Source organism: Zalophus californianus, chromosome 10 (assembly GCF_009762305.2).
Source record: "Zalophus californianus isolate mZalCal1 chromosome 10, mZalCal1.pri.v2, whole genome shotgun sequence".
NCBI classification, from domain to species: Eukaryota; Metazoa; Chordata; class Mammalia; order Carnivora; family Otariidae; genus Zalophus; species Zalophus californianus.
The window spans coordinates 55,492,989-55,604,913 of record NC_045604.1 but is presented as its reverse complement, the minus strand read 5'-3'; the positions used below and the strand labels follow the sequence as shown (position 1 = coordinate 55,604,913).

Below are 111,925 nucleotides of genomic sequence, written 5' to 3'. Positions count from 1 at the left end.
AATTGCTCTCAGCAGTGTTTTGCAGTTTTTCGTGTATAGTTCTTACCCATCTTCTGTCAGATTTATCCTATGTCATATTTTTGGATGTTATTACAAATGGTAGTTAAACATTTTTTAATTTCCTATTGTTTACTGTTAATATATAAAAATTCAATCATTTGTTCTAGTAACTCTTTTGTAGGTTCCATAATACTTTCTACATAAATAATCATGTTGTCTAAAAATAAAGATAGCTTTACTTCTCCAATTTCTATTTAGATGTCTTTTATCTCTTTTTTCTTGCCTTACTGCATTGAAATTCTAGTATAATGTTGAATAGAAGTGGTGAGATCAGACATCCTTGCCTTGTTCCTAATCTTAGGAATAAAGCATTGAGTCTTTTACCAGTAAGAATGATGTTAGCTATAGATACTTCATAAATACCCTTTATTAAATTGAGGACGTTTTCTTCTATTCCTAGTTAGCTGACAGTTTTGTTCAGGAATGGAAGTTGGCTTTTGTCAGACGCTTTTTTTTTTTTTTTTTGCATCTGATGATCCTATGGTTTTGGTTAAAATATGGTGAATTACATTGACTATTAACCCAATCTTGCATTGCTGAAATAAACCCCACCTGGTCATGATATATTACCCATTTTATACATTGTAGCATTATATTTGTTAACATTTGTTAAAGATTTTTGCATGTATGTTTATGATGGATGTTGATCCGTATTTTATTTTTTGTAATATTTTGGCTTGGTTTTGGTGTCAATATAACATTGGTCCCACAGAATGAGTTAGAGAGCATTCTGTCCTCTTTAATTTTCCGGAAGAGTTTGTTTATAATTGGCATTATTGTTTCCTTAAATGTTTGGTAGAATTCACCAGTGAAATCATTTTGGTCTCTAGGTCTTTGTGGAAAAGTTTTTAAACTACAAACTCAAGTTCTTTAACAATATAGGACTACTCAGGTTATGTGTCTCTTCTTGAGACAGTTTCGGCACTATGTGTTTTTTAAGCATTCATTCACTTTATCTAAGGGAATTCAGTGGAGATATGACAGTCTTATCAACAAATAATACGAGAGCTATTGGATATTTATATGACCTGAAGAAAATTCAATTAATACTTTGCACCATATACAAAAATTAACTCAAAATGGATCATAGAATTAAATGTAAAACCTAAAAGTATAGCATGGAGCACTGGGTGTTATACACAAACAATGAATCATGGAACACTACATCAAAAACTAATGATATACTATATGGTGACTAACATAACACAATTTTAAAAAACTAAACGTATAAAACTTCCAGAAGAAAACATAAAAGAAAGTCTTTCAATTAGGCAAAGATGTCTTAGATATAATGTCAAATGCACAATCCATGAAAAAGAAATTTTATAAATTAGGCTTTATCAAAATTAAGAACTTCCACTCTTGAGAAGACACTGTTCAGAGACTGAAAAGACAGACTACAGATGGGGAGAAAACATTTGCAAATACTAAAGCTCATAGAAGATGTGTATTCAGAATATATAAAGGAAGCTCAAAATTCAATAAGATACAACTCAATTTAAAAATGGGTAGAATTTAAACAGATGCTTAACCAAGGAAGATATACAGATGGCGAATAATCATATGAAAAGATATTAAACATCAAGTCATTAAGAAAATGCAAAATAAAATGTTAATACATAGCTGCCTTGACCATAACAAGCATTACCAAAGAAGAAAGTAACTAGAGCTCATATGCTGCTGATAGAAATGTGAAATGGTATAACCACTTTAGAAAACAGTGTACCAGTCTCTTAAAAGTTAAACATATATCTGCCGTATGATCTAATAATTCAACTCAGATATTTATTAACCTAGAAAAAATAAAAATACATGTCTATACAAAAACTGATATATAAATATTCATAGCAGGTTTATTTATAATATCCAAAAGCTATGCACAAGCTAACGTAATCAAAATGTTAATGGATGGGGCATCTAGGTGGCTCAGTTTGTTGAGCAAATAAATCGATTTTGGCTCAGGTCATGATCTCAGGGTCCTGGGATCGAGTCCCTGCATTGGGCTTCCCACTCAGTGGGGAGTCTGCTTGTCTCCCTCTTCCTCTGCCCCTCCCCTGGCTTGCATGTGCACACACACACTCTCTCTCTCTCTCTAGAATAAACAAATAAATCTTTAAAAAATGTTAATAGATAAAGTGTGGAACATTCACACAATGTAATACTACTCAGCAACAAAAATGAATGAACAATTTTTACCCACAGCAATGTAAATGAATCTCAAAATCATCATACCGAGTGAAAAAAGCCAGACAAAAATAAATACATACTGTATTCCAATTATATAAGATTCTAGAAGGTTCAAATCAATCTAGAGTGAAAGAAGTCAAATCAATGCTTTCCTAGGGACGGTGGGAAGTTGGGAGCTAGGGAAATGTAGGCAGGAGGGATTACCAAGGGGTAGAGGAAATTCTGAGGGGTGATGGATACACATGTTATGTTGATTGTGGTGATGGTTTCACAGATGTATGCATATGCCAAAACTTGTCTAAATGCACATTTAAATTTACGTAGCTTACTACATGTCAACTGTACCTCAATAAAACTATTTTAAAAATATAATGGACACTTGCTTTGGGAGACATAAACATAGAGGATTATATACTACTACTTATATCTCTTGGCTGCCCTTTCATTGTGTACAGCTCTTCAGAGCTCTTTTTGATTTGCTAGATAGGATACTGCCCAATTCATGAATCATTAAATAAAACCAATTAGATCTTTGGCAAATTAAATGGACAGCCACATTACTTTTCATTAACTAAATTTGATGGAATTTTACTTAAAACCTCTGTGTACTTGGTCCTAGGTAATAAATAGACATACATTTGTCCCTTCCCATCATTTTTACTAATTATGCAAAATAAAATAGGCAGCCCACCTGGTTGGCTGAGTCCATTAATTATCTGCCTCTTGATTTTGACTCAGGTCATGATCTCCAGGTTTTGGGATTGAGCCCCACATTGGACTCCATGCCGAGTGGGGAGTCTGCTTGAAGATTCTCTCTCTCTCTCCCTTTGCCCCTCCCTCTCTTTGCCCCTCCCACCTCTCTCTCCCTCATTCTCTCTCTCTCGTTCGCTCTCTCTAGAATAAATAAATAAATCTTTTTTTTTCAAAATGGGTAAAAAACTAGGGAGCATGTTGACTCAAAGGGCACTTGATTTTTCTGAATGGGTACTTAGCCAGATCATCCTTAAAATCTGTGTGTGTGTGTGTGTTAATGTGTATATGTGGGTGTGTTTGTGATTGAATCTAGTGTAAAAACAAGACAGACAAACTTATTAACAAACTGAATAAATAAAACCTTTTTTTTACCAGTTCATTATCAATGTTCATCACTGATTTTAAACCAGATTGGTAGAAAGGTTAAGAGACAGCTCTGTTTCATGTCATCAGACACAAAAGAAACTATGTATTTAACATTCTACTTAGCTTCTAAAATTCTAGCATAGGGTAATAACCTAAATGAAGTAATATATTTAGCACTGTGATTACAAGAGTTCATTAACATTGATTCTCTTCTCTCGTGTTTGTATATTATGTCATATCTGAATCTTTTAGAAACTTTATTAATACTTATGACATTTCCTCTAATTATTAACATCAGCTTGCCCTATTTTACAATAAGGAAATAGAAACTTTGAGGTAACATGGGGATTAAGGGCAAAACTAAGTCTCTTCCTCTCCAATCCAGAGTTCTCTCCCAGAGCTATGTGACCAGTTCCTACCATCTCTTCTAAAGAGCACATGAGGGGCGCCTGGGTGGCTCAGTTGTTAAGCGTCTGCCTTTGGCTCAGGTCATGATCCCAGGGTCCTGGGATGGAGTCCCCATCAGGCTCCCTGCTCCGCAGAAGCCTGCTTCTCCCTCTCCTGCTTTCTCTTTCTTTTTTTTTTTTTTTTTTTTTTTAAAGATTTTATTTATTTATTCATGAGAGACAGAGAGAGAGAGGCAGAGGGAGAAGCAGGCTCCCAAGGAGCAGGGAGCCCGATGCGGGACTCGATCCCAGGACCCTGGGATCATGACCTGAGCCGAAGGCAGACGCTTAACCATCTGAGCCACCCAGGCGCCCATCCTGCTTTCTCTTTCTTTAAAGAGATAAGACCACAACCTCTCCTGCTCCCCCTGCTTGTGTGTTCCTGCTCTCGCTATCTCTCTGTGTCAAATAAATAAATAAAATCTTTAAAAAAAATTAAAATAAACAACACATGAGGGCATCAAGAACAAAAAGGACATATTTATATCACCACCCATGAAATAGTCTTCGTATATGGGAATACTCCTCAGAAATATGATTACATGCATTGTTCACTTTGTATGTGTGTAATGCATGTAAGTATACATAAATACATACGTATACATGCATATATACGATATGCATATGCATACATATGTGTGTATGGTAGGCACAGTGCATTTAGTCAAATTTCTGAAGAGTACTACCTACTTTATATATGACGTGTGTATATAGAGAGAGGGGTGTTCATATATGTGTGCATATATAATACACAGCAAGATATGATCAAGACTATAAAGGAAAGAGATGTGAAGGGAGTAGTGCATAGGAAAGAAAGATTTTCCCAGGGCATTGTTAGAAAGGTTTCTCTGAGGAAGTGTCATTTGATGTGGACTATATTCTTCATGTCATAGGAGGGAATAAAAGGAACCATCTCTACTGAGAGACCCCCATCTGCAAAGTTCGGGAGATACAAAGAAGCAGGGCAGATTTGAAGAAATGGTGGAAATTCTTCATGACTTCAGGGAGAGTTGGAGGGGGAAAGACAAGGGATGAGTCTGGGGAAGAAAGCAGGACCCGGCAGTGGAAGGGAGATTCTCTTTCTGAAGACTTAGCAAGTATCCGGGCTTCGAGTAGAAGATCTGGAACGAAGAGACCAAGTTACCAGGCTGCTATCAGGACCAACGGCAGCCCCTTGGACACAACACCCTGGGCTGTGTCTACTGATTTCTTTAAAGAGTTAAGACCACGATCTGGTAATATAATACTTCTATAATCAACAAAGATGTATCTGGATGCAGTATTCTAATATGGCTTTTAGTAAAAAAAAAAATAGTTGGAGGCAAAATGAATACTAGGGGAAAGTTTTTTAAAGCCACAAGGAAGTGATAACTGAAATTCCTGTGCAATTTAAAGTTTACATGTACATTATGAGCTCATTCAATGGTCCTCTGCTTAGATTTAATAAGGTTTAGCTTCACTGACTACCTTTTCTTACCTTATATAAAAGAAGTATAACTAGAGCCTTAATGTCTATGTTTGTTAGTCACTCCTCCCTGCAGGGGAAAAAAAAAAAGTCATCTTCAGGCATTTGAAGAATTACTTGATCACAGGGCCTTCACTAACCCACACTGCTAAGCATCTGATGAGTTTTGCACCTATTAAGGGACTGACTCATATGACAAATCTGCCTTAATGCATTACAGAAATCCTTAAACATCCCAACCTGGATGCCTTTGGGGACTAGACTCATAAATACATGAGTGAAGCAGGCAGATTGCATATCAATCATTCTACTGGCAAAGTAAACATAGGGAAGTTAATACCCTGTCACCCCCATCTACTGTCCCCACTGCTGCAAGTGTGGCTTGGCAAGTCCATCCTCAAAACCCTTCAAAAGCTTTCCATCACCCTTTGGACAATGCCCAAGCTCAAGGGCATACAAGGGCCTCCATGAACTGGCTTTCATCTCTCTTATGCTTATTTCTCCCTGCTTCCCTCTTTATACTCACGATATCGGGTCCTAGTTCCTAAACTAATACCATTATGATTCTCACTTCTCTGCTTTGGCCCATGCTGCTCCCTTTGTCACAGATACCCTTCATCCCACACACATGTCCACTACCACCCCCTTGGAAAACTCCTGCTTTTTTGTTATTTATTCTTTCTCCATAGTGACTTTCTCTGAAGGCCATCATCCTGACTCCTTTTTCCATAGACTCCCATAGACACCCCTCCCTATAAAAAAAAACCTGTTTTCAAGAAAACAAATCTGACAAATTAATTTACACTCAATTTTTTAAGATATTTATTTATTTATTAAGTGAGAGAGAGAGAGCACAAGAGGTAGGGAGGGGTAGAGGGAGAAGGAGAAGCATGCTCCCTGCTGAGCTGGAAGCCTGATGCAGGGCTCCATCCCAGGACCCTGGGATCATGACCTGAGCTGAAGGCAGATGCTTAACCGACTGAGCCACCCAGGTGCCCCCACACTCAGTTCTAAATGATTAATAACCCTATAGCAAATATAAATACGGACAACCAGTTAATTTTAAAATTCAGATGAACAATAAATAATGTTTTAGAGTAGGTGCAACCTGTGCAGAATTTGTATTTTATCTGGCATCCCTATCCCCTGGTCATCTGGATTTTATCAGGATTTAGCAACTAGCATGTGAGGCCCTGTGCTTACGCCACAGGAGGGACAGAAGTATCAAAGCATCACCTAAACGAAATGGATAAAGACCCAAAAGTGGGATTTCATGTACCAGCCAACAGATGGAGAAGCATTTGTCTGGCCAGAGCCTCCCACCACTCCTGAATCATATCCTTCAAGAAGGGTCTTATCCTACATCTGACCTCCATCTGTTCAAACATTCATTCTGCTGTAAGCCATCTTCTCTCTGCCATAAATCTCAGCTCTGTTCTTATGGCCCCACATCTAGTTTTTGGTTCTCACTCTCGCTAATGTTTAGATCCAACCTTCATATTCTGCTGCCTCGGGTATCCTAGCACCACTTCTAAGACTGGATTTCAAATAGGCTACACCAAGAAGGCTCTTGTTCCTAGTATAGGTTGGTCCATAAGGCTTAAAATCTTACAAATAATCTGTGTTATCTCTGTCTCCTTAGCTATTTGCAGCTATTAAGTCATGAAGTTCTGAAAACAGAGACATCCTGAGGAATAGGAGAAAGAAGACCAAGCCACAAGATATCCATATTCATCCTGCACTCCTCCCTCCATGCACATATGCAAATCTGAGTGTGGAGTACATTGTACTGCCTTAAAGTAAATAAATTAATTCTTTTTTTTAAGATTTATTTTACTTATTTTTTTGTCAGAAAGAGAGAGAGCACAAGCAGGGGGAGTGGCAGGCAGAGGGAGAAGCAGGCTCCCTGCTGAGCAAGAAGCCTGATGTGGGACTCAGTCCCAGGACCCTGAGATCATGACCCCAGCCAAAGGCAGACACTTAACCAGCTGAGCCACCCAGGCATTCCTAAATAAATTAATTCTGTTGGCAATCTCTGTTCTTGTTCCTACTGTTCCTTAAAAATAAATCTAATTCTCTGAAGTGTTAGCAAATAATTCAGATGTTTCTGTGGGATATTCAGGGAATATACCTGACCCTATGAGGCAAAATTTAATTAAAAATCTTCCTTAGACATCTCTTTTTTCTCTCAAAGTTCCTCTTTGATGACGTCACCCCCACCCGCTTCTCAGCTCTTCCCACAGCTGCTCCATCCCCTGGTTCCAACCAACTGCCTCCCCTGTCTTCGCCCCACCACCTTTCCACTCTTTGATTATTGAAACAATTCTGTTTTCTCTGGCTTCTCCAACCAGCATCCTCATACCTATCATCTCAGTCAACAAATAAAGGATCCTCTACTGAAAACATTTGACGATTATCCATAACAACTACCTTTGCATGTTTTCCGTGTGTCATAACTGTGCCCTGTCAGGGAAGTCAAAGGCAGCCTCGAAAAGTTAAAGGAGCCCCAAAGAAGCATTTTGCAACTAAGAAATAGTGCAGCGAAGAGGAAAAGCGTAGCACTTCACTTTCTCTAGAACTTACTGCCAAGAAGGATGTGGTTAAAAGCTTGAATTTTGTTCTGAAATTTAAAGATTTTCTCCACACTTCTTTTCTGGATGTGTTATAATTCTGGGCCTCTACTGATCTTAAAACTCAACTTATGCAGGTGTTTGCATTCCTTTTAAATATCTAGTTGTGACAGAGCTTATTGTTGATTAGATTTCACTGTTTCAATTTACATATATTGTAACATTCTTTTGTTCTGTAAATATGTTGCACCTGACAAAATGCAACTGGTCTAAAAAAATTTTTAACAAATATTAAAAGACAAAAAATCTTAATGGGAAACCAATGGGGGCTTTTAAGCAGGGAAGTGGTATAAATTAAATTAAGTTAACAGTATAAGAAAATAATCTGGCTTCAGGGTGGAGAATTTATTCTAAGTGGGCGAGAGTAGAAACAAGATCAGTCAGAAGGTCTCTGCAATAATCTAGGCCTTATTTTCAACTGTTCTGAAGTTGTGATAATTTCAAAAAAGTTTTGGCTGAAGTGTCCCTTTATTTTATCTATAAAAGTGGAGTTCCATGAACTTTGATACTATCAACAAAATTGTAAGAGACAGCTTTAACTATTATAAAATACAAAATCGTTTAAATGCTTTGGAAGCAAGCATGTTCCCATGACAAGGTGCTAGTTACAATTACTTATTTTTTAAAGAACATTCTTGAAAGACTTTGCACAACAATTTGTCCGGGAGTACAAGTATGTGCAATACCTGGCACATGCTATATACTCAATAAATATTTACTAAGTAAACAGACATATTCATCAGTTTTTTTTTAAATAACCTCATTCATGGACACCTGGGTAGCTTAGTTGGTTAAGCAACCAACTTGATTTTGGCTCAGGTCATGACCTCAGGGTCGTGAGATAGAGCCTGCATTGGGCTCCACACTTGAGGGGGAGTCGCCTGAGATGCTCTCTCCCTCTCCCTTCCCCTCCCCTCTCTCTCAAATAAATAAATAAATCTTTATAAAAAATAAAAATTAAACTAAAATAGCCCTTCATTCAGATGTTATACCAGTTGACTGACTTTATCCCCCCACCTTAATTTCTACGAATTAAGTCTTCTATCCATGAAATATTCTCATAGAATAAAGTATGATCTATAATCCAAGCATGTACTTTAGAATATTTAAGAGTAGACCAAAAATTATCTTGACTTATAAACTATATAATTTTAAATTACACAAAATATAGTAGGATTAGAAGTTATGTATGTGTCTGCAGAGAAGATAACCACCAAAAATTCAAGTTGTTTGTCTTCTCTGTCTTTTATACATGACTTGTATCTCTTTTTCTGGAAGGTCATGGGACTTTATTTTTATCCCTGCAGTAAATTCCATGGTGAAGTGCCCTGGTTTGGAGGCTTTTCAAATCTCTAGATCTGGAAATTCATCAATTCAATTTCTACAAAGATCAAATCTCCAGTATCCATCCAGGATGGAGGAATGTCCCTCCCACAGTTGTACAGGATGGAGGTGAGAAATATCTGTTCCGTAAACAAACTTTCAACCACTCATATTGTGTCTTTTTACTAACACCTTTGCAGCTCCCGATGCCTCCAACCCCTAAGCCTCCAGACTTTATGTGGTATAAATTCACTTTTAGGTGTTAGCACCCTCCTTGCAGGCACTCAGAGTTAACTCTCTCATTTCTGATGACTCATCAGCTCACTTCCCATCTTCAGAAAATGTGCTGACATTTCTTCTCTACTATAATCTCCTCTCTCGTTTTTGGTATCCTTTAGGTTTTTTTTTTTTTTTTTAATTCTCGTTTTAGTGGGAATTCAAAAGGAAGCAGAGAGAAATATATGTTCAGTCCACTATATCTAACCTAGAGTCTTCTCAATTACGCCTGTAGTGTGAAGAATGAATGGCGGGGGTGGGGGGGGGTAAGGTGGTTGGCAGTGATGGGTTAACACAGAGAGTAGGGAGATGAGAGAGACTTCCGGTTCAAAGTGATGACGATCTGACCTCCGATGGTAGCAGGAATAAGGAAGAGAACAAGTTTGAGAGAAACTAAATTGATAGAAAGAGCTGGAGTTAGTGATTGGTTGTAAAGGAGCAATCTAATAGGTACTGTAATTAGGTTGTGCAGGTTCAATTCAACAGTAGCAACCATAAATTCTAATTTCTTGCTGGGGTGATCAGCAAAGACCCTCAAAGATGGGTAGGAGTTTGATAGGTGGAAGTGGAGGCAGGACATTCTAAACAAGGTGATTAATCATTACCATTTACTTTTAACAAGTGTTCTGCAAAGACTAGACCTTAGAATATTTTGAAACTGAGAAAACTGCTATTTTGACAGATACAATCATTTTCTATCTTGCTGAACTAGGACTATATCATTTGCCTCTTAAAGCAGACCTTCCCACTGTTCCCTTTGTCCTTTAGTTCATTGCACTATCCTTTCATTTATTTATTTCTTGAGAGAGAGAGAGAACACGTGGGGGAGCGCACAAGTGGGGAGAGGGGCAGAGGGAGAGAGAGAATCTTAAGCAGGCTCCATGCTCAGCACAGAGCCCCACACCGGCTCTATCTCACAACCCTGAGATCATGACCTAAGCGAAATCAAGAGTTGCCTGCTAAACCAGCTGAGCCAACAAGGCACACCTATTGTCCCATGTTTCAGCAATGATAATGCAGGACAAGTGTTCACACCTTGCTTAGGCAAGCCTGGAGGAAGTAACCTAAATGAAGATGTTGTTTGGATCATGGACTAATAATAAGCGTTGAGCTTATGTGTGTGTTTGTTTTGTTATAATAATTATATATTTTCATGATTCAAAAACTTTAAAATAAAGGTGAAAAATCCTGCTTTCACTCCTGACCTCTATCTGCCCATGTCCTGATCTCCTTCTTTTTAGTCCCCACCTTCTCTCTGGTCCCTCAGGTAGTCACTTTTATTAATGGCCTGAATAATTTTTCAGAGTTTATTTATGCAAATATGAGAAAATTAAAATGCAATTTCTTATTTCCCCTTGTCTTACACAAAGTACAGCAAAATATATACACTGTTCTATACCTTGCTTTTTTATTTAATAATAAACCTTGGCAATAAGTGTACAGAGAACGTTCTCATTCTTTTAAAAGATGCATATTATCCAGCTGCATGCAGGCACTGTAATTTATTGAAGTAGTCTCCTATGGACATTTTGTTTGTTTCCAACGTTCTGACACTTTTCTTCAATGAATAATCTTGTACACAGATCATTTCTCATACTATTCAACTCTATTTGTAGGATTAAATGTTTTGTTTAGAAATATAAATTGGGTGTTTTAGCAAAGCTATGATCCTTCGGAACTAGTGAAATGTTTGGCATTGGTTTTTTTGCTTTGGTTTGATTTTTCATAAATCTGGAGCTAGACCAACTTAGGCTTAAAACCAGTTGTTGCGTGATATGTGAGCTTCTTTTTATTTATGATTTAGCTTCCAGCATACAAAAGTAGAAATGAGAATATAGCAAAAAGGAACATTTAGACAGTCCTTCCCTGAGAGGAAAAAGTAAAATAGAAAACTATCCAGCTGTTGGGGTTGCCCACATGGTGTTGAAGCTCCGTAACTCCAACTTTGGGATAACCCTACTGTCATTCTAATGGTATACCATTATTCTATTATATTCTCATTCTAGTACTCTGGTCCAGAGATAGGCAAAGTCTTGCACATGAATACATATAGCAGCATTATTCATGATAGCCAAAAAGTAAAAACAACCTGAATGTCCATCAACTGGTGAATGGATAAATAAGCTGCAGTATCTATACAATGAAATATTGTTCATCAATAAAAGGAAATACTGACACATGCTATAAATGGATAAGCCTTAAAAACGTTATGCTAAGCAAAAGAAGAGCCAGTCACACACACAAAAAAACATATATGATTCCATTTTTATGGAATGTTCAGAGTTGGCAAATCTATAGCAACAGAAAGTGAAAACAGAAATTGGTGGTTGTCTATGACCAAGGGTATTTGGGTAATTGCTAATGGGTACAAGAGTTCTTTTGGGGGTGATAAAAATGTTCTAAAATTGGTTGTGGTAATGGTTACACAACTCTGTGAATACACTAAAAACGACCAAATTGCATATTTTAAATGGGTGAATTATATAGTATATGAATTATATTTCAATAAAGCTATTTTTTTTTAATCTGGTCTAAAGAACATTTCCTTATCTGAGCTGCCCCAGGAAATATAGAGCATATAGAAGTGATGGGACTGTATACATCACACAGGAGATACAGATGAATTCATTCAAACAGAAAAAACTGAGTCATGGTGAAGGGACAATAAAACTTGTTCAGTTTGTCATCTGCCTAGGGTCCAAAGCAACTTAATGAGAGAACTTGTCCTCCCAGCTCAGTAATTCCTGTCCTCAGGGAGTGAGACATGGTTTAGTTTTTTTTAGTTTTAGTTTTTGTTTTGTTTTGCTTAATGAGTTAAAATAAAATGTAACATAAAAATTACCATCTTAGCCATTTTTAAGTGTAGAGTTCAGTGGTATTAAATACATTCACATTGTTGTGCAGCCATCATTACCATCCATCCCCATAATACTTTTCACTTTGTAAATCTGAAATTCTCTATTAGACAACAACTCTCCATTCTCCCCTCCTTCAAGCCCTTAGCAGCCACCATTTAATTTCTGTCTTTATGATTTGACTACTCTAAGTACCTCATGTAAGTGGAGTCATTTAATACATGTCTATTGTACTTAGTATAACGTCCTCAAGGTTCATCCATATTGTAGCATGCTGCAAAACTTCATTCCTATTAAGCTTGAATGATATTCCATATATATGTTTGTGTGTGTGTGTGTGTGTATACACAAAATATATAAACATTTTGTTTATCCATTCATCAGTTGATGGACACTTGAGTTGCTTCCATGTTTTAACTATTGTAAATAATACTGCTGTGAACATGGGTATACAAACATCTCTTTGAGACCCAGCTTTAAATTCTTTGGGTTATATACCTAGAAGTAGAGTTGCTGGGTCATATGGTAATTCTATTTTTAATTTTTTGAGGAGGTTCCATACTGTTTTCCACAGTGACTATACCATTTTACCTTTCCACCAACAGTTCACAAGAGTTCCAATTTCTCCACATCCTCACCAACACTTGCTGTTTTCTGGGCTTTTTGATAGTAGCCATCCTACTGGCTGTGAGATGGTATCTCATCATAGTTTTGATTTGCATTTCCCTAATGCTTCGTGATGATGGGCATTTTTGCATGTGCTTATTGGTCATCCAGGTATTTTGTTTGGAGGAAAGTCTGTTGAAATCCTTCCCATTTTTTAATTAGGTTGCATGTTTTTTGTTGTTGAGTGTTAGGAGTTCTCTATATATTCTGGATACTAATCTTTTATCAGATACAGGATTTGCAAATATTTTCTCACAGTCTGTGGGTTGCCTTTTTACTCTGTGGACAGTGTTTCTTGATATGCAATTTTTTTAAATTTTTATGAAGTCCAATTTTCTTATTTTTTCTTCCATTGCCTGTGGGCCTTTGGTGTCATATCCAAGAAATCATTGCCAAAGCCAATGTCGTGAAGTTTTGTCCTATGTTCCCATCTGAGAGTTTCATTGTTTTAGATCTTACATATAAGTCCTTGATCCATTTTGAGGTAATTTTTGTATATGGTGTTAGGTAAAGATCTACCTTTGTTCTTTTGCATGTGAATATCCAATTTTCCCAACACCATTTGTTGAAAAGACTCTCCTTTCCCCACTGAATGGACGTCACATCCTTGTCAAAATTCATTTGATCATATATTCAATAGTATATTTCTGGACTCTCTCTTCTATTCCACTGGTCTATATGTCTGCCTTTATTCCAATACCATGCTGTTTTGATTACTGTAGCTTTGTAGTAGGTTTTTAAATCAGGACACATAAGTCCTCCAGTTTTATTCTTTTTCAAGATTGTTTTGGCTATTCAGGGGCCCTTGAAGATTCCATAAGAATTTTAGTATGGGTTTTTCTACTTCTCCAAAAAATATTTATTGGGATTTTGATAAGAATTGCAGTGAATCTGCATATTGCTTTTGTAATGTTGGAATTTAACAATATAAGTCCTCCCAATCCATGAACATTGGATGTGTTTCCATTTTTTTCTGTCCTCTTTAATTTCTTTTAGCAATGTTTTATAGTTTTCATTGTACAAGTTTTTCATTTCCTTGGTTAAATCATAAGTATTTTATTCTTTTTGATGCTATTATAAATGAAGTTGTTTTTGTCATTTCCTTGGCTCACCGTTTGTATATAGAAATGCAACTGATTTTTGTGTGTTGACTTTGTATCCTTCTACTTGCTGAATTCATTTATCAATTCTAACAGCTTCTTTGTGGACTCCTTAGGTTTTTTATATGTAAGATCATATCATTTACAAATAGAAATAATTCTACATCTTTCCTATTCTGATGCCTTTTATTTCCTTTTCTTGATTAATTGCCCTGGTTAGAACTTCCAGTACTATGTGAAATAGAAGTGGTGAAAACAGGCATCCTCACCTTGTTCCTGATCTTAGAGGAAAAACTTTCTGTCTTCCACAGTTGAGTATTACATTTGCTATAGTTTTTTCATATATGGCTTTTGACATGTGGAGATAGTTTACTTTCACTCCTATCTTTTATTTTTTTATTGTTCAATAATTCTTTTTTTTCTATTTTTTTATTATGTTATGTTAATCACCATACATTACATCATTAGTTTTTGGTGTAGTGTTCCAAGATCATTGTTTGCATATAACACCCATGCTCCATGCAGAATGTGCCCTCTTTAATACCCATCACCAGGCTAACCCATCCTCCCAACACCCTCCCCTCCAGAACTCTGTTTGTATTTCAGAGTCCATAGTTTCTCATGGTTCGTCTCCCCCTCTGATTTACACCCCCTTCATTCTTCCCCTTCTGCTATCTTCTTCTCCTTTTTTTTTAAACATATAATGTATTATTTGCTCCAGAGGTACAGATCTCTGATTCAACAGTCTTGCACACTTCACAGCGCTCACCATAGCACATACCCTCCCCAATGTCTGTCACCCAGCCACCCCCATCCCTCCCACCCCCCATCACTCCAGCAACCCTCAGTTTGTTTCCTGAGATTAAGAATTCCTCATATCAGTGAGGTCATATGATACCTTTCGCTGATTGACTTATTTCACTCAGCATAATAACCTCCAGTTCCAAAAGAAAAAACCAAAAGAACAGAGAACAGATCAATGAAATTAGGAGGTGGTACTCTGAAAGAATTAATAAGTTTGATAAACCCCTGACCAGAAAAGAGAAAGGACCCAAATAAATAAAATCATGAATGAAAGAGGAGAGATCACAACCAACACCAAAGAAACACAAACAATTATAAGAACATATTATGAGCAACTCTATGCCAGCAATTTAGATACTCTGGAAGAAACAGATGCATTCCTAGAGATGTATCAACTACCAAAACTGAACCAGGAAGAAATAGAAAACCTGAATAGACCTAAAACCACAAAGGAAATTGAAGCAGTTATCAAAAATCTCCCAACAAACAAAAGCCCAGGGCCAGATGGCTTCCCAGAGGAATTCTACCAAACATTTAAGGAATAATTAATACCTATTCTTCCGAAACTGTTCCCAAAAATAGAAATGGAAGGAAAACTTCTAAACTCGTTTTATGAGGGCACCATTACCTTGATCCCCAAACCAGAAAAAGACCCCATCAAAAAGGAGAATTACAGACCAATATCCCTGATGAACATGGATGAAAAAATTCTCACCAAAATACTAGCCAATAGGATCCAATAGTACATTAAAAGGATTATTCACCACGACCAAGTGGGATTTATTCCTGGGCTGCAAGGTTGGTTCAACATCTGCAAATCAATCAACGTGATACAATACATTAATAAAAGAAAGAACAAGAACCATATGATCCTCTCAATAGATGCAGAAAAAGCATTTGACAAAGTCCAGCATCCTTTCTTGATCAAAACTCTTCAGAGTATAGGAATAGAGGGTACATACCTCAGTATCATAAAAGCCATCTATGAAAAACCTACAGTGAATATCATTCTCAATGGGGAAAAACTGAGAGCTTTTCCCCTAAGGTCAGCAACGTGGCAGGAATGTCCACTGTCACCACTGCTGCTCAACATAGTACTAGAAATCCTAGCCTCAGCAATCAGACAACAGAAAGAAATAAAAGGCATCCAAATGGGCAAAGAAGAAGTCAAACTCTCACTGTTTGCAGATGATATGATACTTTATGTGGAAAGCCCAAAAGACTCCACCCCAAGACTGCTAGAAGTCATACAGGAATTCAGTAAAGTGGCAGGGATATAAAATCAGTGCACAAAAATCAGTGGCATTCCTATACACCAACAACAAGACAGAAGAAAGAGAAATTAAGGAGTCAATCCCATTTACAACTGCACCCAAAACCGTAAGATACCTAGGAATAAATCTAACCAAAGAGGTAAAGAATCTGTATGCAGAAAACTATAGAATACTCATGAAAGAAATTGAGGAAGACACAAAGAAATGGAAAAACGTTCCATGCTCATGGATTGGGAGAACCAACATTTTGAAGATGTCAATGCTACCTAGAGCAATCTACACATTCAATGCAATCCCCATCAAAATACCACCCACTTTTTTCAAAGAAATGGAACAAATAATCCTAAAATTTGTATGGAACCAGAAAAGACCCCAAACAGCCAGAGGAATGTTGAAAAAGAAGAGCAAAGCTGGTGGCATCACAATTCCAGACTTCTGGCTCTATTACAATGCTGTCATCATCAAGACAGTATGGGACTGGCACAGAAACAGACACATAGATCAATGGAAAAAAGAGAGAGCTCAGAAGTGGACCCTCAGCTCTATGGTCAACTAATCTTTGACAAAGCAGGAAAGAATATCCAATGGAAAAAAGACAGTCTCTTCAACAAATGATGTTGGGAAAATTGGACAGCGACATGCAGAAGAATGAAACGGGACCATTTCCTTACACCACACACAAAAATAGACTCCAAATGGTTGAAAGACCTCAATGTGAGACAGGAGTCCATCGAAATCCTAAAGGAGAACACAGGCAGCAACCTCTTCGACCTCAGCCGCAGCAACTTCTTCCTAGAAACATCGCCAAAGACAAGGGAAGCAAGGGCAAAAATGAACTATTGGGACTTCGTCGAGATAAAAAGCTTTTGCACAGCAAAAGAAACAGTCCACAAAACCAAAAGACAACCGACAGAATGGGAGAAGATATTTGCAAATGACATATCAGATAAAAGGCTAGTATCCAAAATCTATAAAGAACTTATCAAACTCAACACCTAAAGAACAAATAATCTGATCAAGAAATGGGCAGAAGACATGAACAGACATTTTTCCAAAGAAGACATCCAAATGGCCAACAGACACATGAAAAAGTGCTCAACATCGCTCACCATCAGGGAAATCCAAATCAAAACCTCAGTGAGATACCACCTCACACCCCTCAGAAAGGCTAAAATTAACAAGTAGGGAAAGGACAGACATTAGCGGGGATGTGGAGAAAGGGGAACCCTCCTACACTGTTGGTGGGAATGCAAGCTGGTGCAGCCACTCTGGAAAACAGTATGGATCTTCCTCAAGAAGTTGAAAATAGAGCTACCCTACGACCCAGCAATTGCACTACTGGGTATTTACTCCAAAGATACAAATGTAGGGATCTGAAGGGGTATGTGCACCCCAATGTTTATAGCAACAATGTCCACAATAGCCAGACTATGGAAAGAGCCAAGATATCCATTGACAGATGAATGGATAAAGAAGATGTGGTATATATATATACAATGGAATATTATGCAACCATCAAAAGGAATAAAGTCTTGCCATTTGCAATGACGTGGATGGAACTGGAGGGTATTATGCTGAGCGAAATAAGTCAATCAGAGAAAGACAGGTATCATATGAACTCACTGATAGGAGGAATTCTTAATCATAGGAAACAAAGTGAGGGTTGCTGGAGTGGTGGTTGGGGGGAGGCATGGGGTGGCTGGATGATAGACGTTGGGGAGGGTATGTGCTATGGTGAGTGCTGTGAATTGTGTAAGACTGTTGAATCACAGAGCTGTACCTCTGAAACAAATAATACATTATATGTTAAAAAAAAAAGATTATAGGAAGGGAAAAATGAAGAGGGGGAAATTGGAGGGGGAGATGAACCATGAGAGACTATGGACTCAGAAACAAACTGAGCGTTCTAGAGGGGAGGAGGGTAGGGGGATGGGTTAGCCTGGTAATGGGTATTAAAGAGGGCACATTCTGCATGGAGCACTGGGTGTTATGCACAAACAATGAACCATGGAACACTACATCAAAAACTAATGATGTAATATATGGTGATTAACATAACAATAAAAAAATTAAAAAATAAATAAATAAAACAGGCTCAAAAAAAAAACTAATGATGTAATGTATGGCGATTAACATAACATAATAAAACAAAAATAAAAATAAAATAAATAAAAATTAAAAAATCTCAGGGTCTTTAGATCCACTGGTCTTGTTGAAGAACAGAGTCCTTCATCTTCATCATTTAGACAATATCCAAGATACACAAAGATTTTCCAAGTCCTTGATTTAGACTTCTTAATTATTAGTGCTAATAACTGAGATTGTAAACAAAAGGAAGTTATCCAAAATAAAAAGAAGTTTTATTTATGAAAAATAAGTTAGTCATTTCTCTATCAAGCCAAAAAGAGGTCAATGGACAGGAAGATCTTGGCCGTCTCAGTAGGTTTGTCTAAACCAGCACACACACAAGCAGAAGATCAGACATAGGTCTGGGCAGGGTAAGCAATCTAGGACCATGTGAGCATAGTATGCAAGGATCTAGATGTTGTCAAGTCTAAGAAAGCCAGGCCAGAGCAGGAATGTAAATTCCAGGAGTCCAGGGACATAATTTGTTTCATTCATCTGTATACAGTCATATGCCAGAAATTGTGCCTAACTCGTAGAAATGAAGATTTGTTAGATAGATAACTAATTCATCAACTAAACGGAATTCATGCAGCCATTAAAGTGTTGCTGTAGATATAAAGGTATTGATATACCAGAAAGTGAAAGGTCAAATTGGGAATGACACTTGGAGTGTCATTCCATTTTTGTTCAGGTGTGTATATGTGTAGATATACAAATATCTGGAAAGATATACCAAAATGTCCATGTTGGTTATAATTATCTCTGTACAGTGGGGTTAGGGATAATTTTAACTTCTTTATTTATTTATTCATATTTGCAGCTTTGTTGATGAAGATTGGTCACATCCATTATAAAAAGGTTTTTTTTATACTATGTGTATGATATGTGTAAGTGTATAATGGTGTTACTGTAAAGATCATTATCCTGGACCTCAGAATATAAGCCTCTTGCTTAATTTCAGAACTCCTAAGGAAGGCCCAGAGTTTCAGTTTGTGAAATGCTGAAGGAGTGAGAAGCTCCTCCTATTTCTCACAGCCTCCTCCAACATTTAAAGCACTTCTGACTGCTTCCCAGCCCACACCCAACAGAGAAAACTATTGTGTCAAAGGGACAGCACCAAAAGGCAAAAGGAAGGTGAGGATAATCGCTGGGGATAGTAGCTAAAAAGGAAATGCTCAGCACTCCAAAGAATGTAAAGAGATTTGGATCATATGGCACTAGGTTATTAAATGGTTTGGCCTTGTTAAATGAGTTGGTTTTAAATGCTAAACCAAGACATCATAAACAAAGTCTGCAGCCAAGTCTGTGAAACAACTTGGCCTCTTCCACGGAAAGGGATGAGGAGTCTCTGACTTGACTAGTGAGGTATTTTATTTAGTGCTACTTATTATATTGCCACTGCTACAGTGTTTCAAGCTGATTACTGGCCGCACTGTGAGAGCTTTCTTGCCTCTTGTCCCAGTGAAGCAGTATTGATTGATCAACTCCTTGACAGAAGACCATGGCAAAGAAGGTGGCAGTGATTGGAGCTGGGGTCAGTGGCCTGGTCTCTCTGAAGTGCTGTGTGGATGAGGGACTGGAGCCCACTTGCTTTGAGCAAACTGAAGATATTGGAGGGCTGTGGAGGTTCAAGGTAAGTAAGATCTCCATGTTTCTTGAACAGATTGTGCCTACAGATGGGCCTTATTGGGGGATTTCCTAAGCAACTTTGATCAGACTTATTTCATGCAGCTACACAGGAACTAAAGAAATAGGCTGTCATCTCTCCCAGATCATTACTACCCTACCCCAGCTGGCCGACCCAGGCATGCAAAGGACCTTTTCTTATGGATCATGCAATTTCCAGCCCACATTCTTGTGATTCTCAAAGCCACACACTAATATTCGAGAGCATATTACAAAACAGAAGTGACAGGAATTCTTTTCAAGATGCCACTTACATTCCAATCACTGAGCAGCTGCTTTTTCAGAGACTGTGCTCTTACGACTACTGACTATTTTTCTCTGACAAATAAACCACATTTGTTTGCTTAGCTTTATTGATGACACTCTAGGGTAACTGCTGGGAAACTCTTTAAAGATATTATTGGGATGCCAGGGTGGTGCAGTAGGTTAAGCGTCCAACTCTGTTTCCGCTCAGGTTGTGATCTCAGGGTCCTAAGATCGAGCCCAATATCTGGCTCTATGCTCAGCGTGGGGTCTGTTTGAGATTCTCTCTCCCTCTGCCCCTCCTGCTTGTGCTCTCTCTTTCTCTCAGATAAATAAATAAATCATTAAGAAAAATAAAATAAAATAAAAAGATGTTATTAAATATATTCATTCAGTTCATTCTATTAGCCAAACCTAAATATTGATAATGCTATCCATTCAACAGTTTTTACATAAAAATTAGAAAGATATCTAGATAGACAGCTGTATAGATTCATAATTATTCTTTCCCACAGTCTTTTGAATTTAAGTACTAGCTTGCCACCTCCTCAGTGCAAGATCTTGGGCAAACTTATTTACATCCCTATGTCTTAGTTTTCTAAGTGTAACCAGGATAATAATAGAATAGTGTAATTATTTCACAGTGCTGTTTTGAAGATTAAGGGAGATAATTCATGTAAAAAACTTAGAGTGCAATAAATGTTAGTTACAATAATTATATTTATATTTTATAGATAAGCAAACAGAAACTGAGGGAAGTTAAATAACTTGATCATGGTCACACAGCTAGAGGAATTGGCATTCAAACCCAGGTCTCTATGACTTCTAAACAGCTAACCCCTTACTTATAACCATGCCCAACTTGCATTTTTGCTCAAAAAGTTTAAACAGAAGTTCCAGCTGAGAACTCCAAAGCAATAACTTTAGGACTGTGTATCAGGTACATCTAAGTGAGGGATAGAACAGGTGAGAACACTCTAGACAAAAGCAAAAGGTTTGAATATGCTACAAGCAGATTCTGACATCAGCAGAGACCATCCAAAGGGCTCTGCCTATAAGCCGACCAATTATGGGGAAGGCATGACATCTAGCACATGTGCTTTGCAAGTTTGAACTGAATTTTATGCCAAAACAGATTTTTTTGGTTTAAGATTTTTGAGAAACCTTAGGTTTCTTAAATGTATATGACTATAAGACACACCCAGAGTGTTTTTTAAAGATACTTAACACCAAATAAATTATTTAATTAAATAAAGATACTTAACACCAGACCAAACTTCAGTAAGTAAGTAAGTGATCTTCAGTAAGATCAAAATCTTCTGAGGAGAGGAATCTGTTTTTAACATGAGTCCCAAATGAATCGTATGATGAGACAAGTTTGACAAACAAATTGCACAAATACTGAATAAAAATCTATTCATTCAACTATACAAACACAATCAGAGCTAATGATGGAGTTGTTGATACTTATATAGGACAGGTAACTTGCAGAGAGGAAACTGGAAAAACAGCTTGAATCACATTCATTGCTTACTAACAGCTGGTCATTAGAAACATTATTATAGCTTTGCCTGAGAGGGTGATATAATAAGGTGGTCATTTCTGTCTTAACCAAAGATTTTTTGTTGTTGTTGTTGTTCACTCTAGGTTCACAAACAGACTCCACTGATGTTCCCCACCCCCCAGGTAGATTTTTTTAACCTAAGGAAGAAATGTGAAGTTATAACAAATTAATATTTAATAATAAATTTGTCAGTCTTTTATTACCTGATTTGGGACTTAATATCAAAAAAGCCTAATGTCCCTTACTTGATTATCATCCATTTCGCAACAGAAGAGGTGAGAGTTATTTTGAATGATCTGGCAAAAATATGATTTGATGAATTCCAGGAGGATTTCTTTCTGCCCCAAAATATTTCTCCTACACAGTTCCCAGTGTCTAATATTTCAGAATTAGAGATATCTCCCTATGGGTTGGAAAAGTTAGATTACAATTTGAATTAATTAAATCTTATTAGATATAAAATGCTTAAGTATATAATTTCCTGAAACCTGTAACAATATCACATTTCCAACCTCTCAAAACTATATCCAATAAAGAAACATAAACAATTTTCTCAACTCAAACAAGACAAATAATCTCCCTGCAATGTGAAACATACAGGATGCAAAATTTCACAGGTGGCCAGTGGACTCATGTGAAGGTCTTGATTACCAACAGACTGGGTTGCCCAAGGGAGGAGGTACTGAAAAGGATGCTGGAGCCACCATGCCCACTCCCCCGGGGAAGCTTTGCCTCTTCGGTACTCTACCATCCAGAATCAATTTTGAAAATGGGTTATTCTTTAATTTCTATATTTACACACAATCCTTCTAAGGTCACTTAATATATTTAGTGCTGACAAGTTAAAACAAAATTTAAGAATCCTTGCCCCATGCCCAGCTCAGAGTGCGAGCTGAAGTCTTCCAAAAGGTTCTCCAGCGGCCCCTAGTGGTAGCTTTGGAACATGGGCAGGGTGGGTAATTAACATATTTTTAGCATTTTTCCAGCAATGGAAAAGTACTTGCTGTGCATTCTCTTATTTTTTCTTCACAATACTCCTAAAAAGTAGTGTTGGGGAGCAAGAACTCCTGCCCCCTCAAAAGTCCTTCCAGCTGGACTGAGTCAAATTGACGTAAGAGAGATTAACAGGAGAAAATCAAATTTAATAGGTGTAGCACAGGGAATCCACATAGACGTGAATTCCAAAGACAGGCAAAATGAGGTATGTATGTCATTCTGAACTAAGAAGAAGGGGGTGTGGTTCTGGGACTTCAGAGGAAAGGAATACATTTCACAGGGCCATAAGAAGAATAGATGCTTGGTAATTAGATACTTGCCCTACCATTCAGATGGGTCACTCAGATAAAATTTATCTCTGTTAATAACCCTTACTCTGGGAAATACCCGCAATTTAGATTCTTCTGTGTGGTTAAGGGGGTACAAAAGTTCTCTTGAGCCCATCAGGTCTCAAGTGCTTCCAGCTCAAAATAATCCGCATGCCAAAGTGGCATGTTTGGGGCAGAGGGCTGTCCTGAACCCCTTCAGTAGGTATTATGATTATCCTCAAGGACATGTGAAGAGGAAGCTGAGATTTGGAATGAACAACTTGTCCAGGGGAACATAGGTGGTGGAAAAAGCACAAAAATGAAGGTCTGTAAGATACCTGAACCCCCGTAGTTGATCATCTTACTGAGGTGTTAAGAGAGGAAAGCATGATCTTCCTTTAGCCACTAATCTTCTCTGCCTCTTTCATTGTTCCTGACACCTGCGTTCACAGGAAAGTTACCAATATACATTGGTTTTTTGCTTGTTTGTTTTTTACATTTGGATATAAACATATCTTTTCCTAGCTACATATACTCAATTATTTTAATTAATCTTCATATAATAGTCTCTAAATATCTCTCCATCTTGGTTTCCTTCCTCTAGATTCAATCTGAAATTTTACTTTCTCTCTTAAAATGTGACTCCCACAAGATCCAATATTCCAAACCAATTTATTTTTATAACATATATATTTTTCAGAACTAAAGAGGTGCTTGGTATTGCTTTAGACAATGGGGAATGAATTGGACACAATCACTGCCCTCAAAGAATTTATAATCAACTGCTCTAACAATTGCCCTCTATGACTTATGCTTCACTTGGCCTGGATGGTCTGCCTCTACTAAAACAAATTTAATGTTGCATTAGCTTTTCCTGCATTTGCAAAATTAAAGCTATCATTCATATTATTTTCACATGAATTATATCATTTTATACTCACAATACTCTTTTACATTATTTATTATTAATTTCAACTTAAATATAAGAAAACCAAGGGTAAATGGCTTACCCATAGTGACTAATAAATGGTAGTTGATAGGTCTTAGAAGTAGCCACAATAGTGAGATTAAACATACATAAGTTCTCCATCATGCTTTGTCTCACATAACTCCAATCACTTATATTGAGTTTGAGATCAATTAAAAGTTCTAGATCTTGGGATGCCTGGATGGCTCAGTTGGTTAAGCATCTGCTTTCGGCTTGAGTCATGATCCCGTGGTCCTAGGATCGCGTCCCACATCGGGCTCCTTGCTCAACAAAAAGCCTCCTGCTGCTTCCCCTGCTTGTGCTTTCCCTCTCTCTCTCTCTCTCTCTCTCTCTCTCTCTGACAAATAAATAAAATCTTTAAAAAAAAAAAAAGTTCTGGCTGCCGCGGTCGGGTCCGCGGCCTGCGCTGTAGCGGTCGCCGTTCCTTGGAAGCAGCCACTCCCCTCCCCGACCCTGTTCCCGGTCCCCGTCCAGCAGCTGACGTGAAGATGAGCAACTCAGAGGAGGTGTCCTGGATTTCCTGGTTCTGTGGGCTCCGTGGCAATGAATTCTTCTGTGAAGTGGCTGAAGACTACATCCAGGACAAATTCAATCTCACTGGACTCAATGAGCAGGTTCCTCATTATCGACAAGCTCTAGACATGATCTTGGACCTGGAGCCTGATGAAGAGCTGGAAGACAACCCCAACCAGAGCGACCTGATTGAGCAGGCTGCCGAGATGCTTTATGGATTGATCCACGCCCGCTATATCCTCACCAACCGTGGCATCGCCCAGATGTTGGAAAAGTACCAGCAGGGAGGCTACTCTCCCCGTGTGTACTGTGAGAACCAGCCAATGCTTCCCGTCGGCCTTTTGGACATTCCAGGTGAGGCCATGGTGAAGCTCTACTGCCCCAAGTGCATGGACGTGTACACAACCAAGTCATCAAGGCACCATCACACAGACGGCGCCTACTTCGGCACCGGTTTCCCTCACATGCTCTTCATGGTGCACCCCGCGTACCGGCCCAAGCAGCCCGCCAACCAGTTTGTGCCCGGGCTCTAGGGTTTCAAGATCCATCCGATGGCCTACCAGCTGCAGCTCCAAGCCACCAGCAACTTCAAGAGCCCAGTCGAGACGATTCACTGATTCGCCATCCCACTTGTCCCTCAGTCTTTGGCACCTCCGATCCTCTGCTGCCACCCTTTCAGGAACCCTCTATGGTTTTTAGTTTAAATTAAAGGAGTCATTATTGTGGTGGGAATATGAAATAAAGTGGAAGAAAAGGCAAAAAAAAAAGTTCTGGACCTTTTTTATTTGAACCATTGATGACCCAGGTCACTATTATTCTGTCCTTATGAAACTGAATTTTTTAATCCATTTTATAGGAAATCACATTTGTGAATGTTAAACAGTATTTTGTTGGTTTTATTCTTGGTCAAGAAATGTTTATTTGAAATTTCAATTCTGTCCATTCTATTTCAATTCTTTCAATTCTATGCTTTGGGCACACACAATTTGATCACCTGTATTTGTGTCCATCAAAACTATTGACTTAAATATTGAAAATAGGAAGATAAAAATGTGAAACAGACACCTGGGGTAGCACCAAATGGAACTTCCCACATGATACCATCTCTGCACTGACCTGAACATGCACTCCTGTTTATCTTTCCTGTGGCTCACAGTCTCTCTTTTGTTTCAAACAACTTGTTCTTTTTTCTTTTTTTAAGATTTTATTTATTTGTCCAATAGAGAGAGAGAGCACACGCACAAGCAGAAGGAGCGGCAGGCAGAGAGAGAAGCAGGCTCTCTGCTGAGCAGGGAGCCTGACGTGGGGCTCGATCCCAGGACGCTGGGATCATGACCTGAGCTGAAGGCAGATGCTTAACCAACTGAGGACACTTGCAAACAGCTTGTTCTTTTTAAGAGCATATTCTGTTCACTTAAAGTTTAACATTATACAGGACCAGTGTAGGCACAGAAAAGTTTCCCCTTCTTCCCTTCTAGGTTCTTTGTCTGGTCTAATAATCAAACTGATATAAGACAGAGTAACAGGAGGAAAAGGAACAAACATTTAATAACATGTCTATCTCCTCTGTACATGGGAGAGACCCAGGAAAACTGAGCAACTACCTGAAGTGGCCATCACCTTAAATACCATCTTCAGCTAAAGACAAAAGAAGATGTTGAGGGTGGGGAGTCAGTTACAGAAGGTGACCAGGAAAAGCAGTAAGTAAGGGTAAGGTTGTTGTGCAGATTTAAGTCATTGCCTTCTCCTTTGATAAGAGTTTCTAGAGATTGACTCACCGCCTTCATCCTGGTACTTCGAGGGGACACCCATACAAGTGGAGATTTCCCTTCTACATGTAAATATCTCTTACAAAAGGGTAACTTCTACTCAGTCTTCAGAGCTTCCCCTGTGTCTGCTGTTTCTTAAAAATAACAGACACACGAAAAAATGCTCCACATCACTTGCCATCAGGGAAATGCAAATCAAAACCACAATGAGATACCACCTTACACCAATTAGAATGGCTAAAATTTACAAAACAGGAAACAAAAAATGCTGGCAAGGACACGGAGAAAGGGGAACCCTCTTACCCTGTTGGTGGGAATGCAAGCTGGTGCAGCCACTTTGGAAAACAGTATGAAGGTTCCTCAAAAAGTTGATAATGGAGCTACCCTATGACTCAGCAATTACACTACTGGGTATTTACCCCAAAGATACAGATGTAGTGAAAGAAGGGGCACATGCACCCCAATGTTCATAGCGGCAATGTCTGCAATAGCTAAAATGTGGAAGGACCTGAGATGTCCTTCAACAGATGAATGGATAAAGATGATGTGGTTCATATATACAATGGAATATTACTCAGACATCAGAAAGGGTGAATACCCACTATTTACATCAATATGGATGGAACTGGAGGGTATTATGCTGAGTGAAATAAGCCAATCAGAGAAATACAATTATTATATGGTTTCACTCATATGTGGAACATAAGGAACAGTGCAAGGGACAATATGGGATGGGAGGGAAAACTGAATGTGAAGAAATCAGAGAGGGAGACAAACCATGAGAGACTCTTCACTCCAAGAAACAAACTGAGGGTTGCGGAAAGGGAGGTGGGTGGGGGGATGGGGTAACTGGGTGATGAGCATTAAGGAGGGCATGTGACATAATGAGCACTGGGTGTTATACGCAACCAATGAGTCATTGAACATTATATCAAAAACTAATGATGCACTAGATGCTGGCTAATTGAATTTAAATAAAAATAAATAAACCAGTTTAAAATAATCCCCATGCTAAACGGACATATTCTAGGGTGGCAAACTCTGCTCCTTTTCATTGGTTTAGAACAGCCATTTGCTCTCCAGAAGAGATAACCGCCTTTCCCTTGTTTTACTTTTGGGCATTCCCTTAGGTAAATTTAAGCCAAAAATCTATCACAGCATAATTCAATATAATTTAGGTGTTTGTACCTTGCTGCCCATTTAATGGAACCAAGTTTAACATATTAGATATTTGTAACTTTCCAGGCAATGAAATACAAAATACTATGCATGGTCCTTAATTAAGCTTATTCACCAGTAGTTTAAGATATACATTGATTAACTTGCCATAATACGTTTAAAGAAATCATGTCTGCATGTAATAGAACAGAAAAAAGTTTATAGCATACTACTAGCAAAACATTTACTTATTCCCACTATGCTACTGAATGTCCCTTTTAGTATCATTAAGCCCTATTTGCGGTGATGAAAAATGCTTCTAGTTAACATCACATATTCTTTCATTCTTTCAACATATTAAATAATTTTGTACAATTTCCCAGGCATATGCTAGGTACTGTTGACCTTAAAAATAAAATAAGATTTTACCAGCAAACAATGGGTTTGCTCAGGAATAAAAGAGAATTGCAATCTGGGACAAACAAGCTGTGGCAAAACCATAGGCAAGTCCAGGGAAAAAAGTAAAGGGATTTTTTTAAGGAGAAAAGGGGTAAGTTGAAAAGACTGTTATAAACTAAAAGTCCATTGGAGTAAACTGGGAATTTGGGGTATGGTAGCTTCTCATTGGCTGAGCTGTTTCCCAGGAGGATGAGGAAAGCATCTCTTCCTCCAGATGGAAGAGTAGAGTATTATCCATGTGCAAGGTCAAGCCCATCTCTTCCTGCTGGGTCTGCAACTGACAAGAAGTGTTGGGGCCAAAACCTCCCAACTCCATTTTAGTGAGGTTTTCTGTTGCTAATTTTCACAGTACTAAAAATGCACAACAGTCCCACAGTCTCAGGGCTTATAGTTCAGGAGAGGAAATACTAAAGAAAATCCACATCAGAGTCAATTTTATAAGGGCTCTTATACTAAGTGTTATGGTAAGCACAGAATTTCATGCAGTACAGAACAGGGCAAGCTTCCTAGAAGGTGTAATGCTTTCATTTGTCTTGACAATAAGCAGAGATCAGGCCTGTGAATATGGAGAAAAAGTGTTCTAGGCAGAGCGAGTGGCATGTGCAAAAATACAGAAGCTCGAGAAGCCTGACACACTTAGAGAAGATAAAGTCATGTGATACAGCTAGGATGAAGGATGCAGACCGGTGGGTGGTAACTGATGGGGCTAGAGAAGATAGCCAGGGTCTCACCATGAGAAATGTGTGTGTCCCATGCCAAGGAGTATACTCTTTACCCTGAAGGCAGTAAAGAAAGTGGGCAATATTGGGGTCAGGGAGTTTAACTGGGGGTCACTATTGACAATCAAAGCCAGAGATCTAGAGATACCAGCCTAATGGAGAGAGAGCAGAGTGCAGTGATGGTCTAATAAATGTGGTGGTTCCCCATGTTCATATGCATAAGAATCAGCAGGGGAGCACTTCTAAAATACAGATGTCTGGACCCAAACCAGACCTACTTGGACTTTATATTTTTTTCAAAGCTCCCCTGAATTCTTATAATGCAACTCGTCCCCTGAATGGCATTTGGGAACCACAAGTTTATCCCAAACTGTAGGACAAGAACATAAAAATAGTTTGTCTTACTCACTTCAAACAATGGAGCAGATAGATATAAGGTCCACCTGAAAGAGTAAAAATTTGGAATGATAGAATATTTTTAAAGAAATACAATTTTATTACTTCCAACTGCTTATATTAACTAGCCATGTGAACAAAATATTGATTGGTAGAGGTCAATATAATAATGCTTCACAATGAAAATGACTAATTAGTAAATTTTTGTAATTCACATTTGTAGTAAGGTAATCTATTTTTGCTATATAACCTTGCTCCCTCTAGTAGATTAAATATTACCCATATAATCTTTCTCTTTTTTTTAAGATTTTATTCACTTATTTGACAGAGAGAGACACAGCGAGAGAGAGAACACAAGCAGGGGGAGTGGGAGATGGAGAAGCAGGCTTCCTGCCAAGCAGGGAGCCCAATGCAGGGTTCGATCCCATGACCCTGGGATCATGACCTGAGAGGAAGGCAGACGCCTAACAACTGAGCCACTCAGGCGCCCCACCCTTATAATCTTTCTTAAACTTAGATCAGTCTTTACAACCTTTTTATTTTTATAGAGTCAAAGATAAACTTCAGTCCAACCTTTGATCAAAAGATCGTAAATTCTAAATCAGTGCTGTCTGAACTAACTTGATTTTGCTACATAGTCCTCTGATATTCAGAAAATTCTGTATTAGGAAAACACTTTATCATATGATCATTTAGTTTAAACAGATAAATTGTAGCATATTCTGTCTGCTAGGAAATTCAGACTATCAGTATTTGTGCTTAAGTGTATTTTTTTTAAAGATTTTATCTATTTATCTGACAGAGAGAGACACAGCGAGAGAGGGAACACAAGCAGGGGGAGTGGGAGAGGGAGAAGCAGGCTTCCCGCCGAGCAGGGAGACCCGATGCAGGGCTCCATCCCAGGACTCTAGGTTCATGACCTGAGCTGAAAGCAGACACTTAACGACTGAGCCACCCAGGAGCCCTTAAATGTATATTTTTAAAGTTGGCTCCACACTGGGTGTGGAGCCCAGTGTGGGGCTTGAACTCAAGACCCTGAGATCAAGACCTAAGCTGAAACCGAGAGTCAGACACTTAAAAAAAAAGAGTCAGACACTGAGCCACCCAGACACCCCTGGCACTGCTTATATTTTAAATTATGTATGTGAGTTACATTTATCTATTTTGAAAGCTGTGTCTTCCTCTTTTTGGCTTGTCATCTTATTCTGTCTCCACCTTTACATCCTAAAAGTCCAAGTGCATTTTTATTCAATGTAGTAATAAGCTCCCTAGAGATAGAAACTGTGTGTCCTGTTTGCATTCTTGTCCCTAACTCCAAGCTCAGGGCCTGGACAGGAGAGATGATTGATATGTATTTGTTTATTAATAAGTTTCATTCTCCCTTTATTACCCTCAGCAAACCCCAGTTTTACCCAGATTTAAACACATGGACATCTGCTTCAGCCAACATAGGAAGAAATACATATAGAAATAAAGCTTTTTTTCAACAGCTGTATACCAATCAACCATAATTAAGATTATTACATGATCTTCAGGAAAGAAATTTGTGATGTCACCATCAATTATTGACAAACTACACCAGTACAACTCCCATAGGAGAGTCTTGCCCAGACTCTGAAATTACTATAGGAGCTCAGACATCAGAACCAGCTTCTTCTCATCACTCCAAGTGCCCTTAAAAGTGACCTGACAGAGAAGCCAACCACATTTCAAAGCCACTTTATTGGTGCTTGAAAAAACTAACATGTTGGCTATAGTACAACAATCTTAGTTTAGCTATTCCAAATCTATGACTGGTTTAGTAAGATTAACCCTCATGACCTATAATCCTAGCAACAGAGGCAAACGTGTTGAGCACTTATTTAAAGTCAGGCTTTGTGCTAAGCACTTTGTCTAATCTCAGCCTGATAACAATTGCTCAATGTAATTATTAATAAATCCCATTTTACAGGAGAAACTGAGGAAGTTGACTTAAGTGACTTACCCATGGCTATAAAGCCATTAAGGGTGGTAGAATCGGATATAAACCCCATCTGACACCAGGGCTCTCACGTTTAACTCTACTCTGTACTACTTATAAAATTACCTGGTCTTGAGGAAAAAAATTGGTATTTCTTTGCCTCATGAAATACAGTTGACCCTTGAACATCACAGGGGTTGGGGCGCTGAACCCCACACAGTTGAAAATCTATGTATAACTTTTGGCTCCCCCAGAACATAACTACAATAGCCTACTGTTGACCAGAAGCCCTACCGATAACATAAACAGTCGATTAACACACACCTTGTATGTTATGTGTATTATATACTGTATTCTTACACTAAAGCAAGCTAGAGAAAAGAAATGTTATTAGAAAATCCTAAATACTGTAAAACACCCAAGTATAAGTGGACCCATGCAGTTCAAACCCATGTTGTTTGAGGGTCAACTGTATTTCCAAGTTTGAGAATTTGGTTGGATAGGAAAGTCAGGCACTTAGTCTTACCAAGGACATTGTATTCGACCATGTTGAAACATCCAGAAATAGTTTACATATCAGTATGACTCTAGTATTATGCAATTTGAAGCTCCTGCCTTCCACTTTCCTTCTATCTCTTTCTCATTCATTCACTCATCCATTCATTCATCCACGCCTACCATAGGCTAAGATGAGGCCTTTTGAACATGAACAGGAGCAATGCCTTTAACTTTCCTAGTCCAGAATCAAGGCTCCGATGATACTGTTGTTACAGTTTCAGAAGAATCCTTATAAACAAAAACTTATTTAGCAAGTATTCTACATACTGTTCTTAAATGACACAATCTGAGTACAAACATTGTTTTAGCTTTGGTACCTCAAATTGGTACTAATAATCTTGAACTTAGGACATAGTGAGGCCCATGCATATAAAAAGCTTTGCTGATAAAAGAGGTGAGATCCCATGGTTTACTCTTTTTTAAGTCTTTGAGATCAGGGTCAGCCAACTTTCTAGGCGATTAGAATTCAGTGTGATGTTAACTGTGTGTAAGTGTTTGAATGCTAAGGGAGTTTGCGTTAGAATATGAAGGGGTTTCCCTCTCATACACAAGGATACAATGACCCTGAACTCTGGATGAATAAATCATGGTATTTTAATTTTCAAACACTAGCCTCAAATTGCTTAGAAGCATTTATTGAGGACTTCTTGGGTGACATTATTTTAATTTTCTTATGCAAGCCTCTTTGATAACCTGCTGATTTCAGTGTGCTTAGAGGAAATTATAAACTCAACCATATTATGAGCTACCTCCAGTTTTACCAAAGCATACTCACCAACATTTATATTCAAGTTTAAAATCTGATTGGTACTAATGCTGTTCACTTTTATCACTTGAGGAAGGTTGACTTGCATAAAGCATAAAATGAAGGTAGGGCATTCAAATTAAGATGTGAAAACTACCTGCCCCCAGAAGTATTCATTTTTTTAAAAGATTTTATTTATTTATTAGAGAGAGAGAGACAGAGCATGAGCATGAGCATGAGCATGAGCGGCGGGGGGAGGAGGCAGAAGGAGAAGCAGACTCCCCACTGAGCAGGGAACCCAACAGGGCTCAATCCCAGGATCCTGAGATCATGACCTAAGCCAAATGTAGAGGCTAAACTGACTGAGCCACACAGGTGCCCCAGAAGTATTCATTCTAATTGAAATTCTCCATTATGTTTTCTGACCAGTGCCCCAGAATTTATTGGTTCCTAAAGGAAGGTGGGTATAGTCTCCCCAGGCGGATTTTTGGAATGGGTCTAATTGTTACAATGGCTGGCATTAAATAGGTAGAGATCTGGGATGCTAAATATCCTGCAATGTGCCAAAAGGAGGATTGTACCCACTCCCATTCCCACCAGTGGTAATAACCCCTCCAGGGAGCAACACTGGAGGGCCCTAACTGGGCCCTATCTCATGGGATGATGATGTTATACCCCATCACCCAGACACTGCCACCATTCTACAATAATGAAAGAGAATCACATCTCCCAAGGGTTAGATTTGGAAGAAGTGTAAAACACTAAGGGATTGTTATAAATGCAACATGATTATCATTCTTTTTTATTTGATTCTTCAGGAAAATGTTGAAGATGGCCAAGCAAGTATCTATCAATCTGTCATCACCAACACCAGCAAAGAAATGTCTTGTTTCAGTGACTTTCCAATGCCTGAAGACTTTCCAAACTTCCTGCACAATTCTAAGCTCCTGGAATATTTCAGAATTTTTGCCAGAAAGTTTGATCTTCTAAAATATATTCAGTTCCAGGTATTGTATTTTGGGGAGAATGGTTTTCTCTACATGGGTTCAGCTCACATTTAAATAGAGAAGTTACTCTGGTAATGAAAGAATTTGTGAATAAAACCAAGTGTTCCAATCCAATTCTTTCCTGGAAGATAAGAGCATGATAGAAGACCTAAAAGGTAGTGATATTAAAGATTATGTACACATTAGCGAAGAGGAAAATGTTAAAACTAAGAGTTTGAATAATGATGATATTGATGAAACCACAATTAAGCTAGTATCTATAACCACTGCAGACTCCTAGCCTCATTTCCCTTGAAAGGACAGAAGAAAAAAATCAAACTACTATTTCATTTTCTGATCTTCTCTGTAGAAGTGGAATTTCTAAGAAAAAAATGTACTAAATAAGCTCACAGTTCTCCATTCATTTCATAAGCCTATAGAAACTATTTTTGGTATTTGGGGGTGGGGAGTGGGCATGGTGCATTCTCTAGCAACATAAGGATGGCAGGATCATTTTGAAATACAATTATAACTACCTTTCCTATGTTACCTCAAAAACAAATAATCAACAAGAAAACAATATTCTCACTAAATATGCTGAATTTTTATCAATAACCTACACTCTGAAAACTAGTAACTGTGCTTAGTAAATAAAATTAAATTATATCTCTGAATAAATGTTAGCAAGCTAAATTTTTTTATTTTTTTTAATTTAAACTCAATTTAGTTCAGGGGTAGAATTTAGTGATTCATCTGTTGCGTATAACATCCAGTGCTCATTACATCAAGTGCCCTCCTTAATTCCCATCACCCAATTACCCCATGTCCCCACCTACCTCCCCTCCAGCAACTCTGTTTGTTCGCTATGGTTAAGAGTATCTTATGGTTTGTCTCCCTGTCCTTCCCTTCCTCGATGTTCATCAGTTTGGTTTCTTAAATTCCACATATGAATGAAATCATACGGTACTTGTCTTTCTCTGACTGATTTATTTCACTTAGCATAATATGCTCTCGTTCCATCCACATCACTGCAAATGGCAAGATTTCATTCTTTTTTGATGGCTGAGTAATATTCCATTGTATGTACATAACTACATCTTCTTTATCCTTTCATCTGTCAATGGACATCTGGGCTCTTTCCACAGTTTGGCTATTGTGGACATTGCTGCTATAAACATTGGGGTGAATGTGCCACTTCAAATCACTATGTTTGTATCCTTTGGGTAAATACCTAGTAGTGCAATTCCTGGGTCATAGGGTAGTTCTATCTTTAACTTTTTGAGGAACCTCCATACTGTTTTCCAGAGTGGCTGCACCAGCTTGCATTTCCACCAACAGTGTAAGAGGGTTTCCCTTTCTCCACCTCCTCACTAACATTTGTTGTTTCTTGAGTTGTTAATTTTATCCGTTCTGACCCCTGTGAGGTGGTATCTCACTGTGGTTTTGATTTTTATTTCCCCAATACCGAGTGATGTTGAGCATTTTTTTCATGTGTCTGTTAGCCATTTGTGTGTCTTCTTAGAGAAATGTCTGTTCATGTCTTCTGACCATTTCTTGACTGGAGTTTTTGGGTTCGGGGTGTTGAGTTTGATAAGCTCTTTACTGATTTTGGATACTAGCCCTTTATCTGATGTGTCATTTGCGAATATCTTCTCCCACTCTATGGGTTGCCTTTTAGTTTTGTTGATTATTTCCTTTGCTGTATAAAAGCTTTTTATCCTGATGAAGTCCTAATAGTTCATTTTTGCTTTTGTTTCCCTTGCCTCTGGAGATGTGTCTAGCAAGAAGTTGCTGTGGCCAAGATCAATGAGGTTGCTGTCTGTGTTCTCTTCTAGGATTTTGATGGATTCCTATTTCACATTTAGGTCTTTCAGTGAACTAATTGTTTTGTAACACTTCTCATTTTCTCAGTAATTTCAGCTTTGTTCCAGGTTTGTATTATATTAATTTATAATAGCTGATTGTGGTGGAAATCTATATTTTTAAATGCCATTAAAATGTATCTAATGTACTACATTAGAAAACTATTACCCATCTCCTGGTGGATCCATCTTATGAATAACAGATCTTTTTATACCAGAAGCTTTTATAGGTCTTTGTCTATTCGATTATCAATTTATTTAACAGATATACTGCCCTCTTATGGTATGTACTTTTTATTATCTGTTCTTTGAAAGATCAGGTTAAAGTTGTAAGAGAGCTATTTCTCTTATTTATTGTATTACTGCTGTTCAGTTTCCTGGAGGTTAGAGAGGGGTTAGGGACACTCATTTCCATTATTGGTCTCTGAGTTGGTATAAGCCATAAGACGTTAGGCTGTAAAAGGCTCTGTTGCATTTCTAATAAACTCCTGAGTGAATACTGAAGGTGTTGGTTCTCAAACCATATTTTGAATAGCAGTAATCCACAGTACGTTAGCTAATCTACTACCCTAAACTGCAAATCCGAAATCTTTAATCTCAGCCAAAATTGCCCAGACATTTTATAGTCCTTTGCAAGCTTTATGTTAATGGTCTGTATTTATTTTTTTAATTGAAACAACTTCAAAAATTGCCAAACCAGCATTTTTTTAAATATCTGAAAATTTGAAAAGCATATATATGGGACTCAAATACTTATAAGCAAGAGAAACATGCCATTACTCTAGAAGTGAGAAAAACTTTGCTTCCACTTGACATTGTTTCTTAAACATCAAAGATGTAAAACATTTATGGATACTTTTAAAAATTCATAGCCCTCCAGACAGTGAGCTACATAAAAAAAAAATTAATGAACATAAATTATTTCATCCAAATGAGATCATGAACTATATTGCTAACATGATGTACTCTGAAAAATAATAATATGAACACCTACCATTCATAGGATGCTGACAATGTGCCAGACATGATGCAAAGTGCTTCACATGAAATATCTTCTCTAATACAGAGTCTGCACAGAAGTGGACACAGAAAAGATTCTTAATAAATACTGACTGTGTGATCATTTGAATGATGGACATGTGTTCTATATCTTACCCAGATTTTGTGTTTCTTTTACGTCTCTCTCTTGAGTCCTTATTCAGTCTTTAACAGACTGGTTCCCATGGCTGAGTCTTGCACAAAGTACCATATCCTTGGTAGCTCCCCACCAAAGAAGAAGGAGAGGGGACACTTAGCGGTCTTTGCTCTAAGCGGTTTGAACTGGATTCATATGAACCTAAATCGAGTCACACCTTGCATTCTACCCATTCCCACTCCCAGGGTACTGTGTGAAGCCCCTGTTATGCCAGAGTAATGTTCAGTTATGCCTTCTCTGTTTGTTCAAGACAACTGTCCTCAGTGTGAAAAAACACACGGATTTCTCATCTTCTGGCCAATGGGAGGTTGTTACCGAGAGCAACAGCAAGAAGCAAAGTGCTGTCTTTGACGCAGTTATGGTTTGCAGCGGCCATCACATCCTCCCTCACATCCCACTGGAGTCATTTCCAGGTGAGGCCTGTGGAGATTCCCAGCTTTACAGAGAGGGTGTTTTGGGGAAGGAAAAATTTTCCCTTACCTTTCAACATTCTTTGGGCTTAGTCTAAGAATTAAATTGACATGAGACAAATTAATAAGAAAAAAATAAAATGCAATCATGCATTCTTATGGAGAGATTCCATAAGAATATGAAGCCTACAGGCAGTCAGGTAATTGCGGCTTATGTGCCATTCTGAGCTGAAAAGAAGGATGCAGGGGCTGGGGACTACAAAGGGAAGGATGACAATTCACAGGAAGATGAAAAAGGATAAATGTTTGGTAAACTAATGTTCCCTGGACCACTCAGAAACAGTGGGACACGGAAACGAATTTTAACAGACTGCTACGTTCCTCCCTGTCTACTTCACCTAATTCTACTATACTGTAGTTGTCTATGGTGACAGCTCCCTTCCTGGAGCAGATCCTCTAAATTCTTTTAGGCAGTTGGGGGGAAAGTCAAAGTTTTTCTAAGCCTTCTGTTTCTTAAAAATTATTAACCTAAAATAATCCACATGCCAAAGAGACACATTTTGAGGTGACAAGTTTTGCTCCCCTACAGTGTCCAGGTATTTTTTATGGAGGTTGGATTGACAAGCAGAATTAGCTACTGCAACTGGGCATAATATTAAGATCTGGATAGAGCTAGAAGGATGAAAGTCTCCACATACCATCTTTGTTTCTGTTGACCTCTTTGGGTCTTCATGACACAAGGACTTCAGCAAGTTCCTCCAAAGTCACTACATCTTCCCCAGAACTTCAGAGAATTTTCACCCAAATTGGTTCTCTGTTGGAGAGGTCCTTATAGCCAAGTGCCTACCTTGGCCTTTATCTATCCTGCCAAACACCGTGACTTTTTTATGTCCTTGGAGACTTTTCCTCAGAGCCATGCTTACAGATGGGTTATTGAGGAGATTCCCTTGAAATAAGTGCTCCTACTGGACAGAGAGAAGGAGAGGAGTGCAAACAAGGGAACCCCACAACCATCTGTCCTGGTACCTCCCAGACCCTTCTCTCAGAGAGCGTACTTCCTTCTGAAGGCTCTCAGGGAAACATCTAATACAGTGGTTCACAGTCCAGGCCTCACATTCAAACCATCTGTTGAGCTTCTAACGTCCTTATGACCTCCAAAGTTCAATTAGTATATGGTAGGCTTAGATCATTTAAGGGTTACTCAAGTGATTTTAATATGCAGCCAGGTAAGGGACACCTGGATGACGCAGTTGGTTAAGCCTCTGAATCTTGGTTTCAGCTCAGGTCATGATCTCGGGGTTGTGAGGTCAAGCCCCCTCCCCCCAAATCCCGACTGGGGCTCTATGCTCAGTGAAGAGCCTGCCTGAAAATCTCACTCTCTCTCCTTCTGCGCCTCCCTCAAACCCCAACCCCCACTCATGCTCTCTCTCAAATAAATAAATTTTAAAAAAAATATGCAGCCAGGTGTGAGATCTTCTACCCTAAAGCATTGATTCTCAAAAAGAATTACCTGAAGGGCTTTTAAAAACAACTTGCAAGCCTCCACCTCTGGCATTTCCAACTCAGGAGATATGGTATCATGAAGCTGAGATTTTGCCTTTCCAACAAGTTCCCAGGTTCCAGCTAAAAATGCTGGTCAAAGGACCACACTTTGAAAATTAATGATCTAAAGGTTCTTTCAAGAAACCCACCATCAAAGACAATTATTTGATAAAGTCATATTTTCCTGGGAAAGATACAGAGAAGCTTGTCTTCAAAATGGCTTATCCAGTAAGTTACTGACTTATACTGCAATGTGGAAGACATCCTTCAATTTCTATGTTTATTTTAGTTTTTGTTTGCTTCTACAAAATGAGAATAAATATTATTCTAATATAATTAGAATTATATTAGTACAGTTGTACAAGTACAATAATAGCACTTCATAATATGTTCAGAAACATTTAAAAGAATACATGTGCTATATGATATTAAAGTATTACTGTACAGTCCAAAATAAGATAATGGGTAGTTGGAAGCCAGCATCTGACTGCTTTATTCATCAAAACCATTTGTTTAATCTCTAATAAATACATGAGCTGCAACCTCTGAAATCAATTCTTTTGGTCCTGTTCCATATGCATAAGCTAACATTTCTCATATACTTTATGCTTTGAGTTTGCCAATTGACCTTACCATTGTAACTCCCCTAAGAGGTGAGGCGGCAAAACAAATAATTGACTCCAGAAAAGAAAATCTGACAGTGTACTCTTATTGAAATTGACATAATTCATGGACTTCTCTCTTCTTCCCCCTGAAGGTATTGAGAGGTTCAAAGGCCAATATTTCCATAGCCGCCAATACAAGCACCCAGAGGGACTTGAAGGGAAACATATCCTGGTGATTGGACTAGGAAACTCGGCCTCAGATATTGCCGTTGAGCTGAGTAAGAAGGCTGCTCAGGTATGATGCTCTCTGCTTCTCTTGTACCATGGAGGAAGGAGGAAGGGCATATTGGAAAATCCCAGCCACATAACCAAGGCTCCATTACTCATTAATTGGTTGGTTGGTTGGTTGGCTGGCTGGTTAGTTGGTTGGTTGGTTGGTTGGTTGGTTGACTGGTTGGTTACTACAGTAAGGTGTCATAAAAAATCTGGAAATCAGGAAGCCAAGGTTTACCTCCCAGCTCTGCACTGATCAACATGTAATCCAGAGCAAGTCTTTTACTTCTCTGAGCTATACATGTGATATATCATCTACACAGTAGATTCTTCCCAAAAAGGACAATGCCCTGACTTAAACAGCATTCTTTTTGCTTACCAGGTATTTATCAGCACCAGACATGGTTCCTGGGTCATGGGCCGTATCTCTGAAGATGGATATCCCTGGGACATAGTGTTCCAAACCCGGTTTCGGTCCATGCTCCGAAATGTCCTGCCACTAACAGTTCAAAAATGGATGATTGAACGGCAGATGAATCGGTGCTTCAACCATGAAAATTATGGCCTTGAGCCTCAAAACAAGTAGAGTTATTTTGCTTTTTTTATGGTATGGTAAACAAGGTTGTCAGAGGCTCCTCTTTATAGTAAAATTGCTAATGAGGTATTTCAAACTACAACCTAACAGTATGAGTATCATAGACATCCTGGAATTTGAATTCCAAATTTGTTCTGTATACCTTTTAAAAAGTAAATGCTTAAGAAGATGAAGTAGAAATATTATGAACTTTCTTATGGCTGAGTACAATTCCATTGTGTATATACACCACATCTTTTGTATCCACTCATCTATCAATGGACAATTAGGTTGCTCCCATATTTTGGCTATTGTAAATAATGCCACAATGAACATGGGGGTGCATATGTCTTTTCAAATTAGTGTTTTCATTTTCTTTGGGTAAATACCCAGTAGTGGAACTACTGGGTCATATAAATTCTATTTTTAAGTTTTTGAGGAACCTGCCCACTGTTTCCCACAGTGGCTGCACCAATTTGCATTCCCACCAACAGAGCATTAGGGTTCCTTTTTCTCCACATTCTTACCAACAATTGTTATTTCTTGTGTTTTTGGTTTTAGCCATTCTGACAGGTTTAAAATGATATCTCATTGTGGTTTTAATTTGTCTTTCCCTGATGATTAGTGATGTTAAGTTTATTTTCATGTGTCTATTGGCTATCTGTAAGTTTTCTTTGGCAAAACACCAATTCAGTCTTCTGCCCATTTTTTAATTGGATTACTCAGCCATAAAAAGAATGAAATCCTGCCATTTGCAACAACACGGATGGACCTAGAGGGTATAATGCTAGGTGAAATAAGTCAGTCAGGAAAAGACAAATGCCATATGATTTGACTCATGTGTGGAACTTAAGACACAAAAGAAACAAAAAACCAGACTCTTGAATACAGAGAACAGTTGCCAGAGAGGAGATGGGGGCGGGGGAGGGATGGATGAAATAGACAAAAGGAATTAAGAGTACACTTACCTTAGATGAGCACTGAGAAATGTATAGAATTCTTGAAACATTATATTGTATGTCTGAAACTCATATAACACTGTATATTAATTATACATGAATAAAAAAATAAATTTAGGGCACCTGGGTGGCTCAGTTGGTTAAGCAACTGCCTTTGGCTCAGGTCATGATCCTGGAGTCCCAGGATCGAGTCTTGCATCAGGCTCCCTGCTCAGCAGGGAGTCTGCTTCTCCCTCTGACCCTCCCCCCTCTCATGTGCTTGCGCTCTCTCTCATTCTCTCTCTCAAATAAATAAATAAAATCTTTTAAAAAATAAATAAATAAATAAATAAATTTTAAAAAGAAAAAATATTATGAGCTGCTCTAGAAAGCAGAACTAGGATCATGGGAAGAATTTCCTAATACCCAAAGCTGTCCAACATTGGAAAAGGCTGCTTTAAGAGATTACAGCCTTCCTTTCAGAGGGGTGTGTTGGGAAATGTGTCCCAAGTTCTCCGTGTGATAACTCATGCTCTGTTAATTCTGTACACCATAAGGGTTCTTCCCATGAGCAGCTTTTGTGAACACACTCACTATCTCCTTGCCAAAAAATAAATCTCTTCTGAACTCACTGTTATATATCACTGATCTTATAAACACAAGCAAACAGTATGAATGTTTATTTTTCTTTAGTTGATAACAGGCTCCTTCCCTTTAAAAAAATACAAAAACGAAGAACTTTGGAATCTTTCAACAAAATGCCATGGGACTACTCAGTTCTGAGATCTGATACATGTGGCATGTATTATTTAGAAGAAAAAAAAAGGTTCTCAAATCTACAAAAAGGGGAATTCCATAAATACAACCAGACTTTGCTCTATCACCCATGCTATCACATACAGAGACTCCATGGATATTTGGGATCAACAAATATCCCCAAACTTAATTTTATACATTAGTTTTTATGCTGATTCCTTAATAAAACTTTCAAAACTATTGGGGATTTAACAAAATTTTCCTTTCTTACTTATGATCAGATAGAGATTAATTGGAGCAGCAAGATAATTAAAACAATAGTGGAAGCATCGATGGGGTATAAATGACTGGAATATTCAGGGATTGACCATAGGTGCTGGTATTTGTTTAACCTCCTTTTTTGAAATGTCTTTTACCCACATCACCTACAAGTTTTCTCTTCTTTGTTGAGGGGGAGATTTGTGACATGAGAATGAAGTCAGATAGTGCGGTTTGGGGTAGGCCAACTAGTTAAGATAGAAAGTTTTATGGATATTTGAGAAACCTCTTTATTTGAAAAGCCAACCCCATAAAATATCAAGAGAGTTTCAAGACTCACTCAACATCATTAAATATTCCTTCTAAGTGTTTTCTTTTTGGTGTTTTAGATATCTTATGAAAGAACCTGTGGTAAATGATGATCTTCCAAGTTGTATACTCTACGGAGCCATCAAGGTGAAACCGAGAGTGAAAGAGCTCAGAGAAACTTCTGCCATATTTGAAGATGGAACAGTGGAGGAGAATATTGATGTTATTGTCTTTGCAACAGGATATACTTTCTCTTTTCCATTCCTTGAAGATTCACTTGTTAAAGTAGAGGATAAGATGGTCTCACTGTATAAATACATGTTCCCTCCTCACCTGGAGAAGTCAACTCTGGCGTGCATTGGTCTCATCCAGCCCCTAGGTTCCATTTTCCCAACTGCCGAACTTCAAGCTCGTTGGGTAACCAGGGTTTTCAAAGGTATGTGAGTGGGAAAGTGAGGGGCTGAGGGTTTTATACCTAATAGAGTTTGTTCAAGAACAAGTTTAGATAAGGAGGCTGCCAGGAAGAAGTTGGTCAACCTTAGGCAGCTCTCACAAGATTAACATCCTAAAAAGTTAGTGGAGAATTTGAAAAATAACAAATACAGAGATAAGATAATAATAATAATAATAAAGAGCTGTAATCATCCCTTTGAAATATTAGAAAGTTCAGAGAATTTCAATTTTCATAAAGCTAAATACATATTATCTTTTCCTGGAATCATGAAAGAATAGTTGAGAAGAGAAAGACCTCTGACTCCTGGTTTTACCTATATGATGTTTATAATTTCCTCTGAATATGTGCAAATCTAGAGACCCAGGGCCTCTACATTAACTTCAAATTAACTCTTAATATGTTAAGAAGCTCAATCTCATGGATCCTTACAAAGTTATAAAGTTATTGAAAGGTTTCTGTCTAAGTACCTGTATAGCACTTTGCATTCCTCAGGAGGCTATTATCTCCCTGACGCCATGGTTCAGGTCAACCAGAATTCATTGAATACCTAGCTTTGTTCTGGAACCTGGTGGGATAGAGAGCAATTTAAACAGATCATTTCCACATACTGAGATAAATGCTTTGGTAGAGGGATGCATGGAGTGCATGGGAAGAAGAAAAAGGGTGCTTTGCAGCATGTTGGGATAAAGGAGGGCATGCGGACAAGGAAAACTTGCTAGATGACCAAGTTTCTTAGGTGCAGAAGAGGTAATCACTTGAGCCAAACACAGAGGCATGATGGATATGGAGAATTACAAGCTATCTGACATTCCCAAAACATGACATGTGAGGTAGAGAGGGGTGAGAGATTATTAAAGAGTAATCTCTCAGTAGAAGGGCCAGGCCACAGGAGCCTTGTAAGTCATGCTAAAAAGCTTACAATACAAAACGTAGATCAGTTCTTTCCAAATCTGGCCACACATAAAAATCAACTAGATCCTTAGGACCCTGATTAAGTCTGACCTGAGGACCTAGAATCTCCATTTTAGAAAGCTCTTCAGGGGTGCCTGGGTGGCTCAGTCATTGGGCGTATGCCTTCAGCTCAGGTCATGATCCCAGAGTCCTGGGTTTGAGCCCCGCATCAGGCTCCCTGCTTGGTGGGAGGCCTGCTTCTCCCTCTCCTGCTGCCCCTGCTTGTGTTCCCTCTCTTGCTGTGTCTCTCTCTGTCAAATAAATAAATGAAATCTTCAAAAAAAAAAAAAGAAAGAAAGAAAGAAAGCTCTTCAGGCAGAGGACCCAATGAAAGGTTATAAGAAAGAAATAGACATTACAGATTTACATTTTCAATAGATTATTTCAGCATTAGTGTGGAAGATAGATTTGAAAACAGAAAAGAATGGGGTCTCTGAGACCAGTGAGAAGACCACAGCAAGTCTCTGCTGAAACATGATGTAGCTGAGCCAGGCAGAGAGACAAAGTGGAGAACACAATAGAAATGTGAGAAATAGTTAGGGATAAAATCCACAGGACATGATGATCAGCTGAATGTAGAAAACCAGAGAGAGAGAGGAATCACAGATGACTTGCAGATCTCTGGCCATGGGAACTGGGTAGACAGCAGGGCCAGGAATAGAGAGAGGACATGGAAGAAGATGCAAGTCTGACCAGGAGAGCTTCCATGATGGGCTCTGTTTTGGACTCATTGACTCTGGTATGTCTGATGACTAGCTATATCCAGGAGAAACTGACCATTTCACCATGTCTGAGAATACCCATAGACAAGGATGGAATCACAAGCACACAGTGATAAATCCTGCATCAATCTACCTTCTCTGTCCCCAGTGATTAACTTTACTCCCACAAGGTTTACTTCAACAGCCTCTCAACTGGTCTTGGTACCTTTAGACTCACTTTCCTAGAGCCCATGTCCCAAAATTCGCCAACTAGAAGGATCTTTCTAAAAGGCAAATCTGATCTTGTCACCACTTGCAGAAAACCCTCCCATGGCTTCCCATCACCTTCAAAATAGAGCTCAAGTCACCTGACATGATTTCCAGCTCTTCAGGCTCACCTTCCTACTCCAGCCTCTCTCTTAACACCCTCCACTTCAGAGTTCACACTGTAACCTTAAGGGCAGCATCACATAGAACTCATCCCACCCTGGAGTTCAACAAAACAGCAGCCCTGATTGGCATAACTTGGGTAAATGGCCAAGTTTAATGGTAGGAATCAACTACTAGATAAAGCAATGATATTGAATCAAACCCACTACTCAAACCAGCCTTTTATTTCTAGGCTTGTGTACCTTGCCCTCAGAGAGGACTATGATGGCGGACATTATCAAGAGGAATGAAGAAAGAATAGATTTGTAAGAATTTTTTTTTAATTCTTTACATAAAGCAATGTTTCTCAGGGTATAGTGACCTAACTACCCACAAGAACCACCTGCCTGTTTCTTAAAAATGCAAATTCCTGGGTCACAACCCAGACCAACTGAATTGGAACCCCAGGATGAAACTGGAAATTTGTATTTTTATGTTCTCCCTAGGTGATTCTTATACATACTAGTTTAAGAACCAACTACATGGGGCACCTGGGTGGCTCAGTTGGTTAAGCATCTGCCTTCAGCTCAGGTCGTGATCCCCATGTCGGCCTCCCTGCTCAGCGGGGAGACTGCTTCTCCTTCTTCCTGTACCCCTCCCCTTGCTCCTGCTTTCTCTCACTTTCTCTCTCAAATAAATAAATAAAGTCTTTAAAACAAAAAAGAACCAACTACATAAAGATAGAAATTTTACCAAATCAGGACATAATTTTCCTGGACTTAAATTTATTTCAGTTTTGTATGATGTCCGTGTTAGATTCCATATCTTCTCAGGCTGCCCACTCTGTGGCGAGAGAGGAAATGGGTTGGGAGCAGCAGTAGTGACAGTGGCCGGGTGTCTCTGAAAAGTTAGTTGGGGGATGTCCTATCAAAGGAAATTAGAAGGAGCTGGTATGAAGTGAAAGTAGATGTATGCCTTGTGATATGGTAAAATGGGGTTCAAAAGTGATCAAGCATCTTGGAGAGTAGACTTGGGGGCCTGACATCACATGTAGGGGTTGTCTCATGGTCAAATTCTAATTAATCTAACATTTATTGAATACCTATTATATGCCAGCCAGAGTGCCAACTACTTTAATAATTTAACAAGCAAATAGGAAGCATCTCCTCTATGCAAGACACTGAGCTAGGCTTTCATTTGTGTTAGCTCATGGATCTTTGCAGCAATCCTGACTAATTTGTATTTGCCTAGAGAATTGAAGCCACTTACTAAATATCAAATAATAATCATGGTTATAAACCTTGTCACATTCCTAAAACTTCCATGAATTCATGGCTATTTATTTTACAGCCTATCTCAATCTAAGATCTGGGCCTTCTGATGGAATAAGCTCATACCTTCCACCAGAGATTCATTCAAACCTCATTTACTCACTCACTCATCCCTATTTTGCAAATCTGCCCTTTTTTACTTTCTTCATTAAGGTTTGGAAAGAGCCAGAGCCAGACACTGCAGACCAATTACATCGACTACTTGGACGAGCTCGCCTTAGAGATAGGTGCGAAGCCAGACATCCTGTCTCTCTTGCTGAAAGACCCCAAACTGGCTGTGAAGCTCTATTTCGGACCCTGCAACTCCTACCAGTACCGCCTCACTGGGCCCGGGCAGTGGAAGGGAGCCAAGAGGGCCATCCTCACCCAGAAACAACGGATACTGAAGCCTTTAAAGACACGGGCACTAAAAGCTTCATCTGATTTCCCAGTTTCCTTTCTGTTGAAAATCGTGGGGCTTCTTGCTATTGTTGTGGCCCTTTTTTTTCGGCTTCAGTGGTTCTAATTGGTCAGCATAAAGCTTTTGATTTTAGTGTCAGTCAGTTCCTCTTTAAAAAAAAAGGCAAAGAAAAACATGAAATCTAGATTCTATATTTCAGAGTTGAGAGGAACAGAAAGAGGTGGTTGTAGAGAATTAGCAGAATTAGGTCCATGTTAAAACACTAAAATGGTGTCATGAAATTTCTTTGCCACTCCACCCTTCCCTCAAGTTCATCAGACTCTCCAAAAGGACAATTAAATAGCACTGGCTAAATAGTGCTGCCAGGCCCCATATAAGAGGGTTGTGTGGAAAAAATAGAAATACATAGAATGAAAAGCAAGCCCCATGGTTTAAAACATTAGAAAATTTCAATGGTGGGTAAATATTTAAACTCTTGCATGATGTTCTTGATAATCTTCCCTACCCGGGCTGTATCTGGTAACAAAGTTCTCAGGTGTTAGGTCATGCTCCATTTGCTTATCAGGGAATCACTCAAAAATCCTGGATGAAAATATGAGAGGCTAGACTCAGAAAGCAATGGCGATGATAAGACAGACTCCTTGGGCCTCATGGTGAAAGCAAAGCCAATAGGCACATTTGTTATGTTTTGACAGAAACACTGCTGTAAAAATAAAAATAAACCTGCAGTAACAGCTATATACACATTCAGTACTTTCCATAGACCAGACATTATGCTCAGTGCACATTGTATGTATTAACTTCATTTAAATCTCACAATAATTCTGTGAGATGGATGAGGCTATTCTACCCATTTTATAGATGATGAAACTGAGAGAGCAGTTGGGTAACATGTCCAAGACCATACAGCTGGTCTTGCCAGGCAGCCAGGATTGGAACCCAGTTTTGCTTGATTCTGGAACTGTGGATCATAACCTTTCCCCAGAATATACTTATTTACAAAACAGCTATTGCAGATAAAGTAATTAATTATTAACAGTTTATTTTATTTATAATTATATATATGTTGCTTTTGGAGGAACTTAACACAGATAACAGCACACTTCTTGCAAATATGATCAATTAATTTTATTCATAATATTTTGGTTTATAGTCCAACCAGATCTAAAAAGCATTTGAAGGAATTTACAATGAAACACACCTATAGAAGAACATTTAAGATGATCATTGACATTTTGAAAAAACAAGCATTGAGGACGAAGTATATGTCCCAAGTAGATGAAAAGCATTATAATGATTGAGCCTTGTATTTAGCTCCAACATTATAGGTAAACAAGGCAAAAAGTGAAACAATATATAATCTCTGTCATTTGATAAAAGGAAGCATACCAGTTTGTTAGACACATTTTCTTGGAACTGAAATTTAAAAAAGATACAAGCAATTCAATGTCAATAGACATTGAGCAACAGAATAAACATCTGGTTTATCAACCCACTACAGCCATTCTTTCCATGAACTGTGCTTTGGGAGATAAGCTATGCCCTAAACCCAGCCCAAGGACTTTTGAAGAGGGAAAAGGTCAGGAATTAAAAATTTAGGCAAATTTCTCCTCTTACTCTTCCAAAGTCTGTGCGGACATTGTTCTTTACTTTGGCCTGGATTTGTCTCTAAAGAGCCCAGAGCAATGTAATGGCAATCTCTGTCAGTGGAAGCTTCATTTCTTTAAAGTCCATTGAAATGGACTTGCTCCATTCATCATTACCACTACCCAGGGAAGTAACTATGGTCATTATCCTACTCCTACAGTGGACTAGATTGGGAAACAAGTGTCGGGTTGGTACCGAATCAGTGGGGAAAAATAGCTCCATTAGGACAAAATTATTATTATATGTATAACCTTGAAATTTTTAGAAAGAGCTTAATCTCTTGAAAGCTTTCCAAATATTGTGTTATCTTTTTAAAAACATAAACAGTTCACTTCCAGAGTCTGAATGACTAAGAAAGACTCATCCAAGTTTATTCTTCTGCCTCTATACACCAGGAAACAGGAAACTATCCCAGACAAACCAACTAGGATAGTTTGTTCCAAATTACGACCCACAGACTACCTGCATCAGAATATCTCAGGGAGCTTATAGAAGTGCAGATTCTTAAATACAAATGCAGTAATAATTCAGACCTGCTGAATGAGAGTCTCCCCTGGAATCTCCAGTCTTGACAAGCTCCCTAAAAGATTCCTGTTCACATTAAATTTAAAAACCATTGGTTTGAGGTATCGCCAAAAAAGCTGCTTTTGCTTTTGCTTATCAGGGAATCACTCAAAAATCCTGGATGAAAATATGAGAGGCTAGACTCAGAAAGCGATGGCGATGATCAGACAGACTCCTTGGGCCTCATGGTGAAAGCAAAGCCAACAGGCACATTTGTTATGTTTTGGATCATATGTCATGGATCAATCCATGACTTTTTCCACTCCTCAAGGCCAAATTCCCCCTTCGGTTCAGCCTTGGTGCTTCTAGTTGCAATTTACAATGTTCTCCTGTAAAGAATGTTAACTTGTTATCACCCTCCTCCCAAATCTCTCCCTGTGATGTTCCCTTTACTAAACTTTCATTTTAACTACCCTTCTCTCTGTGATAGCTACTCAGTTTTTCTTACCAAAAGGCAAATATGTCCCATTTGCTCATTGCAGAAAAATTAAGATATTTTAAAAATAAAACTCTTGGACTGTGACATGTAACAAAATTTCTAATAATAAAGATTTCAAAAGCTTAACCCACAAAGAATCCAATGTTCATATTACAGTAAGGATGGCAAAGGAAGATCCTTCCTTATAACTAGTCCTTCATCCTGGAAGATGCTGCTACACCAGTACAACCCCCAATGCAGAGCTATTGGCCATTTTCTGGAGGCGGAATGTGTTTACACAGAACATAACTCACTTTCTTGTCTGGTCTGCCTTATGACCAGATTATGGATCAATGAAGCTTAAAAAAGTGGGGGGTGCGCCTGGATGGCTCAGTCATTAACCATCTGCCTTCAGCTCAGGTCATGATCCCAGAGTCCTGGGATCGAGCCCCACATCGGGCTCCTTGCTCTGCGGGAAGCCTGCTTCTCCCTCTCCCACTCCCCCTGCTTGTGTTCCTTCTCTCGCTGTCTCTCTCTCTGTCAAATAAATACATAAAATTTTTAAAAAAAGAAAAAAAAAGTCTCCTGGGATTAGATTCTTGTAATCCAGGTCAGAAGCCAAAATGAGATTGAACATGCAAGGCTTTATTAAGGAAAATGCCTGTATGAGGGGGAAAATAGGGAAAGTGCAGGAAGTGGCTGGAAGAGTCATCAGAGAGTCTGCCTCTGAATGAAGGAAAGACAAAAGAAGGTTTGGGTAGAAACATCCCTGACTGCTGTGCAGTCCAAGCAAGGAAGATGCAGCAGAGCCACTGGGGAGTCCTCAAGCCATCAAAGAATCCTGACTCTCCCAGGTGTCTGGCTCCTGGCTCATCCCAACTCCTGGGAAGGGGGCCTGGGCACAAGCACAACAATGTATCTCACACACAACAGCTAAAGCCCTTGGTCAATTACACAACCTGTGCTTAGAGATCCATGAAGCGCATTCTCAGGCTCATAATGTCATTTTTTGTATTTTTTAACTAATTGAATCACAAGCTTTAAATTAATTTGCCTACTTAAGGGGTATGTGCACCCCAATGTTTATAGCAGCAATGTCCACAATAGCCAAACTGTGGAAAGAGCCAAGATGTCCATCAACAGATGAATGGATAAAGAAGATGTGGTATATATATATATATATATATATATATATATATATATATATATACACAATGGAATATTATGCTGCCATAAAAAGGAATGAGATCTTGCCATTTGCAACGACATGGATGGAACTGGAGGGTGTTATGCTGAGTGAAATAAGTCAATCAGAGAAAGACATGTATCATATGACCTCGTTGATATGAGGAATTCTTAACCTCAGGAAACAAACTAAGTGTTGCTGGAGTGGTCGGGGGTGGGAGGGATGGGGTGACAGACATTGGGGAGGGTATGTGCTATGGTGAGCGCTGTGAATTGTGCAAGACTGTTGAATCACAGATCGGTACTTCTGAAACAAATAATGCAATATATGTTAAGAAAAAAAAAGAAGAAGAAGATAGCAGGAGGGGAAGAAGGAAGGGGAGTAAGTCAGAGGGGGAGACGAACCATGAGAGACAATGGACTCCGAAAAACAAACTGAGGTTTCTAGAGGGGAGAGGGTTGGGGGGATGGGTTAGCCTGGTGATGGGTATTAAAGAGGGCACGTTCTGCGTGGAGCACTGGGTGTTATGCACAAACAATGAATCATGGAACACTACATCAAAAACTAATGATGTATGGTGATTAACATAACAATAAAAAATAAAAATAAATTTTAAAAAATAACAATAATTTGCCTACTTAGTCATTTGTTGTTTCCACAGCTAACTCTAAGACATCAGTGTGCCTTCCCCTTAATCCAAAGCTTCCAGTTCCCTAGAAGCCAAGACCTGAAGGTGTTTGTGAGGGCACCAACAAAGAGGTGCTATAAGGTCTTCCTTTCTGGCTCCTTTTCTCAGAAACCTTCAGCAGCAACTCATCACCTCCTTTGTCATTCAAGATTCTCTACACTAGCTGTAACCTACCTTTCCAGCCCTACCTCCCACCATTTTGCCCCCATACCTGCCCACCACCTAACCACTGCCTCACCATTCTAAAAAGTGCTGCATTTAGGCTTGCTTCATGCTATCCATTATGGCCTCCCAGCCCCCAGTAGTTGAGATTCCTGCAACACTAGGTGAGAGGGTATTCTCCTCAAGCTTTCTTCAGTCCGTCCAGCCAAAAGACCTCTCCTCCACCTCTCTATTACCAAAATTTTGTTTTCATTCTGCAATAATGTTTACACTCTTGCCCTTTTCTGGCACTAATGGCAATAATGACAATTTTATGCCTAGGAGCCACCAAATCCAACTTCTGGAAAATAGAGAACTTAAGACACTTTATCACTCTTCAGGGTTATGCAATAATAGGATTTATACTTTGGAACCAAAGGGTCACTCCAAGTCCCTAGGTCATTTTGAGGATGGAGGGGATAAACAGAATGCTCTCAGATAAGAAAACTGGGCATTGTTTAGAGCCACATAGCAAGTCATGTCCCTGATGTTTCTTCCACTAACAGCTCGAACATACCACGGTAAAGATTGGTTGCTTCACCCTTGTGGATGGGTATCTAAAACTTGTATTTTTACACCTAACTGTCCATCTATACATGTCACATATTCTGGGAGAGGGATTTTAATTGCAACTATTAAAAACAGTTTTATTCTTAGACATTGCTGTACTTTGTGCTGCTGGGCAGTAGAAAGTAATTGATGTCAATTTCTCTTGGTGTTGAACTACTTCTAACAACCTAAGTAACCTGGATAAAATAATAAACAGCCATCACTTACTCATCATTTATTATGTCGTAGGTGCTATAATGAAATCAGTTTTATTTCTTTAATCTTCAAACTCATTTTATGCATCAGGAGATGGAGACTCACAGTAGTTAAATGATCTTCCCAAGTTATGTGGTCTGTAAGTGGGTCCAGCTGGGTTTTCCTGTCACCACTGCCTCTGCAGTTTATGCTATCTGACAGTGTACCAGATAATGAATCGGGGCGGGGGGGGGAAGTCATTTATTATTTGTTTTTCAGTATCTGTCTTATATTCAAGATAAAATTTTAATTTTAATCAATTTTGTTCCCTCTCTACACACCAAAAATAGAACCAATTCCCAGAAATATTAAAAACTACAAGTTGTCAAATAAGATTCACAAATGCTTGTAATACATCTAATAAAATGATATAAAAGTATATTAATGTCTACATTAATAAATATTATATTAATTTAGGTATTAAAGTATCTAAGTAAGAATGGGAACTGCATTTGTTTAAAAATTTGTTAAAAAAATATCTTCACAAGTGCCTGGGGAAAAAAAGAGAGACTTAAGGTTAGGGCAGAATGGGTTCTTCAGGGGAGTAAGTCGGAGGGGGAGACAAACCATGAGAGACGATGGACTCTGAAAAACAAACTGAAGGTTCTAGAGGGGAGGAGGGTGGGGGGATGGGTTAGCCTGGTGATGGGTATTAAAGAGGGCACATTCTGCATGGAGCACTGGGTGTTATGCACAAACAATGAATCATGGAACACTACATCAAAAACTAATGAGGAAATGTATGGTGATTAACATAACAATAAAAAAATTTTTTAAAAAAGAATGGGTTCTTCAGGAGAAAAGAGAAGTGTTAAAGTTACTTAAAAGAGAAATGAAGGAAAGAAAATAAGAACAAGGGATGCCTGGGTAGCTCAGTTGGTTAAGCATCGGACTCTTGATTTTGGCTCAGGTCATGATCTCAGGGTCGTGAGATCAAGCCTCATGCCAGGATCCACGCTCAGCAGGGCGTATACTTGAGATTCTCTCTCCCCCTCTCCCTCTGCCCCTCCTGTCACTCTCTCTCTCTTTCTCTCACTCTCTCAAAAATAAATAAATAAATAGATCTTAAAAATAAAAAAGATTGTGAGATGCAATTGAGAGAAAGAAAGAGAGAGAGAAGAAAGAAAGAAAGAAAGAAAGAAAGAAAGAAAGAAAGAAAGAAAGAAAGAAAGAAAGAAAGAAAGAAAGAAAGAAAGAAAGAAAGAAAGAAAGAGGGACACCTGGGTGACTCAGTTGGTTAAGCATCTGCCTTTGGCTCAGGTCATGATCTCAGGGTCCTGGTATCAAGTCCTGCTTCTCTTTCTGCCTCTGCTCCTCCCCCTGCTTGTGCTCCTTCTCTCTCTCAAATAAAAGAAAGAAAGAAAGAAGAAAGAAAGAAAGAAAGAAAGAAAGAAAGAAAGAAAGAAAGAAAGAAAGAAAGAAAGAAAGAAAGAAAGAAAGAAAGAAAGAAAGAAGAAAAGAAAGAAAGAAAGAAAGAAAGAAAGAAAGAAAGAAAGAAAGAAAGAAAGAAAAAGAAAGAAAGAAAGAAAGAAAGAAAGAAAGAAAGAAAGAAAGAAAGAAAGAAAGAAAGAAAGAAAAAGAAAATAAGAACAAAAGGGAAGAATAGAGCCAGTGAGATAGTAGAATGAGGTGAAGGAGCAATGCAACTTCTCCCTGTGACTCCCTAAATGTTCAGTACAGTTACTAAACGCAAGACAGAAGAACTCACCCCAAAAAAGAGAACAAGAGGCAGTACTCACTGGTGAAGATGCACTTTTTATGGAATACAGAAGGACCTAAGCTCTGTACTTATGCTGGGATAGGGCAAAACCATATAAGGTTTAGATCACCGACTTCTGCAGCACTTACAAAGCACTTTCACATTCTTATCTCACCTGATCATCACCACGGCCTTGCATGTTAGGTGAACAAAGATGATTACCCTACACTAAATAATATGAAGGAACTCTGATTCCTTGCCACTGTCCTTCCTGCTTTGCCCCACTATACTCTTCTAAATATGTAGCCATGGAAGCATTCCCCATTGACTACAAACTCCTTGGGCAGTGACCATATAGATCCTGGAGTGATATGACAGTTTCCAATTCACTGCTGCAGTCTTTCCCCCCAAAATTCTCATCAAGCTACAAAGACATTGAAAGAACTCTATAAAAGAAAGTAGCTGCCATTTGTTCCAGTCCTCACATGGCAGAGATGTGAGTCCTTGATTCACCACTGTTGGTAGAGAAAGGACCGATTCCAAGGAAGATACTTGGCCTTAAGTAGGCATGGTACCTTCTCCACCTCCCCTTTCAGTACTACTCTTCGGCAGTGTGTTCTCACAAAAACAAAACAAACAAACAAACAAAAACCCTCAATGTGAAAAGGACTTAGGGAATTACCCACTCTTAAGAACATCAATCAGAGGTTTTGAGTCCAAGATGGCAGAGGAGTAGGAGATTTTAATTCCGTCTGGTCCCAGGAATTCAGCTAGATAGCAATCAAATCATCCTGAACACCTGTGAACTCAACCAGAGATCTAAGAAAAGAATAGCTGCAACTCTAAAAATAGAAAAGCAACCACTTTCTGCAAGAATGACAAGACAGAAAAACTCACCCCCAGAAAAAGAACAAGAGGCAGTACTGACTGCCAGGGACCTAATCAGTATAGACTAAGTAAGATGTCAGAACTAGAGTTCAGAATAACAACTATAAAGATAGTAGCTGGGCTTGAAAAAAGCATAGAAGACACTAGAGAATCCCTTTCTGGAGAAATAAAAGAACTAAAACTGAAAACAAGTCAAAATCAAAAAGGCTATTAATGAGATGCAATCAAAACTGGAGACTCTAACTCCTAGGATAAATGAGGCAGAAGAGACAATTGGTGATATAGAAGACAAAATGATAGAAAATAAAGAAGCTGAGAAAAAGAGAGGTAAACAACTACTGGATCACAAGGATAGAATTCCAGAGACAAGTGATACCATAAAGCAAAGCAAGATTAGAATAATTGAGATCCCAGAAGAAGAGATGGGGGGTGGGGGGCAGAAGGTATATTGGAGCAAATTATAGTGGAGAATTTCCCTAATAGTGGGAAGGAGCAGGCATTCAAGTCCAGGAGCCACAGAAAGCCCCCTCAAAATCAATAAAAAAGGTCAACACCTCGACATAGAATACTGAAACTTGGAAATCTCAGGGACAAAGAGAAAATCCCGAAAGCAGCTCAGGACAAGAGATCCATAATCTACAAGGGTAGAAACATTAGACTGGCAGCAGACCTATCCACAGAGACCTAGCAGGCCAAAAAGGATTGGCACGATATATTCAGCGTGCTAAATGAGAAAAATATGCAGCCAAGAATACTTTATCCAGAAAGGATGTCATTCAGAATAGAAAGAGAGATAAAAAGCCTCCAGGACAAAGAGAAACTAAAAGAATTTGTGATGACCAAACCAGCCCTAAAATAAATATTAAAAAGGATCCTCTAAGCAAAGAGAGACCCCAAAAGTAACACAGACCAGAAAGGAACAGAGACAATATACAGAAACAGTGGCTTTACAGGTAATACAATGGCACTAAATTTATATCTTTCAATAGTTACTCTGAATGTAATGGGCTAAATGCCCCAATCAAAAGCCAGGGTACCAGATTGGATAAAGAAGGAAGACCCATTCATATGCTGCCTGCAAGAGACTCATTTTGGACCCAAAGACACCTCCAGATTTATCATGATAATGGACCTCAAAAGAAAGCTGGGGTAGCAATCCTTATATCAGAAAGTTAGATTTTATTTTGTGTGTGTGTGAAACCAAACATTTAATATTTTAATTAAGTTTTGTCAATACAATTTCAAGCAAGTGCCAACTGAAGACCAGGCCCAGGAATTCACAAAGGAAACAATCTTCCAAATGGCAAGGAACACAAGGTGATCTTCACTACAGACACACTATTAGTGGCTTCAGTTGGCCAGTGTTTATCCGATTACTGAGTGCTTACCACATCATCAATTTTCAGAATGCTCCGGACAGTTTCAGTTGCTAGAGTCAGTGCACTGACTGAAACCAACAAAGCCTGGACAACCAGTTCCTCCGAAATGTTGGAAATGCCGCCCTTTTGGACATAAATGCCAGTAGTTTTTTCTCCTTGGGCATGCTGGTTTCTTAGTTCTGTTACTGCAGAAATGGGATTCAGGCCTGCATTTTCAGCTAGTGTAGATGGAATGACTTCCATAGCATCTGCAAATGCACGAACACAGTAGGATTCCATGCCACTCAGTGTTCATGAATATTCAGTTAACCATAGAGCCAGTCTATCTCTGGAGCACCACCTCCTGCAATAAGAGCTCTCTTCTTCACTAAACAGCGAATAACACATAGGGCATCATGAATGGAGTGCTCAGCTTCTTCAATCACCTATTTGTTAGATCCATGAACAACAATCATAACCGTTTTTCCAGGGCTTGTACAGCCTGTAATCTTGAGCAGTTTGCCAGAACCATTTAAATTGATCTCCTCAGCTAACTCAGCTGATCCCAGCATGTCAGCAGTGAAATGGTCAATATGAGCAACTGGCTTGGTTCCAATTGTCTTACAAATGAATTCGATGTCTTCTCTTTCAATATCCTTAACCACCATAATCTTCATTTTGTTTAGGAAATGTAATGCAAGGTCACTAAGAGCATCTCTCAGAATAGACTTCTGTATGAGAAGGACATTACATCCTGTTTTTTTAATTTGCTTCACTAAATTCAGAATATAGGCCTCTCCTCCTGCAGCACTTGGTCCATCTGGACATAGTCAGAAACTACTATTTGATTATCCATATCTGTTTTGGGGGCAGATAAGCAAAACTGGATAAGACCAATCTTAGCCTTTTCAACTCTGGTTATGCCAGAATTTGCTACCTTTTGAGTAAGTACCAGCCCTTCGACCAGCTCACAGTCATCAATTGTCCCACCAAGTTTCCTAACGATTTTAATGTCTCTAAGATCTACACCAGTAGCGGTGGCTGGGTCAATCACTTTCATCACTGCATTTACACTCACTGGAGAAAGCAGACTTGAGTACTGAGAAACAACCTTGGAGTTCAGTGAAGTGGTGGCACTATTTAATAAAGTTTCTCTGTCACTCAGTTCCACAGGTCAAGACATGTCAGTCAAGATTTCTATACCCTTTTCCAAAGCCTTCTGGAATGACTCAGAAATGATAGCTGGATGAATCCCTTTCTGAAGAAGCTTGGTACAGGAATCTAAGAGAGAGCCAGCAATGATGACCACTGATGTGGTGCCATCTCCTGCTTCTAAATCTTGTGCCTTAGACAGCTCCACCAGCATTCTGGCTGCTGGATGTAACACCTGCGTTTGTTTCAGAATGGTGACCCCGTCATTTGTAATGGTCACATCGCCTTTTCCATCTTGAATCATTTTATCCATTCCTTTTGGTCCAAGGCTTGTTCTAATAGCATCAGCAACAACTTTGGCCATGGAGATGCTGCTGAAGCAGATCTGGGCCGGCTTGTCACTGTCCTGATAGGCGCTTTTGCTGCCACCCCCGGCAGTCCCAGTGGGCACCCCTTCTCCAAGGTGCCACGTTCTCAAGCATGGCAAACTTGGCTGGGTCTGCATGCGCCTGGGAAGGACAGATGGACCCAGATTCCAGCCGGCCACAGAGCAACGGAACATTCCCATGGCCTTCACGAAGCTTGCAGAGAAAATTAGATTTTAAACCAAAGACTGTAATAAAAGATGAGGAAGGACACTATATCACACTTAAAGGGTCTATCCAAAAAGAAAATCTAACAATTGTAAATATTTATGTCCCTAACGTGGGAGCAGCCAATTATATAAAACAATTAATAACAAAATTAAGGAAACACAATGATGACAATACAATAATAGTAGGGGACATTAACACCCCCCTCCCTGTAATGGACAGATCATCTAAGCAGAAGATCAACAAGGAAACAAGGGCTTTGAATGACACACTGGACCAGATGGACTTCACAGATATATTCAGAGCATTCCATCCTAAAGCAACAGAAAACAAATTCTCCTCAAGTGCACATGGAACATTCTCCAGAATAGATCACATACTGAGTCACAAATCAGGTCTCAACTGGTACCAAAAGATTGGGATAATTTCCCGCATATTTTCAGACCATAATGTTTGAAACTTGAACTCAATCACAAGAGGAAATTTGGAAGGAACTCAAATACATGAAGGCTAAAAAGCATCCTACTAAAGAATGAACAGGTCAACCAGGAAATTAAAGAAGAATTTTTTTTAAATTTTGGAAACAAATGAAAATGAAAACACAACTGTTCAAAATCTTTAGGTTGCAGCAAAGGCAAGTCCCAATCTCTCTCTCCTAAGATAGAAGGATATGGCACTACAAGCCTTTCTCAAGAAACAAGAAAGGTCTCAAATACACAACCTAACCCTACACCTAAAGGAGCTGGAGAAAGAACAGCAAATAAAGCCTAAAGAAAAATAATAAAGATTAGAGCAGAAATCAATGACATAGAAACTAAACGAAGTTTAGTTTTCGTTGATCTACAAAACAGATCAACGAAACTAGGAGCTGATTCTCTGAAAGAATTAATAAGATTGATAAACCCCTGACCAGAAAAGAGAAAGGACCCAAATAAATAAAATCATGAATGAAAGAGGAGGGATCACAACCAACACCAAAGAAATACAAACAATTATAAGAACATATTATGAGCAACTACATGCCAACAAATTAGGCAATCTGGAAAAAAAGGATGACAAAAAAAAAAAAAAACCTACCAAAACTAAAACAGGAAGAAATAGAAAACTTGAACAGACCCATGACCAGCAAAGAAATTGAAGCAGTAATCAAACATCTCCCAACAAACAAAAGTCCAGGGCCGGATGGCTTCCCAGCAGAATTCTACCAAACATTTAAAGAAGAATTAATACCTATTCTTCTGAAGCTGTTTCAAAAAAACAGAAATGGGAAGAAAACTTTCAAACTCATTCTATGAAGCCAGCATTACTTTGATCCGAAAACCAAAGACCCCACCAAAAAGAATTACAGACCAATATCTCTGATGAACATAGATGCCAAAATTCTCACCAAGATACTAGCCAATAGGATCCAACAGTACATTAAAAGGATTATTCACCACGACCAAGTGGGATTTATTTCTGGGCTGCAAGGGTGGTTCAACATCCACAATCAATCACCGTGATACAATACATTAATAAAAGAAAGGACAAGAACCATATGATCCTCTCAATAGGTGCAGAAAAAGTTTGACAAAAGAAAGCATCCTTTCTTGATTAAAACTCTTCACAGTGTTAGGGATAGAGGGAACATACTTCAATATCATAAAAGCCATCTACAAAAAGTGCACAGCGAATATCATCCTCAACAGGGAAAAACTGAGAGCTTTTCTCCTAAGGTCAAGAACACGGCCGGGATGTCCACTATCACCACTGCTATTCAACATAGTACTAGAAGTCCTAGCCTTAGCAATCAGACAACAAAAAGAAATAAAATACATCCAAATTGGCAAAGAAGAAGTCAAACTCTCACTCTTCACAAAAGACATGATAACCCAAAAGACTCCACCCCAAAATTGCTAGAACTCATACAGGAATTCAGCAAAGTGGCAGGATATTAAATCAGTGCACAGAAATCAATTGCATTTCTATATACCAACGAGACAGAAAAAAGAGAAATTAAGGAGTCGATCCCATTTACAATTGCACCAAAAACCATAAGATACCAGGAATAAACCTAATCGAAGAGGCAAAGGATCTGTATTCATAAAACTATAGAACATTCATGAAAGAAATTGAAGAAGCACAAAGAAATGGAAAAACATTCCATGCTCATGGATTGGAAGAATAAATATTGTGGGTTTTTTTTTTTTAAGATTTTATTTATTTGTCAGAGAGAGACAGAGCACAAGCAGGGGGAGAGGCAGAGGCAAAGGGAGAAGCAGGCTCCCCGCTGAGCAAGGAGCCCGATGTGGGACTCAATCCCTGGACCCCGGGATCATGACCTGAGCTGAAGGCAGCCACTTAACTGACTGAGCCACCCAGACGTCCCAAGAATAAATATTGTTAAAATATCTATGCTACCTAGAGCAATCTATACATTCAATGCAATCCCTATCAAAATACCATCAACTTTTTTCACAGAACTGAAACAAATAATCCTAATATTTGTATGGAACCCAAAAAGATCCCAAATAGCCAAAGGAATGTTGAAAAGGAAAACCAAAGCTGATGGCATCACAACCTGGGACTTCAAGCTCTATTACAAATCTGTACTCATCAGGACAGTATGGTACTGGCACAAAAACAGACATGTGGATCAATGGAACAGAATAGAGAACACAGAAATGGACCCTCAACTCTATGGTCAACTAATCTTTGACAAAGCAAGAAAGAACATCTAATGGAAAAAAGACAGTCTCTTCAACAGATGGTGTTGGGAAAATTGGACAGCCATATGCAAAAGAATGAAACTGGACCATTTCTTTACACCATACTCAAAAATAGACTCAAAATGGATGAAAGACCTCAATGTGAGACAGGAATCCATCAAAATCCTAGAAAAGAACACAGGCAGCAACCTCTGTGACCTCAGCTGCAGCAACTTCTTGCTAGACACATCTCCAAAGGCAAGGGAAACAAAGACAAAAATGAACTATTGGGACTTCATCAATATAAAAAGCTTTTGCCCAGCAAAGGAAACAGTTGACAAAACCAAAAGACAACTGACAGAATGGGAGAAGATATTTGCAAATGACATGTCAGATAAAGGGCTAGTATCCAAAATCTGTAATAAACATATCAAACTTAACACCCAAAGACCAAATAATCCAATCAAAAAATGGGCAGAAGACATGAACAGACATTTCTCCAAAGAAGACATACAAGTGGCCAACAGACACATGAAAAAATGGTCAACATCACTCAGCATCAGGGAGATACAAATCAAAACCACAATGAGATACCACCTCACACAGTCAGAATGGCTAAAATTAACAATTTGGGAAATGACAGATGTTGGCGAGGATTCAGAGAAAGGGGAACCCTCTTACACTGTTGGTGGGAGTGCAAGCTGGTGCAGTCACTCTGGAAAACACTATGGAGGTTCCTCAAAAAGTTGAAAATAGAGCTACCCTATGACCCAGCAATTACACAACTGGGGATTTACCCCAAAGATACAAAGGTAGTGATCTAAAGGGGCACCTGCATCCCAATGTTTATAGCAGCAATGTCCACAATAGCCAAACTATGGAAAGAGCCCAGATGTCCATCAACGGATGAATGGATAAAGAAGATGTGGTACATATATACAATGGAACACTACTCAGCCATCAAAAAAATGAAATCTTGCCATTTGCAAGGACGTAGGTGGAACTAGAGGGTATTATACTAAGCGAAATAAGTCAATCAGAGAAGGATAATTATCGTATGATTTTACTCATATGTGGAATTTAAGAAACAAAACAGAGGATCATAGGGGAAGAGAAGAAAAAATAAAACAAGATGAAATCAGAGAGGGAGATGAACCTTAAGAGACTCTTAATCATGGGAAACAAACTAAGGGTTGCTAGAGGGGAGTGGGGTGGGGGGTAGGATAACTGGGTGATGGACATTAAGGAGGGCACATGATGTAATGAGCACTGGGTTTTATATAAGACTGATGAATCACTGACCTCTACCTCTGAAACTGATAATACATTATATGTTAGTTAATTGAATTTAAATAAGTTTTTTAAATAAAAAATACTTTGTAGGCTCTTAGTCTAACTGTAATTCCATCTCCCATCAATATACATTATTTTAATCTTACTAATAAAAGTAAATATATTTTATATAGTTTGAACTTTTTTGTGTTTTTAAATATTCCACAAAAATTCTACCAATATACTGTTGATAAAATCACTATAATTTTTCACAAAACAAAGCCATAACTAAAAAATCTACTACTGCTTCCTTAAAAATATACTTTTGAAATAAGAAAAAAAAATTGGTTTTAGTCAAAATTTGTAGGTGACTGGCCCCTAAATTGAAATAAACATGAGTTTCTGCCCTCAAAAAAAAAAAAAAAGAACATTAATCAATCAATCAATCACCATCAAGAAAGTCACCTGTGGAGAAGACCTGTCTAGGTAGGCAGCCTCTTGATACTTTTTTTTAGCGGGTGGGGGATGATAGGTAGGGATTTGTGGTTGTTTTAACTTTCTTTTTTAGAGGGAGAAAGAAAAAAATTGCACTGGGTAGTTCTAATTTCAACTGGGACTAAAACTAAGTAAATTTTCACCTTCAGCTCTCAGATTCTCTAGCTCTAGCTATGCATCAGAGCAGGGTGGGGGAAGGAAGGGAGGGGAGACTTCAGAAGATGATTTAGAAATACAATGAAAGAGCCAGAAAGATCCCTCTGGTGCATCCATCAATAGAAGCTAGGTGTGGTACACTAACCACCAATTCCCAAATCTCAAAACCTTGAAATAAGACAAAGATTCTTTCTTTTTCATGTTATGTATCCGCTCTGCTCATCACAGTCACTCAGGCATCCAGGCTAATGGAACAGCCCTGCTGAAAGTAGCTGTTGACACACTGAAGACAAATAAAATGCTCTAAGGTCTCATACTGGCAATTAACTGCTCTGAGCCCAGAAAGGACATATATTACCTTCGCTCACAGTTCACTGGCCAGAGCTAGTCCCATGTTCCCAGCCAAACACTAGTCTCATGTTCCCAGCCAAACACTAACAGACAAGAAGTTCAATCCTACCACGCACCAGGAAGGCAAAAAGTCCAAAATATTTTCTAAAGAGCATTATTGTCTACCAATCTGGCTTCTGAGGGTATAGGTCCACTTCAAAAAGGGGCCTGGATAGCTTTCCCCATCCCATGGCCTCAAGGACAGCTGATTTACAATAAGCACTAAAAATGGCAGAAAGCGGTGCCACTGAAAGCCAGTCTTCCAATTTATAATTACAAGTCTCTTGCTAATTACGGAAAACAAGATGATCTGATAAATGATCATGTTTGCGCTCAACCAGCATTTTAAGTTCTTTGTTTCTACTGATATGAGCAACATGCCTGGTGACCTACTAGGTGTGTACCAAAGATGCATGTGCATATCAACATAAGTGCCTGAGTACTGGGGTTCCAGACACTAATTGTGGCCCCAGCTCTCAAGGTGTCCCTGACTCGATATCAAAGATATTTTGGTTTTTAGAAACATGCTTGAACTAATAATAGTTTTGAAGGTTTTCTTTCTGGGTGAAAACTAAGCTTTGAAATCATCCAAATATTATCATCTTCGCACCTGCAGGAAGGCAGCTGAACTCAACGCAGTGAACAATGCTGTCTCCATGCCAAGTCTTTAATTAGCCAGAAATAAGGTAAAGGGTACGCCTAATGAGCAAGCAACAGACTCATGATACACAAGTCCCTCTGGATACGGAGCTTAGGGGTTATACTATAATGAAATCAGGAAAAAGAGATTTATTCTTCCAGAACCTTCCCCCTGCTTCAGTCTGACCAATCTAGCCTGGAGTTTACTCCCTGTGCCTGTGGAAGTCATTTCATTATGATTCAATAATCAAGACACCTTATCTGGCCTGGCAATGATGTCATCATCATCATCCTCACAGACGATCATGGTGTTTACTACGTACAAGACTCTGCATGGCTTCTCCCATTTAATCCCCACCACAACTTCTGAGTTGGGTATTATCATAGTTATTTTAATTGAGGAAACTGAAACTTCAAAAAGTTATATAATTTTCCCAAGATTACTCTGATAACAACTGGTAAAGACAATACTCGAACCCAGGACTTGTGACTCCAAAGGTCATGATCTGCCCATGTATTTGTTACATTTCCCAAATGTCTGGGCAATCATCTGCACTTAAAAAAAAAAAAATGCTTTTAAAGATTAATTTGACAATGTGGTTTAAAAATAACGATTCTCTCTAAATGTGAAATGGACCAAAACCTTAAAGGTGAATCTTTGGTGTAGCAGCTGCTGACATGATTGTCTTATTTTATTTGCTCCCTTCGAAGAGTGAAATTGATGAACAATGAAGATGCTGCTGTGACTCCTTAAGTTAATTTCTATTTTTCAGGGAGAAGTGTGTGTCTAAAGAGTATATCACCCAATGTGAAATGTTGGGGTCTGGGAGTGAACAGTCAAGAGAGAATTCTTGAGACATCTTCAGTGCAAAAAAAGGTGGTTTTATTAAAGCATGGGGACAGGACCCGTGGGCAGAGGGAGGATGATTGCTAACATATATCTTGGGGGGCAGAGATAAAGGAAGTTTCCAAAGGGATTTTTTTAAGTAGGCTTCACACCCAATGCAGAGTCCAACGTGGGGCTTGAACTCATGACCTAAACTGAGATCAACAGCTGGGACACTTAACAGACTGAGCCACCCAGGTGCCCCAAAGGGATTTTTTTATACATTAAAGAAGACTTACAGGATCCTGGAGATGAGTCTAATGTCAAGCTGAGATGCCTTTTGTCTCTAGCAAATACTAAGATAAGGCAGTTGAGTTCCTGGAGGAAGGTCACTCTGCCTGTCTCTAGCACTTGTCAATGGGCTGTAAATTGTAAGGAAATTTAATTTTCCTACATTTCTTTTACCTTTGTTCTCCACAGCATCACCCACCACGCAATATTTCTCTTAGCATTTCACGATTACTGTTAGTCAAATTAAAATGTAAACAATGACTAACCTTAGGTCCCAAATTCCACATGACATTCTTTATCCCTTAGACCCAGCTGTCCTGTGTGCTGGGGACTCCCGGGCCAACACTGGCTCCCCCCTCATCCATTTGAATTTCTACTAGCTCCAGAGTCCAAATTGTGTTGGGGGCTGTCAGAATTCCAAGTACATAAAGTAAGTAGATAATATATGTAACCAGATACAATTTCTGGTTTCTTTGAGTCAGGGAGGTGGGGCGCAGACTCTTCCTGTTTTGTTATTGTGCTTCAGGAAGGAATCACCTCGGCAGAATGTCTCCCCCTCACGTCCCCACCTCAGAGACTGTTAAAAGCTTGAGTATTTGCAAAGGGACCGTAAAGTCAGATATTAAGTCTTCTGCATACACTGGTAAGTACGCTGCTGGTAGATTCTTAGGCAGTGAATCAAAAGGGAAAACTTGGATTCCTAATGCAAAGAGAAATCAGTAATTTTTCATAAGTGCTTCCATTAATATAATATCTTCTAACATGGTGTCAGACATGGTTTGGGGGTTTGTCTTTGGCAAAGTTGGGAGAGAGAGGTAATCCCCCTTTAGAATCTAATTTATGTTGGTGTGCTGTCCTTCTTCCTGTGGTTAAAAGTGCTCCACTCTGTGCACTATGACGAAGTTTCTTGAGTTTCTATTATCAGATCTCTTTTGTTAACCCCACTCCCAGCTGAATTCACTATACGTTTCAAAGGTTTTGGAAATCTTTTGTAGATAACTAGTTTAATGTTGTCTGATTTACAGACGGAGAAACTAAGTCTCAGTCCTGTATTATTTCTTAGTTTCTCCTCAGCTTAGGGAACATCTGTGGCCTTGTTACTGGCAAGATAAATGTAAATCCTAGCAGAATTTTTCTTATGTGGTTAGGAACGGGCTTGAGGAGGCAGGGAACTTTGGCTGCTGGGACATAGGAATCACAGAGCATGGCTCTGCTCTGACCTGGGTTTCTTACCAGTTTGTGCTCATTTGTTCCCAGGGGCTAAGTAGGCACCCTCATGCACTTCCCATTGTCATCCATCCAGCTAAATGTACTTATCTCTGATTACTCCTGAAATGCACAGCCCTTAAAGATATTGTATCATTGTGCGGTCAGTGCCAGTACCCATGGGCCAAGATGGGGGGTGTGTGTGTGAGAGAGAGAGAGAGAGACACAGACAGAGAGGAAAGGGAAGAAGGAGAGAGGGATGGGGAATGTATAAGTAAAGGTCTGGATGCAAGTCTGACAGCACCAGTAGAGACGGCATGCTAGGAAACATAGGTAAGTTATGGAGATAGTTAAAAAACACTACTTAATGGATATAGTGCTAGACTCAGATATGGGATCACCTGCATTTTCCTGATACCAATAGAGAAGGTCCCCAGGTCAATAAAAAAAAAGATATCCAGCATGCCTGGCTGGCTCGGTCAATAGGGCATGTGACTCTTGGTCCCGGGGTCATGAGTTCGAGCCCCAAGTTGGGCATGGAGCCTACTTAAAAAATAAATAAAATAAAATATAGCTGGAAGGTAAGACTCTAACCCAGAGGTTCCCAAACTTTCTAGATTCAAGAGGCCCTATAGTGTGTGAGTAGTCAGGTCCAAACAAATTATTTCTGTTCTTATGTCTTTGTAGTTTTTGAAAAATAATACACGAATTGAAAGACAAATAATCATTTTATTTCCTTCTTGAATAACCACAATTACTTAATAATGATGTGTATGTGCCTGCTAGGCACAGTACAGTTTCTCAATCCTTAGAATCAGATGGGACATCGTCACTTCCTTTCCCGTTCCACCTCAACCAATGTTCATGCGGTACTTGCTTCTTACCCTTGCAACTGCCAACAACCCAGCGTTGCAAAGATATGCTTCCATCTGATGGAATACAGCCCTAACTGATATTCAAACTATCAACTACCTCTGCTTTTGCTCCTCACTCAATAAACATGTGCTTTCCTTGCTATTTTAAAATAACTCAGAGAGGGGTGCCTGGGTGGCTCAGTCGTTGGGCATCTGCCTTCAGCTCGGGTCATGATCCCAGGGTCCTGGGATCAAGCCCCCCATCAGGCTCCCTGCTCAGCAGGAGGCCTGCTTCTCCCTCTCCCTCTCCCTCTCCCACTCCCCCTGCTATGTTCCCTCTCTCGTTTGTGTCTCTCTCTCTGCCAAATAAGTACATTAAAAATCTTTTAAAAAAAATAATAAAATAACTCAGAGAGCCTCTGCATACCATTTTGGGACTGGCAGGCCTAGCCTCATCTGCTGACCCCCTACATTATCCTAGGAAACCTAACTGGACACTCCATCTGACTTCGGTACATTACATATTTGCCTTTTACTTCTTTGAAGTAGAGGAAGCAGTATAGAATGCCCAGGGGGAAAAGAAAACAACAGTTTCTAAGTCCCTGCTTAAAAATTGGGAACTTTGATGCAACTAACAGGGATTCCCAACTCACTTAGGAATTTCATGTTGCTTAGGTTATTTCACTTGTTATTTTTTATAAACCCACTTCATAAAAAATAAATTCACTTTCCACCAGTGACTAGACCTACCTTGCCAGGTCAGTTATATTTTCTTAATTTTGATTGCTTATTTCTTTTGGATTGTCAGTTTTGAGGTGGCTTTCTTCATAAAAATAATTTAGAAACTGCCAGCAAAGGAATGGCCCAGTTTTTACTGAATATTCACATAAGGAGCAACAACATTTTAAATGTCATCTTTTTGCATTAGCGTGTGAAATAGCTCCCCAATAATCAGTGGCTTTAGGGTCCTTTCCACCCTAGTGAAATTGCCTACTCTGTCATTGATCACTCTGTCTGAAATAAAAGAGGGCAAATTTTTTTATTTTTTTATTTATTTTAAGATTTTATTTATTTATTTGACAGAGAGACACAGCGAGAGAGGGAACACAAGCAGGGGGAGTAGGAGAGGGAGAAGCAGGCTCCCCGCTGAGCAGGGAGCCCGATGCGGGGCTCAATCGCAGGACCCTGAGATCATGACCTGAGCCAAAGGCAGACACTTAACCGACTGAGCCACCCAGGCGTCCCTACTTAAATTTTTTTGATCACACTTTGGTTTCATGTATTCACTCATACTTGACCAAGAGGTGGGAAGCCCTCCTTGTTCCTGGCACGGGAAGGCAGCACCTAACTACCTCGTGCACTGATGTGTTCATGTGGTCTTACAAGTTTGCCTTTGCAAACATGGGAACAACCCTACTGACACCCTGGGGAGATAGCAAGCAGATGTGAATCAGACAAACACCACCGGAAAGGAGAAGGTGACCTTGAAGCCTATTTTGTGCTCTTCATTTTCTTTTTCTCTTCTCTATTTCCCTACTCATTTCCTTTTCTTGCTGGAAGACAACCTTCAGATACACATTTCTAGTTTACCCTCACGGCTCTGATTCCAAATATGCTGTAACTTTGTCTCTGTAAATAAACCCTAAATTGCCAGGGTAAATATCTACAAAAATGTCAGATAAAGGAAAAATCTCCTGAAGCTGTAAAAATAACATAGTAATATCTATGTCCCACATGCTGGGCTAAATGCTGTTTATACATTAGTTGATTCATTTTTAGAACAGGTTCTACTTCTAGCTTCACTTTAGAGAAAAGGAAACCGAGACACTGAAACAGATTAGTGGCCTAAACTCATATGCTGGTAATTGGCCAGCACTGAACTTCACACCCAGGTCTGACTCCCAGCTTCCCGACTGTGCCGTGAGGAGATACACCGCTCGGAGGAGGCTGGTGGGATCTGGTCCACGCTGAGTTACCATGACGGCTAGGGAGAGGATTTCTGTTTATTGTGCATTTGATAGAAGGTCCTTTTGAGGAAGGGAACTCTGACCCAGGATATTAGTTCCCAGTAAATATCTGCTCAATTAGGTTTTTTTTCATTGCAGAGGGTATATGGTGATGAATTCATTCATTTACCCAACAGGAAATCAACGCATTGCCTAGTATTTATGCAACTACGAGCACAGTCCAAGTGTGCCACTCTAGAAAATAAGAAAAAGGGAAAATAAGAGATGACTCAAAGAAAATGTCCTATTTAGGGGAAACATATACCCTTAAGCAGAGAGATTAACAGACGTGTTCCAATGAATCAACACCGTGGTAGTCTCCTCTTGTGGGGAATATACTACTTCCTGTAGGTATCAAGAGGATGACAAGTTCGTTACGGAGCTGAGCAGTGGTAGATGATGTTATGGACCATCTCTAGCCCCTACTCTTGCTGCTGTCTCTGGAGCTCATTTCTTCCCGTCTTCTGCCCACTGGTGTTTTATTCACTAGGGTTCTTTAAACCCTAAAGCAACTATTATTCTTCAGTATTGCTTTCCCTTCAGCCCAAAGTCACAATATGAGCCTCGTCCTTCATGCTTTTATTGCAATGTGTACAGAATACACATCTCTGTCTTACCACAAGACACAGAGTGTTGTAATGATTTATTTATCAATCTGACTTCTCCATCTGAGTGATAGTGACTCTAAAGAAAGCAGCACACCTTATTCATCTTTTGCACCTCCAATACCTTGCCTAGGACTTAGGATCATAGAAGCCCCTCATTGAGTGTTTGATGGTTGAACTAATCTGAGAATGAATCACGGAATCTGAGTTGACAGAACCCTATAGGGCATTTGATTCCACCCTCTACCTAATCTCCTACTTACAATATTTCCCCCCCCAAAAAAATTATCATACGGACTCTGTCTGAACAAGTATCAGAGCCTGAAATACTAGGAAGTGCTTATATTGAGCTAAAATTTACCTTCATCTAACGTCTTCAGTTCCACCACTGGCCTTAAATCTAATCCTTCTGTTTGCATGATCCCTCAAATGTTTATAGGCAAATGTTTACAGAACTGAGTCAGGCCCTTGGAGTAAGAATTAACACATTAGCTTCTTTTGCAAAGTGGGCCCAATACAGCTGATTTTCTTGCCCAAGGCCTCCACAGTTAGTTCACAGGGAGCCAGGTCTCTGGCTGGTCTTCCCTCTGACCAAGCTAACTGTTGGAATGGATGCATTTCTCCTTCTCCTTCTTCTCCTTCTTTTTAAATTTATTACTGAAGTGTCATTGGCATACAATGTTATGGGTGCCTTTCTTCTTATAGAATCAGCTTGGTACTTTCATTCAGCAGTATGTTCCTGAACTACAACATCCTAGTCAACGAAACATACACACTGGTTTTTGCTCTACTAAGAGCCCATTCTTCCTGCCTGGGACCTGCCCTGGACACATTATACAAGATAGACACCAAGGAAGTTAGATTTCCCCCTGCTGACCTCTAGTTTCAGTGGAGCCAAGCTCAGGAAATTGCTCCAGCCTCTTTTTCAGTCCAGCTACTGCAAATGGCTCTACATGCTCCCCTTACACGGAAGGAAACTGCTTTGTTTCCTGGTCTCCTGTTGAGGGCACAAGCATCTTGCTATAATCAGACCTGCTATCTCTATAGGGCCAGCATGCTTCTGCACACAGCTGCAAGTATCATAGTGATCTGTGCAATTTCCCCCTTCATTCCTAGAGTCATTTTTCCCATAAAAGTGGATATTCTTCACTGAATGCCTACTATGTCCCACAAAAATGAATAGCATTATGTCCCATTTTACAAATGAGGACAGTGAAACCCAAAGGGGGTATTTTCCTATGCACAAACTGATAAAGCAGGGATTTGAAACAGATATATCTGGTCCCAACACCCACATTTACTCCATTACATCAACTGTGTCTCTAAATGTGGGGTCACTTTACTTCTCTAGGACCCCGGGAAGGGAAAATTGTATAAGGTTGTGATTCTAGTGTGTCCATCAGGATCTAGAGCATGACTTCCCGTACAGGGAATCTACCAGCTCTTCCCCAGTCAGAGCCGATTGCTACAGGGAAGCAACCAGCCCTGCAACACTTTTATATAACACCTGAAAAAAATGGGCCTTACCATTTCGTTCAAGAGCTATTTATTGCTTAGTATAATATCCTCTAGTTCCATCCACATCATTGCAAATGGCAAGATTTCAATTTTTAGATGACTGCATAATATTCCATTGTATATATATTATGCTAAGCAAAATAAGTCAATCAGAGAAAGACAATTATCATATGATCTCACTGATATGAGGAATTTGTGAAACAAGACAGAGGATCATAGGGGAAGGGAGGGAAAAATGAAACAAGATGAAACCAGAGAGGGAGACTAACCATAAGAGATTCTTAATCTCAGGAACAAAACAGGGTTGCTGGGTTGCTGGAGTGGAGGGGGGTGGGAGGGATGGGGGTGCTGGGTGATGGACACTGGGGAGGGTATGTGCTATGGTGAGCACTGTGAATTATGTAAGACTGATAAATCACAGACCTGTACCCCTGAAACAAATAATACATTACATGTTAATTTTTAAAAAGAGCTATTTATTGAGCACCTGTTGTATTATGTTCCCAGGGCTTCCCTGGCCAGAGGGGCCATAGCAGAGAGCAAGCAGGTGACATCCCTAGAGTTGAGCTCACTCAGATTCCCAATCCTAAAAAGCAAAAGATGTACATCCAGTTTTGTGGCAAGAACTCATCTGCGAAACAAGAAAGTAGCATCTACTATGTGACTCGTGTACTTTCAAAACTCACTAATTTGAGGAGATAAAACTGTCACAAAAATGCATTAGGGAACAACATCTAAAATCGCATGATTTAGTGTTAAACGTGTGTGTATTGACCAAAATGTATAGGAATTATAAAAGCAGAGGCTCACTGATGGCAAAGGCTGGAGAGGATACCAATTTGGGGGAATGTTTTTATAGTAATCATATAATAGCTTATATTTACTGAGCATTTGCTATGTGCTAAGAATAGCTCTAAGTCAACTGACATGTGTTGACTCACTTGATTCTCACCAAACACTGCAAGGAAACTACCACCATTTTCTCCATTTTTACGATACATGGAGGGGTTAACTAACTTGCCTGAAATGACACAGCAGTAACTGACAGAGCTGAGCTTTAACCTGGGCGATCTGCCAGAGCCTGGTTGCTTAACCAATATACCATATTGCCTCTCGGGATTCTTACATGGCCTGGGGGCAGATGATCCTCCATCTGTGCCTGTAAAGGACAGGAACATGCTCCCTGGAGTGGATCAGTATCTGATGGGAAGGGGAGGGAGGACTGTCCACACAGTACCTCTCGGGTGGCAGCCTCTCTCTTCCACTGGTGGCTGTCCACTGGCCGCAGGTGGGAGGAAGATGACAGCAGAATACAATCAGAAGTAAAGAATGTACTGGGGCCCCAGGCCATGCCAGGGGGCTGGGACTCACCCCGGGGAAGCATTTGCTGTAGCAGCACCTGCAGTGGCCACCGTGCCTTGGCTCCTAGTCCCAGCTCCACTCCACCACTGCTGTGTGGCCCTGTGCCGTGTCACCATACCAATCTGAGCTCTGCTTTCATGTATTTATTTAAAAAATGTGTTTGACAAGGTGATTCTTTCTGGTGCATGACTTTGTGCCATTCTGCCGTCCGTGAAGCGAGGCTGGAGGCAGCCGTGCAGTCCAGAATGCAAAACTCTCCAAGGTTACAGTCTCAGCAGCAACTGTACTAACATTGGACGGCAGCTCCAACGGGGTGGGAGCTCACCAAGCACAGGGTTAAAGCAGCAACCTAAACATTTCTCACATTCGCAACACCAGAGGACAGCTACAGAGGATTCAAGTGGAGCAAATTCCTTAATCTGCCCAGTTCTTTTTCCTGGTTGGCTAGAGCAGCCAAGGATGGGGTGGGGCTTTCACTTACGAATAAAAAGCTCTGCTTTGCTTTCCCCATACAGGGGAACATGGCTAAGCAAGTTGCAATTGTGGGAACTGGGGTCAGCGGCCTAGCCTCCATCAAGTGCTGCCTGGAGGAAGGACTGGAACCCACATGCTTCGAGAGGAGCAACGAACTCGGGGGCCTGTGGAGATTCACCGAAAATAGGGGTCTCTGCAGCTGTGCGAAGTGTCTATTGGAAAAGGCTCACTGGATGTGAAAAGAGGTTGAATTTCTCCCACAACGCTGATTGCCCCAGGGGAGAAGGGGTTAGAAGCATCTGCTGAACAGGGAGCCAGGAGGGCTAATGACATTGCCCTGAGCAATGACAGCCTGAGCTGGGGGTGGGGAGTGCATGAGCCACCCTACAAACTTTATCTGGGGCCAAGAGGAAGAAAGATGCCCCCAAAGGGTGGCCAAGAATGAAGTGGCTGGGACAAGCCAAGCAAGCCCAGAACAAGGGGAGCAGGAACGGATCCAAGGGGTCTGAAGCAAGGCCAGAGACCACAGGGTTTGGGGCAAAGGCAGGAACCCAGCAGTGCAGGAATGTCGGCCTCTGCCAACACCACTGAGCCTCTTGTACCTGCTTCTTTTCCCTGTCCTGCTCCATCTGAGGTGAAACAACACAGGGCTCGGTGTAGGATGAGTTCTAACCGCAAGGTCTTAAATCCAGACAATCCCAATCTCGGCCAAAAATACAATCAGAAGTAAAGAATGTGTGTTTAGAGCCTTTTTTGTTCCCTGAGCAACAGAAAGTAATATCCTCAAACCTCAGTAGGGTTACAGTCCAACCTGGAGAGGAGAATGGGTGAGGAAGGAGAAGAGGGGACAACAAAGCCCAGCCTTCACTGGCCTGGGCCGAAGGAGGTCACGGGGGCGCTGCTGGGGCCACTGAAACCCTGACTTCCATAGCTGGCCAGGGAAGCATTTGCATCAGAGCTCCCAAACCCCTTACTTCCCCTCCTTCTTAAGAGGGCAAGAACATTTCCCATGAGCTTTAAACATGCTGACGAGAAAGTTCTCAAGAATAGTGAAAAGGAGCAATGTGTCAGATATCTGGACCTCAGAGCCAATAAGGGGCTAGTAGAAAGACATGGCATTCCTCTAACTGTAGAAGGGTGGAATTTGGAACTGGAATAAAGTATTTTCTAACTCGGTGAGCAAAGCTCCAGAAAGTGACTAACTGGTTAGCTGCAGTTCTCCTAGCATAGGCCAGCTTGGCTCACAGAAAGAACTATGTATTTTGAAATATGTCTAACCACCAAATGTGACCATCAATACATAGAAACCTCCCCAAGGGCACTAGGTGAGAGAGCACATCTGTTCCCATGTTTCAAAGTGCATACATTCCATTAGGATAGCAGAAACCTAACACCCATGCGGTAAAACCTCCCCTCCTGTGCCCCACTGGAAGATGTTGCTAATCCAGCATGATGCCCTTCCCCTGATGAGCCTCAGAATCCCTCTTAACCCATACTCAAGACAAATGGGACTGATCTATCAGAGTTGGGATTTAGCTGGCAAGATGAAACTTCCCAGTTAGCAGGGTAATTAGCAGACTTATTTGGTTAAAGTAATTTCAGTCAAAGCAAAAGTGAGTCCAGAGACCTGGGGATACTGGACAAAAATGCACCTTATACAGGTCACAGACACTTAATTATTAATATGTAAAATCACTGATTTAAAAATCAAAAGAAATGTGTCTAGATCCAGCTGCGCCTACCTGACTATGTGACTAGGGCAGGTTAAATGCCTATGCACAAGCACCATGGGGGACACAAAAATGAGAAGGATGCATCCTACCCTCAGGTTGCTGCCAGGGTAAAGGGAAAAAACGTAGGATCCTACAAGCCAGAAACAGTTCTATGGGCATTTAAATGAGGTCAGTATTATATCCTGCACTGGAAGGAAGTCAGGGAAGTTTTCGTGGGAGAGATGGTGTGTGATGGACTTGGAAGGATTTCAACAGGCACATGAGATTGAGTGGGAGATTATGGAGGGGGAACCAGTAAAGAAAAGGTACCAGGCATGCTTGGAAAATAAAAATAGCTTATTGGTGTAAGTGGCGCAGGTAAGGTAAATAATGTGAGGAGACAAGGGTGGTTGAATATTCTGGCAAGGGATTCCTACACAATTTAGAAAGCAGTCGATAATGAGGAACAGAATGAAGATGCCTTCTTGTTGTTCTCTTGGTTTTGTTTGCATGATAGGAAGACCCAAACATGTTTACAGGTAAGGAGAGAATATCTGGACAGTGGGAAAACTACTGAATACCTGAGGCCACATTGGGACAAGATCCTGGCAGAAAAGCGAAGAAGTGGAGTTGGTTTGCCTGGGAAAAGGGGGAAAGATGCAACCTCCTCAGACACTGGAGGGGAAGGAAAAGTGAACACGAAGAGACACGTTGAGGTAGAGGGATAGGAAGATGCAGGAGCGCACATGTCAGAGGCCAGGATGCTTTCGGGAAAATGCAGCATCTGTGGAGGGTGAAGAAGGAATGGAGGTGGTATGGAGAAGTAAGAAAAATAGAGATGGTGGTGAACACTTATTGTGAAGCCCATGACAGGACATCAAAAGGATGGCAAAGAGGGTAACCCAGCAGCAGCCCAATTAACAAGTCATTCCAGCCCCATTGCTTCATTTATTAAATGAGGATGTGGAACCAGTTTGAAAAATAGATAAAAGCTAGGGGATTGGGAAGGAAGAAAAACCACCCCACCTTCATGCAACAGCCCTTTCTTGACCCAGCGGCCTCCTGAGACAACTGGACCACCTTGAGATTCCTCCAACACCTGAGAGAAAATCCCTAAACTAGGTGACCTTAAAGGGGCCTTCCAGCTCTAACATGCTATGAACCTCCAAGTCTTTCTAGAGACATCCCATCCTCCTGCTATCTCAGCATGTACACATACACACACACACGCATGTGCACGTGCACACACACACATAAGCTTGGTTAGAGGTATCTCTGCACTCAAAGCAGGTGGCCAACTCAAAACCTACACATTAAAGTGTCTTCCCTAGCAAGGGCTGTACTTACCAGAAACCCACAGAGGGATCCATAGAGCCTATTCCGGGTAGCAGGGGCCAACATGCAAAACTGGACAAGTGATCTGTAGAAACCTAAGAAAACACATATGAAGACCGCTTCTGTTTCCAAATAGGGAGACGTGCCAAAGATTACAGAGATTATTAACCACTGCACTCAATTTGACTCTCTCTCTTCCAGCTACCACAGCCTTAAGCAAAGAGGAAACAGACAAAGGTTGCAATGGAAAAGAAAAGCCATCATTCATTGGGGTGGGAGAGGTGGTGGCAATCTTTAAAAAGAGAAGGGTTACATTGGTAAAGAGCCGACTTCTGTCCACTAACTCAAGTGGGGGGCTGAGGGTATATATGGAAAGTCTATTTTACAGTCAACTTTCTTAGGCTCTTGAGTAGTAACCTGTAGTGTTACCACAGGTTGATTACCTCAATTATAAAGTAATATTGAAGAAATAAAATGTGAGGAATTGCCCATCACTCAAAATTAATATTCCTCTTAGAGAATCTTAGTATAGGAAGGGATCTTAGGAGATGATCTTCCTGTAGAACCACACTGAGGTCGTCTGGAGGGAATTACACTCTACTGGTAAGAACACATTCAGCTTCATTCTTCACAACCCTGAAACATAGTCCAGGACCTAATAACCCTCCCTGGAATGATGTTCCTCCTTATGTGCATCAAGGTCTTTTCTTCTGCACATGCATCCTTTCATTTCTTCAACAAGCATTTATTGAGCCACAACTATGTGCCTTATGTACCACATATTTTTTATATTCAATGAGGGCAATGAAGATGTGTAACACTTTACTCCTTAAATCACTGAAGAAATTTCTCAGTTAATTCTTATTTAGGCTTAGTAAACCTAATTCTTCCAGTCTTTCTTTAAAAGGCTATTTCTAAAACAGTAGTCTTGGTAGGTTTCCTCTTATTCACATATTCAACAAACATTTATTGAATTCCTATTATGTCTCAAGGGGGTACACCTGAGAGGCCCCCATCCTCTTGGGGGTTCCTCACATCACTTCTGAGCATCCACAGCTAGTATGGGTTGTAGATCTGAGAACTGGGCACTGTCCTCCAGCAAGATTCTGGCTGCGCAAAGGAGCAGGAAAAGAAGGAAACAATTGCTCTTGGAGAACAAGAGGTATGATCATCCTGTATAGAGAGAATGTCTCTATTTAGGAGTAACTTTTATTATCATTTTACATTTATTGTTAAAATGAGGAAGGGAAGGGACACCTGGGTGTTTAAGTTGCTTAAGCATCCGACTCTTGGTTTCAGCTCAGGTCATGATCTCAGTGTTCTGAGATGGAGCTCTGCATCAGGCTCTGCGCTGCACGTGGGGCCAGCTTGAGATTCTCTCTCCCTCCCCCTCTTCCCCTCCCACATTCATGCTCTCTTTCTCTAAAAAAAAAAAAAAAAAAAAAATGGGGGGGCGGAGCAAGATGGAGGAGGAGTAGGAGACCTGGATTTCGTCTGGTCTCAGGAATTCAGCTGGATAGGGATCAAACCATTCTGAACACCTACAAACTCCACAGGAGATCGAAGAAAAGAGTAGCAACAACTCTCTGAACAGAAAAGCGACCACTTTCTAGAAGGTAGGACGTGTGGAGAAGTGAATCCGAGGAGATATTCGGGAGGATAGACGGCGGGGGAGGGGGCCTCTGTCGGCCACTTCTGGCGAGTGATAGAGCCGCAGAGCACAAAATTGGAACTTTTAGAAGTCGGCTCCGCTGAGGGACGTCGCTCCAGTGGCTAAGAGGGGGGTGGAACCCTCACGGGACAGTGTGGTCTCAGGACCCTCGGGGTCACAGAAAGACCGGGGGTGACTGAGTGCGGCAGAGCTCCCAGGTATCAGAGCAGGGAAGCCGGCTGCAGAGACGGAGCCAAGGCATGAGCTTTCAGCTCGGGGTTGCCATAGACTGTGATCGGTGACAGTCGGGCCACTGGTCCTCCAGCAGGGACCCAACAAGTGGCAGAGCCGGGGAGACTCCCCTTCTGCCCCTGGGAGGAGCAGGGCAGGAGCGCACCGCAGGGATCTGCTGAGTTTGGACACTCCACACGGGGTCAAGTGCCAGAGATAGAAACGCTCGGTCACAGGCCGGGTGAGCACGGAGTGCGGCCGGAGACCAGGGAGAAAAGAGTGATTGACTGCTTTTCTCCGGGGGCGCACTGAGGAGTTGGGGCCCAAGTTCTTGGCTTCTCCAGGGCGGAGATTGGGAGGCCGCCGTTTTCACTCTTGTCCTCCAAAGCTGTACGGAAAGCTTTCAGGGAACAAAACTCCTGAGAACAAACCCAAGCAGATTACTTAGCCCGGACCCCACAAGAGCGGGGCAATTCCGCCTCTGGCAAAGACATTTGGGAAACACAGCAACAGACCCCTCCCCCAGAATATCAGCAAGAACAGCCAGCCAAGACCAAGTTTACCGATCAATGAGAAGGGCAGAACTCCAGCGCTAGGGGAATAGTGCACATAGAATTCATGGCTTTTTTACCATGATTCTTTAGTCTTTCAAAGTTAATTTTTTTGTCTTTTTTTTTAATTTTTCTTTTTCCCTTTTTCAACCAACATCTTATCAATCCCTTTTTTTAAAAAAACATTTTTATTTTTCATTTTTAGAGTCATATTCTATCCCTTCATAGTAGTTACCCTTATTTTTGGCATATATATATATAAGTTGTTCTCTCTTTAAAATTTTCAGATACACTTTCTTCTAACAGATCAAAATATACCATAAATCTCTGGTGTATGGCTTTGTTCTAGTTTCCTGCTTGATCACATTCTCTCCCCTTTTTTGTTCTTTCTTTCTTTTTTTTTTTAATCCTCTTCTTTCTTTTTTCAAACAACTTCTTCTCAATTCCTTTTATAAATTTTTAATAATTTTCATCTTCACAGTCATATTCAATCCCTTCATCATACCAAACCTTATTTTGTACATATATAAGTCTTTCTTTAAAATTTTGGGAGGCACTTTCTTCTAACAGACCAAACAACACCCAAAATCTAGTGTGTGGCACTGATCTATGCACCAGCCTGATCATATTTGATCATATTCTGTTTTTTTTGTTTTGTTCCATTGTTTGTTTTTATCTTTTCCTTTTCCTTTTTTTTTCTCTTTCTTTTTTCTTTCTTTTCCTTTCCTTTCCCCTGGTTTCAGGTCTTTTCTGATTTGTTTAGAGTACATTTTCTGGGGATATTGTTACCCTGTTAACATTTTGTTCTCTCATCCATCTATTCTCCTCTGGACAAAATGACAAGACAAAAAAAATCACCTCAACAAAAAAACAAGAGGTAGTACCGTCTGCCAGGGACCTACTCAATACGGACATTAGTACGATGTCGGAACTAGAGTTCAAAATCATGACTTTAAAGATACTGGCTGGGCTTGAAAAAAGCGTGGAAGTTATTAGAGAAACCCTTTCTGGAGAAATAAAAACTAAAATCTAACCAAGTCGAAATCAAAAAGGCTATTGATGAGGTGCAATCAAAAATGGGGGCACTAACTGCTAGGATAAATGAGGCAGAAGAGAGAATCAGTGATATAGAAGACCAAATGATGGAAAATAAAGAGACTGAGAAAAAGAGAGATAAACAACTACAGGATCACGAGGGCAGAATTCGAGAGATAAGTGATACGATAAGACGAAACAACATTAGAATAATTGGGATCCCAGAAGAAGAAGAAAGAGAGAGAGGGGCAGAAGGTATATTGGAGCAAATAATAGCAGAGAACTTCCCTAATGTGAGGAAGGAAACAGGCATCAAAATCCAGGAGGCACAGAGAACCCCTCTCAAAATCAATAATAATAGGTCAACACCCGGACATCTAATAGGAAAACTTACGAGTCTCAGAGACAAAGAGAAAATCCTGAAAGCAGCTCGGGAGAAGAGATATGTAATCTACAATGGTAGAAATATTAGATTGGCAACAGACCTATCCACAGAGGCCTCGCAGGCCAGAAAGGACTGGCAAGATATCTTCAGAGCAGTAAACGAGAAAAATATGCAGCCAAGAATACTATATCCAGCTAGGCTATCATTGAAAAGAGAAGGAGACATAAAAAGCTTCCAGAACAAACAAAAACTAAAGGAATTTGAAAACATGAAACCAGCCCTCCAAGAAATATTGAAAGGGGTCCTCTAAGCAAAGACAGAGCCTAAAAGCAGCATAGATCAGAAAAGAACACAGACAATATACAGTAACAATAATCTTACAGGCCATACAATGGCACTAAATTCATACCTTTCAATAGTTATCCTGAATGTAAATGGGCTAAATGCCCCAATCAAAAGACACAGGCTATCAGATTGGATTAAAAAACAAGACCCATCGATATGCTGTCTGCAAGAGACTCATTTTAGACCCAAAGACATCCCCAGATTGAAAGTGAGGGGGTAGAAAACAATTTACCATGCTAATGGACACCAAAAGAAAGCTGGGGTGGCAATCCTTATATCAGACAAATTAGATTTTAAAACAAAGACTGTAATAAGAGATGAGGAAGGACACTATATCCGACTTAAAGGGTCTATCCAACAAGGAGATCTAACAATTGTAAATATCTATGCCCCTAACATGGGAGCAGCCAATTATATAAGGCAACTAATAACAAAAGCGAAGAAACACATTGACAACAATACAATAATTGTGGGGGACTTTAACACCCCCCTGACTGAAATGGACAGATCATCTAAGCAAAAGATCAACAAGGAAATAAAGACTTTAAATGACACACTGGACCAAATGGATTTCACAGACATATTCAGAACATTCCATCCCAAAGCAACGGAATACACATTCTTCTCTAATGCCCATGGAACATTCTCCAGAATTGATCACATCCTAGGTCACAAATCAGGTGTCAACCGGTACAAAAAGATTGGGATTATTCCCTGCATATTTTCAGACCATAATGCTTTGAAACTAGAACTCAATCACAAAAGGAAAGTCAGAAAGAACTCAAATACATGGAGACTAAAGAGCATCCTACTAAAGAATGAATGGGTCAACCAGGAAATTGAAGAAGACTTAAAAAATTCATGGAAACATATGAAAATGAAAACACAACTGTTCAAAATCTTTGGGATACAGCAAAGGCAGTCCTGAGAGGAAAGTATATAGCAATACAAGCCTTTCTCAAGAAACAAGAAAGGTCTCAAATACACAACCTAACCCTACACCTAAAGGAGCTGGAGAAAGAAGAGCAAATAAAGCCTAATCCCAGCAGGAGAAGAGAAATAATAAAGATCAGAGCAGAAATCAATGAACTAGAAACCAAAGGAACAGTAGAACAGATCAACGAAACTAGGAGCTGGTTCTTTGGAATTAACAAGATTGATAAACCCCTGGCCAGACTTATCAAAAAGAAAAGAGAAATGACCCAACTGAACAAAATCATGAATGAAAGAAGAGAGATCACAACCAACACCAAAGAAATACAAACAATTATAAGAATATATTATGAGCAACTCTATACCAGCAACTTAGATAACCTGGAAGAAATGGGTGCATTCCTAGAGATGTATCAACTACCAAAATTGAACCAGGAAGAAATAGAAAACCTGAACAGACCTATAGCCACTAAGGAAATTGAAGCGGTCATCAAAAATCTCCCAAGAAACAAAAGCCCAGGGCCAGATGGCTTCCCAGGGGAATTCTATCAGACATTTAAAGAAGAATTAATACCTAGTCTCCTGAAACTGTTCCAAAAAATAGAAATGGAAGGAAAGCTTCCAAACTCGTTTTATTAGGCCACCATTACCTTGATCCCCAAACCAGACAAAGACCCCATCAAAAAGGAGAATTACAGACCAATATCCTTGATGAACATGGATGCAAACATTCTCACCAAAAAACTAGCCAATAGGATCCAACAGTACATTAAAAGGATTATTCACCACGACCAAGTGGGATTAATCCCTGGGCTGCAAGGATGGTTCAACATCCACATATCAATCAACATGATACAATACATTAACAAAAGAAAGAACAAGAATCATAGGATCCTCTCAATAGATGCAGAAAAAGCATTTGACAAAGTCCAGCATCCTTTCTTGATCAAAACTCTTCAGAGTATAGGGATAGAGGGTACATACCTCAATATCATAAAAGCCATCTATGAAAAACCTACAGCGAAAATCATTCTCAATGGGGAAAAGCTGAGAGCTTTTCCCCTAAGGTCAGGAATGCGGCAGGGATGTCCACTATCACCAATGCTATTCAACATAGTATTAGAAGTCCTAGCCACAGCAATCAGACAACAAAAAGAAATCAAAGGCATCCAAGTCGGCAAGGAGGAAGTCAAACTCTCACTCTTTGCAGATGATATGATACTGTATGTGGAAAACCCAAAAGACTCCACCCCAAAACTGCTAGAACTCATACAGAAATTCAGTAAAGTAGCAGGATATAAAATCAATGCACAGAAATCAGTGGCATTCCTATACACCAACAACAAGACAGAAGAGAGACAAATCAAGGAGTCAATTCCATTTACAATTGCATTCAAAACCATAAGATACCAGGAACAAATCTAACCAAAGAGGCAAAGGATCTGTACTCTGAAAACTATAAAATACTCATGAAAGAAATTGAAGAAGACACAAAGAAATGGAAAAACTTTCCAAGCTCATGGATTGGGAGAACCAATATTGTGAATATGTCAATGCTACCTAGAGCAATCTACACATTCAATGCAATCCCCATCAAAATACCATCCACTTTTTTCAAAGAAATGGAACAAATAATCCTAAAATTTGTATGGAACCAGAAGAGACCCCGAATAGCCAGAGGAATCTTGAAAAAGAAAAGCAAAGCTGGTGGCATCACAATTCCGGACTTCCAGCTCTATTACAAAGCTGTCATCATCAAGACAGTATGGGACTGGCACAAAAACAAACACATAGATCAATGGAACAGAATCGAGAGCCCAGAAATGGACCCTCAACTTATGGTCAACTTATCTTTGACAAAGCAGGAAAGAATGTCCAATGGAAAAAAGACAGTCTCTTCAACAAATGGTGTTGGGAAAATTGGACAGCCACATGCAGAAGAATGAAACTGGACCATTTCCTTACACCACACACAAAAATAGACTCCAAATGGTTGAAAGACCTAAACGTGAGAGAGGAGTCCATCAAAATCCTAAAGGAGAACACAGGTAGCAACCTCTTCGACCTCAGCCGCAGCAACTTCTTCCTAGAAACATCGCCAAAGGCAAGGGAAGCAAGGGCAAAAATGAACTATTGGGATTTCATCAAGATAAAAAGCTTTTGCACAGCAAAAGAAACAGTCCACAAAACCAAAAGACAACCGACAGAATGGGAGAAGATCTTTGCAAATGACATATCAGATAAAGGGCTAGTATCCAAAATCTATAAAGAACTTATCAAACTCAACACCCAAAGAATAAATAATCCGATCAAGAAATGGGCAGAAGACATGAACAGACATTTTTCCAAAGAAGACATCCAAATGGCCAAGAGACACATGAAAAAGTGCTCAACATCGCTCACCATCAGGGAAATCCAAATCAAAATCTCAATGAGATACCACCTCACACCAGTCAGAATGGCTAAAATTAACAAGTCAGGAAACGACAGATGTTGGCGGGGATGTGGAGAAAGGGGAACCCTCCTACACTGTTGGTGGGAATGCAAGCTGGTGCAACCACTCTGGAAAACAGTATGGAGGTTCCTCAAACAGTGGAAAATAGAGTTACCATACGATCCAGCAATTGCACTACTGGGTATTTACCCCAAAGATACAAATGTAGGGATCCGAAGGGGTACGTGCACCCCGATGTTTATAGCAGCAATGTCCACAATAGCCAAACTGTGGAAAGAGCCAAGATGTCCACCTACAGATAAATGGATAAAGAAGAGGTGGTATATGTACACAATGGAATATTATGCAGCCATCAAAAGGAATGAGATCTTGCCATTTGCAATGACGTGGATGGAACTGGAGGGTGTTATGCTGAGTGAAATAAGTCAATCAGAGAAAGACATGTATCATATGACCTCGCTGATAGGAGCAATTCTTAATCTCAGGAAACAAACTGAGTGTTGCTGGAGTGGTGGGGGGTGGGAGGGATGGGGTGGCTGGGTGATAGACATTGGGGAGGGTATGTGCTATGGTGAGTGCTGTGAATTGTGCAAGACTATTGAATCACAGATCTGTACTTCTGAAACAAATAATGCAACATATGTTAAGAAAAAAGAAAAAGAAGATAGCAGGAGGGGAAGAATGAAGGGGAGTAAGTCAGAGGGGGAGACGAACCATGAGAGACGATGGACTCTGAAAAACAAACTGAGGGTTCTAGAGGGGAGGAGGGTAGGGGGATGGGTTAGCCTGGTGATGGGTATTAAAGAGGGCTCATTCTGCATGGAGCACTGGGTGTTATGCACAAACAATGAATCATGGAACACTACATCAAAAACTAATGATGTAATATATGGTGATTAACATAACAATAAAAAATTTAAAAAATAAAGTATACTGTTAAAATTAATTTCACCTGGTTCTTTTTACTTTTTTAAATATGACTACCAGAAAACTTTAAAGTGTGCATGTTCCAATACATTCCTGTTGGGTAGGACTGCTCTAAAACCTTGTTACTCAAAATATGGTCTGTGGCCCAACAGCATCTGCAGGGGAATTTGTTAGAAATACAGAATCTCAGGCTTGAGGCACGTGGGTGGCTCAGTTGGTTGAGCATCCAACTCTTAGTTTCAGCTCAGGTAAAGATCTCAGGGTTGTGAGATCCAGCCCTGCACATGGGGTCCGAGCTCAGTACAGTCTGCTTCTCCCTCCTCCTCCCCCCCTGCCCCTCCCTCCTCCTGCTCTCACGAGTCTCTCTCTCTCTCTCTCAAATAAACAAATAAATCTTAAAAAAAAAATCTCAGGCTCAAGCAGACCTACTGAATCAGCATCTACATGTTATAAGATTCCCCAGGTGATTCTTAACAAGATTAAGGAGCACTGACTAGAGAGCTGTGCTTCTCAAACTGTGGAGAGGATTCAGTTTTTGTTCTGTTGTTTAATTTCCAATCAAGTATATACAATTACATTTATAAGATATAGTAAAAATGAACTATGAAAACAATGAAAATGAAACGGAGAAAAATGTCAAAATATAAATTCAAAAGTCAATGGAGTCAAAAGACATAAAATAAAATTCAGCAAATGTCATTAAGTGAACATACAAATAAAATAATTCCAAAAAGTGGACCCATTTTTCTTTGAAAGTGTATATATATGCAATTAATATAGAAAATCACTATTACACTTGCAACTTTCAACTAAATAAAACATTGTGTGTGAAACTGTCTCCATTTGAAACACCTGTAGGCACACTTTTACTATGCATTGGACATATTAATAGTTAAAGTTTTTAATGTGATCATTAAGCTGGCTTCTTGTTTTTTATTTTATCTCATCTGGATTGGAGGGAAGACCATGCTCTTCGCAAGGAATAGTGTATATCTAAACTGTTTCTAAGTTTTGCCTAATAGCACACATAAAGAGAGAAACACTGTTCACAAAAGTATGTTGATTGGAATGGAAGAAGAAATTTTAAAGTGATCTCAGAAAGTTCAGGACATTCTTTTTTTAATTTATTTTGAGAGAGAGACAGGAAGAGCAGGGTGAGGGGCAGAAACAGAGGGAGAGAGAATCTCAAACAGACTCCACGCTGAGCACAGAGCCTGACATGGGGCTCAATCCCACAACCCTGAGATCATGACCTGAGCTGAAATCAAGAGTCAGAGGGCTTAACCGACTGAGCCACCCAGGGGGCGTGCCCAGGACATTCTTGTAACTGCTATCCAAAATGAAGCAAATTGTGTTGTATTTTCAAAACTTATCTTCAACCTTTTATCAGTGGCCAGTGTTGATAGTTTATTCTTTAAGGTTATAACTAAAAATCAGTTATCTTTCTTTAAGATTTTATTTATTTGAGAGAGAGAGAGAGCACGGGTATTCACTTGCATGAATGGGGGAGGGGCAGAGGGAGAGAGACAAGCAGACTCACTGCTGAGCAGTGAGCCCAGCCTCGGTCTCGATCCCAGGACCCTGAGATCAGCATCTACATGTTATAAGCCCTGATCTAAGTCATAATCTAAGCCCAAGTCAGACACTTAACTGACTGAGCCACCCAGATGCTCCAATATCAGTTATCTTTCGATGAAAGAAAATGATAAATTGTATGCATTTTCGGATAACAGTTTTCAAACTAACCTTAAAACATCACTAATGTAGAGGTGAAAAAGAGTGAAGGGCAGATGTCCTAAGATTGCTACTAGCTTTGCCTTCCTCTGACTGTTCCTGGAAATGGTGCACTTGACTTACGAGAACAATGAGCAGAATTTCTCAGGGGAGGCATTAGAGGAAGAGAGTGTGATTCTCACATTGGTTCCATTTAATGAGGAACCTAATGAAGAACATCAAATGGAAGCAAGTGTTTCTTCAACTTCAGAAGTCAGCCTGAAGACGCCTGGGTCAAGCGATAAAGTTTGTCATCCTCAAATAAATGAACAATTCAAGTTTTGCCCAAAACATAGTTGTTGTAATACACCAATCCTTCCCTTGCCAACCAGTTTGCCTCCATTTAATAAAGTACGTTGGGACACTTTGCGGAACTGGCGCCAACAATTGAATTTGAGTACCGATGGCCGGAAAATAGAGGTTTATCTGAGGCTCCAGAAACATGCTTACCCTGAAATAAACCAGAATATTCCTGAAACATCACCAGAAGCTAAATTGCAGTGATGTTCGAGGAAAGGCAAGATGCTGGCCAAGAAAGCAAGGCTTTGGAAAAGTTGTAAGAAGAGTGAGAGAGAGGAAGGGATTAATACCGTCGAGGTGGTAACTTCAGCACAGGAAGGCACGTTGGCAGCATGGTCAAGAATTGCTGCAAAAGCCAGTCAATCCAAGTCTGTGAATTCACGTTCCATTCCTGCTTCTGTTGAGACCTTTCTGCTGCAAGTCTCTGGTGTCTGGTGGTGTGTTGTCCATGGCAGACCTCTCTTGGCAGACACACAAGGCTGGGTTCACCTGCAGTTTCATGCAGGTCAGGCCTGGGTGCCTGACACTCCCAAGAGGATGATCTCTCTCTTCCTGTTACCTGCCTGTGCCTTCCCATCCCCAGGCCTAGAAGACAATATGTTATGTCCTGAATGTGCTAAGAGAAATAAGAAGATAATGAAAAGATTAATTGCACTGGGGAAGGAAAAGCGACCTCATTTGAACAGACCAATGTTTCCTTTGGATGGGCCATATCTTTATAAGGAGAGCTTAATAAGCTGTGTGGAGAGCCCACAGCTACCACTGACTTGCATCCCAGCGATTGATTGCTGTGCTCTGTCCTAACCAGCTTCATTGTTGTTTGATACCTTGAGTACAGATGTGAATGTCTGGATTTTGTACTGGACGTTTGCCAAGAAATGACTACTACTCCTGCTTCAAGTATTTGGTTCTATAGATTATAATTTAGTTCTGCTTTAATTAATAGATTTTTTTAAGTTTTAACTTTTAAGAAAAATTGAGCAGAAAGTACTACTGAGTTCTGAAATACTGCTCCAGCCCCTTCCGTTACTGTCAACAGCCTGCACCAGAGTGGTACAGTTGTTGAACCTACATTGACTTATCATTACCACCCAAAGCCCATAGTTTACAACAGGGTTCACTTGTATAGTCTGTGGGCCTTGACAAGTATATAATGGCCACCCACATCCACCATTATAGTGTCTTCAAAATAGCTTCCCTGCTCTAAAATTTTCATGTTCCATCTATTCAACACTCTCTTCCCTCCAACTCCTGACCACTCTGCAGCTTTGCCTTTTTGAGAATGTCATACATTTGGAATCATACAGTAGCCTTTTCAAATTGACTAATTTCACAACAATATGCATTTAAGATTCCACCTTTTCATGACTTAATATCCCACCTCTTCTTAGCGCTAAATAGCCCATTGCCTCTATGTTACTCAGTTTGTTTATTCATTCACACCCAACTTTTAGCAGTTATGAATAAAGCTGCTATAAACATTAAAAACAAAAAAACAAAAAACAAAACATCACTAATGTAGTCCCACTGCCCACGTCTAGTATACAACCCAATGACCACAGCATTTCTCACAGGGATCAGATAAAACTGAGACTGATCTGAGTCTCATTCAACATATAGGAGTCCACATGCTTGGATATTGAGCAATGTTGAATTATCTCTGTAAAGTTTCCAGATGCTTACTCTCAATTTCTGTACTTATCTTGTCATAGAGTGCTAATGATCAATTCAGCTCCATATTGCTTAGCCAACTACGTCTTTGAGTAACACTGCTTTAGATCTCCCGGCAGAATAAAATGTCAGGATTTAAATAGTCATCTTTCTCAGAAACCTTTAGATTCCAGTTTTCTAAATTTATTCTGGACAAATGAGACTGTCAGAGGTGGGGCCGCAGACAAGCAAGATACAGTGAACTCCTTAGTTGATGAGATTGGCAGCATTAATTGAAACCACAAAGATAAGTTTATAATTTTATTCCCTGTAATCACTACACATTTCATGCAGATCTAGATTCACATCATTTGAAGGAACAAAGTGAGCCCTCCTCTACATGTGAAGTTTATGTTCGTCTTTCCACTTGTTCACACAAATAAAATAATTATTGTTTCACAGGTTAAAAAAAAGAACTATACATAATCAATGGTTAATAATATTAAATATTAAATATTAAAATACTAAAGCCTGCCTTCCCATTAAACTCAGAGCATCCTTCATAATACATCCAAAAGACAGAGGCAGTGTATATTAACGACTACATATACCAAAACTTATTATTATTCAACCCAGTGGGAGCTGTCTGAGATGCTAATATTTGCCATTTATTCAGGTGAAAACTGGGGGTGGGAAATGAGTCTTTCATCATGTGTGTGCACAGTTATCCAGTCTAGAAACTTTTGACCTGCTTCTTTTCCCAAGTCCTAAATCCAAACCACCCCACCATCCTGTGCCTTCTGTCATTCTGCTGCCTCAATTTCCACTTCTCTCTTTCAACTGCCAATGCCTCTGCTCAGGCTGCCTTCAGTGATGGCTAGAGTGGATTTGTGTTTTAGGCTCTTCACCAGCCTCCTTCCTTCTTTTCCAGACTTCTGTCATTCATCTTTTGTAGAACAGGAATTAGCTTTCCAAAATATAACAGGAATCACTTCCACATTAAAACATTCAGAAGACTGCCATCACCTTCCTATAAAATCCAAATTCCTTAACCTTAGACACAAAATCCTTCATAATCTGAACCCCCTTCTCCATAATCCTTTCAACAACACCCTGTGAAACCAAACTACCTAGCAATTGTCCATCATCCAGACACTACTTCCTGGCTCTGGTCTATTTCCCTATTCTCCTGTATTTTGCCATAATGCCATGTGAATCTGGAAAGGTGAATTCATCCTGGGTTTATTTGTTCACATGTAATGAATGAAATTGCAATCCAGATCATAAAATTCAGTGTTCAGTGTTCACCCTACCTCAAGCGCAGGATAACAAATCCCATTAGAAAGGGTAACTTCAATCTCTGTCAATGTTTGAAATGTCTAAAAATTAACATCCATTTTCATGTATGTGTGCACACAGGCACAAATGCATACACACTCATGTGCGAACACTGTTTGTACAGGAACATGTTGAAGAAGGCAGAGCCAGCCTCTATAAGTCTGTGGTTTCCAACAGCTGCAAGGAGATGTCTTGTTACTCAGACTTTCCATTCCCAGAAGATTATCCAAACTATGTGCCAAATTCTCAATTCCTGGAATATCTCAAAATGTATGCAAACTGGTTCAACCTTCTGGAATGCATTCAATTCAAGGTAAGACACAAAACATCAGTCAGTAGTCAGAAAGTATTGCCTACCTGTTTCCTATTTCTCTCAATAGCCTAGCCCTTGGCTCTGTACATGAGATCATGAACTGGCAAGATTGGTGACACCTGGCTGGATTCCTTTTCCCCTTGTACTCACACCCACCCTAAGTAAATCTGGAGGTAGAGGTGGATACTTTCTGTAAGGATTCACATGTATACATTTTTAGTTAGTAATAAGTTCATCCAAGTACCCAAAGGGACCTGAAAATATCAAACACAATCTCAGCTTGGGACAAATTGCATTGGAACATTGATGACTTCCACCAGTACCTAGATCCTCTCTTCTTGAGTATCCCTTTATAGGAATAAACATGTGCAATGGTCCATACACAAAAGAACCTCACTATTTGAAGGAAATCTTTTCTAGATATCCTTGGGAATAGAAAAATCTTTGAATATTGTTCTTTTCATAGGCCTTACCCACCTCCCTACCCATTTCCAAGAACAGAGATAGGAAGAAGGTAGAAGGACAGAGGCAAATGAATATACTCTCTTTTTTCCCCTTCTTTTCCTCTCCAAGAAGCATGAAAATCCATGTGTTTTCCTTCTCTTATCTCCCCCTCTCCTTGATACAGATGGGGATGGTAAGGAACTCCCAGGGAATTGAAAGCAACATAAATGACCAAAGCTAGTAGTAAATAAGATTCATATTCACAACCTTAAAAGTACTGACCAAAATGTAACCACTACCTTGAAGAGATATCTGCACCCCTGTGTTCATTGTGGCATTATTTATAATAGTCAAGAAATGGATACAACCCTAGTGTCCATCAATCGATACATGAATAAAGAAAATGTGGCATACACATACACACACACTAGAATGTTGTTTAGCCATAAAAAAGAAGGAAATCCTGCCATCTGCAACAACCTTTAGAGTATTATACTAAGTGAAATAAGTCAGACAAATACTGTATGATCTCACTTGTATATGAAATCTAAAAACACCAAACTCATAGAAAGAGAACAGATTGGTGGTTGCTAGAGGTGAAGGGTGGGAGTTGGGGTATATGGGTTAAGATGGTCAAAAGGTACAGACTTCCAGTTATAAGATAAATCAGTTGTGGGGATATAATGCACAGCATGCTGAATATAGTTAACTGTATTGAATTATATATTTGAAAATTGCTAAGAGAGTAAATCTTAAAAGTTCTTATCACAAGAAAAAGAATTATAACTATGTGAGGTGATGGATGTGAACTAAACTTATTGTTTGTTGGAATTATTTTGCAGTATATATATTTATCAGATCATTATATAATATACTTTAAACTTATACAGTGTTGTATGCCAATTATATTTCAATCAAACTGTAAGTATTGCAGTTTTCCAAAGAATATTTTACTCCACTTCCTTGTTTTGCAAGGGACACAGTAAAAATGAAACACTACCATAGTGGAGGTATGTGATCCACAGAAATATTTTTTAATGCATCAGAGTTCCTGAATCTGAAGCATTTCCTTTACTTACATGCTGCCCCAAGTCTATTTTAAAATAATTGAAAAAAAAAAGTTTAAGGCTAGATGTTCACCAAAGTTTTAAGAAGGTACACACATAAGAAATTTCTTTCTTCTCTGTGCATTCCAAATTTTTAATTACAAACAGTTATTTTTAAGATAAAAGTAAACTCTGGGTGCCTGGGTGGCTCAGATGGTTAAGCGTCTGCCTTCGGCTCAGGTCATGATCCCAGGGTCCTGGGATCGAGTCCCACATTGGGCTCCCTGCTCCTTGGGAGCCTACTTCTCTCTCTGCCTCTCTCTCTCTCTCTCTCTCTCTCATGAATAAATAAATAAAATCTTAAAAAAAGATAAAAGTAACTCTATTTTGAAATCAATTAATTTTTAATTAACTGAAAACATATTTTTTTAAGATTTTTTTAAGATTTTTTTATTTATTTGCGAGAGAGAGAATGAGAGACAGAGAGCATGAGAGGGAGGAGGGTCAGAGGGAGAAGCAGACTCCCTGCCGAGCAGGGAGCCCGATGTGGGACTCAATCCCGGGACTCCAGGATCATGACCTGAGCCGAAGGCAGTTGCTTAACCAACTGAGCCACCCAGGCGCCCTGAAAACTTATATTTAAAAAAGGAAGAGTTCCTAAAACAAATGTTGTAATCCAACAAGTGCTTCAAATATTATAAAACAAATAGTGAACCCATTAGGAAAGACTTGAAATGCCTGTCTTCTCTGAGAACTGAAAAAGAAAGGCAGCAAAATCTCTTGGCCAGTGGAGCATTTATGCTTTTAAATTTGACTTGTAAATTTATTTTACATATTTTCTGAATCAGAACCTCACACCTATAAACTTATATGCACTCAATTAAAACATAAAATAGACTGAAATTTGGGCTCCTCCCAGAACATTCAGGCCATAAAGTTAGCATTTCCCAATCATTCTCGGGATCTGGGAAAGTTTTAGCAACATATTCTATAAGACCTTTCATAAGATCCAAATTTATATTTTCAATTTATATTGCCCATGTCTCTACTAAAGCATAACTCTAGGAGAGATATACATAACAGAAATAATGAAAAAGACATCCGAAGACCATGGTTCTTGGTTCCATCACTTACTGTGAGAATTTGAGCAAATCACTCAAACTTTTTGGATCTCATCACTTCTCTTAAATACCCCACCACTCTAAACTCTAAGCTTAGAATATTTTCATCCAGAAAATTATAGTTAATCTGATAACTCGATTCAATTTCTAAATTTATGCTTATTAATTATGGTTAGTCCGTGCACTAAAGCATTTGAAATGTCAACTGATACATTGGACAGCAAGCCCTTACTAGAAACTTGACAACACCTAATTGTGACTATAATTCTTTTTTCAGACTAAAGTCTGCAAAGTAACAAAATGCCCAGATTTTACTGTCACCAGCCAATGGGAGGTGGTCACTCAGCATGAAGGAAAGCAAGAGTCTGCCATCTTTGATGCTGTCATGGTCTGCACTGGTTTCCTTACTAATCCATATTTGCCACTGGACTCTTTTCCAGGTACAGCATTTTCTGAAACTGATCTTAATTTGTCTCAAGTGAGCCATCTTGTTACTGGCTTGATCTGGGAATGCATTTCTATGGTTCCTCCATTAAATAGTTAAAGTTGTGAGGTAACAGGGATTCTTTTCTAACCAGCACTCTCTGGCCAGCTTTCGGCTTTCATTTGTTTCAAACAACTAATAAGTGCCAAAAGGTAGAATAAATAACTAGCAAGCAATTTTATGCTTCACTAAGGTTCAATGTCCCTCCGTAAGTGATGGGTATCACTCAGAAAGTCTTCTAAGTCACGGGATACTTACTCAAGCGGTTAGCCTCAGCAGTAGCACACAACCAAAGCTGAGTTTAGAGGCCACAAAGGTCAATCAATGAATAAAGAAAAAATGGTGTGATTTTTGTTTGTTTGTTCTGTAGAGGTTTAGCTAGATCAGAGGTATTTGTCACTAGGTCAGTAGTTAACAGGGAGAAGAATCTTGGGACCCAAGTTAAGTCATCCTTGAGTCTCAGCTTCCTTATCTGGTTTTTGCAACCATGATTCCTGTTAATCTATGTCAAATTTCCATTGGATGACAGTGCAGAGGGACTAGAAGAGGCAATGGTTTTGTTTATTTTTATGTGCAGTAAGTTTTCAAAAATTTAAATCTTTAGGAAATTTTTCTCTTCATCTTCTAAATATGACCTGGAGGGATCTCAAGGCTTATCTTACAATAAACTCACATACCTCCAATGCCCCCAGAGCTTACTCAAGACAGGTCAAGTCAGGATAAAGCACATCCTGAAAACTGCCCTTGACTAAAGTCATTGAATCGAAAGCACCAAGTCCAGTCTTCTTCCTGATACAAGGAACTATTCTCCAACATCCCTGAGAGAGGCTCTGGAGCCTCTGCTTGAACAGTTCAACAGTGAACTTTCACCACCCCACAAGACAACCCAATCCTTTCTCAGCTCTTAACCACAGAGAAAATCCCTGAGCAGGAAAACTACTCCAAACTCCCAGGAAGGAGTGCCTGGTACAGGATCACTCCAAGAATCCCGAAGGTTCCCTGACATAGAGAGTACACTGAATTTATTTGGCACCCACAAAGTGCTAAAAATACAGAGGTGGATAAGACAACAGTAGCCTGTATGGAAGGAACAAAAAGAGATTATAGGAGTCCAGTGGCAGAATCACAGTCTACATAGAACCTGCAAGTGATACCAATACTCATTTTATGATGAACTCATGTACATCCAATGGTGCTGGCTCTGCCCTCCACATGTCATTCAATTCAGGTCAAATTAGGATAAAGTGTACCTGGAAAGCAACTAAACCAATATCCTCAGTTTGAATAGGATGGGCTTGAGAGCAGGAGGTACAGATTCTAGGCCACATGGTCAACAAGCTATACAATCTCGGGCCTTCCACTTAACCTTTCTAAGCCTCTGGTCTTTTGCCAAATATGAGGGGCTTGGACCACCTTACCCAACAGTGTACATCACAAATCAAGCAAACGGAGCTCTATGGGACTTGCAGTCTTTTTTTTTCCATTTTTTTTTCAAGATTTTATTTTTTTTTTATTTATTTATTTGAGAGAGAGCACACATGAGTGGGGGGAGGGGCAGAGGGAGAGGGAGAAGCAGACTCCCCACTGAACAGGGAGTTTCATGCGGGGATCATGGGGGCTTGATCCCAGGACCCTGGGATCATGACCTGAGCCAAAGGCAGACAGTTAACCAACTGAGAGACCCAGGCGCCCTCTCAATACCAATCTTACCAGCCACTACCAATTGGCTATTTGAAATCCCTGGCTAGTTAATCATTAAGAAGCCTTTGAGCTCTGGGCGCCTGGGTGGCTCAGTTGGTTAAGCGACTGCCTTCGGCTCAAGTCATGATCCCGGAGTCCTGGGATCGAGTCCCACATCAGGCTCCCGGCTCAGCGGGGACCCTGCTTCTCCCTCTGGCCCTCTCCCCTCTCATGCTGTTTCTCTCTCTCTCTCAAATAAATAAATAAATAAAATCTTTAAAAAAAAAAAAAAAGAAGCCTTTGAGCTCTAAAGTTCTGTGACTTCAGATTTGAAAAGGAGTCCTCCAAATCTCACCAACTCCCTCTCTGCCTCACAACAGACTTGCTTAGTACATAGTACATACACCCTGGGGTCATTATTTTGTTTTGTTTTGTTTTTTAAAGATTTTTATTTATTTATTTGACAGAGAGAGAGAGAGTGAGAGAGGAAACACAGTCAGGGGGAGTGGGAGAGGGAGAAGCAGGCTTCCCACTAAGCAGGGAGCCCAGTGCAAGGCTTGATCCCAGGACCCCGGGTCATGACCTGAGCCAAAGGCAGACGCTTAATAACTGAGCCACCCAGGCGCCCCCACTGGGGTCATTGTTAACCGTTACAAAAATTCAAATTCATTGAAAACATTTAAAAACATGTATCTGGAGGCACATTGCTCTCTGGAGGCAATTCCAAAGATGTTCCAAAAAGTCTTAGTAAAAATAACAGGTATCATAAAATAACTGTATAACTTCCCAAGATAACTACTCCTATTTATTCAGATATACACATTCTAGTGTGTTTACTAACACAACCACATTCACCTAATAAAAGTGTTTACTCTGTCTTCTTGGGACATAAGAGGAGAAAATATTAGTCTGATAGAAGACTCAGCCACAGTCTCATTTTTGCTCATTTGTGATCCAAAAGAGCCTGTTCTAAGCAAATCTAAGGTAATTTAACATCCAGGGATAATGATTCTATGCTTCTCCTTAAGCTTGTTTAGCTCTCCCTCCTCAGCCATTCTCTGATCCATACTGGGTCCTGGCTGAGTTAATATTTGAACTTGGTTGCATCATTGTTAAATTTTAAAGGCTCTGGATCGTGGTGGGTTTTAACAGAGATTCATATCAGATATCTAATGACTCAAGGTGAACTAAAGAGCTACCAGATCTTGACAAGGCTACTTGCCACAAGCATCCTATCTATCCCCTGAGAATCTAAATGTCTTATCACTTTTTTCTGGAAAAAATAGGTTCTTTGTATAGTGTGTGTCACTTTTGATTGATAGTGTTAATGCAACCTTGAGAGTATTTTTCAACACTCTCCATTCACATTTAATGTTTCAGTGAGAAATTTGGCATCAACTGCCTGAGCTATCCTTTCTAGTTAGAACAGTAGATCTAAACCCAGTAAAACTAACATAATCCCTTTTTCTCAGAGCCAACTCTTCCTGACTCAGCAAACTCAACCTGAGTTATAGTCAGTCACCAAGGAAAACTATCACTGAACTTCCCCAACCCACATGGATCTTTTCGAATAAGAGCCACATTTTATTTATCTTATTTCCCTAATATCAACAAGCACAGTGCCAAGCACATAGATGCCAAAAAAAGTTGGCTGAGTACAGTGGAGGCACTTGACTCCAAGTTTCCTTTAACTTCTCTGCTCTTGTTCCTTGCTTGTGAAAAGCTCTAATATAGTCAAATATTAGTAAGTAGAATATTACTGTCCCATTGATTTCTATCAACTTTTAAATGGTAATGACTCCTTACACTTTTGCTTAACAAGTCTTTATGCCACAGTATTTCAACTTGGCAGTAAATAAACCTAGAGGCCTAGATTATCTAGTGAAATAGAGTAAGTACCTCCATTAAATAATCACTCACTAATTTCTGGGTCTTATAAAGCCATGTATTGATATTTTGGATTTTTCTTAGAGTATGCCATTAAAAAATAACCAAAATAATCCATCAAAAGGATATTAATGGAACAATATTTATGTTTCATTCACTGATCCTATAAAATTCTTTATTTGACTTTCTTTTTCTATAGGTATAAATACCTTTAAAGGCCAGTACTTTCATAGCCGGCAATATAAACATTCAGATATATTTAAGGACAAGAGAGTCCTTGTGATTGGAATGGGGAATTCGGGCACAGATATTGCTGTGGAGGCCAGCCACCTGGCAAAAAAGGTACCATTTTTCATATTACTTAATGAAAAGCTTTATCTTAAGATGCATGCCTCAGGCAAACAGTGATAAATGATGAAAGAAATAAATATGCCTAAAGCACACACACATACAAAAAACAGATTTTTATTTTTTTAAAAGATTTTATTTATTTATTTGTCAGAGAGAGAGCACAAGCAGGGGGAGTGGCAGGCAGAGGGAGGAGCAGGCTTCCTGCTGAGCAGGGAGCCAGATGCGGGACTCGAGCCCAGGACCCTGGGATCATGACCTGGTCTGAAGGCAGAGCTACCCAGGCATCCCCAAATAACAGATTTTTAAAGTATTTTTTGTGTTTATAAATTTTACTGCAAATCCCAAATGTCATTTTTCCTCCAAGACCAACTTCTCTGACTTACTATTTTTGTCATTTTCCCAGTCATCCAACAAGAGCTACAGGAGACATCTGTGTCTTACCTAGTACCATCGGTGAGAAAATCCTGTCCTTTCTCCTTGTGAAGATCTCCCATTCACTCCTTCCTTTCCTTGTTAACCGCCACTACCCTCAGCAGGTCTGTACTCAAAGGCTACCCCACTGTCCTACTAATAATAATTGTAGAAATAATTCATATTTATTGGGGCTTCCTCTGTGCCAAGCATTTCACTAAATGCTTTAGTGCATGGCCTCAGTCATCAAAAGAAGCCACTGGAGTGGGTCCTGTCAGCACCCTTGTCTGTAGATGAGGAAACTGAGGCTTACAGAAGCTAAGGAGCCTGTCTGAAGTTGTGCCACTTGCAGATGGCAGAGCCAGCCTTCAAGTTTAAATCCCTCTGACCCAAAGCACCTGTACCTAATTCTACCCACATCCCTGCACGCCCAGTCCCTCCTCCAACACAGCAATCCTTACAGACACCCTAACACCAACAAACAAATCCTTTGAAAAGCCAGCTCTCATTATGACACTCTTGTGTTTAAAAGCTTCTAATAACTCCCCTTACCAAAAAAAAAAAGGCAACTATACTCAAGTAAAAAAATAAAAAATAAAAAAAATAAGTGGGAGAGAGAAGCAGAGGAGGCAGGTCTGAGAAAGCACAAGCCACTTTTGATTGCTTTGCCAAACCACAGAAGCTGAGAAAGCTATGCTAGGTCCTGCTCCTGCCAAAATGTACAGAGAAGGGGAGAGGAAAGATGGTGGAGCAGTAGGGGACCCCATTTCAACTAGTCCCCGGAATTGAGCTGGATAGCTACCAGACCACTCTGAGCACCCATGAAACCAGCCTGAGTTGTAAGAAGATCTGGATCTCTACAAACAGAATATTGCAGGCGGTTGGTTTCAAGGTACAAAGCGGGGAGCCGTGATTCCATGGGCAGATATTGGAGGATAAACAGCAGCAGGAGGGTGCCTGGCCGTGGAGATCCTACACCACCATTGAATGACAGCCTCCCTTGCTGGGGACCGGGCACAGACTCGCAGACTGGTAGCGGTGGGAACTGGACTTTAGGGCAGCCCTTGGGGTGGAAACCTGGAGTGGCGGGGTCGCATGTGCGATCTGGGGGCGGCTGGCGGTTTTAGAAGCACAAAGGGCAGAGACGGGCTCTGACCTGGAGGCAGGACTGGGGGCGCTGCAGAGGGGCGCACAACCCAGGATGCTGCAGTTTATAGCAGCATGGACAGAAATGGAGACAGTGTGGCGGGGAGAGCTCACTGAAGAACAGACTATGGTCTCTGTGCTCTGAGGCAGAGGGTTGGAAACAGTCTCTTCTGCTCTGACTCACGGAAGAGACACGGAAAGCTGCCAGGGAAAGCTGCCAGAGAACAAAAACCCCCAAAACTGATTCCCACTGAGCCCATCCCCCACCACAGGGGGGAAGGGCAACTCCACCCAAACACGGTTGCATGAGTAACAGCGTGGCAGGCCCCTCCCCCAGAAGACAGGCTGGGAAAACAAGAGGCCAGCAACCCTAAGGTCCCAAAAAAACAGGTGCATCTTTCTTGGGTTCTGGTCAATAATTTGGACTCCATACATTCCCTCAACCACCCATCAACAGAATGACTAGGAGGAGGAACCCCCAAAATAGAAAAGACTCAGAGATTATGACTTATGCTGCAGATTTACAAATGGATGAGATATAACCAAGATGTCGGAGATGAATTTCAGGCTAGCAATTGTGAAGACAATAGCTAGAATGGAGAAATCAATTAATAGAAACATAGAGTCTCTAAGGGCAGAAATGAAAGCTGAATTGGCAGAACTTAAAAATGCTATCAATGAGATCCAATCCAATCTAGATAATCTAACAGCTAGGGTAAGTGAGGCAGAAGAACAAATTAGTGACCCAGAAGACCATTAAATAGATAAAAAGGGAAAAGAGGAGGCCAGGGAAAAACAACTCAGAATCCATGAAAATAGAATCAGAGAAATAAGTGACACCATGAAGCATTCCAATGTCAGAATAATTGGAATCCTGGAGGGGGTGGAGCGAGAGAGAGGACTAGAAGATGTATTTGAGCAAATTGTAGCTGAGAACTTCTCTAATCTGGGGAATGAAACAAACATTCATGTCCTAGAGGCAGAGAGGACCCCTCCCAAGATCAAGGAAAACAGGCCAACACCCCGGCATGTAATAGTAAAACTTGCAAATCTTGGAACCAAGGAAACCAAGGGCAGTTAGGGGGAAGACATTCCTTACGTACAGAGGGAGGAACATCAGAATAATGTCAGACCTATCCACAGAGACCTGGCAAGCCAGAAAGGCCTGGCAAGACATATCCAGGGTACTAAATGAGAAGAACAAGCAGCCAAGAATACTTTATCCGGCAAGGCTGTCATTTAGAATGGATGGAGAGATGCAGAGCTTCCACGACCGGAAGAAACTGAAAGAATATGTGACCACTAAGCCGGCCCTGCAAAAAATATTAAGGGGGATTCTATAAAAGGAGAAACACCCCTAGAGTGATATACAACAGAAATTTACAGAGACAATCTATAAAAACAAGATCTTCACAGGCGACATGATGACAATAAATTCATATCTTTCAATAATCACTCTCAACATGAATGGCCTAAATGTTCCCATAAAATGGTACAGGGTTGCAGATTGGATAAAAAGACAGGACCCATCCATATGCTGTCTACAAGAGACTCATTTTGAACTTAAAGATACATCCAGACTGGAAATGAAGGGATGGAGATCCATCTTCCATGCCAGTGGACCTCAAAAAATTGCTGGGGTAGCAATTCTTATATCAGATAAATTAGATTTTAAACTAAAGTCTGTAATTAGAGACACAGAAGGACACTATATCATTCTTAAATGGTCTATCCAACAAGATCTAACAATTGTAAATATCTACACCCCCAACATGGGAGCAGCCATCTACATAAGCCAACTGTTAAATAAAGAGTCATATTGATAACAATACATTAACTGTAGGAGACCTCAATACTCCACTCTCGGCAATGGACAGATCATCTAAGCAGAAAATCAACAAGGAAACAAGAGCTTTGAATGATACACTGGACTAGATGGACCTCATAGATATATACAGAACATTCCAGCTTAAAACAACAGAATAGTCATGCTTCTTAAGCACACATGGAACTTTCTCCAGAATAGACCACATACTGGGTCACAAATCAGGTCTCAACCGATACCAAAAGATTGAGATTATTCCCTGAATGTTCTCAGATCACAATGCTTTAAACTGGAACTCAATCACAAGAAAAAATTTGGCAGAAATTCAAACACTTGGAAGCTAAAGACCACTCTGCTCAAGAATGTTTGGGTCAACCAAGAAATCAAAGAAGAACTTAAACAATTCATGGAAACCAATGAGAATGAAAACACATCGGTCCAAAACGTATGGGATACTGCAAAGGCGTTCCTAAGGGGGAAATACATAGCCATCCAAGCCTCACTCAAAAAAATAGAAAAATCCCGAATTCACCAACTAACTCTACACCTTAAAGAACTAGGGGAAAAGCAACAAATGATGCCTAAGCCATGCATTAGAAGAGAAATAATTAAAATTAGAGCAGAGATCAATGAATTAGAAACCAGAAACACAGTAGATCAGATCAACGAAACTAGAAGCTGGTTCTTTGAAAGAATTAATAAGATTGATAAACCACGTCTTTTTCGCAATGGGTTTGCCACCAGAATGCAGGTGTCATGAAAACCTCTGCTCAACGTAAACCAAAATGGGAAAGAAAAAACTCACATCAACATCATCGTCATTGGACACATAGAGTCGGGCAAGTCTACCACTACTGGTCATCTGATCTACAAATGTGGTGGGATCAACAAAAGAACTATTAAAAAATTTGAGAAGGAGGCTGCTGAGATGGGAAAAGGCTCCTTCAAGTATGCCTGGGTCTTGGATAAACTGAAAGCTGAACGTGAACGTGGTATCACCATTGATATCTCCCCATGGAAATTTGAGACCAGCAAGTATTACGTGACCATCACTGATGCCCCCAGGACACAGAGACTTTATCAAAAACATGATTACAGGCACATCTCGGGCTGAATGTGCTATCCTGATTGTTGCTGCTGGTGTCGGTGAATTTGAAGCCGGTATCTCCAAGAATGGGCAGACCCGTGAGCATGCCCTTCTGGCTTACACACTGGGTGTAAAACAACTAATTGTTGGTGTTAACAAGATGGATTCCACTGAGCCACCCTACAGCCAGAAGAGATACGAGGAAGTCGTTAAGGAAGTCAGCGCCTACATTAAGAAAATTGGCTACAACCCCAACACAGTAGCATCTGTGCCAATTTCTGGTTGGAATGGTGACAACATGCTGGAGCCAAGTGCTAACGTGCCTTGGTTCAAGGGATGGAAAGTCACCCATAAAGATGGGAATGCCAGTGGAACCACACTGCTTGAAGTTCTGGGCTGCATTCTGCCACCAGCTCATCCAACTGATAAACCCTTGCATCTGCCGCTCCAGGACGTCTACAAAATTGTTGGTACTGGTACTGTCCCTGTGGGCTCAGTGGAGACTGGTGTTCTTAAACCTGGCATGGTGGTCACCTTTGCTCCAGTCAATGTTACAACTGAAGTAAAGTCTGTTGAAATGCACCATGAAGTTTTGAGTGAGGCTTTTGCTGGGGACAATGTGGGCTTCAATGTCAAGAACGTATCTGTCAAAGATGTTCGTCGTGGCAGTGTGGCTGGTGACAGCAGCAAAAAAAAAAAAAAAATGACCCACCAATGGAAGCAGCTGGCTTCATGGCTCAGGTGATTATCCTGAACCATCCAGGCCAAATCAGTGCTGGATATGCACCTGTGCGGAATTGTCACACAGCTCACATTGCTTCAAGTTTGCTGAGCTGAAGGAGAAGATAGATCGTCCTTCTGGAAAAAAGCTGGAAGATGGCCCCAAGTTCTTGAAATCTGGTGATGCTGCCACTGTTGATATGGTCCCTGGCAAGCCTATGTGTATTGAGAGCCTTTCTGACTATACTCCTCTAGGCCGTTTTGCTGTTCGTGACATGAAACAGATGGTTGCTGTGGGTGTCATCAAAGCAGTGGACAAGAAGGCAGCTGGAGCTGGCAAGGTCACCAAGTCTGCCCAGAAAGCTCAGAAGGCTAAATGAATATTATCCCCAATACCTGCCACCCCAGTCTTAATCCGTGGTGGAAGAACGGTCTCAGAACTGTTTGTGTCAATTGGCCATTTAAGTTTAATAGTAAAAGACTGGTTAATGATAACAATGCATCGTAAAACCTTCAGAAGGAAAGGAGAATGTTTTGTGGACCATTTGTTTGTGTGTGTGCATATGTGACAGTTTTAAGTTATTAATTTTTAAAATCAGTACTTTTTAATGGAAATAACTTGACCAAAAATCTGTCACGGAATTTTGAGACCCATTAAAACAAAATTTTAATGAGAAAAAAAAAAAAAAGATTGCTAAACCACCGGCCAGACTTATCCAAAAGAAAAGAGAAAGGACCCAAATTAATAAAATTATGAATGAAAGGGGAGAGATCACGACTAACACCAAAAATAGAAACAATTATTAGAAATTATTATCAACAACTATATGCCAATAAACTGAGCAATCTGGATGAAATGGAGGCCTTCCTGGAAACCTATAAACTGCCAAGACTGAAACAGGAAGAAATTGACAACCTGAATAGGCCAATAACAAGTAACGAGATTTAAGCAGTGATCAAAAACCTCCCAAAAAACAAGAGTCCAGGGCCTGATGGATTCCCTGGAGAATTCTACCAAACATTCAAAGAAGAAATAATACCTATTCTACTGAAGCTGTTTCAAAAAATAGAAACAGAAGGAAAACTTCCAGACTCATTCTATGAGGCCAGCATTACCTTAATCCCCAAACCAGGCAAAGACCCCATCAAAAAGGAGAATTTCAGACCAATATCCCTGATGAATATGGATTCCAAAATCCTAGCTAATAGGATCCAACAATACATTAAAAGGATCATCCACCACGACCAAGTGGGATTTATCCCTGGGATGCAAGGGTGGTTCAACATTCGCAAATCAATCAATGTATTAGAACACATTAATAAGAGGAGAGAGAAGAACCATATGGTCCTCTCAATTGATGCAGAAAAAGCATTTGACAAAATACAGCATCCTTTCCTGATTAAAACTCTTCAGAGTATAGGGATAGAGCGAACATTCCTCAAGTTCATAAAATCCATCTATGAAAAACCCACAGCGAATATCATCCTCAATGGGGAAAAGCTGAGAGCCTTTCCCTTTAGATCAGGAACACGTCAAGGATGCCCACTTTCACCACTATTGTTCAACATAGTACCAGAGGTCCTAGCAACAGCAATCAGACAACAAAAAGAAATAAAACGTATTCAAATTGTCAAAAAAGAAGTCAAACTCTCTCTTCTCACAGATGACCTGATACTTTATGTACAAAACCCAAAAGACTCCACCCCAAAATTACTAGAACTCATACAGCAATTCAGTAATGTGGCAGGATACAAAATCAATGCACAGAAATCAGTTGCTTTCTTATACACTAACAATACAACTGTAGAAAGAGAAATTAGAGAAATTATTCCATTTACAGTAGCACCAAAAACCATAAGATACCTCGGAATAAACCTAACCAAAGAGGTAAAGGATCTATACTCTAGGAACTACAGAACATTCATGAAAGAAATTAAAGAAGACACAAAAAGAGGGAAAAACATTCCATGCTCATGGATTGGAAGAATAAACATTGTTAAAATGAAAGGGGGGGAAATCGGAGGGGGAGATGAACCATGAGAGACTATGGACTCTGAGAAACAAACTGAGTGTTTTAGAGGGGAGGGGGGTGGGGGGATGGGTTAGCCCAGTGGTGGGTATTAAAGAGAGCACATGAATGGAGCACTGGGTGTTATATGCAAACAATGAATCATGGAACACTACATCAAAAGCTAATGATGTAATGTATGGTAACTAACATAACATAATAAAATTTTAAAAAGTATAAAAAAAAGAAAAGAAAACTTCAGGAAGAAACTACTAACTACATCACTTCCCCCAGAAATTTCTAGTGTACATTATTAAAGGTTTTGAGAAGTCCTGGAATAAAGTAATGTTTCACTTTTGCCTTTTTGAAAAAAAAAATGTCTATGCTACCCAGAGCAATCTATACCTTCAATGCCATCCCGATCAAAATTCCAATGACATTTTTCAAAGTACTGGAACAAACAATCCTAAAATGTGTGTGGAATCAGAAAAGACCCCGAATCGCCAAGGAAATGTTGAAAAAGAAAAAGCTGGGGGCATCACATTGCCCGATTTCAAGCTATATTACAAAGCAGTGATCACCAAGACAGCATGGTACTGGAACAAAAACAGACATATAGACCAATGGAACAGAATCGAGAGCCCAGATATGGACCCTCAACTCTATGGTCAAATAATCTTTGACAAAGCAGGAAAAAACATGCAATGGGAAAGACAGTCTCTTCAATAAATGGTGCTGGGAAAATTGGACAGCCACATGCAGAAGAATGAAACTCGACAATTTCTAAACACCATACACAAAGATAAACTCAAAATGGGCACAAACAATGAATCATGGAACACTACATCAAAAACTAATGATGTAATGTATGGTGATTAACATAACAATAAAAAATTTTTTTAAAAAAGAACTCAAAATGGATGAAAGACTTCAATGTGATAGAGGAATTCATCAAAATCCTAAAGGAGAACATAGGCAATAACCTCTTTGACATCGGCCACAGCAACTTCTTTCAAGATACATCTCCAAAAGCTAGTGAAACAAAAGCAAAAATGAACTTTTGGGACTTCATCAAGATAAAAAGCTTCTGTACAGCAAAGGAAACAGTCAACAAAACAAAGAGGCAACCCACAGAATGGGAGAAGATATTTGCAAATGACACTACAGATAAAGGGCTTGTATCCAAGATCTATAGAGAACTTCTCAAACTCAACACCCAAAAAACAAACAATCAAGTCAAAAAATGGGCAGAAGATATGAACAGACACTTCTCTGAAGACATACAAATGGCTAACAGACACATGAAAAAATGTTCATCTTCATTGGCCATCAGGGAAATTCAAATCAAAACCACATTGAGATACCACTTTACACCAGTTAGAATGGCAAAAATGGACAGGGCAAGAAACAACAAATGTTGGAGAGGTTGTGGAGAAAGGGGAACCCTCTTACACTGTTGGTGGGAATGCAAGTTGGTACAGCCACTTTGGAAAACAGTGTGTAGTTTCCTCAAAAAATTAAAAATAGAGCTACCCTATGAAGCCAGCAATTGCACTACGGGGTATTTACCCCAAAGACACAGATGTAGTGAAAAGAAGGGCCGTATGCACCCCAATGTTCACAGCAGCAATGTCCACAATAGTCAAACTGTGGAAAGAGCCGAGATGCCCTTCAACAGACGAATGGATAAAGAAGATGTGGTCCATATATACAGTGGAATATTACTCAGCCATCAGAAAGGATGAATACCCAACTTTTACATCAACATGGATAGGACTGGAGGAGATTATGCTAAGTGAAATAAGTCAAGCAGAGAAAGTCAGTTATCATGTGGTTTCACTTATTTGTGGACCATAAGGAATAGCATGGAGGACATTAGGAGAAGGAAGGGAAAAATGAAGGGGGGCGGACATCAGAAGGGGAGACGAACCATGAGAGACTATGGGCTCCGAGAAACAAACTGAGGGTTTAGAGGGGCGATGGGTAGGGGGATGGGTTAGCCTGGTGATGGGTATTAAAGAGGGCACATTCTGCATGGAGCACTGGGTGTTATACACAAACAATGAATCGTGGAACACTACATCAAAAACTAATGATGTAATGTATGGTGACTAATATAACATAATAAAATAAAATTTAAAAAAAAGCCAACTCTCTACCTACTTCAAACTTCCACCTGAGCACTTGACCTTAGGCAAAGGAAAAACATTCAGCCCCCTAACTGATCACTCTCCAATTCATGACAACACTACTGCCCCCAAATCCTGCTAGATTGCTCTAATTCCTTACCTCCCCAGTCTGATCTCCTAGATGACTATTTTATATCATCGTCTCTCACCACTTCCTCCACCACTTCCTTTCTCAGCTCACTCTCAGATGAGAAAATAGTGACAATCAGCAGACAGCGTCACCAGCTTCCCACCACCATATTTCCCAATCCACCTGGGGCTGTGTCCATATACTCTTTCCTGTTACTAAGGGTGACTACCTATGCTCTGAAGGGCAATTCCTACTAGTGTTCTGGATTCCATCCTTTCACACTTACCCAAGAACATCTCTCCTATAATTTGTCCAGTTACCCTCCCAAGTTGTTGATCTTTCCCTTTCTCCTGGACCATTCTCCACAATATATAAATATGGCATAATATTCCTGTTTTTGAAAACCCTCCCCGACCACACATTCCCTTCAGCAAATGCTTTTATATATCAGAGCAGCACAATCTAATTCATGAGTTTAAAAGATCATTCTGGAGAATAGATTATAGGTGAGCAAATGAAAGTAAGGACACTAATTAAAAGGCTATTTCAGGAGAACAGTTCCAGCAGTAGCAAACTAGATAATACTGACCGATCTTAAATTGGACCCTTGGATGCTGGAAGACTGTGACAGAATAGGGCAAACTAAAGAGACCTCACAGTTAAATGCAATTTGTAAATTTGGATTGGCTGTTTAATCAGGAAAAATATAACTATAAAGAGTGGAGTGTGGTTCAAAATATGCAAATCAGTTAATGTGACACATCACATTAAAACAAAATGAAGGATAAAAGTCATGTAATCATCTCAATAGATGCAGAAAAAGCATTTGACTAAATTCAACACACTTTCATGATTTAAACTCTCGACAAACTAGGTACAGAAGGTATTTATCTTAACATAATGAAGGTTATATATGACAAGCCCATAACTGACATCACTCAATGGCGAAAAGCCGAAAACTTTTCCTTTAAGACCAGGAACGAGGCAAGGATGTCCACTCTTGCCACTTACATTCAACATTGTACTGGAAGTCCTAGCCAGAGCAATTAGGCAACAAGAAGAAATAAAAAGCATCCAAACTGGAAAGTAAGAAGTAAAATTACCTGTTTGCAAATGACATGATCTTACATATAAAAAACCTTAAAGACTCCAAAAACACAAAAACAAAAACCCTGCTAGAACTAATAAACAAAACTACAATGATTAAAACAAGATAGTACTGGCATCAAGACAGACATAAACCAATAGAACAGAATTGTGAGCCCAGAAATTAATTTTCAACAAGGCTTCCAAGAACACATGATGGGGAAAGGATAGTCTCTTCAAGAAATGATGCTGGGAAAATTGTATATCCACTTGCAAAGGAGTGAAATCAGAACCTTATCTCACACCACACACAGAAAATCAACTTAAAATGGGTTAAAGATTTAAACATAAAACCAAAAATATAAAACTCCTAAAAGATAAAATAGGGAAAAAGCCTCTTGCCAGTGGTCTTGGCAATGATCTCTTGGATATAACACCAAAGATACAGACGTAAAAACAAAAACAGACAAGTGGGACTTCATCAAACTAAAAACCTTCTTCACAGCAAAGAAAATAATTAACAGAATGAAAAGACAACCTACAGAATGGGAAAAATATTTGCAAACCATACACACAATAAGAGGTTAATATCCAAAATATGTAAGAGACTTCTACAACTTAATAGCAAAAAAAAAAAAAATAGATTAAAAAATGGGCTAAGTTCTTGAATGGACATTTCTCCTAAAAAGACTTACAAATGGCCAATAGATATATAAAAAGGTGCTCAACATCACTAATCATCAGGGAAATGCAAATGAAGACCACAATGAAATACCACCTGTTAGGATGGCTATTATCAAAAACACAATAAGGGTACCTGGGTGGCTCAGTCGTTAAGAACCTGCCTTCGGCTGAGGTCATAATCCAGGGTCCTGGGATCGAGCCCCGCATCGGGCTCCCTGCTCCATGGGAAGCCTGCTTCTCCCTCTCCCACTCCCCTGCTTGTGTTCCCTCTCTCCCTGTGTCTCTCTCTGTCAAATAAATAAATAAAATCTTTAAAAAGAAAAAAAGAAGAGCGTAGAATGGTGGTTGCTGACTGGGGGCAGAAGAAAATAGGGAGTTGTTCAACGTATATAAAATTTCAGTTCGGGGCTCCTGGGAGGTTCAGTTGGTTAAGCGTCTGCCTTCGGCTCCGGTCATGATCTCAGGATCCTGGGATCGAGTCCCGCATCGGGCTTTCTGCTCAGCAGGGAGCCTGCTTCTCCCTCTGACTGCTGCTCCCCCAGCTTGTGCTCTCTCTCTCTCTCTCTCAAGTAAATAAATAATCTTTAAAAATAAATAAATAAAAGGGGCGGAGCAAGATGGCGGAGGAGTAGGAGACCTAGATTTTGTCTGGTCTCAGGAATTCAACTGAATAGGGATCAAACCATTCTGAACACCTACGAACTCAACAGGAGATCGAACAGGACAGTAGCAACAACTCTCTGAACAGAGAAGCGACCACTTACTGGAAGGTAGGACGTGCAGAGAAGTGAATCCGAGGCGATATTCGGGAGGATAGACGGCGGGGGGAGGGGCCTCCGCCGGCCGCTTCTGGCAAGTGCTAGAGCCGCGGAGCACAAAATCGGACCTTTTAAAAGTTGGCTCGGCGGAGGGACGTCGCTGCAGTGGCTAAGCGGGGGGTGGAATCCTCCCGGGACAGTGTGGTCTCAGGACCCTTGGGGTCACAGAGAGAGTGGGGGTGCCTGAGTGCGGCAGAGCTCCCAGGTATCGGAGCGGGGAAGCCGGCTGCAGAGACGGAGCCGAGGCGCGGGCTCTCAGCTCGGGGTGGCCATAAACTGTGATCTGCGGCCCAGTCGGGGCACGGCTCCCCCAGCAAGGACCCAACAAGCAGCAGATCCGGGGAGACTCCCCTTCCTTCCCGGGGAGGAGCAGTGCGGGAACGCACTGCAGGGATCTGCTGGGTTTGGAGACTCCGAGCGGGGTCGGGTGCCAGAGATAGCAACGCTCGATCACAGGCCGGGTGAGCACGGAGTGCGGCCAGAGACCGGGGACACGGGAGTGACTGCTTTTCTCTGGGGGCGCACCGAGGAGTGGGGCCCCGAGTTCTCAGCTCCTCCGGGCGGAGACTGGGAGGCCGCCATTTTCGCCCTGCTCCTCCAAAGCTGTACGGAGAGCTTGCAGGGAACAAAAGCTCCTGAGAGCAAACTGGAGCAGCTTCCTTAGCCCGGACCGACAAGGGCGGGGCAATTCTGCCTCCGGCAAAGACATTTGGAAACCACAGCAACAGGCCCCTCCCCCAGAAGATCAACACAAACAGCCAGCAAGCCAAGACCAAGTTGATCGATCAAGGAGAACAGGAGAACTCCAGCGCTAGGGGAATACTGCACATAGATTCATGGCTTTTTTTTTTTTTTTTTTTTTACCATGATTCATTATTTCATCAAAGTTAATTTTTGTTGACTTTTATTTTTCTTTTTCCCTTTTTCAACCAACATCTTATAAATCCCTTTTTTAAAAAAAAAAAAAACATTTTTTATTTTTTTTTTTTCATTTTTAGAGTCATATTTTATCCCTTCATAGTAGTTATCCTTGTTTTTGGCATATATATATAAGTTGTTCTCTCTTTAAAATTTTGAGGTACAGTTTCTTCTAACAGATCAAAATATACCCTAAACCACTAGTGTATGGCTTTGTTCTAGTCTCCTGCCTGATCACATTCTCTCCCTTTTTCCTTTTTTTTCTTTTTTCCCTTAAATCTCCTTTCTTTTTTCAAACAACTTATCTTACCAAGTCCTTTTATAAAATCTTTTATAATTTTCATCTTTACAGTCATCTTCCATCCCTTCATTGTATCAACCCTTATTTTGTACATATATGCCTTTCTTCCTTTAAAATTTTAGGAGGCACTTTTTTCTAACAGACCAAAATACGCCCAAAATCTAGTGTGTGGCACTGATCTATGCACTAGCGTGATCATATTTGATCATATTCTGCCTTTTTTGAATTGTTTTGTTTTTGTTTTTATCTTTTTTCTTTTTTTTTTTTCTTTTTCTCTTTCTTTTTTCTTTCTTTCCCTTTCTTTTCCCCTGGTTTCAGGTCTTTTCTGATTTGTATACAGTATATTTGCTGGGGACGTTGTAAACCTGTTAGCCTTTTGTTCTCTCATTCATCTATTCTCCTCTGGACAAAATGACAAGACGAAAGAAATCACCTCAGCAAAAAGAACAAGAGGTAGTACCGTCAGCCAGGGACCTACTCAATATGGACATTAGTACGATGTCAGACCTAGAGTTCAGAATCATGACTTTAAAGATACTAGCTGGGCTTGAAAAAAGCGTGGAAGTTATTAGAGAAACCCTTTCTGGAGAAATAAAAGAACTAAAATCTAACCAAATCGAAATCAAAAAGGCTATTGATGAGGTGCAATCAAAAATGGGGGCACTAAATGCTAGGATAAATGAGGCAGAAGAGAGAATCAGCGATATAGAAGACCAAATGGTAGAAAATAAAGAGGCTGAGAAAAAGAGAGAGAAACAACTACAGGATCACGAGGGCAGAATTCGAGAGATAAGTGATACGATAAGACGAAACAACATTAGAATAATTGGGATCCCAGAAGAAGAAGAGAGAGAGAGAGGGGCAGAAGGTATATTGGAGCAAATTATAGCAGAGAACTTCCCTAATGTGAGGAAGGAAACAGGCATTAAAATCCAGGAGGCACAGAGAACCCCTCTCAAAATCAATAAAAATAGGTCAACACCCCGACATCTAATAGTAAAACTTACGAGTCTCAGAGACAAAGAGAAAATCCTGAAAGCAGCTCGGGAGAAGAGATATGTAACCTACAATGGTAGAAACATTAGATTGGCAACAGACCTATCCACAGAGACCTGGCAGGCCAGAAAGGACTGGCAAGATATCTTCAGAGCACTAAACGAGAAAAATATGCAGCCAAGAATACTATATCCAGCTAGGCTATCATTGAAAATAGAAGGAGAGATCAAAAGCTTCCAGAACAAACAAAAACTAAAGGAATTTGCAAACACGAAACCAGCCCTCCAAGAAATATTGAGAGGGGTCCTCTAAGCAAAGAGAGAACCTAAAAGCAGCAAAGAGCAGAAACGAACACAGACAACAGACAGTTAACAGTCACCTTACAGGTAATACAATGGCACTAAATTCATACCTTTCAATAGTTACCCTGAATGTAAATGGGCTAAATGCCCCAATCAAAAGACACAGGCTATCAGATTGGATTAAAAAACAAGACCCATCAATATGCTGTCTGCAAGAGACTCATTTTACACCCAAAGACACCCCCAGATTGAAAGTGAGGGGGTGGAAAACCATTTACCATGCTAATGGACACCAAAAGAAAGCTGGGGTGGCAATCCTTATATCAGACAAACTAGATTTTAAAACAAAGACTGTAATAAGAGATGAGGAAGGACACTATATCCTACTTAAAGGGTCCATCCAACAAGAAGATCTAACAATTGTAAATATCTATGCCCCGAACATGGGAGCAGCCAATTATATAAGGCAATTAATAACAAAAGCAAAGAAACACATTGACAACAATACAATAATAGTGGGGGACTTTAACACCCCCCTGACTGAAATGGACAGATCATCTAAGCAAAAGATCAACAAGGATATAAAGACTTTAAATGACACACTGGACCAAATGGACTTCACAGACATATTCAGAACATTCCATCCCAAAGCAACGGAATACACATTCTTCTCTAGTGCCCATGGAACATTCTCCAGAATTGATCACATCCTAGGTCACAAATCAGGTCTCAATCGGTACCAAAAGATTGGGATCATTCCCTGCATATTTTCAGACCACAATGCTTTGAAACTAGAACTCAACCACAAGAGGAAAGTCGGAAAGAACTCAAATACATGGAGGCTAAAGAGCATCCTACTAAAGAATGAATGGGTCAACCAAGAAATTAAAGAAGAATTAAAAAAATTCATGGAAACCAATGAAAATGAAAACACAACTGTTCAAAATCTTTGGGATACAGCAAAGGCAGTCCTGAGAGGAAAGTATATAGCAATACAAGCCTTTCTCAAGAAACAAGAAAGGTCTCAAATACACAACCTAACCCTACACCTAAAGGAGCTGGAGAAAGAACAGCAAAGAAAGCCTAAACCCAGCAGGAGAAGAGAAATCATAAAGATCAGAGCAGAAAT

At 39.9% G+C, this 111,925-nt stretch overlaps 4 protein-coding genes and 1 pseudogene across 13 annotated transcripts; 4 read left to right on the top strand and 1 right to left on the bottom strand.

Moving 5' to 3' along the window:
• Positions 1-19,373: 19,373 nt before the first annotated feature.
• Positions 19,374-50,097, top strand: FMO2 (flavin containing dimethylaniline monoxygenase 2). Of its 8 annotated transcripts, none has more exons than XM_027612275.2 (9): positions 19,374-19,466; positions 19,795-19,965; positions 33,213-33,401; positions 36,688-36,850; positions 39,147-39,289; positions 39,650-39,849; positions 42,183-42,538; positions 44,831-44,903; positions 46,062-50,097. In XM_027612275.2, the coding sequence occupies exons 2-9, from the start codon at positions 19,834-19,836 to the stop codon at positions 46,411-46,413; spliced, it is 1,608 nt and encodes a 535-aa protein (XP_027468076.1). In that variant the 5' UTR covers positions 19,374-19,466; positions 19,795-19,833; the 3' UTR covers positions 46,414-50,097. The 8 variants fall into 8 exon arrangements, with proteins under 8 accessions (XP_027468076.1, XP_027468083.1, XP_027468080.1 ...); XM_027612279.1 differs by having other exon boundaries at positions 19,404-19,466; positions 19,800-19,965; positions 46,062-46,463; XM_027612280.1 differs by having other exon boundaries at positions 19,410-19,697; positions 19,828-19,965; positions 46,062-46,463.
• Positions 19,830-25,397, top strand: LOC113932824 (casein kinase II subunit beta-like). Of its 2 annotated transcripts, none has more exons than XM_035722245.1 (2): positions 19,830-19,965; positions 24,592-25,397. In XM_035722245.1, exon 2 carries the CDS (start codon positions 24,606-24,608, stop codon positions 25,161-25,163), a length of 558 nt encoding a protein of 185 aa, XP_035578138.1. In that variant the 5' UTR covers positions 19,830-19,965; positions 24,592-24,605; the 3' UTR covers positions 25,164-25,397. The 2 variants fall into 2 exon arrangements, with proteins under 2 accessions (XP_035578138.1, XP_035578139.1); XM_035722246.1 differs by having other exon boundaries at positions 19,840-19,965; positions 24,595-25,397.
• A 5,679-nt stretch (positions 50,098-55,776) lies between the features above and the next one.
• Positions 55,777-57,395, bottom strand: LOC113932816 (annotated as a pseudogene). The gene has a single exon (XR_003523138.2). The product of XR_003523138.2 is annotated as a T-complex protein 1 subunit delta-like (transcript).
• A 14,939-nt stretch (positions 57,396-72,334) lies between these two features.
• Positions 72,335-97,501, top strand: LOC113932821 (dimethylaniline monooxygenase [N-oxide-forming] 1; the record flags this gene model as incomplete). The annotated part of the gene is made up of 5 exons (XM_027612289.2): positions 72,335-72,470; positions 89,037-89,221; positions 92,110-92,272; positions 96,083-96,225; positions 97,493-97,501. Coding segments are annotated over exons 1-5 (636 nt in total), but the record flags the coding sequence as incomplete, so codon positions are not given.
• Positions 85,687-86,724, top strand: LOC113931993 (developmental pluripotency-associated protein 2-like). The gene is given in 1 exon segment (XM_035721996.1): positions 85,687-86,724. A coding segment is annotated over 1 exon segment (1,038 nt).
• Positions 97,502-111,925: the final 14,424 nt, after the last annotated feature.

Coding starts and splice junctions, on each gene's coding strand:
- FMO2 (XM_027612275.2), top strand. CDS start 19,834: ATGGCAAAGAAGGTGGCAGTGATTGGAGCTGGGGTCAGTGGCCTGGTC. Junction 19,966..33,212: donor GAGGGCTGTGGAGGTTCAAG/GTAAGTAAGATC, acceptor TTGATTCTTCAG/GAAAATGTTGAAGATGGCCA. Junction 39,850..42,182: donor GGCCTTGAGCCTCAAAACAA/GTAGAGTTATTT, acceptor TTGGTGTTTTAG/ATATCTTATGAAAGAACCTG.
- LOC113932824 (XM_035722245.1), top strand. CDS start 24,606: ATGAGCAACTCAGAGGAGGTGTCCTGGATTTCCTGGTTCTGTGGGCTC.